General features: G+C 49.4%; 1 protein-coding gene across 1 annotated transcript; it reads right to left on the reverse strand.

The window, feature by feature from the left end:
* Positions 1–73,679: 73,679 nt before the first annotated feature.
* On the reverse strand, positions 73,680–114,989 carry MN1 (MN1 proto-oncogene, transcriptional regulator). The gene is made up of 2 exons (XM_083419021.1): positions 111,281–114,989; positions 73,680–78,332 (listed from the first exon to the last, which is right to left on the reverse strand). The coding sequence occupies exons 1-2, from the start codon at positions 114,651–114,653 to the stop codon at positions 78,148–78,150; spliced, it is 3,558 nt and encodes a 1,185-aa protein (XP_083275147.1). The 5' UTR covers positions 114,654–114,989; the 3' UTR covers positions 73,680–78,147.
* Between the last annotated feature and the right edge of the window lie 6,907 nt (positions 114,990–121,896).

Here is a 121,896-nt window from a genome sequence, read left to right on the forward strand (position 1 = left end):
TGAGTGGGGGAGGGGGGCTCGTGTAATCTCACTGTATACAAGTTGTACAAGTGACAATAAAGTATTTCAATTTCTCCCTGTTGGAGACATCCCCATTTTCATGGGGGGGAATGGTAGAGGGTATGCTATGGGGAATTGCATGGGGTGAGGTCTGGAGCGGTTCTCAACCCCTCGCTGTACCCCCAGTGGGGTACGGTTGACCATGAGTTATGCCGGGTGAGGGTGGGTTGACCATGGTGCCCCCCTGCCAGGCCATCCTTCCTTCGGCCCAGGGGGAGCCTTCCATGCTGCCTGAGGCTCTCCAAGGACATCTGCTGGGAATCTGGCTAGTCTTGAGAAGTTCACTGCCCGGCTGGCCGCCTGCTCAGGGCCCCTAAAAGCAGCAAACAGTCCTAGTGCTCAGCTGCAGAAATGCTCCCCGAGAGGGAGAGAGGGAGACGAGAAGCACCAGTCGCAGTCAGATGCACTTTGAAACTGCTTGCAAGGGAGCCAGGCAGTTGTTTAGAGATGTTTGGGGATTTGGCCAGGAAATAAAGTTGCTACAACAAGCCCTTATCACTGGAAACAACAGCCGTGCAGAGATGTCCCGGAAGGCCACTTCCAAAGGAGGCTCTCTCAAGCAGCCCAGCCAAGCGGGTGTTGGAGGAGGACAAGGAAGAGAACTTTGCTCCCTCCCTCCCTCCTTCCACACACACCCCAGCTGCCTGCGTGGCTTGGAGGGGGCTCCTTCCCACCAGAGAAGAATTATTTGGGGTTTCACACAGTTGAAACAAATCCTGCTTTCACTCCTTGAATTCCTCCTTCTCCCCTCTCAGCCTGCTGGTGAACAACGCTGCATGCATCTCTCTTGCCAAGGAGGCTGAGGCGATGAGGCAACTCTTTCCATCCACCTCACTGCAAAAAAGCCCTTTTACAGCTTCCAGAAAATGGAGCCTCGCCAGACCGAAGCAGAGCAGTTGTCAAGCTCCCCGACCCTCCCTGAGCAGCAAGCAGGGCCCGGTTGATGAGGGCATGTCCTCCTCTCCCTCTCTACCTCCAGCTCCACTTCCACTCTTGCTCTCACCACTCTGGCTGTGCCCCCCTCCCCCCGCTCATGGTGGCAGCTGGGACCACTTTCTCTGGAGCAGCAAACTTTCCTTCCCCCTCACTTCAGTTGCAGAAACCAAGTTGAGGCCTCTGCAAGAGACGCTGGACTTGGCTTCGTCTGCTCCATCACCCTGGCACATGCTTTGGGGGAGAGGTTAGGAGCAAAAGCTGGCTTCCCCTGTTCACCTTCGGTCTACCAGTCATTCCTCATGTGTGGCCACTGATTTATTTTTGCACCACTCCACTCTGCTTGCAAAAAGTGCACAAATTTGCATCTGACACAAAGCATATGCATTTTGTGTGTGCAAATTGTGTCATTTATTGTGTGCAGGTTGAAGAGCCCAATCCACATACTGTGTACTGGACTGTCCTGGCTCTCCCTCATGCCCACGCCTCAAAAAAAGAAACAAGCAGGGGCACTTTCTTGGAAATAAGAAATAGATCTTTATTCCAGGAAATAATGATACAGGCTCAGCAGTAGACACAAGGATCAGGAGTCACGGTTCAGGACTTAAAGTGCAGTACGAGAAATTCAGACAGACGAGCAATGGTGGTGCACCTTGCGGTAATGTCAGGATTGCAAAGGCACACAGCATTGGAGTGGGGGGGCTGCTCCCATCTGTAGAGATGTTGCCAGGTTGTAGGTGACAAGACAGCAGCTCTGTGTTCTACCATTGCCTCCTTCAGTTCTGCCTCCCTGTGCTCAGCAGCTCCAAGTCCTCCCTGTGGTGGGACTGGCATCCCTGCTCCCTCTTCCCAAGTGACGGAAGTCAGGGTGGAAAGGAGAGACCTCCCTCCTCCAACTCAGATCCCCAACCTTCAGGCCCACCCCTACTTCTGCCCCCTCCCATGCCAGGGTGCTGGCCCAAGCTTGATCCCAACCTCACTATGCCAGCAACCTGTCCACAGGCTGTTGCATCCAGTGAGGAACAGGGCTTCGGGTCACACCATTCATGCACCATTGTGTGTGTGTGTGTGTGCGCGTGCGCGCGTGCGCATGCTAAACTCAACAAGGGGCCTTCACGGATTCACTGTTGGCAGAGCAGAAATGCGTCCCCTTGGAGGCAGAAGTCCCGTCTGTGGGATCAGCCCCCCCTGACCCTGCAGCAGGAAACAAGAGGGAACCTACTTTAATGAGATTTGAAAGCAGCAAGATCCTTGCCTTGGTGCCGTCGATTCGCGAACTGGTCTGCTGGGTGGGAAATAAGCAGCCTTGTCACAGGCAATTGTCTTTTGACCAATTCAGATGTCAGAAAAGAGCTGGCGGATGCGAATCCTCGCTGTTTACAGCTCTGTGCTCTAAACGTGCCCCTGCGCCTGTCCAGAGCCAAATTACCATCGGTTGCCAAGGAGAAAATGGAGAGGCCTCGTCTTCTGCTGGCCTAGTTGCACTGGAGCGCAGTTGCGAGCCAAGGAGGGCAGGGTCCCTCCTCCTCTCCAGAAGCAGCCCCCACCCTTGGTCTGAGGATCAGCCTTGGGCCTGTGGGCAATGGCAGACCTCACTTAGCCCCCAACATGTGTGGAAGGATTCTCTTGAGTTATGGGAAGGTCTAGGCTGGCTGCACAGGATCGTTTTCCTCTTGAGGAGAAGGCCTTGGAGACGTTCGGTGTTTTTGTAGTAATCTGCAGGTGTACCAGCTGAGAAGGCTGTGGCGGCTGGTGGACAGGAAGGGCTGGATCCTGCAGCAGCAGCAGCTCAGCCCGCGCCCCCCAATTCCCAAAGTCAGATCCCAGATGTCCAGGCCAAGGGCACTAGCCTCCTCCACCCCTCATAGTCCATGGTTTCCCTCCCAGGGAGCTTGGCACACAGGGATGTGTGTCTTCGTGTTCCTTGCTGCATCCGATCAGCATCCATTGCCCTCTTCAGTTTAACAGGGGGCGACATGTGCAGGACAGAAGGAAACGGGAAGGTGATAGGCCCATGGATGTGGGTGCCGCCTTCCAGAACCCCCCGAGGTTCCTTGGGCACAGAACGATTCTATGGTTCTATCCCATTTCTGACACCACACAACTGTCTCGTGGGTTCAGGAGTCATGCAAACTTGGGTCAGGCAGCTTCTCCTGAGATCAGGCACACACAGGACAGTCTGAGCAGAATAGTAGCCTTTGCTCCACGACAACACAACCTGGAGCAGGGTGGTGAACCCCAGGGGGCCTTCCAGATGTGGCTGGACTCCCCCTCCATCCCTGACCATTGGCCATGCTGGGGCCACTGGGAGCTGGAGTCTAACCATAGCTGGAGACAGTCCCCAGGTTCCACCACTGCAGGCCAGGAGACCCAAACACTGGGGAAGAGACATGCCCAGAGAGGGTGAAGGCAATATGCTCACATATATCTGGACAGCCCCATGGTCAGAAGGGCCTTACAGACAAGGCATTGTCTCAGACAATATGTGGGAAGAATCTTTCCCGGATTCCTGCAGCCATCATTGGCCTCTATGTATCAGAGCTTTCAGGGCAGAGAAGGGGGTCTTCAGTGCCCCCTTATTGCCTTCAGCCAAAGCCTGGCAGATGCATAATGGAGCCGGTGATGCTCTTCCTATCATGAGAGTCCATGGTGGGGGAGATGGTCACCTCCTTGGTTTGCCCAGTTGTTGCAAGGGGTACAGAAGCGGCAGACGTTTTAAGAGATGGCGACCCTGTTCTGGGCTGGGCTAGGAGAGGTCCCAGCCTCCCTCCGGCCAGGGTCACCACTCTGACCACTTCTCTGCAGGGGGGCCAACTCCCAATGTTACTTCGGGCTCCCCCTTGCCCCTGCACAAACATTTGGGCCAGCCATGATTTGTAAAGCTCTGGCTTGTCAGTTCAGCTCCAGAGTAAATAAACTTTCCCCTGAAAGGAGAAGAATTGAATGCAAGAGCTGCCAGCACTGAGAATGGCTCTGTCGGAAGACGTTAGGCCTGCAGCTCGGCCCCGGTGACAGTGGCAGGCAAGCGAGAAATGGGCCTGCCGGCACACGTTTGACGGAGAGGGATGCATCGGCTAAGTGTTTCCAGCAGCGTGCCGGGAAATCGAGCGCCTCTGCTCCAGCGAGGGCTGGAGAGCAAGGGGAGAGAGAGAGAGAGAGAGAGAGAGAGAGAGAGAGAGAGAGAGAGAGAGAGACCTACCCCAGAGCTTTTTCCAGGAGCAGCAGGAAAGGATAAGCGCCCAAGATGTGCCCCCTGCTTCCTGGGTGCCTGGAATTAGCACCCCCGCAGAGGCTGGGAGCAGAAGCCACTGCTTAGCCCGCCTTGGGAAGGAGGCCTGTGGAGGACATGCTCTGGCATGGTGGCTAAATGGTTATGACAAGCTGGCTCTCACAAGCCCTGTGCCACAGAGGCAGCCAGGTCTGCAGCTGCGAGGGCCCAGCTCCAGAAGGGGACTGTTTCCTCTACCCCATCTCTGCCTCATCTAAAAATGAGCTCCAGTCCGGTCTGGGAGGGGCTTTCACTTCCTGCTTGGTGGTTGTTTGCAGGGCACATAGTCACCCCCACCACAATATCTAAGGGGAAGAATTTTTGCAGGTTTCTGTAGTGCTTCAAAAACCTGCAAAGCCTCCTTTGACCAAAAATGACAATGGGACTAAATCCAAAGGCTGCCTGTGTCCTCCAGAGAATTATGCACTGCCCTTCAGTATTTGCAGTGGCCAAACAAAGCCTATGGCTGCTTTGCAAGGATCCTGTGCCAGGAGTGGCTTGGATTTTGCTGTGCAAAACCCTGATGCAAGACCCAAGCACAAGAGCTGTGGTTCCCCTCCTGTGGTTTGCAGCACTGGTCTTCAGAAGTGTTGCTGTCTCCACCACGGAGGCAGAGCAGAGCCATCCTGGCCAGTTACTGCCTTGCAAAGCCTTCTCCTCCCTGAGTTTGTCTCAGCCACTTTTAAAGGTCCTCACAGCCTCCTGTGTGGCTGACTGAGTTCCCTAGTTTAACTCAGCACTGACTTCCTTTCTCTGTCCTGAATCTTCCAGCATTCGGCTTCATTGGTTATCCACAAGTTCTAGTGTCATGAGAGAGGCAGGGAAACTTTTCTCTCTCCACTTTCTCCGTTCCATAAATCCCCTTTTACTCATCTTTTCTCAGTGGGGAACGCAGCATGAAAGAATTGCATCTTAGTTGCCCCTTAGACTGCAACCCTATGCAAACTTACCTGAGAGGATATCCCATTGAACGGAATAGGAATGATTTCTAAGTAAACATGTATGGGATGGATACATGGATAGGAACTGATTCTTCCATTCCTGCTCCCTGTGGAGCAGGTGGGCTTTAATTACCCAGTTCCTCATTATTATTTTCATTTTTATTATGGAACAATTCTATTCTGCTATTGAAAAAGGAAAGGAAAACAAGTTAGAGGGAACCAGACTTTAAACGTTAAAGGGTGATTAATCAATCATGTCCATGCTAAACTAGCACAAGTGTTCTTGGTGCGGAGAGCAAAGCAATCCATCCCTGCATTGCGCAACCGCACCTGGACAACCTGTGCTGCAGGTGACAGGATCCATCCTCAAGCCCTGTCTTGAGAGCATCCAATAGAGCACAGAGCTCCTCAACATTCGTTTCGGTTAAGAGTTTGATCCTTTTCTACAGAACAGTACATCAGCCTCAGCACCAACACATCCCTTTGAGCCTTTTTGCAGAAATGATGGCCAGCTGGCCATCCAGCCATCAGCCACCCTCACCCTCCAGAAGTTGCCTTATGGAGAAGCAGCCAGAATGGAGGGCAGGCTTGCCTTCAGTGGGGCAGGGGGTATCTCAGCAACCAGTGCAATCGCTTGCCTTATTGTCAGCAACTGGGGCAGGAGATGTCTGTCCTTTTAATTCCTGAGAAGCCTGCTTCCAAACAGTCCCAACCCCCTTCCTTACCCCAGCCCAGAAGAGAGGCACGGCCTCAGCATCTGATGCCAGCAAAATGCCAAATTTCATGTTTTGCAAAAAAGGGGGCTCCTCCCTGGTTTCTTGCCCTCTCTCTGTGGGGAGGCACATCCCCATAGGGCCATGGAGACAGGCAGTGCAGCACCACAAACCAGGTGATCCCATCAATGCAGCAAGCAATATGGGAAGCCCTGCCCAACAGCCAGAGCTCAGCGACAGAGCATGCGCTTGGCACAAAACCTGTGCTTCCAGAGCTGCCCCAACCACTTCCAGAGGGAGGGGAGCCTGCTGAGCCTCTGCTGCTGCTGCTGCGTCCCTGGGGAAGAGCTGGTGGCCAGTTGCCTCTCCTCCTCCTCCTCTCCTCATTTTGCTTGTCTCGCTAAATTAACATTTCCCCCTCTTCCTCCCTTAGTTTGCAAACTTTTAAAAAATTAATCCCATCATTTCAACAAGTGTAACAACTAAATTATCATCTTTACATGATTAAAGTCTGTGCAGTGTCTTTTCTTGGCAAACATTACATGCCCATAATTTTACTAAATGTAATAAATCAACCATAGAACTATTAATTTTACCATGGTATTCATAACAATTAGAAACGCGTGAACCTTAAAATGATAAAAATTGAACTGAATGCTAAAATAGCCTCAAGTGGGGAGTGCCCCACCCACCCACCCACTCCATATGATAGTGGTAAAATAATGTTTTGACTGTATATTTCAGGGGGGGTCCAAACAGCTGTGTGGCTTTGATGCTCCCCAAATTGCCCCAGGAGGCCTTAAGCCAGTAATGGGGGGAGAGACTCTGCTTGGCCTGGAAAGTGAATGGCAGAGCAGAGACCTCTCTCTCTCTCTCTCTCTCTCTCTCTCTCTCTCTCCTCAGCCAATCCACCCACTAAGAGCTGGAACTAAACCTAATTTTTTTAGTGGAGTGGGAAGGCAAGAGAGAAACAAAACAAAAAATGCTCCAAAGGACAGAAAGAATTTTCTGGCTTCTTGCAAGAGAAACTGGAGCCCATCTGAGATCGCCTGGCCTTTTTGGTTGGCCCTAAATCTTCAGGTCTGCCTCTTTGGGGAGTGTTTGTGGACCACGAAGATGGAAGGAGATCAGGGCACATTTTTCTTCCTCTGGGGAGGATCTTCTACATGCTGTCTCCTGTCATGTATTTTAGGCTCAGCCAGAGTTCAGACAAGCACACAGGGGGAGCCCACAATGTCTCGGATGCCTGGTCTAGAGATGGGAGCCAGGGTGCAGGCAGCTTCCTCCAGCCTCATCTCAGGTCCTTCTGCCAGCTGAGAATATCCTCCTTTACAGAATTCCCTGTGGGGCAGCCCATTCATTCTTTGCCGTTTCCTTTCCTCAGACAGCCCATCTCCAAAATGATATCTATGCCGTGAACGAGCGGGTGGACCTGCCTGGGGGAGAGCCAAGGGGATGTGAGTGGAGAGGGAGTTCCCTTGCCCTTGGCCCAAGAGGTCCATAGGTTTTCCTCCCAGCACCATCCTGCCCCCTCCCTGGGCTCCACCAGCCCTAGATCCTTCAAGGGGGCAGTGGAACGGTGCAGCTGGGATGCGCCACTGAGCCTCTCAGGGAGCCAGGTGCTTTGGAGAGCTGGTACACCCCCCAACCCCAAGCCAGGCAGTTGTCTCCTTTACTGGGGCAGCTGGGGTCCTCCTGGCGTGCAGCCAAACAAACAGGAAAGCCTCGGCCTTCAAAAGGTATTGTTTTAACTCAAGATGGAACATTCTGATCTCGTCACATGTCAGTTGCTAAAACCTTCAAGAGGAGAAGCGTCAGCAGACAGGAGGGACGGGAGGGACCCTCTGCTGTCCAGAGGGGGCTGGAGTCTGCAAGCGCCCGGCTGGTCACTAAAAAGAAATCCCAGCTCGAGTCTGCCATTTGCGGAACAAATTTGTGAACTGCCCTGCAATCTTTGTGTTTTTTCCCCCAAGTGTTTTATTGTTTTCCTTACATATTCTTTTCTAACAAATTGTAATAGCACCATACATTCCCTTTGACTCTGCCGAGTCACGACCCCCCTCCCTCCCCACAACTGGTATATTTATCCTCTTTCCATCACACACATCATTCTCATATTAGTACTATTATACATTGGAGGTATTATGTCAATCCTGCTAGTGTCTTGACCTCTTTACAATTCTTCTTTAAATATTCAATAAATTTACTCCAGTTATTTTGGTATCTTTGATCTCCCTGGTCCCGGATCCTCCCTGACAGTTTGGCAAGTTCTGCATATTCTGTCAACTTTGCCTGCCACTCCTGTATAGTTGGTATATCGTGTACTTTCCATCTTTGGGCCAGAAGGGTTCTCGCGGCAGCTGTAGCATACATGAACAAATTTTGATCTTCTATTTTAATTTCTGTTCCTATTAAGCCTAATAGACACACTTCCGGTCTTTTGGGGAAAGTATATCTAAATATTTTTTTTGAGTTCATTATAAATTGATTCCCAATTTTTTTTTTTACCTTATCGCAGGTCCACCACATATGGAAATAGTCCCCATCTGCCTTTTTACATTTCCAACATTTTCTTTCTTTTTTCCTATACATTTTAGCTAATTTTACTGGCGTCAAATGCCATCTATACATCATTTTTAGCAAGTTTTCCTTTAAAGCCATGCATCCTGTAAATCTCAAACCCTCCTTCCATAATCTTTTCCACGCATCCAATTCAATGTTATGCCCAATATCAATTGCCCATTTTATCATTGATTCCTTTACTTCTTCGTCTTTTGTATACCATTCTAGCAATAAACTATACATTATTGATAAAATTTTATCTTTACAGTCTATTAACTCGATTTGGAATTTCGAGTTTTTATTTTTGAACCCATTTCTCTTTTTGTCTTTCTTTAATAAGTCACTGATCTGGTGGTATTGCAGCCACCCTGTTAACATCTTTTCAGTTTCGTCATATGGTTTGAGCTTTATCCCTTGGTCTGTTTTCCTAGTAATATCCTCATATGTTACTCTTTCCCCTTCCATGTTTACTTTTTTTGTTGTCAACACCTCAATTGGTGATATCCACCACGGTGTCTTTATTTCCAGGAGGTTTTTATTCCGATCCCATACTTCATATAAAGATTTCCTAATCACATGGTTTAGAAAACCTTTATGTACCTTTACTTTGTTGTACCATAGGTACGAATGCCAACCGTATCTATTGTCGTGGCCCTCTAGATCTAATAGGTCAGTGTTTTCTAAAGTCAGCCAATCTTTTAACCATACCAAGCACGAAGCTTCATAATATAAAGTCAGGTCTGGTAAATCAAAACCTCCTCTCTCTTTCTTACCTACTAGTATCTTCATTTTTATCCTTGGCCTTTTCCCCTGCCAGACAAATTTCGCTAAGTTTTTTTGCCAATCCTTAAATTGTCTTATCCCTTTTACCACTGGTATTGCTTGAAATAAAAATAACAGTCTAGGTAGTTGTCAGGGGTTCAGGAGCAGAGGCACAGGAGAGGGAGGAGATAGAGAGCGAGGGGGAGGAGTCCGAAGGAAATGTCAGCGAGGACAGCGGTCCGAGGTCTCTGAGTCTTTCCAGTGAATCGGAAGATTCACAGAAAGAGGCCCCCATGGTCAGGGCAAGGGGGGTGCCGAGGGGGACACCCCAGGAAGAAGGGGCCAGGGGGGACTCAGAGAGCAGCAGTTGGAAATCCGGACCAGCGTCCACACCAGAGTGCAGTAGAGGGGAGGAGTCCCAGGCATCGGGATCAGGCAGCGCGCTGCCAGCGGGAGGACATGAGGCAGGAGTGGCCACGCCTCCATCGGAGAGCGAGGAAACGGTCGAGAGGAAGGTGGAAGGCTGCGCGCGCGCGCCAAGTTCAAATGTACAGGAGGGTGCAGCAGTTGGCAGCCCGGATAGGGAGCCAGGTCCTAAAGCTCGCCGAAGAGAGAGGGAGGAGTCAGGGGGGTCCACGTCTGCGTCGGAGGAATCCAGGAAGGAAGGGACCCCGGGGGGTAGCAGGACCCAGAGGAGAAAGGAGAGACGGAAGAGGTGGAGTAAGGCTAGAGTCTTAAACTGATGTACAGGGGGCGGGAATTCAGATGGAGCTTCGCCGGTCTAGACCCTAGACGTAGAGCTGGGGCGCTGAGGCTTGGAAATGGAAACTATACTTCAATAAAGACTTTGATACATTACTACCACCTAGCGTTGGTCCTCTGTGAGCTGGGACCAGGAGCCAGCTCTGACAGTAAGCTCCATCTCAATCTAAAAGTTTTGGCACCAAGAACCTCGCAGCGTGAGTCGACGCAGCGAGGGCAGAGGAGTGGTGCTTCGAGAGCTCACACAAATCAGGCAAGATGACTGCAGAACAGCAACTGACAGAACTGCGAAAGGCAGTGACTCAACTCAACGCGGAGGTACTGGCCTCTAAGAAAAGGGAAGAGGAAATGGATGCCGCCTGCAGAGATCTCCGAGCCAGGTTGGAAGTGCTTTCTTCACTGGGGCAATCGGGACCCAAGTCAGAGGGCATTGGACTGGGGAGAAGGGGAGGCAGTCTGGTATCTCATTTCGACGGGAGTTTACAGCAGTACCCCAACTTCCGAGCAGACCTGCTGTTTGCGCTGGATCTGCTAGAAAAAGACTTTAGAGATGAGCGAGAGAAAGTAGGGTTTATCTTGTCCCATTTGCATGGGGAGGCCAAAACGTGGCTGAGGAATTTATGGAGAGATAATGATCCGGCGCTCCAAGATGCGAAGGCTTTCATTAAAGCGATGGATTCGTGTTTTTTATCAAAGATAGACATCGATATTGCCAGAAGAGACATACACGGGCTTAAACAAGGCAGAGCCAGTGTGAGGCAGTACCATGCACGCTTTTTTGGCTTAGTCCATGCGCTGGGATGGGAGAAAGATTCTGCTCCAGTGAGAGACCTCTTTTGGGAAGGCTTGAATGCAGATGTGAAAGCTGAGATTGCAAGGGGAGAGAGACCAAAGAACACTCAGCAAGTGGTCCAGAGGGCGCTGGAAATTGGGGTGCGTCTGGAAGAACGTCCTTGGTACAGAGAAGAAGGACGTTGGGGACGGGCGCCAGCCAGAGCACCTCCCCTCTCTCCCAAAGATGCAGCGCGTGCGCAATCCACACCCTCGCAGGGAGGGGGAGAAGAACCAATGGAGATTGGAGGTGCTAGGGCTCAGTCAGCTACCAGAGCCCTAACACCGGGAGCAGTCAAAACGAAGCCTCCTAGAGGGAACAGGAAGTGCTACATCTGCGACAGTGCTCAGCACATGGCGAAAGAGTGTCCCCAGAGGCTCCATAAGCACACTGCAGCCTCTGCAACAGTCACAGACGCAAGTCAACAGAGAGCACCACAGCAGGGAAACGACGGAGTCTGGCTGGAGGAAGAGGCACTGGGGTCCAGCCAGACAAGTCAATGAAGCAATCCCCAGCAAGTTTGCAGCCCACAGACCCCCTCCCACCCAAACCAGTGGTGCAGCTTACAGCGTCACTCCAACTGCCCAATGGACTCACGATAGAAGTGCCAATCACCATTGACTCTGGTAGTAACGCAGACTTTATAGGACTGGATTTTATTCAACAGCACAACATAGCACTACTGCCAGCCACGCTGCCTCTACAGGTTGTCACGGTGGATGGCAGAGAATTGCTGGGGGGGCAAGTGGTGCAGCAAACGCCTCCCATGGTGATGCAAATTGGGAATCACCGAGAAGTCATCAGCTTCAATGTCACCCGCTTGTCGGACACGCCTGTAGTATTGGGCATGAGTTGGCTGCACAGGCACAGCCCAGCTTTGGCGTGGTACCAGCGCCAACTGACCTTCGGTTCCTCTTACTGTGCGGAACATTGCATCCTGCCTAGCCCGGAAGGGGAAGAGGATGACCAGCAGCTGCAATTAGGAACGCTGCAAGCAGTGCCACTCAAATATGCAGCGTTTTTGGAGGTTTTCTGCGAGAAAGAAGCGGACAAGTGGCCTCCCCACAGGCCCTATGACTGCAAGATTGACCTCCTGCCAGGGGCGACGCTGCCAACCGGGAAACTCTATTCCATGTCTGAAGACGAGCTGCAAGAACTCAGGGAGTTCATAGACCTCAACTTGAAACGCGGCTTCATCCGAGAGTCGAAGGCAGTGGGGGGCAGTCCGGTATTCTTTGTGAAGAAGAAGGACACGCCCCAAAAGAGGCTTGTAGTGGACTTCAGGATCTTAAATTCCAAGACCAAGCCCACGGCCTTTCCAATGCCCAAAATAGACGACCTGCTCGCAACGGTAAGGAAAGGACGCGTTTTCACGAAGTTGGACCTGCGAGGGGCGTACAACCTGATTCGCATACGGGAGGGCGACGAATGGAAGACTGCCATGTTCACGCCCCTGGGCACCTATGAATACAGAGTTATGCCTTTTGGATTACAAAATGGCTCTCACTGTTTTCAAGCCTTCATGCATCACGTGAAGAATTTCATACACCGACCTGAAGAATTTGGAGGAAATGATTCAGCAGAGGAAACACAGCCCAGAATAACTAAGGAGATAGTACAAGAATACTTGGCTAGTTTAGATGTATTCAAGTCTCCAGGGCCAGATGAACTGCATCCAAGAGTATTAAAAGAACTGGCAGATGTGATCTCAGAACCACTGGCAGTCATCTTTGAGAATTCCTGGAGAACAGGCGAAGTCCCGGCAGACTGGAGGAGGGCAAATGTTGTCCCTATTTTCAAAAAGGGGAAAAGAGAGGACCCAAATAATTACCGCCCAGTCAGTCTAACATCAATACCAGGGAAGATTCTGGAGCAGATCATTAAGCAAACAATCTGTGAGCACCTAGAAAGGAATGCTGTGATCACCAATAGTCAGCATGGATTTCTGAAAAATAAGTCATGTCAGACTAACCTGATCTCATTTTTTGACAGAATTACAAGCCTGGTAGATGAAGGGAACGCAGTGGATGTAGTCTACCTTGATTTCAGCAAGGCATTTGACAAGGTGCCCCATGATATTCTTGTAAAGAAGCTGGTAAAATGCGGTCTTGACTATGCTACCACTCAGTGGATTTGTAACTGGCTGACTGACCGGACCCAAAGGGTGCTCATCAATGGTTCCTCTTCATCCTGGAGAAGAGTGACTAGTGGGGTGCCACAGGGTTCTGTCTTGGGCCCGGTCTTATTCAACATCTTTATCAACGACTTGGATGATGGACTCAAGGGCATCCTGATCAAATTTGCAGATGACACCAAACTGGGAGGGGTGGCTAACACCCCAGAAGACAGGATCACACTTCAAAACGACCTTGACAGATTAGAGAACTGGGCCAAAACAAACAAGATGAATTTTAACAGGGAGAAATGTAAAGTATTGCACTTGGGCAAAAAAAATGAGAGGCACAAATACAAGATGGGTGACACCTGGCTTGAGAGCAGTACATGTGAAAAGGATCTAGGAGTCTTGGTTGACCACAAACTTGACATGAGCCAACAGTGTGATGCGGCAGCTAAAAAAGCCAATGCAATTCTGGGCTGCATCAATAGGAGTATAGCATCTAGATCAAGGGAAGTTATAGTGCCACTGTATTCTGCCCTGGTCAGACCTCACCTGGAGTACTGTGTCCAGTTCTGGGCACCACAGTTCAAGAAGGACACTGACAAACTAGAACGTGTACAGAGGAGGGCAACCAAAATGGTCAAAGGCCTGGAAACAATGCCTTATGAGGATCGGCTAAGGGAGCTGGGCATGTTTAGCCTGGAGAAGAGGAGGTTAAGGGGTGATATGATAGCCATGTTCAAATATATAAAAGGATGTCACATAGAGGAGGGAGAAAGGTTGTTTTCTGCTGCTCCAGAGAAGCGGACACGGAGCAATGGATACAAACTACAAGAAAGAAGATTCCACCTAAACATTAGGAAGAACTTCCTGACAGTAAGAGCTGTTCGACAGTGGAATTTGCTGCCAAGGAGTGTGGTGGAGTCTCCTTCTTTGGAGGTCTTTAAGCAGAGGCTTGACAACCATATGTCAGGAGTGCTCTGATGGTGTTTCCTGCTTGGCAGGGGGTTGGACTCGATGGCCCTTGTGGTCTCTTCCAACTCTATGATTCTATGATTCTACGTACTGGCGGGTCTCCTCTACAAGAAGTGCGTCTGCTTCCTGGACGACATCCTGATATTCTCGGAATCAGAGGAGACCCACGAGAGAGACGTCAAGGAAGTTCTGCAGAGACTGCAGGAGCATAGGCTGTACGCCAAGCTGGAAAAGTGCCAGTTCGACAGGAAGGAGGTAGACTTCCTGGGCTACAAGTTGTTGGACAAGGGGCTCGCCATGGACAGCGCCAAGGTTCGCGCAGTGTTGGACTGGAAGAGCCCGCGCAACCGGAAGGAGGTCCAGCGGTTTGTGGGTTTCGCCAACTTTTACCGCAAGTTCATCAAGGGGTTCGCGATGCAGACAGCGGCCATTACAGACACGCTCAGCTCCAAGAAGAAGAAGTTCATCTGGACGGAGCAAGCGGAGCAGTCCTTTCAGAACCTCAAGCGTCTCTTCTCCTCCGAAGAGCAGCTACTGCACGTGAATCCCAGCAGACCGATGAGAGTTGAAACGGACGCCTCAGACAGAGCCGTGGGAGCTGTACTGTTGCAGCAGGACCCGCATGGGGACTGGAGACCGTGCGCCTTCTACTCTCGAAAGCTCAGCAAGTCAGAGCAGAACTACACCATCTGGGACAGGGAGTTGCTGGCCATTCATGCAGCATTCAAGGCGTGGCGGCACTTCCTCATCGGAGCCAAACACACAGTGCAGGTTCGCACGGACCATAAGAACCTGGAGTACTGGCGCACGGCAAGGTTCCTGAATCAGCGGCACATACGATGGGCGGAGTTCTTTGCAGATTTCGACTTCCGGATAGAGTACATCCCAGGCGACAACATCATGGCAGATGCACTGTCCAGAAAGCCGCAATACCTCGAAGAGGCGGCACCAGCAGCGGCCAAGCACATTTTCGCACCGGAAGCGTGGGCGTGCGCTTCAGCAACCGTGGACCTGGATGCTGTCCGTCGAGCGCTGCAGGAAGACCCCTTTGCACGAGCCAAGATGGAGGAGGTGCACAAGGGCACGGCGAAGGACGACAAGTTCCAGATATGCGAGGGATTGCTCATCCGCAGAGGGGCCCTCTACGTACCGGGAGAGCACCTCCGCGCGAAAGTACTGCAGCAGTTGCACGACGCACCCACCGCCGGGCACTTTGGCAAAGAGAAGACGGCAGAATTAGTAGCCAGAGATTTTTGGTGGCCCAAGATGCGGGTGGACGTCGCGGATTACGTCTCGAGGTGCGACACCTGCCAAAGGGCCAAGTCGGTGCACAAACCGCCGGCGGGACTGCTCGAACCGCTGCAGACACCGAGCGCACCGTGGGAGAGGGTGGCCCTGGACTTTGTCACGGATTTACCCAGCTCGAGGGGCAAGACTGCAGTCCTAGTGGTGGTGGACATGTTCACCAAGATGGCCCACTTCATTCCGTGCGCGAAGGTGGCCACGGCGGAACAGACTGCCAAACTGTTCATAGACCACGTCTTCAGGGTGCACGGTCTGCCACGGTCTATCTTGTCCGACAGGGGGCGACAGTTCGTCTCGAACTTCTGGCAGAAGCTGATGGGTTTCCTGAACGTCAAGATCAACCTAGCGTCGGCGAGACACCCGCAGACCAACGGACAAGCGGAGCGCGTCAACGCCATCATGCAGCAGTACCTGAGATGCTATGCAAATCAGCAGCCGGCAACATGGGTAGACTACCTGCCGCTCGCTGAGTTCGCCTACAACAACACGAAGCACGTGTCCACGGGGGTGACACCGTTCTTCGCCAACAACGGGAGGCATCCCAGAACCTTCCCGGGATTAGAGAGACTGGGGGAGGGGGAGCCACAGGCAGCGGAAGTCTTAGCGTCAGAATTGCAGGAAGTTCACGAACAACTTTGGAGGCAGTTAGAACTAGCAAAGCACGCATACAAACTGCAGGCTGACAAGCGCAGAAGGGTTGGGGAGGACATACAGGTGGGAGACTGGGTTTGGTTAGCAGCCCAAGCAGTGCCGACCAGATCATTAGCGAAGAAGAAACTCGGACATAGGCAGCTAGGACCTTACCAAGTCGAGGCACAGATCAATCCAGTGGCCTTCTGGTTGACACTTCCGGAGGGATCCAGAATGCACCCAGTGTTCCATAGGTCAGTGCTCACGCCCTACAAAGCACCTCACCGATTTCAGGCGCAGGGCACGGCACCAGACCAGTATAGGGAGACGCCCACAAGGAGGGGGTCGCCAAGAGGGGAACCCATCAACCAGGTCACAGAGATTTTAGACTCGAGATGGGGGGAAGAGGGAGTAGAATATTTTCTAGCCACCGAAGGTACCCCGGCCAGCGCCAACCGTTGGGTGCCGGACTACGCTTTGGACGAGCCTCTTCTCAAGGAAGAGTTTCATGCCTTGTTCCCACACAAGCCCATGCCAGCCGCGTATTTCGACGACTGGCTTTTCACACCCACACTTTCAGCCAGCACGTTCCAGGGGTTCACCTCGGACGAAGAACCGGCACTAGAAACACGTTCTCCGGAGGGATCGCCCTCGGGGTCTGCCTCAGAACGCTCTTATTGGTGGGACGATCGACCAGAGGAGCGGTGGAGCAGGAGGTGGCTGAGGGGCCCCTGGCAGGCAACGTCCCCAGAGGGTACCGGGGGAGAGACGGACATGGAAGTGTTAGAGGAGGACCCTGGGTTCGAGCACGGCGGCACAGAGATGGAAGCAGACGAAATCGAGGTCGGCGAGAGCATGCAGGACGAGCCGGACTTATCGGGATGGATGCACGCAGAGGGGGACGAACTGTATCCGGCATTCACCCCCATAACGACGGAGCACCCAGCACCCACACCTGAAGGAGGGGAGGGGGGAAGGGGGGGCTTCGAGGGGGGGATGGATGTCAGGGGTTCAGGAGCAGAGGCACAGGAGAGGGAGGAGATAGAGAGCGAGGGGGAGGAGTCCGAAGGAAATGTCAGCGAGGACAGCGGTCCGAGGTCTCTGAGTCTTTCCAGTGAATCGGAAGATTCACAGAAAGAGGCCCCCATGGTCAGGGCAAGGGGGGTGCCGAGGGGGACACCCCAGGAAGAAGGGGCCAGGGGGGACTCAGAGAGCAGCAGTTGGAAATCCGGACCAGCGTCCACACCAGAGTGCAGTAGAGGGGAGGAGTCCCAGGCATCGGGATCAGGCAGCGCGCTGCCAGCGGGAGGACATGAGGCAGGAGTGGCCACGCCTCCATCGGAGAGCGAGGAAACGGTCGAGAGGAAGGTGGAAGGCTGCGCGCGCACGCCAAGTTCAAATGTACAGGAGGGTGCAGCAGTTGGCAGCCCGGATAGGGAGCCAGGTCCCAAAGCCCACCGAAGAGAGAGGGAGGAGTCAGGGGGGTCCACGTCTGCGTCGGAGGAATCCAGGAAGGAAGGGACCCCGGGGGGTAGCAGGACCCAGAGGAGAAAGGAGAGACGGAAGAGGTGGAGTAAGGCTAGAGTCTTAAACTGGTGTACAGGGGTTTCAGATGGAGCTTCGCCGGTCTAGACCCTAGACGTAGAGCTGGGGCGCTGAGGCTTGGAAATGGAAACTATACTTCAATAAAGACTTTGATACATTACTACCACCTAGCGTTGGTCCTCTGTGAGCTGGGACCAGGAGCCAGCTCTGACAGTAGTATATTCATTTTTATCACAGAGATTCTGCCTAATAATGACAATTTTAGTCTGCTCCATATATCCTTATCTTTCTTAATTTCTTTCCATACCACCTCATAGTTGTCCTTGTACAGGTTTATATTTTTTGTTGTCATCCAAATTCCTAAATATTTTATTTTTTTAGCTATCGCGATTCCTTAGTCTACTTGTAATTCTTCCATCTCTTCTTTCTTCAGATTTTTTGCTAGCATTTTCGTCTTGTTTTTGTTGAGTTTAAACCCTGACCCCTTCCCAAACTCTTCCATTCTTTTTATTGCCTCTTTCACACTTTGTCTTGGTTCTTCCAACATTAAGACTAGATCATCTGCAAAGGCTCTTAACTTAAATTCTTTTCGTCCCACCTTAATGCCTCTGACTTCTGATGATTCTCTTAGCTTCTTGTTCAAGACCTCTAGGACTGTAATAAATAGCAAGGGAGACAAAGGACATCCCTTCCTAGTACCTTTAGTTATCTCAAAGTTATCTGATATGTTGTTATTAATTATTAGCTTTGCCTTTTGGTCTGAATAAATCGTGTCAATACCTCTCAAAAATTTTTCACCAATTCCTAATACTTTTAAGTTTTCTTTCATGAAATGCCAAGAAACATTATCGAACGCTTTTTCCGCGTCTATGAACAATAGTACTGCCTGTTTCTCATTTCTGATTTCAAGGTATTCAATTATATTTATCAGGTTTCTTACGTTGTCCCTTAGTTGCCTCCCCAGCAGAAAGCCTGTTTGGTCCTTGTGTATCACCTTATTTAACACTATTTTTAGTCTATTCGCTAGTATATCTGCAAATAGCTTATAGTCGTTATTCAATAACGAAATTGGTCTGAAATTTTTTACATCTAATATATCCACCTCTTTCTTCGGGATCAGTGTAATATAGGCTTCTTTCCAGGTGTTTGGCATCTTTCCTTCTCTTAAGACTTTATTCATTACTTCACTTAGATCAGGTGTCAGGTATTGCGATAGTGTTTTATAATACTTTGCTGAGATACCGTCTGGTCCTGGGGCCTTCCCTATTTTCATTCTTTTTATTGCCTTCGTGACCTCTTGTTCTGTTATCTCCTGGTTAAGCATTCTTTCTTCTTCTTCTGAGATTTGATGCAATTTATGGTCATGGATATACTTTTCTATTCTCTTATTGTCTTCTTTATCTTTCCTATAAAGATCTCTATAGAATCTCTGAAATACTTTTCTAATTTCTTTCGGGTCCTCAATCATTTTATCCCCATCTTTTATTTTACAAATTGTGTTCTGTTTTTGTCTTGCTTTTATTTGCCATGCCAAGAATCTCCCAACTTTGTTGGCCGACTCAAAATTTTTTTGTCTCATGGCTTTTATTTTCCATTCGATCTCCTGTCCCACCACCATGGAGAACTGAGACTGCAACATTTTTATATTTCGTTTTATTATTTCATCTTTAGGTTTTGTTATTAGCTGTTTTTCGTTCTCCATGAGCTGGGACAGGATCTCTTCTTTCTTCTTCTCTCTCCCTCTTTTCTGGAAGCTATTTTTTTGAATCAGGAAACCCCTTATCACCGCTTTGCTCGTGTCCCAGACTGTTTCAATTGGTGTTTATTTGTTTAGATTCCATTTAAAATAGTCTGTTATTGTCTCTTTTGCAGTTTCCACTACTCTCTGGTCATTAAATAAGCTCTCATTCATTCTCCATCTATGTGTAGAAGGGTCCTTTCCTTTTAATTCCATATATAGCAGATTATGATCTGACAGGGTTCTTGGGAGGATTTCAATTCTAGTTACTCTTGGTGTTAGAATCTTAGGAACCCAGATCTGATCTATTCTGCTGAAGCTTTGGTTTGGTTCAGAGTGAAATGAAAATTGTCTTACTTTTGGATTCCTTAATTTCCAGATGTCAATCTTTGGATGAAGTGCAGTAGACAAATATAATAAAGAATACTAATAAATCATCAGTGAGCCTGTCTGCTTTCCCCTCACATGCAGGAGTCAGAGAGAGCTGCTCAATCCACCAACAAGTGTTACTGCTCTTCAACAAGCTTGCTACAAAAAAAATGGGGCGAGGGAAGGAGAGAAAAATGGAAGAAACTGACACTGGTGCATTAAAAATAGCCTATTCAGGGGGCAATTCATAACCACCCCGTCCCTCCTAGCAGCAGCCAACAGCAAGTTATAAAAGAGTCAGCTGCAGTGAACAGGAAGTGTTTTAGCTCTGGAGCACAACATTTTGTCAGTTTCTACTGGACAGTCTGATGCTACTACTGTGCTTTATTTGTCCCAAATCACATTTGAAAAACAACAGAAAGGCCGTGTAGAAAACACTGGAACAGAAGAGGATGCTGTCTGGATGCTCCAGAACAATGAGTGTGGCACAAAGGGGGCATTTCTGGAGAAGAGTAAAGTGTGGCAGCAGCCTGAATCTCCAAGGGAGGCTTTGTGCAGCCCCTTCTGGCTCTTGCTGGGGATGTCAGTCTGAGAACTGCTCCTGCTACCCCAGTCTCTGCGGAGCGGAGCATGAGGTCCCAGGGGGTCTTGGCACCAGGGTCTGTGTTCCTCTGGGGAAAATGAGGTGTGGTGGACTCTTTGAAATATGATTTATTTGCACACATTTACACCAGAAGCTTTCAACGGAGAGAGATTTCACAGCATTCACATCTCAGGAGGAGTCCCCTCTTCACAGAACCCAGCATTGCATTCCCAGACATCACTAAGTCTTTCTTCCAGCTGCCTTCGGCCAGCCTGCCAAGATGGCTTTGGCCTTCACAACAGCTTGTGGAGTCCTCCCCCTTCTTCCCCAACCTCTATATTTCAAAAGGGCATGTTTTCCCTGTGTGACATCACACCTCTTGTAACCTCCCCCTCCCAACTCAGGCAAAGGGTCAGTTGTTCTTTAGTGGCCCAGCACTTAGTTCTCCTTTGTTCTTAATGGCATCACTATCAGGGATCTCCTGAACAGAACTGGTTCAGCCTGTATTTTCACTGGCCTGCATCCTCCCTTCCTTACTCCAAATATTATCTCAATTCTACCATTTATTGATTTCTAACATTCACCAGCTCTAGCAGTTATGGCTGCCTTTGCAGCCCCAAACTCTCTCACCCCAGATTTGTAACAGAACTTTGCACAGAAGTGGAAAATCCATGCACCAGTTCAGAGTTATCTTGTGGAAGAAACTCTCCAGCCTGAGCACTAGCCGGGGAGTCAAAGCAATTTGGATCCCTTCCCTATAATAGAGGGAGGGAGGGGTGGGGGTGGGGAGAGAGGCAATGAGTATCTTTGCTGGCTTTTCCCTCCTCCCAAGTAGACCCTTTCCTTCTTGAGCAGTCCTAGGTGGATTCTGGGCTTCCCATAGTCCTGCTGTCTCCCTTGCTCTTGAGGTGGGGGAGCTCAAGGCTGGGCTTAGGGTGTGGCAGGGCCACCAGGTACTTCAGGCTGCCTTAGGACTACAGCAGGTTCTTCTGGGTCCCCAACAGTGCTGGGTTCATTGTGGGTTCCTACCCCTTGAATGGGATGTGGGCACAATGGGACAAATAGTGGAGCCCACTTGGGGTCCACACAAAGGAAGCCCCCGAGCCCACAAGGACTGCAGCCTCCAGAGGCTGGCTGGCTGGCCAGTGGAGTCCTTTTGGAGAGATGATGGCATGGATGCAGAGGCTCCCCAGCAGACGCTTTTCTGACCCAAGCAGCCCGGCATCATCGAGAACTGCAGCAGGGAGCTGAGAAGGCCAGAGAGGAGGTGGAATCCTTAGCCCCGCTCCCCGCCCTTTCCTCTACAGCTGCTCTCTGGAGAGGAGAAGGGGCCAAGTCTGAGGCAGCCAGAAATGAGGCCCCAGTGAATCATCAGCTAAATCCTTCCAAAAAGAAAAGGAGAGGAGTTGGCGTCCAAAGGCAGAACGGAGTCCTCTCTGCACAACACAAGCAGGAGAGGAGCCCCCAGGCGGGAGAGCAAAGACCAGCCCTGGCCTGTGGGGCTCTTCCTTGGCCCAGGCCCTTTCTGGGCTCCCATGGTGAACAGCTCTGAAGGACCCTCTCGCTTGTTCACTTGCTTGTTACGTGGCCTGGAGAAGGTGGAGAGAGAAAGGCTGTTCTGCCTTCCCATCACACACCAGAGAAGCTGAATGTGAAGAGTAAGAACAAAGAAAAGGAAGGGCCTATTTGCACAGCACAAACTATGGACCTGCTCACGTGGGAGGCGGGGCGGGGGCTACTAGCCTGGATGGCTTTAAAAAAGGATTAGACAAATTCATGGGGGGCTATTAATGGCTACTAGCCAAGTCAGGAATGGAAACCACAACTCCTGCTTGCGGGACCCCAAAAGCCCCACTCCACAAACTGCCCTGGCGCGCGTGCTGCTAATGGCCAGGAGCCCCCTCCCCAGTGGGTGGCTGCCATTAGCGGCAGGGCAGGGTGGAGCAGGGGGTGGCGAGCAGCGGAGGTAATTAAAGCACTTGTTTAATTGAACACTCTATGATTTATGGGGCCATAAAATCTGTCTCTCCACTTACTGACCAAGGCCTAGCATGTAAGCAATTGCCTAATGGATGCTCCTTTCCAGGGGGGCGATAGGACACTTAGCTGAGCTGGAAGCCCCATCCTTCCCATCACACAAGGGGGGTCCTCCCTGGGCACTTGATCTGCCCAGAGCCAGGGCAGGCCAGGAGGGCATCCCTCCTCCCCATGTGTCCCCCTGGGCGAAGGTTGAGAGAGCAGTTGGGAAGCAGTATGGGGCGCACACAGTGACCTGGATCCCATGTTTTGAGCTGTGCTGGGAAGGTGAAGGCAGCATTGGCAGCGGAGGCAGGAGCAGCTCAGAAGGCCGGTCACCAGCCTGTCAGCTGAGAGAGGGGGAAGGGGGCGAGGCAGGGAAAGATGCAGGCAGGAAGCAAGGCAGCAAGGGATGTTTCTTCCCAGAGGCCTGGCTCCTGCGCTCCTCAGTTCAGGGCACCCATTCAGCGTCACCCTCGATGGCCTTCTCACTTTGGGAACATGAAGGTGACCTACTAAGCCCTGGCTTCATTTGAAATCAGACTTACAAAATTCCTTTTTGGTGCTAGAGCTCAGCTGCGTGACTTATGGAAAAAAACACCAAAGTGCTCTGAACATGTGCAGAGTGCCTTTCCCATCACCACAGTGCCTGCCCACCCCAACATAGTGGGGGGGGGGACCCTTTTTCTCCAGCTTGAGCTGCTTCACAATTATCAGTTGGCACAACCGCGTCCATCTTGCTCCCAAACCAAATCTGAAGATGGGAAAGAGAGAAAACCACCAGTTATCTGGCAGTGGGGGCAGCCCTGGAGCGTTTTGTGGGGGCAGGTTCTGGGGACACAATCCATTGTCACCACCACACTCCTTCCTTCCACTTTTCTCGCGTCAGCAGGTCCCTGGTATTTTATTTTATTTTATTTTTGAATGAAATGAAACTCTTCTTTTGCAATGAACAGGTCTTACACAAAACAGTTGTATTAAAAATAAACTGCCCTGGCAGATACAGGAGGCAGGGAGGTCAAAGGGGAAGGAAGGGGCAGATGTTCACGTGAGCAACTCCAAATCCTTGGCTGGCTTTGAAGGACACACACATCTCATACCATATTTTTTACTGCTGTTTTGTGCAAATCTGGAACATTGGAAAACATATATTTGAAACGGGGGGCAGGGATTTAAAGCTGCTTTCACACAAATAAGCACATGCTTGCATGCTTCTGATGGGTTGGGAAGTACTAATCCAGGAGAGGGGGCAACACACAGCGGGGATGCATCCCATAAAGAGCGCCTTGCCCCATCCAGACCAGCCCATAACTTTAAAGGCCTGCCCCATGCGGTAGAAGGGAAGCCCACAGCCAAGAAGGCCCCACCAGAGAGGCTGTTTCCACACCGGACCTCTTCAATGGAATCCTTTGCTCACTCTTTCTTTGAGGAGAATCTAGATGCTGCCCTTGCCAAATCATTACCCTCCACTGTTTTGCTCAGCAGAATCCTCTCTTCTCTGGTGTTGCGGTTCTGGTGCTCTCCTGACCCCCGAGAGCCCATTTGGAGGGGACGTGGGAAACACACAGAGCAAGGAATGGCGCTGCTGGATGCTATAGGACTCGGTGAAGCCATCCGTGGCCCCATCTCAGCTCCTTCGTTGGAGCAGAAGCAAGCTGCGTCTCACGGTGTGTGTGTGCTTCCCATGTGTGGCAACAGTTCAGATGAGAAGGGGGGGCATTTCTGGCCAACTTCCCTGAGGTCTCTTGGGTGCCTTCCAGCCAAACTTTCCCCAGCATCTCGGCTCCTGGCAATCGTTCCCCAGAACATGGGGCAGCTTCTCCACCTCTGCCCCCCCCCCCACTGTCCTAGCTGAGCAGATTCCAAGAGGATCCAGCCCTGACCAAGGCGGACGGAAACTCCCACTGTCCATGCTCCAGTGCTGCGAAAATGTCCTTTGATGATAAATCTTACCAAGCCCCCAAGACAGCCACAGATCTTGTGCTTTTAATTGCACACTCCATCAATCCTTCCGCCAGGGTGGTATAAATGGAGGCTACTTCACCCGTGAAGGGTGATTATCTTTTATGAGTGCCGGAGCTCCATAACTCAGGGATGGCAAAGAGCAAGAGTCATACTCTCTGGGGTCTTACTGGGCTGGGGTTTCCATGGTGGCCCTTCTGACCACGTCTCAGCCAGGATCTCCAGCCGAATCCTGCACCACCTTGAGGCCAGGATGGGGCCAGGCCAGCAGCACCAAGCAGGCAGGGTTAGCCCCTGCCAAGGCAGCCCAGTCTCCAAAGGGCCTCTGCAGCTGCCCAATGGCCTCTTGCTGCTTCCAGCAGAGAAGAAGCCCCGTCCCTGCACGGGAGCAGCCAGTCAGGGCAGTCCAAAACACAATGTGGGCTGGGTATACGCTAGCCTGTTTGTAGTTCAAAAATGAACATTTTCTTAATCCAGAATCATTTGTGTTCATCCTCAGCATGCCACAGTTGATTCAATACCCTGCCCAGTCCACAAGGGTGGCACCGCACAAACACACCCCAAGTCTGGAAGCTTAAAGCTTGGGTCATGTAAAATGTAGTAACTTCTAATATGGCTATTGCAGTAAAGTGATTTTTCGGTGGGGGGGGGGTGAATACAGCTATTTGCCAAGCAGCATCAAGCTGACCCACCCAGTGTGAAGTGCAGAAGCAGCATCTCAGCAACCCTTTAGCAAAGAAGATCCATCTTCTGCAGATTCCAAGTGGGGTCTTTCTGAGGCCCACTCCTGCCTGGAGAAAAGAGGGGGGCATTTTGCACTGGGGGGCTCCCTGGCAGCAGCGGGAGCAGCAGCAGCGGGAGCAGCAGCAGCTGCTGCGTTCTGCTTCCCGGGCTGCTGCACATGTGCATTTGCAGTTAATTTGTGGGCCTCTGAAAGTTCCTCAAGATCTCACTGCTTCCACTGCAGCAGCAGCAGCAGCAGCAGCAGCAGCAGTGGCAGACTGCACCTGGCACTGGGTGGCCAAGGGGTGGGGAAGCAGACTGATGGATTGTTGACCATTCCAATTTTGCCAGCAGTAATTTAAAGAAATTAAAACAACTCCATTGGAGATTAACATGGTAAATAGCATGCCCAAATTTGTTTCTGGATGCAGCAGAGGTACCAACAGGGTGGAACAAGGTGGCCAGCTTCAACCTTTTCTCCTTTTGCGGAAGCAGAGACACCCTGGAGGCCGAACAAAGTGGCCTTTGGCCTGGAGAACTGGTCAAAGTGCTGGGGTTGTAACGGGGGCACAGTTTGGCTGGCAGGCTTTGTGGGCAAGGGTGAAAGTTTTGCCAGGGACAGCGCATGGTTGGCAGCAAAGTGCCTGAACCTGGGCTCTGCAAAGAGGTTATGGGGGCGGTGGACCTGCAGAAAGGCAAAAGGTTATTGGGAAATGATTTATAATGGTTAAAAAAGAAGTTTAAAGTGATGATTCCCCAGAAACCTGAGGCCTTTCTGCTAGGTATAACTGGACCAGAGCTTTGTTTATGTATACTATGTTAGTGGCAGGAATAGTCTACATGCAAAAATGGAAAGAAGAATTCCCAGCCAAAGAAGAATTGCTCATGAAGATGATGGAATATGCTGAGGTGGCTAGACCAGCTGTGAGAATTGGAGAACGGAATGAAGAAAAATTTCTTGAAGAATGGAAATATTTTGTGGAATATTTCAAAAAATATCATGGTTATGTTAAAACATATGCAGGATTTGAAGTACAGCAGCAGATAAGAATTGCAGCTTAATAATTTATAATTATTAATGTACATAATTGGCAAAATACAAGTAATATAGCAACTGCTGGTTGTTTAAAAGAATTTATAAAATTTGAAAAGCTAATAAAAACTGTTTAAAAAAGGGAAATGGATTATGGGATTCAATACCTGGTTCAAAGATGCTTTGCAGTGAGGTGCAGAGCTCCTCTAGGATGTCACACGGCTGAAGCAGGAGAAGCCCGGAGGAAGAAGCAGGCTCTGTGGAGAGACGTGACGGCTGGCCTGGCGGACCAAGGGGGGAGGTTGGCTTTGGCATATGGCACTGCCAGCCCTGCAGGCGGCAGGAGAGCGGCCCCATTTCCAGGTGAGGCTTCAAAGAAATGGACGGGAAAGCAGCAGATTCCTCCTCCTTGACTGGGACACCCACATGACGCACCTTGTCAGTCACATCCACAAGGTCAGGGGAAGCCAACTAAGGCACAGAAGCCCCCTTGGTCTTGTCCCGCTTCCTCTTCCACCCCCAGTGGTCAGTGCTCCATAAAATCCACATGGAATGCTTTTGCCCCTCCTTCCCCTGCAGTGCTGCTGCTTTGGGGGCTGCCATTGCAGTGAAGCAGCCCACTGGTGGGGACCCAGCCAGCTGATGATGATTACCACCTCTTAACTGGCACATTAAATGCATTGCAGGCATTAGAGTTTTTGCTCTGCTCTCTACTTAAGAATAACAAAGTCACTTGACCTTTCAGCAGCCACCACAATAGGCAAGGAAGCGACTTTTTGACAAATGCACTTTGTAATGGTCTCTGGTCTTCTTCATGCGGCTGTTGGAACAGTTAATATCTCATGTCACAGATGCAGACAGACTGAGGCTCATGATTAATTTAACTTGCCAATTAATCAGCCCCAAATGGGCTGTTTTGTCACCTCTTCCTAATGGGAAGATGTTGATGCCTCCTGGTGAATCTGTGGAGAGGCTCTTGGCTGGTGATCAACTGGTGCTGTCCCAGCACAGCTTTCCAGGAAGGACCAAGAGAAAGAGGGAGGGGGAATTCCCTCAAAGAAACACAAGCAGGTAGGGGAGAGCATTTGCTGCACAGTTCCACACGGACACCTCTGGGATGACCGGGAACTTTTCCCTACTTAGCATCCTGGTGCTTAATCTGAGTCACAAATGGGCTCCACAGCCTGTTTCAGATGCCAGGGCTCAGGCCTAGAATAAAGTGCCTCTGAGCTAATGCAGAGAGCATTTCTTTGCTCCCATTTGGGAGTTATTAGAATCAGCACCAGCAGGCCCACCATCTGGGCACAGGGCAAAGATTTGCACATTGAAGTCTGGGGAGGAGAGGGCTGCAGCCCCACTTCTCTCTCTCTTTTGCCTGACCAGCACGTGTGCTGTTGAACATGGTGACACACACACACCTTTCATGGGAACTGCATGGCTTAACTGCAGTGGCCCCCAGAATTGATGGGGAGAGGCAGGATTGAGAGGGAAGTATCTGCCTGCAGACTCCAGCATTTGCTGACCCTCCTTGCTGTGCCTACCATGGCACCCTGAAGCCAGGCAAAATCTCCACTTGGCACTCAGCCAGGGTTGTGTGTCTTTCAGAAATTAGCCACCTTGGAGACTGCAGTTTCTTTAAGAGATACGGTTTCTTTACATGTATTTACAACCTGTGTCTAGGCGGTGAGAGTTCAGAGCATTCGCCTATCCAGAGCGGCTTGCTTCCTGCAGGAGAGCAACACTGGATTCCAAGCACAGCAAAAAGGCATCCTTGGCGACTCTTTGTTCCAGCCTGTCATCCCCAGCTCACGGAGAATTCTGTCCCTGCTTCTATGGCAGCTTCCCTTAACACCTCAACTATTGGGTTATTCCTGACCTTTGCTAAATCTAAGAAGGTGCATCTACCCCCCCAAAAAAAAAATTTAGTATAACTCAAGGCGTAGGAAAACAGAAGCCAAGGAGGCTTCTCCACCTGCCCACCTGCCTTCTTGCATCTTGCTTCTGCCCTTCCAACATTCAGGAGCCTTGGATCCCGAGGGTGTCCCGGGTTGGGAGGCCCTTCCTGCTCTTGACTGACTCTTTGCTTGCCCTCCACAGTCAGCTGGGACGTCTTGAATTAAAGCGGTGCATTATCACAGCTGCCACGAACCACCATGAGCTGGGTGGGCTCAAGAGCCGGAGCACGGCATGGCACAAGCCTCGTAAGTGCCCAAGTGCCACTCAGTCTCAGCTGGCAGCCTCATTTAACTTTTATTGACAATTAATACCATGGGAAGGAGCATCACTGTTGTGTCAGGGAAACATAATGTTGCTTTATGGCCTCATCAATTAGATGTTTCTGGAAACAACAGAACTTTGGGCCCTGAGCCAGCCCTCCTCTCTGTAGCAACCACCGCCGCCTCCCAATCTCAGAGCCACAGACCAGGCAGACAAACGAAGATCTCCTTCCCACTGCAAAGAGGCAGCATGGATGGCAGCAGAGAGCAGCACCACTCTGGGGATCCCAAAATAGCAAGTGGTTCTCTTCTCCCTGCCCCACTGGCACCCCAGAGGCAAAGCCTTGGCTGGTTTCGAGGGGGGTGCCAGGCTTCCCCAGAGCGCCCAGGTAGCACACCAGCCTTGGAGTGGAGCGAAGCAGCCAAACAACCACTTAAAATTTCCTTGCAAGAAGAAACCTGAAGCAGCCCCAGCGCAAAACACCCTCCCCAACCTCTTCATACCGCGCCCACCTGGCTGGGTTGCCCCAAAGAAGCTGGCCATTTTGTCCTGTTAGTTTCTGTCTCTTGGGGAAGGCAGGGGTGATCAACAACAACAACAACAACAACAACAACTTTTATTTGTATCCTGCCCTCCCCAGCTGAGACTGGGCTCAGGGCAGCTAACATCAAATATATTACATTGGTATAAAATCAAACAATAATTAAATTACCTCCTAAAAACAAGTCAGGATCAAATTTAAATCTAATTAGGTGGCTTTCCTCAGGATTAGGGTTGGGAACAGTAAATGCTCATCAGGCCCAACTGTTTACGCTGTTCTTATATGGGCCTGTGAGAATGCTGGGGGGCTTCTTTCATACTAGTTCTTATACAAAGAGAGAAGGGGAGTCAGGTTGAGCCCTGACCAAAGACCCTGCGGAAAGATGTCAGATCCCACAGGGCCCTGGCCTCTTGTGGCAGAGCGTTCTACCAGGCTGGGGCCACGGCCAAAAAGGCCTTGGCCTAGTCAAGGCCAGCCTAATTTCTGAGACCCAGGATCTCCAAGCTGTTATTATTTGTAGACCGCGAGGTCCTCCGTGGGGCGTACCAGGAGAGGCGGTCCCATAGGTACAAGGGTCCTAGGCCTAGGGATAAGCAGTACAGGCCAAAGTGATGATGGGGTCCCTTTCTCTTCATTCATGCACAGAAATGTCTGGGGCTGCTTCGCTCTGCTCCTCTTCACTCTTCCTTATACCTATGATATTGTTACAGGCCACCCTGACCTCCGAGTCACGTGAGAGACTCCAAGGGTTGCAGCATTCACTCAGGGTTCTGTTTCCTTGAAATGAAGGGCAACAGAGACTCTGCTGTCTTTTGGATATGTGGTTTTATTTACACACAAATATAACCTGAGCATAAGATGGAGGGGCTCACAGCATCAACACCCAACAGATCTTGCTTTGGATCCAGCAAAAGAGCAAGCATCTATCTGGCTCTCTAGCATTTAGGTGAGGGGGGTGGAGGAAAGGCCAACCCATGAGTTGAGGTCCCATCTTGCAACCTAGATCATTCTTTTGAGATGCGGATGAGGACACTTCAGTGGCCAGCTAAGCTCATTGTCTTCCCAAGAAACTTGTGTGACCAGTTCAGCAACCTCCTCTATTAGATTCTAACCCACACTGGGTATAGAACTTCACGAACTCAAAGGGACTCAGGGAATCATGCAGTCTGACCCCCCTCCACTGCCCACAAACCTGTTTCCCTTCCTCTTTCTCAACCTTCTATCCAGTTCCCTCAGCCTTCTCTCACAATCTGGTGTGACCAAGGAAGGGCACTTGGGTGGGGCTCTGCCAGGAGGGCCTGGCTTGGCTTCCTGGGTTCTCGGGGGCAAGGTCAGCAGGTGCCGTTCCCTAAGTCCATGGGCTGCTTCTCCCTTTAGTCAACAGGAGCAGAGGATTCATGGAGCAAGAATGCAGAGTGGGGTGAAGACTAGAACCCATCCACTCCCTGTCCAGTTTGAGGGACCTTTGGGTGGTGTTTCTGTTAAGCAGCCTGTGCTGGAGGAGGGTCTTCTGTTACAGACACACACAGGGGCAGAGGTGGGCATGGCAGCATTGACTCAAGACCCACAGCTCAAGAGTGGAGCACCTACTTTCATCCAACCCCCCCCCCACCGGTGCAGCCCTGGGCATCGTAAGGTAAAGGAATCAGGTCTCTGCAGGCTATGTTGTCCTGGGGCTTGCAGAGTCCCAATGAAATGGGGGGGGGGGAGCTCCCCAACTAAGCTGCAGGACATGGTCACACTATTTGCTACAGCAGAGAATGTCAATGGGACGCCAAAGCCACTAATATAAACAGATACCCCCTGTCTGGTTAGTTAAAAGAAAGTGGTAATTAATTATTAACCCTGACTCCCAATATGAGCTTTGAGATCTCTCCAAGTAATAATTGCACTTAAGTAGCACAGCTGGAGAACACAGAGCAATGCTGTAGCAGCCCAGGAAATCAAAGGCAAGATCAAGGTGACTTAACTTGCAATATCCCCTTTCAAAAAGTCTCCTTTAGAAACTAGGCACACAGCTCCTGCCTGCTGCCAGCAGCTGGCAGGATGCAGCAGACACCCAGGAATTGAAATACAGCAGAAAGGGAGCCCTGTGGTTGCCTGTGGACCTGCAGGTGGTGGTGGGGAGGATGTCAGAGGGGTCTCTAGAGAGGTGAGGAGCCCCCCTGCCCTAGGGTCACTCCAAGAATCAGGGGAGGACGGAGCCTTTTGCACACACGCTGCCCCAGCTGGCATGACCAGAAGCTAAGCAATGTCTCACTGAGACTGGGTCTCCCAAGAGCCCCCAAATGCCTTGCTCCTTCCTGGTCTTTCCTCCTGAGCTGCCCTGAGCTAAGCCAAGGTCTGGAGAACCCAGGCTGGTGGTGAGGAGTTCTCTCTGCTAAGCAACAGCTGTAGACATCAGCAAGCCTTAGCAGCAGCTCATGGATTACCAGGAAAGGCAGCTTACTAGGTTGTGTGAACCAGGCCAGTCAGATCCATTTGAAGAGCCCAAACTAAGGTGCTGTTGGCTTTCCTGAAGCAATAGCTCCCTCTGCTGGCCATGAACAGAAAGTGCTGATTCCATGCACTTGAATGCATTTGATGGTGTTCAGTTAACTATGCAGCAAGCTCACCAATGCAACTACTTGGCACATGTGCATGGATACCTGTCAAGTCAATTGCCCATAAAGTCCTGCCAAGTTGAGGGGAAATTCCCATCCATCTTCCTGCTGCGCAAGATTTATGATCAGATGTAGAAGTGTGGTAAAACTGCATTCATCTCTCAGAACAATGTTACAAAATAAAATAAAAAATCCTTCCAGTAGCACCTTTTTTATTTTTTATTTTATTTTGTTTCAACTATGGCAGACCAACATGGCTACCTACCTGTAACCACAATGTTACAGGCTTAGCAAATGGTTACCCCAGGCGCACTGTGGCAGAATACTTTCCCCCAAAGACTGTGAGTTGAGGGTTCTGGAGGGGCAGCGATGCCAACAGGAGACAACATGGGGCTGCCCAGTGCAGTGCAGAAGGGAGAAGGAAGGGCACGGGGGCTTCTATGGCTCCTCTCCCAAGATTGCTGTGTTCTAAGGAGGGTCATGGGCCTGCAGGGGCCTGCAAAAGCATTTCTTCCTGGGGGCTGCCCTGGCCCCGGCTTGCAGCCCTTCACTCTTCCATGAAGTTATGGCCTCTCTGCTTCAGCTCCTGAGCGACACTAGATATGTGTAAAATGCAGTATTATTATTATTATTATTATTAATCATGATGAGCCTGAGAGTTGAAAGCAGAACTTTGCTGCCAATCTCCCTTGAATGGCTGCCATCCCTATCAATCCTGCTCTGCTTTCTGAATTACACAAGGGTGGTGTTCTCCCCCCACCCACTCCACAGCCATTCCCAAGGAGTCAAGATGTTCCACCAATTTCTCCCATCTTCACTTCCGAAGGGCACTTGGGGGTTGAACATGTCATCTCTGGAGCACAGAAAATCTCGTGACTGCAGGGAGTGGAAGCGCTCTCAGGCCGCTGCTGGGCTGATTTAACTCAAAGTGACGCGCCTGTCACAGCCAGGATGGGGGCCTGTGCCACAAGGACCCCGCTTAGCTGTTAGTTCAGGCGGGTGACTATCTTCTCGGAGCAAAGGCACAGGAGAGTTGTCTAGAGGACCCACATTGGCAGATGAGGTGGGGGGAAGGAAGGTGCTGCCAGGTGGGGCGATGCAAGCCTCTTCCTGCCTAACATGCGACAGAAGAGCCGGCTCAGAGGCGTTGGCGCTCTCCCATACGCTGCCCCTGATGCTGACTGCTGTCTGTGAGGGGAACCCCTTGCCTAGAGGAGGGGGAGCAGCCAGAGCTCAAGTCCCATAAAGGGAGGGGCAGGGTTGCCTAATGCATGGGGACTACATTCAGTGGGGTGAGGGGAGTGCACTCTGCACATGTTCAAGAGCACCCTTTTCTGAATTTTTGCATCACATGTTCCAGGTGCTCTCTAGGAATGGGGGCACTTTTAACCATCTCCATAAAGCTGCTCTTTCAGTAACGCCAAAGCTGAGCATCCACAGAGACTCTGCCCCTGCTGGGTGTCAAATAAAAGCCACAGAGTGACAACTCTTGGAATGTTGTGCACGGTTCCGGTTGCCTCACCTCAAAGGGGATATTGTGGTGCTAGAAAAGGTTCAGAAAAGATAGACCGGAAGGATCCAGGGGCTGAAGAAACTCCTGCATGAGGTGACAACACGAGGCTTCTTTGTTTGAAGACAAGGGGAGTCAGAGGTCAGATGAAAGAAGAGAGAGAAAAGCTTTCCTTCCACTTTCATAATACTCAACATGGGGCATTCAATGAAGCTGTACAGTGAAAGATTCAGAGCAGACAAAAGAAAGTACCTGGTCATGCAGTTAAACTGTGGAACTCCCTCCCACAGGAAGCAGGGATGGCGAAAGGGAGGATTGGACAAATTCATAAAGCATCAATGGTCATGCTCTGCCATTCACTGCCTTCACCGTGGGAGGCAGCTGTGCTTCTGAAGGCCCCTTGCTGGGGATGCCAAGCGAGGAGCGTGCTGTTGCTGTGCTCAGGTCCAGCTTCCAGGCTTTCCTTGGACATCTGCGTGGTCCCTATCAGAAGACGATGCTGACCGGGATGGCCCCACTTTGGCCTGATCCAGCCGCAGGGCTCCGTTGACACAGCATGCCATGCCAAGCTACTGAGAAGCCCAAGCAGGGAGGGTAAGCAGGGCTGCGCCCGGAAATGCAACTGAGTGGGCCATCAGAGAACCATCGAATTGTAGAGTTGGAAGCGATGCCCAAAGGTCATCTAATCCAACCCCCTGCAATTCAGGAATCTCAACTGCACAATCCCCATAAGAGTCACAGAAGCTCCAGAGCAGAAGCTGGCAAACGGTCTACTCCACCCACATGCTGTGAGCCAAAGGCAGTGGTGGCCCTTGCTCTCCAGGGTGGCCAAGGGCTCAAAGCAGGCCCAGCTGTGTGTGAGGCGAACAGGGGCACACTGCCAGCCTCGCTTCTCATGGCCCCCTCTCTTTCTAGGAAACAGGCACTGCTTCCTGTGCCCTGTCAGCGCCCTCTGGCTCCTTCAAGGCCCATGGGAATGGCCTGCCACAAGCCGCAGCCAAGCCACAGCCAAGCCTCTGTCTCCTGCATCCGAGGCCGCCTCTGCCTCTCTGAGCTCTCTGCTGGTTAATTGCTGGCACACTCTCTCTGAACGTGCGAAACACCCTCTGACAGGGCGTGTGATTTATTACTGCCCACTGCAAAACGGAACAAAATCAATTGCCTATTACCTCACTTAGCAAGAGCCTGTCACCGCCTGGGAGCAGCTGGGGGGAGTGGAAAGGCAGGCCAGGCCTGGCCCAGCCAAGCTGTGGCCACCCTTTGCCCCACCAGCTCCAGGACAGATAATATTTGCTCTGCGTGGCATGGGGGCTGGAGGGCTGCTCCAGCTTGACCTGAATCCCTGCAGCATTGGTGCATCACAAGACCCTCCCAGCCTGGTGCATTTCCAAGGTGAATGAATCCCTTTGCTTTGGTCTGTCAGGCAAGGCTGCCTGTTAGCACCCAAGCACATGATGGAAAGAGCTGCCATTGCAGCCTCTGGCCCAGAACGCCCCCCAACTGAAGCTGTGAGAGAGCTGGGGGGAGGATGCACCCCTTGCCCATCCTCAAAGGTACTCTCCTCCAGTTGATCCTCCCCCCCCCCAAGGATCAGCCTGGGGCAAGGCATTGAACACCCTCCCCGGGGGAGCAGATGCCAACTAAGCCTCAGGCAGGGAGAGAGACAGGCTGTTGGGTGGGGGGAGGCACATGGCTGGTGGGGGTGGCAGGCAAGTGGCATTCCTGCCATTTTATCCCAAGGCTGAATCTGTTGTGATGGCTGTGCAGAGGCTCTTCTGGTGGTCTGGGGTCTGCTGGGGTCCCCTTCCCCACCTGGCCTTGGTGGAAGAGAAGCCCCTTCCCTGGTCCAAGAACAAAGGCAGGATATGCTTGTGAAACATGGACCACTTATAAACGCCATCTCCAACTCCTTGAAAGATTCCATCAACAGTATCTCCAAATAATTTTACACATCACTTGGGAAGACAGGCAAACTAATATCAGTGTACTGGAAGAAGCAAAGAAGCAATGATTCTTCAACATCAACTTCGTTGGACTGGTCATGTTGTGCGGATGCCTGATTAACATCTTCCAAAGCAACTACTCTATTCTGAACTTAAAAATGGAAAGTGGTCAACAAAAAAGGTTTAAAGACTGTCTCAAGACAAATCTAAAAAAATGTAGTATAAACTGGGAGCACTCCAGCTGGAGAACAGCCTTTACCAAAGGTGTCATGGACTTTGAAGACACTCAAACTTAGGAAGCAAGGGAGAAATGTGCTAAGTAGAAGGCATGCTTGGCAAATCCTCACCGTGATCAACTCCCGCCCAGAAAGCAATGTCCCCACCGTGGAAGGACCTGTGGATCCGGAATTGGCCTCCACAGTCACTTACAGACTCACTGTTAATACCGTGTTCATGGAAGACAATCTTACTTGGCTACAATGGATTGAAGAAGAAGAAGAAGAAGAAGAAGAAGAAGAAGAAGAAGAAGAAGAGATACTTGTAGAGAAGCAGAGAGACCTTGATTTCAGCAAGGCATTTGACAAGGTGCCCCATGATATTCTTGTAAAGAAGCTGGTAAAATGCGGTCTTGACTATCCTACCACTCAGTGGATTTGTAACTGGCTGACTGACCGAACCCAAAGGGTTCCTCTTCATCCTGGAGAAGAGTGACTAGTGGGGTGCCACAGGGTTCTGTCTTGGGCCCGGTCTTATTCAACATCTTTATCAACGACTTGGATGATGGACTCAAGGGCATCCTGATCAAATTTGCAGATGACTCCAAACTGGGAGGGGTGGCTAACACCCCAGAGGACAGGATCACACTTCAAAACGACATTGACAGATTAGAGAACGGGGCAAAAACAAACAAGATGAATTTTAACAGGGAGAAATGTAAAGTATTGCACTTGGGCAAAAAAAAATGAGAGGCACAAATACAAGATGAGTGACACCTGGCTTGAGAGCAGTACATGTGAAAAGGATCTAGGAGTCTTGGTTGACCACAAACTTGACATGAGCCAACAGTGTGACGCGGCAGCTAAAAAAGCCAATGCAATTCTGGGCTGCATCAATAGGAGTATAGCATCTAGATCAAGGGGAGTAATAGTGCCACTGTATTCTGCTCTGGTCAGACCTCAGCTGGAGTACTGTGTCCAGTTCTGGGCACCACAGTTCAAGAAGGACACTGACAAACTGGAACGTGTCCAGAGGAGGGCAACCAAAATGGTCAAAGGCCTGGAAACGATGCCTTATGAGGAACGGCTAAGGGAGCTGGGCATGTTTAGCCTGGAGAAGAGGAGGTTAAGGGGAGATATGATAGCCATGTTCAAATATATAAAAGGATGTCACATAAAGGAGGGAGAAAGGTTGTTTTCTGCTGCTCCAGAGAAGCGGACACGGAGCAATGGATTCAAACTACAAGAAAGAAGATTCCACCTAAACATTAGGAAGAACTTCCTGACAGTAAGAGCTGTTCGACAGTGGAATTTGCTGCCAAGGAGTGTGGTGGAGTCTTCTTCTTTGGAGGTCTTTAAGCAGAGGCTTGACAACCATATGTCAGGAGTGCTCTGATGGTGTTTCCTGCTTGGCAGGGGGTTGGACTCGATGGTCCTTGTGGTCTCTTCCAACTCTATGATTCTATGATTGTAGCAGAGTCAGCAGCTGCTCCTGCCTGGGTGCTGCATGGAGGTGAAGCCCAAGTCCAAGCGGGCACCCAGAACGATTCCAGCAGCTGCATCCCAGGAGGGCAAGGGGACACGGGGCTGGCATCAGTGGCACCCCCAGCCTCCAGTTTGCCTCAGCTCCTTCCTGATTTCCTCCTTAGGTTGGCATGTTTAAGGGCTTCTGCAGTCTATATGCTGGGGAACTCCTGGCAAGGGGCTCAGGCACACCATTTGGGGAGAGGAGGGCTCAGCCTTCTGCTGATGTGTCGCTTTTGGGAAGGGAGAATCACGATGCGCTGTGACTGAGCACCTGGTTTGAGTGCAGAAGGTCCCGCTCCAGACCTTGGCCAGCACTGCTCATTCAGCTCCCTCTGAGAGACTCTTGGAACAGGAACCCCTGAGCTGCAACCTGTGTGAGTGGGGCTGCTCCCGTTCCCACCCCCTTGCGCCCCTGCCCCACTCCCTGCCTTTGCAACCCCACAAGGCCCACATTGTTCTGGTCTCTCCATAGCCTTGTTCTGCACAATGCACCTTGTGGGGGGTGCTGCTTCTCTCCCTCCCCCCCCCCCACAGGTTGCCATGGCTACCCCTTGGGCTCTGAGACTATATCAGAGACCTCTGCTTCCCTCCCCCCTCCCAGGAAGGGAAGGAAGGTGCTTGTGAGCATGCCTGGAGATGCCACAATGGCAGGAGGGGGAGGGGGTTCTGCGTGGGAGGAAGGGGTCTGCGTGCATTTCAATGGGCCAGACAGCAAAGGCCTGGCAGCCCCCTCCCCCCTCCCGGCCTTTGTTATGCCCAAGAGCCAAATTCCCTGCCTGCTGGGGACCCCCTGCCTCTATCCCAGCTCTCAGGGTGTCAGGTTACCTGGACAAAGGGGGCTTTGTGGGGAAGAGGGGCAGGTGCAAGGGGGGCTTGCTGATGCAGCAGCCCGCTGGTCGGTGGGAGGCTGGGCTTTGAGGGCAAGGGAGGGCAAGGCCGGGTGCCTTCCTTCTCCAGCCCCCCTCCTCCCCACCTGCCAGGGAGGCTCTCTCCTGGCCTAGAAGCTGAGGATGTGCCCCATGTTGCCCGGCCCTTTGAGGGTGGACCTGCCTTCCACTTACAAAGGAAAGGGTGAATCCGTGAGTGTGTCTGCATGTGTGAGAGAGATGTTCAAAGCATGCGCAGAAGGCAACAGGAAGCAGGGACGTCTTGTAGGCTAGTCTGCCTTAGAAGGAGCAGATGGGTCCTGCACGCTGCAGAAGATGCTGTGGAGAAATGGGAACAGGGCGGAGAGAGCCTGGCATGGATGGGTGTGCCCACATCTGGTGGTGCTGCCTTTGCGGGAGGGTCTGCTGCCACCCCACCCCCCTCCCGCTGCATGGAGCCTCAGAGATGGGGCTCATTTGTTGCCAGGGTAAACAACCTCAGGCAACGGCCAAAGGCAAAAGCTTGTGGTGCCTTCTGTGCCAACTTTTAAATACCTGCTGAAGACGACTTTATTCCACCAGGCCTATGCAGGCAATTAAGAAGACTTCATTCCACAGAGGTCTATGGATTTTGTTGTCTGGTTTCATGTTTTTATATTACTGTAAACTGCTCACGGCTGTGATATATTTTTATGATATAGCAATATATAAGTATTTCTATAAATAAATAAATAACTTTGGTCCCATACAGAGGTCCTCTCCGCCCCGTCCCCCCCGCACACTTCTGCCCCCTTTATGGTGCCTTTTCAGAAGAGGGCTCTGAGCTCATGCCTCTCAATTTAGCCTGCTGCTCCTCTGGAAGCTGCCTCTGGCATGCTCTACTACGGGGAATTTTTATGGCTGGGATTTGCAAGGGTATTTTGAGGGCCAGCCTGTTGCCAGGCGGAGGGAATATAGAGGCGTTAGACTGGGGGGGCGAGAGGCAGGTTTCTTCCTACTGGGGCCTATATTTAGAGAAGGCCTTGCTCCACCCCGACCCCCCCCCCAATCCTACTTTCTCCTCATCCCCAACCTCGGAGCCTGAGGCCCACAGGGTGGCTTAGTCCTTTGCTTTGGGGCCTTGGAACATCTAAACCTGGTTTAGCACAGGAGCATCTGCCAGAAACTCCTTCCATCACCAAAGAGGCCCCCACTGCCACTGCTGCAGCCACACGCATGGCCTTTGCAAACCCCCCTCTGTGGCACTGATGACTCCAGGTTTGAGGGGTCCTGGCTGCCACCGCCTCGTCTGCCATCCCATGAAAACAGGTCCCAGGAGACCCTGCCGCTGCCTTTGGTACCTGATGTGAGAATCCCCCTTCCTCCTCTGCTGCCTTTGCCAACAACAAAGGCGTTTCAGTTCAAAGGAGAGATCTAGCCCACCACCAGGAGCCTTGAGGCTGCAGTCGGCCAGCATCCGCAGGGGGCAAGGGGGAAGTGTCCACTCCAATCCATCCATCATGTGTTGATGACAGGTGACTGGAAGCCCCCTGCTGTGATCTGTGGACAGCTGACCAGCCCTCAGCTTCAGTTGGGGCAGATGCTGGGCTGGGGCTGGCCGGGTTTGACTTGCCTCTTTTTCTCCCAACGCGAGTGGCGGCTCTGGAAGGAGGATGACCTTAGTCGTCAATCACTCACGGGACTAGGAGGACTCTGGCTGGGCAGAGGCAGTCCTTAGGCACGCAGCCTAAGAAAACCTTTGTCTCCCAAAGCTCCACGTTGCTTGTGTGGAAATAGCCAGATGTTGAACAAGAAAGAAATGCCAGGTGGGGGAGACCAGCCTGGATTTCTAACTGGAGACACACCCCATGCAGATGTGCATGCGTGCAAACACTTTATTGCAAATTCATCAATATGCTAGTCAGGCTTGTGACTGTCCAGAGATTTGACTGAGATTCACAATAAGGCAGAGAATATTTCCATTTGCTTAAGAAAGTGGTACCGTATTTTTTGCTCTATAAGACACACTTTTTCCCTCCTAACAAGTAATGGGAAATGTGTGTGTGTCTTATGGAGCGAATGCTGGCAGGAGGCTCTGCTCAGCGCTCCCTTTAAAGAGGGCGCGGAGCGTGTGTGCTGCCCTTTTCCCTCCTTGGGGAGCGCGGCTCTTGGGGGAGCCTTCATCCCTCTGCCCTGAAGAGGCTTTGCCCAGCTATCCCACAAGCCAGAACAGCAAGAGGCTATCCCAGAAGCCAGATCTCTCTTGCTGTTCTGGCTTCTGGGAGTCAAACCAATTTTTTTTCTTGTTTTCCTCCTCCAAAAACTAGGTGCATCTTATGGTCTGGTGCATCTTACAGAGCAAAAAATACGGTACTTTGGCAAGGAGGAGGAGGAGGAGGAGGAGGAGGAAAGCAAGCTATGGTTCAAGTGAGGAAAAGAAGAGAGACTGGGCAAGAGGAGAGTCTTCGCATGGCTTCCTACTCCTTGGTGCCCTTGTGAGGGAGCTGGCTGGCCGCCTCTGCCACCTGCCTTCAGCTCACCTGGAAGGGAGAAAATGTCCCTCCCCAGCAACCACCACAAGGGGAGTGGAGGCAGACCAGGTGGAGGAAGAGAGCTATTAATAGGCCACCCTTTGTGGTGCCCCCTCCCATCTTTTCTCTCTTCAGTGTTCAGCGTGTTTTATGGTTCTTATTACCAAGAATCCTACCCAGTTGTGACCCTGAGTGGGGAATCCTTTCCATGCTGAGCTCTGCCTTGATGGAAAACTGCCGGCTTAGCAATTGTGAGTAGAGGAAAAATAGAATCATGGAATTTTATACTTGGAAGGGACTCCAAGGGTCATCTAGTCCAACCCCCTGCAATGCAGGAAACTCAGCTAAAGCATCCATGACAGGTGGCCATCCAACCTCTGCTTAAAAACCTCCAAGGAAGGAGAGTCCACAGCCTCCCAAGGGAGACTGTTTCACTGTCGAACAGCTCCTTCTGTCAGAAAGTTCTTCCTGAGGTTTCAGCAGAATCTCCTTTCAGCTGAATGAACCGGCAAAGCATGGCAGCCAGATCTGAAAAGGCAAAACCCCTCTCTCACCCTGCTCTCAATTAAAGCTTGTGAGCCATTAGTCAGTCACTCTCGCTAATAAGTTGCTCTCTTACGTAAAGTGCTCTTCAGTGACAAATCTCTCCTGTTACCAGTCTGCAGAGCATTGTTGTTATGGCGCTGAAATGCCTTGTCTTCAGGCAAGGTTCTTGGTACACGAGGGCTCCCCATGTCGACGACTGTTTACACAGGTTGGAAGAACACATCATCAAAGTGAGTTGAAAGCATGCCAGTGCGGATGGCTCTAAGGCTGTCTTTCCGCTTCTCTGGAGGCATCTCTCTGCAAAGCAGGCTGGCCGCAAGCAAAACCACCAGCCCTCCCCACAGGACACAAGCAGAAAGGCCGCTGCTCTTGCACATGCAAAGGAGAACCCAGCCAGCCTCTGGTCTGGGGCGGAAGGAGTGGAGCACAGTTTGGGCAGAGATGGCCAGTTGCCTCACGGAGGAACGCTAACCCTTGCCAATGCTGCTCCTAGGAAGATGCTTCTTCAGCAATGACGCCTATGGTGCCCTCATACTAGCACAGCTCGGCCAGGATGCTGGCTGTCTGAGGTGGCTGTCTGAGATGGGTTTCCTCCCCCTCCTCCTCCTCGCTGGAGGTCTCCTGCCGAGCGCATACCAGGCACAGCCCTGGGAATCTGGGCTCCTCACAGCGGAGGCTGCAAGCCTCCCATGTTGTGCTGGAGGCGGACCTCTCTGTCCTGTATCTTGGGCTGGGTGAGTCCCTCCTTCGCTGCCAGGTAGCCACCTCTTGGGGATCTGACCTTGCTGGAATTTACTCAGGGGGAGGCAAGAGCCAGCAAGGGGCGTGAGGACTCCCAGCCACAAAGTGTCCAGCCAGATGGAAATGTGAGCCACAGAGACAGCCCAAGCGCACCAACCTGCGTCTCCACCAGCCCCCGTCTGAAGGAGCAGCCAGGCAGCCAAGCGAGAGAGCGAGCAGCCTCCTGGCCTCCCTCCCAGTCCTGCGGCCTGATCCAAATTCTTGCTTCTTCTTGCTTGCCGCTTGGTCCTCCTCAGCCTGCATTTCATTCCAAGATGGACTTTGGACTCATTAATTTTAAGAGACTCGCCCTGGCAGAATCTCAAATAATTCTCTCCCACTAGATAGCTACAATTATGAATGGTGCCGGCTCCCTCGATGGCTGGCAATTCCCATTCCCTTCCCCTGATTTAATGACCTATTTGTATTCTATCAATAAATGAAGTTCTCAGGGCCACCCGTAAATGGAAGAGGCACACTATGCTCCGGTAGCCAAAGCCGGGGGGAGAAATCTCATCAGAGAGCCCAAATGTCTTGTAGGATGCGACTGCTTGACTTATTGGCCTCTCCTCTTGGCTGCACTTGAATATTAAGCGTTGTATTAATAGCTCACTCTTAATTATCCATGAGTAATGTACTACAACTGGAAAATTAATGGAGGGGAGCACTACAAAAATGAGAATTTCTACTTCCTCTCTTGGACACGTTTCCAAGGAGGCTGCAGCAGACACGTGCGGGCAGCAGCCCCCCCCCCACCATGGGCTGCCCTCCTCACCAAGGCTGGTGGGGCTTGGGGGCTACATGAGTCCACACAAACCCCTACAGAAGTCACAGGAGGCTTAGAAACGGCTGGCATGGGTGAGTACTATTTCAGGCTGGGAAAGGTCAGAGCGGAAGAAAGCTGAGGGCAAAGTCTAGGGGGCCCCAAGGTCAAGCTGATCTGCAGCGGCTGCCGCTGCTCCCGGGTACATGGCAAGGTGCACAATCACTAGGCAGGGGGCGCATGGGGGCCATAGGGCAAGTGGCTCCTTTAGCCAAGTCACCAGGCAGCAGCAGCAGCAATCGAAGTGGGCAGAAAAAGAGTCCTGTCCAAAGAACAAACCTGTCACTGGAGCCAGAACTCACCAGGCCTCAGTTCTGGAAACAAGTTCCAGTGCCAAGGACTGGAACATGTGACATAAAGAATAAGGAAAGTGTGCCTCTGAGCACAAGCAGAGTAACTCTTTCTCAGTACTAAGAGTGACCCACAAGTCTGCACTGTGGGGCCTGGAAGATTGTAGTTTGCTGCCTTGCTTCCTGAGGACTGTGCTCCACCAAGTGTAATCTGCCCCCCACCCTTGGCCTGGTGGGATTATGTCTCAGAACATCCTCTCTGGGGAGGGACCATGGGGCAAGGACTGCAGATCCCAACATGCAGTCCCAGGTAAATAAGCTGCTTCCCGTGGGCTCCTGACAGTGTTTTCCTGATGCCTGCAGCCCTTTTCTTGTGGTGCCAGGGGGCCCATTCTGAAACGGGAGCCCAAAATAGGAGCTGCACTTCTTTTGCTTAGTCCAGACCAAACCTGCTTCAAGCACCTCTCCACGCAGGCATCTAGTTTATCTCCTCTGGCCTTGAAAACTGATCCCCATTCTTGGAAGTTCATGATAAAGCTGTTAGAACAAATCAGAAGTAGTTCTAAGTTTTTAAAAGGAATAGCAGCAATCTATTCAGAACAAAAAGCCAAACTAATTATAAATCAGGTGATAACGGATGATTGTAAGTTCCAAAAAGGAACGAGACAAGGATGCCCACTATCACCATTATTGTTTATCCTGGTCTTGGAAGTACTTGCCAAAAACATAAGAGCAAATAAAGAGATCACAGGTGTAAAAACTGGGAAAAGTGAATTCAAGTTAAAAGCGTATGCAGATGACCTAGTGATAACAGTGGAAGAACCTAAAACTTCACTCCCTAAAGTAATAGAAAAAATTGGGGGAAGTGGCAGGATTTAAGCTAAATAGGAATAAAACTAAATTATTAGTTAAAAACATGAAGGAAGAAGAAAGAACTGAGTTAGAACAAAACATTGAGACTGAAGTCCATAAAAAGGTTAAATATTTAGGGATTTGGTTAACATCAAGAAATATAAACCTATTTAAAAATAACTATGAAAAAATTTGGCTTGAGGTAAAAAGAAGTTTAGAAATATGGAGTACAATGAATCTCTCATTGTCAGAAAAAATATTGGCGATTAAAATGAATGTGTTGCCAAAAATGCTATTTCTTTTTCAAGCAATGCCAGTCATCCTGAAAGATGAATGTTTTAAAAAATGGCAGAAAGAGATTTCAAAATACGGTACTTACAGACGTAAAAGACAGAGGCAGGTTTACCCTCCCAGACCTTAAATTGTACAGTGGTGCCGCGCAAGACGAATGCCTCGCAAGACGGAAAACCCGCAAGACGAAAGGGTTTTCCGTCTGCAGAGGCGCTTCGCAAGACGAATTTCCCTATGGGCTTGCTTCGCAAGACGAAAATTGACGAAAAATTTTGAGGGGTTTTTTTGCTCCAAAACCCCTTTTTCTGAATCGCTAAGCTGCTAAAAGCATTTTAGCAGCAAAACCGCTAATCCCTTAAGCTTTAAAAAGCCGTTTTTAGCCCTTAAATCGCCAATAGCGCTGATAGCGCTACTCCGTCAATGGGCTTGCTTCGCAAGACGAAAAAACCGCAAGACGAAAAGACTCGCGGAACGGATTCTTTTCGTCTTGTGAGGCACCACTGTATTATGAATCTGCTTGTTTGGTATGGATCAGGGACTGGATGAGATTGGACAAGCAAGGGGCATTAGAACTAGAAGGACATGACAACAGATTCGGCTGGCACGCATGCTTATGGTGCGGGAAAGGGAAGGTTCATAGAAGTTTTTACAAGCATATAATTAGGAAATCACTAATGAGAGTATGGGAGAGATACTAAGACTTATTGGAACAAAAGACCCTGTGGTGGCTTTCACCACATGAAGCATTACTGCTCAAACCACTTGGAAAGAAAGGAAAATGGCTCACATAGGTTGATTTATTAAAGGACCGTGATGGAAAATGGAAATTAAGAGATTACGATGAGATCAAAGGCCACTTTCAGAGTTGGTTGCATTATCGACAATTATATGAAACACATAAAGAAGACAGCAAGAAAGAATTCAGTTACACAAGATCTAGGTTTCAAACGGAAGTGATCGAAGGGAAAGTGAAATTACTGAAGGTAGCATATTATTAGAATGGGAGACAAACGATGAAGAGATAAAATCAGTTATTATTAAATGGGCACAAGATGTAGGTCATAACATTATAATGGAAGATTGGGGGAAATTATGGAAAACTGATTTAAAATTTACAGATTGTTCCCTACTGAAGGAGAATTACATGAAGATGATGTACACCAGTGCAGTTAGGGAAAATGTACAAAACTAGTTCAAATATATGTTGGAAGTGTAAGGAAAAGGAAGGGACATTTTATCATATGTGGTGGAATTGTAATGTAATTTTAAAAAATTGGGAAATGATATATAATGAATTGAAGAAAATGTTCCATTTAGCATTTGTTTAAAAACCTGAAGCATTTTTGTTAGGGATTGTAGGGAAAAATCTGCCAAAAAAGCTGAAAAACATCTTTATGTATGCGACAACGGCTGCGAGAGTTCTAGTAGCACAAGGATGGAAGACTAAAGAAACTCCAACTAAAGAATCATGGCAAGAAAAAATGATGGACTATGCAGAACTGGCAAAATTGACATATAAGCTACGGGACAAGGATAACTGTGACTTTAAAGATGAATGGGAACCCTTTACAAAGTATCTAAAGACGCAACAAAGTGAACTGGACTCCTTGGCTGGCTTTGAATAAACATTCACAAACCTTTTACAGTGGTGCCTTGCAAGACGAAATTAATTCGTTCTGCGAGTTTTTTCGTCTTGTGAATTTTTTTGTCTTGCGAAGCACCACTGTGTATTGACGGTTTCCCATAGGAATGCATTGGTGGTTTTTTAAAAAGGCGCAAGACGTTTTCATCTTGCGAAGCAAGCCCATAGGGAAATCCGTCTTGCGAAGCAACTCAGAAAACGAAAAACTCTTTCGTCTTGCGAGTTTTTCGTCTTCTGAGGCATTCGTCTTGCGAGGTACCACTGTATTGATAATAATCAGCTAAATAGTTTGAGGATCTATACAACTGTGTAACATGCAGAAAACAGCATTCTCAGAGAAATCAAAGACTTAAACTGAGGGAAGCCAGGGGGGGGTTGAGGGGGGGGAGGGAGGAAAAATGGGGGGGGGATAAGGATGATATGTTTCTGGATAAAATGTCTTGTTTTAATTTTGAATTTTAAAAAGTTTAAAAAACAGAAAAAGAAAAGCAAACTGAACCCCATTCAAGATCTCATTTCTGCAGTCTACATCCACTGCCAGCTACAGCTCTTCTCCTTCTCAGCAAATCTGACCTCCTTTAGCTCACTTCCCCCCACAGGACAATGTATACCTGTAGTCTGAGCTGCACGTCATGCAAAGGGTGTTACACCTGCTCCCCTCATGGTAGTGGGGGAGACTGGAGAGATGCAGGCATCTCATTTCCCCAGTCATGAACGTTTCAAAAGAGCTACAGGAAGGAGTGTGGCTGCATATTCCTCCGGGGGGGGGGGGTATCTAACAGCAGCCTCGTCGCCTCCAGTAAACGCAAACTGTTTCCAAAGGTTCTTTTGAGTCATGAAAACTCAAGGTAAATCACTGAGGAATGACAGTGCTGGGTCACCTCCATAGCAGAGTGCTTTTCAGGAGAGATTCAACTGCATCCTGGGAATTCAGGTTTGCACAGCTAAGGGGGATTAAAGTGGCCCTTTGTCTTGGCTTCTCCAGGAAACCTTTTCCCTGGGCTTTCATCCTGACCTGCTTCTGCAGAGGCTCTCCCTCTTTCCCTCAATCAATCATTTACCCCACACTTTTTAGTGCATTTCCCGTTACTTTCCTAACCGCAAAAAGTCCATTTTTGAAAAGTTGATTTGTTGCAACTGAGTGCTTTAATCTATTATAATTGTGCAAAACTAAATTTCTGATAAGTGGTTGAATCCCACCAACAAAAGATGGAGAGTCTGGAGGCAACCTCCGTCACAAGAAGTCCACTTTTTAAAAATGCCAAACCTTTTCAGGTTAGGAAAGTGACACAAAAATTCACTAAAAAGTGTGGGATAAACTTTGGTCATATCTGCACCATACATTATTACCATCAAATAATCCTGGGACCTGTAGTTTGTTAAGAGTGTTGGGAACTGTAGCTCTGTGAATTGGGGGGGAGAGAAACAATGTGCTTCAAATGTATGGCACCGTCTTCTCCTCAGTTCAAACATGGATGGATGCTCAATGATTCTGTCATGGGAGGAGCCTCCTGTCTATACATTATTCCCTGTGCCTTGGAAAGATGAGTCAGGCCCCTCATGTCACCACATCAGATGGCTGACATTTCTCTTTCTCTTTCCTGCTCCTGCTAAATATCTCATCAGAACCTAATGCTGCCCCTGTCCCTGAATTAGGTCAAGAGCCCACCCAGTCCCACCCCAGTGGCCAACCAGAGACCCACAAGGGAAGCCCACAGGCAGGGGGGCAACAGCAACACCCTCCTCACTTGGGATCCCTGCAACTGGCCTTATTCAGAGGCATGAAGGTCTTTGGCAGGGAAGGTGGAGCACAGCTGCCAGGACGATGAGCCGCTCTCCCTCCATGCCACCACCATCCAATCGTGTGAGATGAAGTGGTCAGGAGCATGGGCATATAAATAAAAATACTTAACTAAAAGTAGAAATGATCAGAATATTTGAAATGGAAATACTCGCTGAGGTCACTTGGGTGATGTTGTGGTGCATCCTCACGACGCAGCTGGCAACCCCGTCGAGAGAGAGGAGTGGCTTCCTCGAACTGACAATCACATTGCAGGTAACTTGGTTCTGGAAGCTTCTCATAGTTTCCGGCATTTTCTCCTAAAGTTTTCTTATTGGATTTGCTGGAATGGTTTCCAGCAAATCCAAGAAAACTTGTTTTGTTTGGCATATTAAAAAATAAGATGAAAAAAGGCAAAAATCCAGGCCTGCATGGTGCAAGGAAAATCCAATGGCAGATTTGCTCTGCTTCATGTACCACTTTTGGAATAATCCTGGCAATTATCTTTGGATTTTCAATGCATTTGCAGACATGGGTGATCCCTCCCACCTCCCCTCTGTCTTTCCACGCCTCCTGCCAAAGACTAGTGCATGGGTAGTCAAACTAAGGCCTGGGGGCCGGATCAGGCCCAATCACCTTCTAAATCTGACCCACGGACGGTCCGGGAATCAGAGTGTTTTTACATGAGTAGAATGTGTGCTTTTATTTAAAATGCATCACTGGGTTATTTGTGGGACATAAGAATTTGTTCATTACAGTGGTACCTCAGGTTACATACTTAATTCGTTCCGGAGGCCCGTTCTTAACCTGAAACTGTTCTTAACCTGAAGCACCACTTTAGCTAATGGGGCCTCCCGCTGCCGCTGCGCCACCAGAGCACGATTTCTGTTCTCATCCTGAAGCAAAGTTATTAACCTGAGGTACTATTTCAGGGTTAGCGGAGTCTGTAACCTGAAGCGTATGTAACCTGAAGCGTATGTAACCCGAGGTACCACTGTATTATTTTTTTCAAAATATAGTCCAGCTCCCCACAAGGTCTGAGGGACAGTGGACCAGCCCCCTGCTGAAAAAGTTGGCTGACCCCTGGACTAGTGTCTCATCTGAGTTTCCAGTTGCTGAACAACAAGCTTCCGGGGCTCCCCAGGTGGGCTGTGGGGATTTCCAGCCATTTCCCAAAGAACCCAGTTAATCCAGTTCTCTCTCTCTCTCTCTCTCTCTCTCTCTCTCTCTCTCTCACACACACACACACACACAGAAACTCTGCTGTGTCTTGGATGGGAATTAAACTCTGAAGGTTGAATGGTTGTGTTTTGCTTCCCCCCATCCCCACTTTTTTTTTAAAAAAAAAATACTTTTCACTCATTTTCCCATTCTGATGATGAGATTCAATCGCAAATCTGCATAAACCACATTTCCAATTGCTGCCATATTCATATTGTTTTTTGTTATATTTGATTATTAATCCAAATTTAATTCTATTGTGTTTTATGCTCATTTAGTATGGTATGTAAAACTGGTCTGGGACCGTAATACAATTTTTATATAATCTGCATAATCGCAAATCTGCAAAGTGTGGGCTTGCAAAATTATGGAACTTCTCCCAATATTAAATACTTCCTTATGGAATTAAAAATAGTGGCACACACAGACACAATTTGGCTGCACATGCTCAGCCCTGACTAGCAAGCTGAGTGTAGTTGTCAGCAGATACAATCAGACAATAAGTCCAACTGAAGAGTGGGCAGAGGAGGAACAGGATGAAGGGACTGGGGCAAAATGCAAAGCAAAAAGTGCAAGTGTGAACCCAGAGATGACGCACAGAGCAATGAAAGCGTGGACAGGCCCTCAGACATGATTCCTAGCAATTGTCAGAGAGAGGCATGTGGAACAGAGGTGGAAAGTCATTGTCTGGCTTTTCTAACCAGAGCTCAGTGATGGATACTTTAGATGAGATTCCTGTATTGCAAAGGGTTGGACTAGATGACCCTTGAGGTAATAATAATAATATTAATTTTTTATCTATACCCCACCCATCTGGCTGAGTTTCCCCAGCCACTCTGAGTGGCTCCCAATCAAGTGTTAAAAACAATACAGCATTAAATATTAAAAACTTCCCTCAACATGGCTGCCTTCAGATGTCTTTTAAAAATAGGATAGCTGCTTATTTTCTTGACATCTGATGGGAGTGCATTCCACAGGGCGGGCGCCACTACCAAAAAGGCCCTCTGCCTGGTTCCCTGTAACCTCACTTCTGGCAATTAGGGAACCGCCAGAAGGCCCTCGGCACTGGATCTCAGTGTCCGGGCTGAATGATGGGGGTGGAGACGCTCCTTCAGGTATACAGGACCAAGGCCATTTAAGACTTTAAAGGTCAGCACCAACACTTTGAATTGTTTTCAGAAATGTACTGGGAACCAATGTAGATCTTTCAAGACAGGTGTTATGTGGTCCCGGCGGCCACCCCCAGTCACCAGTCTAGCTTGGCACATTCTGGATTAATTGCAGTTTCCAGGTCACCTTCAAAGGTAGCCCCAATGTAGAGCACATTGCAGTAGTCCAAGCGGGAGATAACTAGAGCATGCACCACTCTGGCGAGACAGTCTGCGGACAGGTAGGGTCTTAGCCTGCATACCAGCTGGTAGACAACCGCCCTGGACACAGAATTAACCTGTGCATCCATGGACAGCTTTGAGTCCAAAATGACTCCCAGCCTGCACACCTGGTCCTTCAGGGGCACAGTTACCCCATTCAGGACCAGGAGATCCCCCACACCTGTCCGTCCCCTGTCCCCCCAAAACAGTACTTCTGTCTTGTCAGGATTCAACTTCAGTCTGTTAGCTGCTATCTATCCTCCAACTGCCTCCAGACACTCACACAGGACCTTCACCCCCTTCACTAGTTCTGATTTGAAAGAGAGGTAGAGCTGGGTATCATCTGCATATTGATGGACACCCAGTCCAAACCCCCTGATGATCCCTCCCAGTGGCTTCATATAGATATTAAAAAGCATGGGGGAGAGGACAGAACCCTGAGGCACCCCACAAGTGAGGAACACTCATCCCCCACCACCACTTTCTGAAGGAGGAAGGAGCGGAACCACTGTATGACAGTGCCCCCAGCTCCCAGCCCCTCTAGACGGTCCAGAAGGATGTTATGGTCGATAGCATCAAAGGCCGCTGAGATATCCAGCAGAACTAGGAAACAGCTCTCACCTTTGTCCCTAGCCCGCCGGAAATCATCAACCAGCACGACCAAGGCAGTTTCAGTCCCATGATGAGGCCTGAATCCTGATTGGAAGGGATCCAAGTGGTCCACATCATCCAGGTGTGCTTGGAGGTCCTTTCCAACTCTATGATTCTATTATTCCTCTCATGATCTGGGCAGCTCCCAATGCTCCTCACTTAGGGCTTATCCATACTTAACCTTTCCAGGCAGAGGTCCGTGTTTTAATGGTCTGTGTCTGAGCGTTCTTGTGTTTCCCTTCTTCTTCTTTCCCCACAAAAACCCTCTCTTTAAACCTGAATCGGAGCAAACATCAGTTCGGATTTCCACAGATTGATGTTTATCTTGATTGAGCTTTAAAGAGAGCCTGGGGCTCTTGACCAAAAAGGGGGGGGATGCTTGGACATGGCTCATTAAAGCACAGACCGTGCCTGGGAAGAGCAACGAAAGGTAAGTGTGGAGAAGTCCTTACTTTCAGCCTTTTGCCTTCCAGTTTAATCCGGGTGTTCTTCTGCTGCTGCCTCTGCATAATTCTTTCTTTTTCTGCCGGTTTTGTCTTTGGCTGGCAGATCACCCAAGGATCTCTGGTCAGCCACGACTCCTATCCTGCTTTTTTTCTACAGAGGGGCAGATAAAAGCTGCCCTCTGCCCCTGCATGCAGCTGTCACCCGCTCTCTGGCGCACACAAGGCCTGTGTCTTTCCCCCTCCCCCGTCCCCCACCCCGGAAGTGGCCACACCTGCCTGGCCAGATGCACAGAGGCAGAAAGGATGGCCGTTGGTGCCCCATGTCTTCAGAGCTCAGGAGTGCATTCAGACCACCAGCTGGAGCTCTTTTTGCATAACACAGCAAGAGCCCAACTCATCTCAGCAAAATGCAGAACCTTAGCTGACCCCTTCCCTCATTCCAACAGTTGCCCCCCCTGCCCTGCCACTGCTGCCCCCTCCCACTCCAGCTCTGCCTTGTCTCCCGAGGCTGGCCAATGATGCAGTCCCACAATATGGCCCTGATACCCGCCTGCATAAAGAGCCTGGCTGGCTGCTTCCACCTGCAGGCTGCAAGAGGGTGCAGGGTGTCTGCTAAATGCTACCTGGGGGGATCTGGTCCTGCCATCTGGAATTAGAGGCAAGGCCTCTCTGGGATGCCCAGGCCCTCTGCAAAGTCTGCTTCTTGGCATGTCGATTAATGGTGGCGACAGGGAGGAAGAAGTTGCCACATCTCATCCCGACTCCCTCTTTTGGGGCTGAGCAGATGACGGATGGCAGAGTCAGACTCCGCTCTGGTGCTCCTGGCACTGCCTTCCACTCTGCTGCTTGAGTTGTTGGCCTGGATGCTGTTTTCGGGGGGGGGGGCACTCTGGGATGCACCTGATCCATCCAGGAAGAAGGGAGATGCCTTTGCTTGGCTCAAAGGCCAATTTATTACTCCCTGCTTTGCAACCCCCATCGACAGGAGCTGCACAGGGAAGGGTGTTCGTGTGAAATGTGTGGCAATACCTGCCCTTGAAAAATGATAATCCTGCATGCTTGGAAAGACAATACTGTCCATTGGCAGGATGCGGCCCTACCAAGCCCCCTCCCTCTGGCACCAGCAGGAAGGGGGGGCTGGTGGCCCATAAGAGTTGTGCCAACCTAATTGAATTCCCGGTCCTGGGATTAACAGGGCTGTTCTGACTTTTACCAAGTCAGAACAACCATCCATCTAGCTTCGTATTGTCTATCATCAGCTTTCTAGGGTTTCAAGCAAGCAGTCTTTCTCAGCCCAACCTGCAGACAGAACCTGGAATCTTCTGCATTCAAAGGATGTGCCCTACCAAGGAGCTGGGGCCCTTCCCACATTCTCACCGATGCTGTGTCCTCCCTCCCTCACCATTTTTCAAAGGGAAGAGGATTCCTGCCCGGTCCAGGGAGTGAACCTGCCAGGAGCTAGAAATGTTTCGGAGACAGGCTGAGGTTTCCTGGCTTTAGGAGCTGCACAAGAGCTGTGTCTCTATAGCCTGTAAAGGACACTGGTGGGCAGGGAGGATCTGATGATACCCCAGAAAAACTGGCTGTGGTGCCTCTTCCGCTCCCCCACCCAAGGCCTTCTGTTCACCAACATCAAGAAAGGCAGGGTCCTTATTCCTGGCCAAAGGCTGACCGTCCTGCTCCCTCCCTGTCACTTTTAACAAGAGGATCATCCAGCAGAGATACTGCAGAAGCAAATGAGTCTTGACAATCTTCCTCTGCTAGATGCATTTTCACAAAGGGCAGAAGCAGCAGCACCTGGGAATCTGACCTGCACCTTTGCCATCTTGCAGGTGGGGAGGAAGCCATTTGCTACAAAGACGTGTCCCCACACATACCCCCACGAGGCAAGGTGCTGGGTGGCCTGACAGAGCCCTCCTGTTCACTAAGAGGGGGGCAGCCTCTTCCTCTGAACCCAGTAGGATTTCTCAGGCAGCCAGTAGCCTCCTTCCAACCCCACCAGCAGTTCATGGTCACTATCACGCACCAGCTTAGAGCAAATAAGCAGAAAGATATGTTTGGCCCTTGCCAGCCCTTTGCAAGAGAACGTGGCTAAGAAAGGGGCTGAGGGGCTCTGGCGTTGGGCATGGGCATGAGGGGTTTCCACAATGGTTCCCTGCCTGCTACAGCCAGCCTCCTCCAGTGGCACGGAGGCCACTCTTGGCCAGCTCTGCTGCCCCTACCCAGGAGGGCAGAGGCTGTGGTGGGTGCCATGGCATCCCCCAGGCTGGGGCCTCTGATAAGCCCAGGCAGGAAAGGCAAGGCAAGGCAGTCCCAGGATCAGAAGTCAGGCAGGGGGAATGTGCCAGGCCCTGGCTGCCGTCACTGTTGAGTCATTTCCTACAGGGCGGGGGCGATAAGAGCTCAGGCCTGCTCCCATCCCAGCCCTCAGGCCACAACCTGAACGGAATCCCTGGGAAGCTGAGCGTTCAGTGCCCTTCCCAAGGCACGTGGACAGGTGGGCAGGGATCACCCACATGCATTCCTTTGGGTCCTCTGCAGCTGCCCAGCCACCCAGCTCTGCTGCGTCCTCCAAGGCATGGCAGGTGCCCGGGAGGTGCCACCCCACGCAAGATGCATCCCCGCCCACCGCCAGGAAGGGCCCAGGTGCTCCTTCTGCAACGAGGTTGTGCTCTGCAGGGTTGGGGAGGGAAGCAGGAGGTGGCGGCTTTGGCACCTCCAGTCGAAGGAGAAGAAGGCAGAGGTGGGCTGGGCTGGAGCTGTCCTGCCACCAGAGTGCTCTGCTCTCGCAGGCGCTTTGCAGCCAGGCTGTTGGCAACTTACATAACCGGGCAGGGAGTGGCCCCACCTGGAATAAACATACTGTTAAGCCGGGCGGCTGCCGTGCATGTCTGAACGGGAGGCTCAGCATGTCATGCTCAGCACCTCCGTCCTCCCTCTGGAGCAGACAGCTGCTTCCCTTCGGCACCTTCCAGGCATCTCGGAGGGAGGGAGAACAAGAGGGAACCCCGGAGTGACACAGGAGGCGGAGAGAGGTGCTGCTGTGGTGGCGGGAGGGGGGTGTCTTTCCATTTCAGATGCAGGATTTCAAGCGGGGGGACTTCTGCCCACCCCTGCACTCCCTGTGAGACAGGCGAGAGGGCTCTCCACCCATCACCACCTACAAGCTGGCCAGAGTCACCCCGGTGAAAGTGGCCCACCGGCTCTCTTCAGTTTGCTCCCTGGAGCTGGACTTGTGCTCTTTTGCGAGATGCCTCCACTTCATGGATCCTTGCAAGGTGGTTCTTCCGTGCCAGCTGGGGAGGCAGGGAGGGCGGAGTGGGAAGAAAGAGTTTGCGGGGCATTTTTAAGACGCTGGGGAGGAAGATGTCATCCGTCAAGACTGAGTCTTGCATTGAGTACCTTGGAGCTGTTGAAGGGCTGCTGCGGAAGTCGCCCTCCCTCTGCGCCAAGCAGGCCAAGGAAAAGGGCTTTCCCAGGTGGACCCCTCACTCTGCTGCCTCTCGCTGCGAAGGAAGGAGCTCTGCCTCTAGCAGGAAGCGGGAGAGTTGGGCTTCTTTGAAGATCTGTGCGGGAAGGAGCAAGGAGGGGCAGTGGGATGACCTCCCGCAGAAGTTAAAAGGAGGAGGAGGAGGCGGCAGCCAAGAAGAGCAAGAGGCGGGGAGCAGAGCGCTCCTGGGGGGCTGCATCCGCCGCTCCTCCCAGCTGCCTCGGGCCTGCCACCCTGAGGTGCATTGCCCAACCTCGCCTCATGGGCGAGGACTGTATGGCTCTGCTGGCAATGCCCACCTTTCTCTGCCTGCCCATGCCACTCTAGTGCCACCCAAGCTGCAGAGAGCTCTCCGATGGCTGCGCCTGCCCACCTGCCTGCTCACCTTTGAGGTGCTCCCTGCAGCTCTCTCCAAACCCCGACCTTGCCCTCCCCAGCCTGAAGCAACACAGCCTTTCCTGGTGACACGATGCCCCTCCAGGTGGCTTCCTGAGCTCAGCCCTAGTCTGGGTCCTGCTGGGTGGCAGCAGGGGCACAGAGAGAACTCAGAGCCCCAGCAAGATGCCTGCCACCATGAAGGCTGGCCGAGCCTCATGAAGACATGCCTTGAGCAGCTGCCGCAGAGTGCCAGTCTCTCTCACAGCCAGCGCTGAGTGAGCTCAGCCACCCAAGAAGTGTCCATTACGAGGCCACAGTGCAGGGCCTTTGTGTGCCTCCCCAATGGAGGGGGGGCAGTGGAGAGGGGTTCCAAGCAGAGAGGCTGCCTCTGAAGGCAGCCCTCTTTAGGGAAGCTTTTAATGTTTGACAGACTATTGTATTTTAATATTTTGTTGGAAGCCGCCCAGAGTGGCTGGAGAAACCCAGCCAGATGGGTGGGGTATGTGTATGTATGTATGTATGTATGTATGTATAAATAAATAAATAATACTTTTTTATCATCATCATTTAGGGTATCATTTGGTCACTGCAATGAGTCCACAGAGCAGGCTGTGGCTGTGGCTGTGGCTGCCCCTGCCCCACAGCAAGTGGGATGGAAGCTTCCTTCCCTCTGCCTGATGGCTGATGAGGCAATGCTGCCAGGAGAGAAACTCAGCCAGCCAGGCTGCTGATGGCAGTGACTTCAGCATGGCTGCTGCTGGTGGCTTCTCACTGCCTCCAACTCTTTTGGACACAGAGCCAAACTGCTCACCCTTCCTGGAGCTTGGAAGGCTCCTGGAGAGACTCAGACCAATGCTTGGTCCCATTTCCCCTCAGTCAAGCTGTGAGCATGGGGGCTGGAACCAGATGCAGATGTAGGGGAGCAGGTCTGGTTGGGTCACACTGAGCCTCAGGGGCGCCGCAACAGTGACTTTGAATGGAGCAGGAGGGGGGCACCAAATTTTGGTGTCGTGCAGAGCACTCAAAGGTCTACCACTGCTGGAGCCCTTTTCGATATGCCCCCTCAGGGCAAGAGAGGGTTGAGCCCTCCAGGGACGTGGGATTAGGTAGGACAGAGTTGCCTCCACACGGTAGTCAGGTCATTGCCCCACACTGCAAATCCCACACCCACCAGGAAGCAGGCAGGCTGGGCTGCCTTTGTGCTAACTGCATGGGATTAGCAACACTTACCTTTTGCCCTGCTTATTCCTGGCACAGCTCCCTGTCTGAGGACTCAAGGGCAGACTGCGCCTCCATAGAGCAGGGGGAAGTGTGGGGAACCCCCTGGGGTGCCACCCAGCTGAAGGGTGCCTTTCTGATTCATGTCCTGGGCGAAACCCAGCCCAATAACGTGCTCAGCACCTCTGCGGCTCTGCTGCACATGAACACCTCAAGTTTCTCGGGTGGGCTGCCAGATGCCCAGCTCCTCCTCCTCTTGGATGGAACACTTTCCACCTGGGGTGGAGCTCTTTCACTCCTCGCCAGCCAGGCCACTCGCAGCTAAGCAAAGCCCCCTGGAGAAATCTGCTGAGGAGCCTCCCCAGCTAGCCAGGACTTTTGCTGGTGTCTGTGCAGATGTCCTGTCAGGGCACTGTGGAGTGTGGATGCTCCTGATCATTTCTGATCTCCAGCCTAAATTAGGCCCAAGGCAAACATGGTGATCTGTGAACCCCAGATATGTCAGCTAGGATTAGAGTCAGCAAAGCAGAAGCTTTGAGCTGTCTGAAGGCAAGGGGGAAATAAGGAATGGCTGGACCAGGTCTTCTGAGTAGGATTTCAGGGGGGGCTGCTCAACTCAGAAGAGCCTGGAGTGGAAGCCCCTGCCCCGCTAGTTGTGGCCCCTCTAAAGAGCCAAGAGATGCAGCATTGGGGGGAAACTGTATGAGCAAGGAGCTCTACCCAAATACCTTAATTGGGACCAGAACTGTTGACTGTATCCGTGAAGCATTTGGTGTTTGGGGTGAGCAGTGTGGCGGCTGTCTTTGTACATGACACCCATTCATCACTGGGGAGATCAAAGAGACCCACAGAAGCCCCCACCAGGAACAAAATAACTTCAGGGGATGTTCAATGTGGAAATGCAAACTGGGGTACACCCCATCCACCACCCCCATTCCAGATAAGTCTAAGGACCCAGCAGAGAAATTTCGGGCAATGGAAAGAGGCAGAGGTCATCACCACGAGGAGACAAGGCACAAGAGGTGAGGGAAGGAGAACATTTGTGATCCATTGACGGGTAAGAATTCATAGACTGTTTAATCAAGGAATCCCTAAGCTGGGCACACAGAACGATGTAAAACAATTTATCACTATACACAAAAAGTCAGTAAAAATTGAAAACAGCTAAACATATCTTGTTTCTGTGCCGATAGGGAGGCTTCCCAAAACAAACACATTTTTAATGGGTACCTCAAGGCGTGCCAGCCCTGCAGGGCGCCTGGTCTGGAGAAAACAAAGCTCCTCCTCCCGCCAGCCATGGAGCAAAGGTCAGGAGGTTCTTGCAAGAGTGCAAGCCCCATAGATTGAAGCAGTTGAGGGGGCGTATGGCGGGGCGGGGGGCAAGGAAATTCTTCAAGTAAACTGATGGAAGCAAGATAGAAATTTATAAGCATATGGATGGAGAGAAGGAAATTCAGAGGGAAAATATGATCTCTCCTCTGCATGAGGAACTGCTTGGGGCCACCAGTGAAGATAAGCCTTGACTGGAGCCTCCACCTTCCAAGGCAAGCGTCCCTAGGTTGAGAGGATAGATAGAGAACACTGGAGCTGCTGGGCCTTTGGTTTGAAGAAGCCAGGTGACAGTGGTCATGTCCTGGGGATGCTGAGCCCAAGTGGCCTCCAAGACCTGGCCAAGATGCCTCTTGCCAGTCGGCCTGCAGGCAACTCAGCCGGCCGGTTGGGTTCAGCTGATGGCAGCTTCTGCAATCTGGCAGCTGACCCAGCACTTGCCAAGGCAACCAGTTCAGCCAACGCATGCTTAGCTTCTCTGCCCAGCAATGGGCTTACTTGGGAACAAGCCTTTGCCAGGGGAGACGCCGGCCACATCCTGCCCTTCCTCAGCAATGCTGTCAATCACACAGGAAGAGTAGCTGGCTGACCATGGGGCTTATGGCCATGCATTCAATGGCCAAAATGCTTGGGAGAAGCAGCCGACCCTCCTGCTTGGGGGGTAGGGGTGCTGGTAGTGAGACAGAGAAGGAGAATTCCTGGCAGGTGACTCTGGCAATTTGGCCCTCTCTTTTTGTTTCACACAGCTGAGAGGGAGGAGTCTGCACGAGGCAACACCCCTTTCACCATCAAGCAAGTAGCTGAAATGGCCAAGAAGAAGGAAAGAAAGGCAGTGACTTCCTGTGTCAATGGTGTGCCCCTCTTGCAAGGGTGACCTTCTCTCTGGCCCCTCCATCCTCAGCCTTTGGGAAGTCCCCAAGCCCATGTTCAGCTCACCACCCTGACTGGGCATGTGCAGGCATTTGGGGATGATCCTCATGGGAAGCCAAATTGCCATTGCTTACATATTATTATGATACGGAAGGGGGGGCATGTCTTCTTCACCCCTTCCGCCGGTCACCAGAGGGTCCGAGGTAATGACCTAAAGGGCACCCGGCCCTACATCGACCCCTCAGGCCCCACACTGTTACACAAGCACCAATTTTCTTGCTTTCGGTGCCAATTTACTCCATTTCTCTAGGACTCCATGACACCTCCTCTGTCCTCCATAATCCCTCAAGCGAGGTGTCACGTACACACAGGAAGACCCTAATCCCGTCAAATCACTCTGCCAAGCCCTTCCTCTGGGCAGTGCCAGGTGACAGACTTTGCATACCTGGACTATTGTCCTCTCGTCACCGGTACTCAGGATGTATTTATCTGTGCATATCTCCAGCTCTGCTTATTCCCCCCTCCCTCCTCCATATGTTAATCCTGTGTAACCCAACCTCTTATTAATGTATTCATGATGTAACCGTGATGTATTTTGCACTGTATCCTGGGACATGGAGGGAAGTTTTAAAAGTTCATGTCACCCCTTCCTCGGGGTTCAATCTCGCCTTGAACCTGTTGCGCAATAAACTTGGATCTTCTGCATCTTGCTCCTGTCTCCGGCTGAGCTCATTTTCCTCCGCAGGGACCCGCGGACTTAGTCCGACAAGCTGGGTGGCAGAGCAGGCTCGCACCCAGATTTTACCGTAACATCATCATCATCATCATTATTATTATTATTATTATTACTACTACTACTACTACATTGGTACCTCGGGTTACATACGCTTCAGGTTACATACGCTTCAGGTTACAGACTCCGCTAACCCTGAAATAGCACCTCAGGTTAAGAACTTTGCTTCAGGATGAGAACAGAAATCGTGCTCCGGCGGCGCAGTGGCAGCAGGAGGCCCCATCAGCTAAAGTGGTACCTCAGGTTAAGAACAGTTTCAGGTTAAGAACAGACCTCCAGAACGAATTAAGTTCTTAACCCGAGGTACCACTGTATTATTATTATTATTAAATTTGTATACCAAAGATCACAGGATGGCTCACAGAGCTCTTATGGAATGGGAGAGAAGGAGCAGAAGGAGGAGGCTTCCTTGGCCGCTTGGAGTCTGGAGAGAACGCTGGCTGCATGGTGGCCTGGCTGGCTGACCAACTGCCCACCCCCTGCAAGTCAGAAGTGGGAAGACAATGGAACATCTTCAAGCAATTCCCTGAAATGGGCTTTTCCCAATTGAGGCCTGTCAGGGAAAGATCTCCCCATATTCCTGCCACTCATCACTCCAGAGGAGTTCAGGCCAATCCCTGGAGGACAGCAAAATCAATGGTCCATCTCCCCCACCAGCCCCAGAGCTGCTCCTGCTTCCTCCCCAATCAACTGCCATTCCAGGCACAAACAGCAGTGCATTGATTTATTTTTTATTTTTCCATTTTGCAGAAGCACCATTTGAAAAATCCTATCAGCACAGCAAACCAAGTCCTGCCAGCAGCTGTGGGAGAAGAGGAACAGCAGCAGGAGGAGAGGACCCCTCTTCATTTAACCCAGAGAGCTCAGCCTCTCATCCACCAGCGGTGGAGGCAGAAGCCTTCCTGTCAGCCTGAGCAATCAAATCAAGCCCCACAAGGCAGCACCAACACCGGGGAGAGACACGGCCAGACAGCTGGACAGGGAGGCGAAGGTTTAGCACCATCCCAGTCAACACACCAGAGGCAAGGGATGGCCTCTTGTGTCATGGTGGTGCCAGATGAGAAGCAAGGAGTTCTCTGCCTTCTTCCTCTCTGTCATTCTGTAGCACTGGTTGTGTCTAGCCAGCCTCTGGCCCTGAGCCTATCCTTGCACTCTCCTTGCCTTATAATTTCATCAGCCATTCATGTGGCCCCACTCCCCTCTCCTCCCCAAACCAAACTTGAATTGTTGCAATGCCCTCTCTGTGGGGCTTCCCTTGCACTTGAACTGCAGCATTTTGCACGCACCGCAGCAAAGCAAGATGCTGCCCGTTTATGATGCCTTTTTCCAGAGCCCCGTGCTGCTTCCCACCAGGCTAAGTTCATGGTGTTGCTGTGAGGGACCAGTTTGGGACCAGTTTGTTTGCAGGATTGCGGTACCACTTTCATCTGCAGAACTGGTACAAGTGCCACGTGATCTCCATTCCACCCGTTAAAAAACTGATCTTTTGGTGTGGCAGCACTTATGCTTTGGAACTCCCTGCCTCTTGACATCACTGTTTTCTTTTCAGTGCTGGCTTGTGACATTTGGACACATAGATGCTGGTGCATTTTAATCTCTTTTTAGTTTATTGCTGATTTAATTGTTTTTAAAATGTTTTTAATTATTGTTTGAAACCTTTTTCATTAATCATTTTAACATTTCTTGTAAAGTGCGTATGTTTTGCTGCAACCAAATGGTATATGCATTCTGTTACATAATTGAAGAATAAAGAAGCCAGGCTGCAGGGCTTTGCTTTTGTGCTCTGTAATTCACCAGGAATCCAGCAATGGCTAATGCTGAGGCATCCTTTGCTGGATGCCTGGGAGAGAATTTTCCAAATGCAGCCCAGTCAGTGTTGCAGAAGCAGATTCAGTTTCACTCAGGCTTCTTGTCCCATCAGTCCTCATGAGAGACTAAGGGGTGCTCTAAAACCACCGAGCCTCAGGCTTGCCGATTGGAAGGTTGGTGATTCAAATCCTTGCAATGGGGTAAGCTCCTGTTGCTGTGTCTCAGCTCCTACCAACCTAGCAGTTTGAAAGTACACCAGCGCTTCTTGAAAACACTGACACCTTGGATCTAGAAGGATTTAACAATGTATTTGGTTGGCATGCATATTTATGGTATGAAAAGGTGAAGGTGCACAGAATGTTTAAAAATCACATTGTTAGGAAAGCGTTGTTTAATGTGTGGATAAGGTATAAAGATCTACTTGAAAACAAAACACCAAGGTGGTTGTCTCCAATGGAAGCAAAAGCTCTAAAAAAGCTCAATATGGAGGCCAACTGGCCAAAATATTGGGAGATTTTGGAGCAGGAGGGGGATACATTAAAACTGCAGAGTTTTGAGAAACTAAAAAGCAAAGTGCGAGACTGGCTTCACTATCATCAGATAATGGAGGCATATAAATTGGATAGGAAAATTGGCTTCCAGGTGGAAAAATCAAAATTAGAAATAGAACTATTAGAACCTAAAGCTAAGATTTTGTCAAGAATGTATAACTTGCTGTTGAAATGGAATACACAAGATGAGACAGTGAAATCTGCAATGATTAAATGGGCACAAGATGTTGGTCATAACATAATGTTGGCTGACTGGGAACGGTTATGGACCACTGGTATGAAATTTACGGCATGTAATGCCTTAAGAGAAAATATTATGAAAATGATATATAGATGGTACATGATACCAGTCAAGTTAGCTAAAATCTATCATTTGCCCGATAATAAATGTTGGAAATGCAGAGAAATTGAAGGCACATTCTTCCACCTTTGGTGGACGTGCCCAAGGATTAAGACCTTCTGGGAAATGATCTATAATGAACTGAAAAAGGTGTTTAAATACACCTTCCCGAAGAAACCAGAGGCCTTTCTCCTGGGCATGGTCGGCCAATTGGTGTCAAAGAAAGATAGAACCTTTTTTATGTATGCCACAACAGCAGCAAGAATACTCATCGCACAACACTGGAAGACACAAGAGCTACCCACTCTGGAAGAATGGCAGATGAAAGTAATGGACTATATGGAATTGGCTGAAATGACCGGCAGAATCAGAGACCAGGGAGAAGAGACGGTGGAAGAAGACTGGAAGAAATTCAAAGACTATTTACAGAAACATTATAAGATTAATGAATGTTAGAATGACATCAGATTGAACGTAAAAGGTTATTAGTAAAAAGTTGTAAAATTAAAAGATTCAATATTTAAGACATTAAGGAGATTAAGTTATATTAAGATACTGAAATTAAGATAAGGATCAATTAAGGTAGAGGGAAGGGATTTGCTGATTAAATATAAGATCTGGAATACAGTGAAGGGAGGTATGGGGAAGTCGGTGAAATAAGTGAATGCAAGAAATATTATGAAAATGGAATTGTTTTTATTGTTGCTTTTTTCTTTTTGATGTTTTGTGTTTTTGTAATTTTGTATTTTTCTGCTTTTTCTGCTTTTTCTGTTTCTGTTTCTTTTCTGTTTTACCTTTTGTGTCAAAAACTTAATAAAAATATTTTTTTAAAAAATGAAAGTATACCAGCGCAAGTAGATAAATAGGTACCGCTGCGGCGGGAAGGTAAACAGTGTTTCTGTGCGCTCTGGTTTCTGTCATGGTGTTCCATTGTGCCAGAAGCAGTTATTCCTGCTGGCCACGACCCAGAAAGCTGTCTGTGGACAAACGGCTCCCTCAGCCTGAAAAGCGATATGAGCGCCACACCCCATCGTCGCCTTTCACTGGACTTAACCGTCCATGGGTCCTTTACCTTTACCTTTGCCCAGGAGCTATTTATATGGTGGTCCCTTTCAGTGCTCAGCCTCTGCCTGGTCTGCACAGGTGAGCACAAAAGGCAAGCAGGAGCATTTGGGAGTGGCTTCACTCTTGCATCTCATCTTCACTGTGCATTTCTTTTTAAGTCCAGCTACCTGTGCAGCAGGGAAACGTGCCACTTCCAGAAAAGTGCCAAAATGTATTTCAGAAACTGTTTCAAACCCCTTGATGAGGTGGGCCCACTTCCTTCCATGCATGGCGGTGGTGAAGCAAGGAGCTCAGGACCCCAAACGTTTCGAAAGATTGGCAGAAGGGCAAAGTGTGGCATGTTTGAACAATGCACAACATTGCTCATGTTCTCTGCAGTGATGCTCACATGGCCATGTTTGCTATCACAACAGCAACAGACCCACTGGTTGTGAGGCAGGGAAAGGACAGTGCAGGGAGCAACACAGGGTCAGTTTTGACGCTTTGGCCTGCCTGAGGAAGAGGACTCTGGGCCAGAGTGTGTGTGCAGAGAGGCCCCAAGGAGGAAGAGGAGGAGCCTTCGGGGCATCCCTCGCATGAAGGCACTGCAAGCGGCTCTTCCTGAGGCCACCTCTTGGCTATAGCCAACTTCATGTGCATTCTCCATATTAATAAATGGGGGACAGGGGGCCATAAATCTCACAAGTGTCAATTTGCACGGGGCTTGCTCTTTCCCTGGCTACGCACTGGCACCTTTTACAGCCCATTAATTACTTTCCCTAATAAAGTTTGACAAAATGATAACTTGCTCATGAAAAGTGTTGTAATAAATACATTTTCCTTAACTTTAAGCCACTCTTGCATGCCTGCCTCATAAACTTTGGTTGCGGTTCAGCACCTTAGTCCCTCTCTTTACATATATATATATGTCTCCGTCACTGAAGGAGCCAGGAAAGGATGCTTCCATGAGCTCGTCACCACAGGGTGGTGAGTCACATCATGTGGTGAGCTGTGAGGTTCAGAGGAGGCAACATGCCCTCCCTCCCTCCCTCCCACCCCCTCCCCGGGACCCACAAGCCGAGAGAGCCACACTCCTGTCCTGCCAGTTGCGGCTTCTTCTTCGCGCTGACCTGCCAGGGCTCTTCTCTTGTAACGTGACCCATGGAAGCCACCCAACAAAGCTTGGGAAACGGAAGGTGTTCCAGGGTTGGGGCAAGTTGCCTTTGGATCCGCCTGCCTCATCTCCTCCTGTTCCAGAGGGGCAGAGAGGCCAAGCCAGGCTGGAGCCCAAAATACCTTCCAGGGTCCTTCTCCCAAGTCTTCCCAATTAGGAGCCATCTGCTCAGGGGACTTATTTATATGGTGACTTTGGCACTGGATCTTGTCCAACTGTTTCACTGAAAGAGCTGAGCTTGAAGCCTCTATAAATACCTCAGTGTGTGCTTAAGCCCAGGAATTGTGGGAATGTTAAGGAAGGTAGGAGAGGATATATTGTTTTGATATTATTCCTCCTCACTCACTCTAGTGAGTAAACAGCAGAGCACATTCCCTTTGCAACTTATTGGAAGCAAGTTGATGATTCGTTGTTGTTTAGTTGTGGCCAACTCTTCATGACCCCATGATGATTCGTTAGAATCCTATAATTAAGCAATCCAGTCTGGCTTGTTCCTAGTAAATTTCCCCTTTATTTCCCTCTTAAAATAATAATAACACAACACAGTCTTCTTTAAAAGTAAGAATCAAGTTTTACTCACATTCAGTTCACAGCAGTAACTCTGAAGGCAGGCTCTACCTTGTGGCTACAGTGAAAGAAGCCTGGGCTACATCTCAGACTTTCTGCCTGTGGGCTCCATCCTATGTGAAGGTTGAGCCATGCGCTGGCTAAGAGCCAGGAGAGCAAGAGACCAAGAGAGAGATGGTTGCGTGGCCAGCCCTTGATGTGGTCAGCTAGGGTCATGCCCATCTACCTGGTCACACACAAGGGGAGGAAGCTCCAGAGCAGGGAGGACAGGAAGTCCTCCCTGTCTGGAGCCACATTCCCCTCTGTGTCCGTTCTAGGCAACAGGAAAATGTTGTACGCAACTGCTCTGGTAATAATACACCCCACAGGAATGAGTGGAAAGTGCCCAGCCAGGGAGGGAGATCATGCGGCTCTCCAAGATGACATTCTCTGTAAGAAAAAAAATGTAAAAATTCCTTCCAGTAGCACTTTAGAGACCAACTAAGTTAGTTATTGGTATGAGCTTTCATGTGCATGCACACTTCTTCAGATACACTTCTTCAGATCTCTGTAAGAACGTAGGAGCTGCCTTCTCCCAAGACAGACCTTTGGCCCATCAAGCGACGTTCACTTCGTCCACACTGAAGGGTAGCCAGGACTTTCCGGGGCAGAAGCCTTTCCCAGGTCTGCTTGGAGATGCTGTCAGGGCCTGCAAAGCCCAGTGGCTCTCCTGCTGAGCTACAACGGCCCTTCCTCTCCCCTGTTGCTAGGGCTCATGCCCTGGAAGACTGTGGGGCCAATTCCTGGTGATGCCATGGTGGGTGGAGCCCTGTCTGCCCAACAGCTGCTCTGCTCTCTTGCTCCTTCCAGGAGGTCTAAGGAGTGTGGGAGCCTAACAGCAAGAGGCTCTGTGTGGCCAGGGAACATTCGTATTTGCAAGTTCAGGGGAAGGACTACTTTCCACTGGGGTCTGGTGGGAAGCAGCAGGGTGGGTGTGACCCTGCACTGCCTGAGGTATGTCAAATGCAAAAGTGGCTTCCAAGTGCTGGGTGCTTCTGCCAGCTCACTATTGCACATGGAATCAGCCCCTGAGGGTCTTCACACAGGCATTCTGGGCTAGGAGTGTGTGACCTTAGAGAAGACCTTTGGCCAGGTTTGGAGCCCAATGTCACTGAGCAAGGGAAGCTACTTAACTACTGAAAAGAAGACAAAAATGCCTGGGTTATCAGTACAACAGGTACCTGGCACTGTTGGGTTGCTTCCAGGCCCAGCTTCAATGAGGCAGCCCAAGCAGCTGAAAGGGGGCTTGGGACGGGGGGGGGGGGGCATGTCTGTCTACCCGCCTGCTTGGAGATCAGCCATGTATATCAGGGAACAGCCACCACAGTTTGGCCATGGACATTACTAAGGATGCCAGCACAGGGACTTGGGCCCACCAGGAGAGCAGGCATGAGGATCTCAGAAATGGCTGTCCACCTTGCCTCCCACTGGTCCTTACCTTGATGTGCAACACCTGCTGCAAGAGCTGTCAGGAGGCAGAGTTGGGTGGGGCCGAGTGGTCATCAGTTCTGGCCCCAAAGACCTATAGACAGCATCACAGTGGGGGGTAGGCTATTTCCAGTAGAGATGACCCTGAGGAAAGTTGTTACAAAGGCCTGTGCCCCTGACCAGTAATTCCAGCTTTTGATTCCAGTACAGTACTGTAATGATAGCTTTTTATTGTTTTATGGTTTCTTATTACTATGATATCATTTTATTGTAGAAAACCATTTTGGGAGCTCCCCCCCCCCTTTTTTAATGAAAAGTGACCTAGAATTCTTTATGACAAAATAAATAACACTAAAGTCAATAGGCCAATTATTGTCATGATTTTTTGATACTAGAAGGTCAAAGAGGCTGGAGGAGGGGGGCACTGGAGTATCATCTTCCTTTGCTATTCTGGACACAACTGAAGATCTTTGGGATAGATGGACAACATATCCCACCCCTACCCTCGCCTAAATCATCTAAGATGCAGCAGGTGCTGTACTGAAATCATCTCTCTGGAGTAGACCAGCAATCCCTGGCTCAAAAAACAAACCACCCATTTTGCTCCTTGGAAAAAGGACCACAGATAGAGGGAGGGTGGTAAATGCTAAGCACCAGCCCCTCACACTTCATCAGTCAACGGCCCATCTAGTCCAGCATCCTGTTCTCCCAGTGGCCAACCAGATGCCCACAAGCAGGATCCCAGCACATGAGACCTCTCCCCTCTTGAGGTTTCCAGGAACTGGTATTCAGAAGCATCACTGCCTCTGACCATGGAGGCAGAGTATAGCCATTGCGGCTAGTAGCTTTCAAAAGCCCTCTCCTCCATGAATTTGCCTAATCCTCTTCAAAGGCCATCCAAGTTGGGGGCCATCACTGCTGCCTCTTGTGGAGGTGAGTTCCATAGCTTAACTACTCACTGTCTTTCTTTTATGCGTCACATTCCAAGTTTTGCGGTCTGGAGGTAAGGCATTCTCGAGAAGCAGACAGGACACCAGAGACCTACAAATGGGGTCTCAAACCAATTGTACAGGGATCACAGCACAACGGAGTTTCTAAACTCCTCTCTTAGATCCCCCTTCTCTGATGAAAATGGCCAGGTAGCTTTCCACTTCAAACGAATCCCATATTTGCATATTTCAAGTCCTGAAGGCGAACCTCACAAGGAACCAGGATACATGAGAGAGGTCAAACTGTCCACCTCACCGCGGGCTTCCGGGTTGGCGCGGCTGTCTAATGGTGGATTTCCTCCGCTGCGGAGGAGACCACTCCCTGGAAAGAAGGGTCTAACCGCCACGGCGAGGCGGAGACCCGTTAAAAACCATGGTCGGAGGAAGACCGTGGGCTTGGGGTTCGGCACGTGCCTTTAGTGCCCCCCTACTCGCGGGGAGACCCCGGTTTCGGGGCTCCGGAGCGACGTGGGGTGAGCGGCATGGAACATCGAATCGATCGCTGTTTTCAGGGAGTGAAGCCGCACAGCTGTTGCCAGAAAGCACCGACTTTTCCTGTGGACTTTTGGACTCAAATAAACTTTGTAAGTAACAGAATTGGACTACAAAACTATCTGAATTTGGCACTTGAACATGAAGGCATAAACAGGAAGCCCACCTTCCGTTCTGTAGAAAGAACAAAGCAAAGCCGCTACAAGCTGGAGCCTTTGAAAAGTGTTTTGCAAAGTATAAATTTTTACCGTTTAAGTTTTCTGAACCCCCCCCCCCCCCTCGGAAGCAGGGGAAGAGGGGGAGACTCTTTTGATGGATTATTGAGCCCTGCAGGACAGTAAAAGTTGACCCAAGTTATTGCCATCTCAAGCCCTGGGACCGGGCTGTCAGTCTTTATAACTTAAAAATAACATTAACGGAGGAATGGACTATACTTTTTATGGATGGAGGATCAGAGACATATTTTTCTAGGTATTGACTTGTGGTTTTTGAAAGAAAAAAGGAGCGAAATGGTAAATTTTTGTAACTGAAGTGAATGGAAAATAACTAAAGTAAACTGTTGCCAGCTGTCGCATGTCTGGGAACTGGGATTGTTACATTGTTACACTGGATAGAAAATTCCGAGGAGACTACAGATAAGAAGCTCTGAACGTGGCCTTGAAGGGCAGCAGACAATACTGAGAAAACAAGCTTGAGAATATGGCTGAAAGAATAATAGCTCTGTTGGATCACGTTTTAAACAAAGTGAGCATTCTTGAACAGGGTGTCTCTGATCTGAGGGAAAATGTATTGATTTTGGTACAGAAAGGGAACAATTTAACAGATGTGGCTCGAGAAAAGGAATCAAATTCACAAAGTCAAGCACTGGAGAAGAGGACGAACCAACCAAAACCGGTTCTGATTCTGCAAGAGGAATCTCATGTGGAAGTCTCAGTAACAGAGCCTCAAATTGATGGAGATAAATTTAAGTTCGAGGTTACTGAGGCTGAAGGACAGATTTGGAAAGGCAGTGGCCCTTGTGGACTGAGGGATGCAGGATGGATGATTAATATGCTGGAGGGTGGCACTGCGGAAAAGTTTGGAAAGATGGAGCATTGTAACCCCAAAGAGACTGTGGAGTACGCTGTGGAATACTTTTTGGCTTATGAACTGAAATATGAAGTTTGGGCAAGCGTACTGAAGAGGATTAAAGGAGATGTTGGGAAAGAAGCTCTTTGGGACTTAATTTCAGGCCGGAAAAGAAACTTGCAGGCAGTCCAGGGAGACGACTTGAGAGCCTCGGACATAAGGGAACCGGGTTAGGGATTTAATTTGTTGACAGGAAAGACTGATAAAAATTTGTAAAAAGGACTGGCAGAATCCGAAACCAGGGGGATGAGATGGTGGGAAAAATTGGGAATCTTTAAAAATAGTATTTAGTATAATATGGCATGATTAAGAACCTTTGGGAGATGGTGGAATGATTCTATCTGGCTTTAGTGGAAATAACATAAGGATTTAAGACATTAAGATACAAGGGTATATGATTTAAAAGTATAAGATCTAAGGTTTTTTTGTTTTCTTTTCTTTTTGCTTCTTATCTGGTGAATTGGAGCTTGGATAATTTCTTTTTAGATGCTTACTTAAATTGTGATGTGGACGAGAGAACAAGGTATAAATGGATTAAGGTAAACAAATGAGTAAGCAGTGAAAGATGGAAAGAATTTGCTGACCTGATTAAAAACTGGAATACAAAAAGGGAGGTGGGAGGAGGCCGAGGAAATAAGTTATTGGAAAATAGAATTTGAAAAATGGAATTTTTTTTTTCTGAATGTTTTTGTTTTGGGCTCTTTTTTTGTGTTGGTGGGAGGGGTGGAGGGAGGGTGTGGGTTTTTCTTTGTTCTTCTTTATGCATTTTTGGGTTTTTGCTTTCTTCCCCTTTTTCTTTTTTCTTTATTTTGCTGTATCTGATTCTCTTTTGTTGTTGTAATTTTTGTGCTTTTGGAAAACTATTAAATATTATTATAAAAAAAAAACTGTCCACCTCACCTCCCAGGACGGGCCTCTGCCCCCCCCCCCAAGGGTTCCTTGTTCCCAGTTTAGCCTTGCGGCTGAGCCCTGTTGACTCAAGCTGGGCCAGAGCGAAAGGGCTACTGTGGGATCAGGAACCCTGAAGGGCCACTGCTTGCTTCTCCTATAGATGCAAAAAGGGGGCTTCGTACAGGAGGACACAAAGGGGTCAAGCTCCCCACCTATCCTGGAAGAAGCCTTGCCTCGCATACCTCTTCCTCCCCCTTAAGAAGCAAGAGCACACCTGATGGAGCAGATGCATCTTCCATGGGGACCTCAATTTAGGGAACATTCCTTCGCCTGGTGCTCTACACATACCCCAAGCACAGGCAACCCTGTTTCCTCAATGGTGCACCCCAGGCATGCACCCTCCACAGGCCAGGATATTATGGTGCCTGGAGCCCCTTATGGCAGGGAGCAGGTGGCTCAAGTAGAGAAGCCATGCATTGCTCACAGGAAGAGGACCCTCTGCCCACCTGACAACTCCACCCAATGCTCTCCTCTTAAGTCCCTGAAAGAGAGCCAGCCTCTCCTCCTAATGGGGAACAGGCAAGCTTTCATCCATAAGGCGGATGAGGGATCTCCCACCTCCACTGCCTCAAAAAGGCACCTGGTGAGCACATGTGCAAATGTGAGCACTTGAAAGGCAGGTGATGCTATAAGGCTCCTCATTGGTTGACAGCTTCCCAGGGTGCCCCCCCCCTCCTATGAGAAGCAAAGCTGCTGGGGCCATTGATCCTTCTTGCAGACTGAACCAGGGAGAAGGGCATTTCGCCTTGACCAAGCCATGGTCCGAGGGGGAATTTGCCCATCTTCTGCAGGTCTTCACCCAGTCAGCCCTCAGCTGCCAATGGATACTTGTAGGCTGTGTATACACAAACATTTACAGTGGCACCTCGGGTTACGTACACTTCAGGTTACAGACTCCGCTAACCCAGAAATAGTACCTCGGGTTAAGAACTTTGCTTCAGGATGAGAACAGAAATCGCGTGCCGGCAGTGGGAGGCCCCATTAGCTAAAGTGGTGCTTCAGGTTAAGAACAGTTTCAGGTTAAGAACGGACCTCTGGAACGAATTAAGTATGTAACCCAAGGTTACATGTACTGCGGCTCCACCACACCAAACTCAGTGTATGCATGAAGGTAGCCCCATCCACACAAATTGTGTACATCCTTGAGAAATACTATTTGATGAGTTTTCCCTCAAAGCAGCTTCCATCCTGCGGTGCAGCTGCGCTGGGGACATTTGAGGAGGGAACAGCGCATGTGCAAATGACACCTTCACAGAATGAGCATTGTGAGGGGGAGGTTTCAGGCACAGAATGAGGAATCAGGGAGTGCACATTAAGCAAATGCATCCCTGCCCGCTCTCTGGCGTGTACAGCAGTGTAAAAATGCAAGGTCCAACCACCTATGGGACCACTGGGTTCACCTCTGCAGAAAGCCATTTTGCTCCCTAAGTTGCACCCCTGGGCCTCCCTTTGCTGCGATTCAGAAGCTGTGACTTGGCTTTGGTGAGCCCCTCAGTTCTAGCCTTTGCCCCTCTCTTGTATTCTCATCAGGCCCACCAAAAGCAGTTTGTTCAAAAAGGCAGGGTCGCATTTTGTAGCTGCTGCCTCCTCCAGACCCAGCTTCCTCCTCCAGCCACAAAAGGCCTCTGCTTGTCCTGGGGCGCTAACAAAACATTGCTGTGTGTTTGGGTTAGGCAGCAGGGGGTTAATGAAAAAAGCCCCACCAAGAAGGAGGAGGGCTGCAGGGCAGGGCCCTCCAACTCCCTGCAGCCTTGCACTTATTGAAGAATGTGGTAATGTGCTGGATTTTATTCAGTGGGGGGGGGGGGGGTAGGGGCTAGAGCTCCTCTCTGTCCCCAGAAAATTCTCACAATGCGGTTAAACAAAGAGCTCTTCACAAAGAGCAAATTTACACAGCAAAGTTTTCTTGCAGGCTAGAAGAATCCCAGCATTATAATGGGAAAAGTGGGGGTGGGGGTGCATTTTGCAGAGGATAAAAGGGCATGGAGAGCAGCTGCCCCCACCCCAACCTCAGAGCAGAAGATTCTGTGTCAGTTAACCTCAGCCTATTAAATCCCCACAGGCTCCTCACCAAAGCACAGCCTCTCTGGGAATACGGGACTTTTTGTTCAGAAGGTAGGATTCCGTGGCAGGGGTCGTGCACTGGGTTGTTTGCAAAAAGGCAGGCAGTGAAATTATCACCCCATCAGCACAATTACATCAGGGCCCTTAACGGACCCTCAGGAGACCCACATTAGATACACACCAATATGTACCTGGCTGTGCATAAACAACATGGAGGCACCAGCCGCCCAATAGATCAATGGTGGTGTGAAGGCCAGCTGCCTGCCCCGACCCCCGCTCTGCAGAAGGAAGGCAGTCCCACTCAAAGAAGAGATAGTTGGTAGGGGGGAGGCGTGGGTGTAGCAGGGGGGTGGGGCAGCTGCCCCCCTAAATAAATAAAAACACTTAACTATCCAATTGCATTGTAGATAACTCAGTTCTGCCCCCTCCAACACAAAGCCTAAAATAAATCCTGGTGGCGCTGTGGGGTAAGCCACAGAGCCTAGGACTTGCCGATCAGAAGGTCAGCGGTTCAAATCCCCACGACAGGGTGAGCTCCTGTTGCTCAGTCCCTGCTCCTGCCAACCTAGCAGTTCGAAAGCACGTGAAAGTGCAAGTAGATAAATAGGTACCGCTCCGGCGGGAAGATAAACGGCGTTTCCTTGCGCAGCTCTGGTTTGCCATGCTTAGTCATGCTGGCCACATGACGCTGTACGCCAGCTCCCTCGGCCAATAAAGCAAGATGAGCGCCGCAACCCCAGAGTCGGCCACAACTGAACCTAATGGTCAGGGGTCCCTTTACCTATGCGCCTGGGAGGAAGGAGACTAGATGCCCATCCTGAGTTAGCAGCACGTGAAACAGGGGACCAAACAGGCACAGAGCAAACCTGCTCTTCACAACTATTAGGGGGAGATTTCCATGGGGCATTTCTTTTTAAAATGTTTCAATCCAGGCCCCCTCACACCAGCTGGCTCACTCGCTGGCAGGTGTTCACACAGAGGGCCTTCTCCTCCGCTGATCCGTGCAGATCATGACCTGCATGCCTATCAAGCCACTGGACCCCATCAATCCCACTGACATGCCTGCCTGGATTGCCTCCAAAACTGGTTGGGACTTGGAGGGATGTGAGGAAAATTGTAGACAGACTCAGGGCTCAGCCACACTTCTGCTTGTCCTATTGCTAGAAAGCACCTGTCTGAGCAGTTTCCCTTTGCCGTGCCGCTGTCCATGGAAAACCTGCTCTCTAGTGCTAAATTGGCACAAACGTCAATCCGCGGAAATCCCACAGGTTTTTCAGGAGGAAAACAAAAGGATTAGCCCTTAGCCCCCAAATTTACACAATGTCTGCATTTTGCTAGTTACTGCATATTAAAAGGAGTTCCACCCTTTATCAAACACACTGTACTAAAGAGGTTCTAGGTCTTCTAATAAAGGCTAAAGAGGCCGAATAGCCCAGACAAAAAGGCCTCTTTTGTCCTCCTCTCCTCCAGAGAGGAGCCTGTCCAACTGAATCAGGCATTTTGGAGATCCTCCTGGTCCAAGACAGCAGCAAAAGCAACAACATTTTTTAGTTTTTTGTTTCTTTCCTCAAAGGCAACGAAGGGGGCACATGATAGAGGTCCATAAAGCAATGCATAGTGTGGAGAAGGTGGATGGAGACATTTTGGGTTTCTCCATCCCAATACTAGAAGCTGAGGTCATCCCATGAAAGTATGTGGAGGGATATTCAAGACTGAGAGGAAGTATGATGGAACCTGCTTGCTTTGTAATGGTAGCTACCAACTTAAGTTGGCTTTTCAAAGGGCAATTAGACAACTTCATGGGCAATAAGCCTCTCCAAGGCTACAGTTGTGACTGCTGTGCGCTACTTCCAGAACGGAAGAAAGGCCTGCTGGATCAGGCCCAAGGGGGCGATAGTGCTCATGTCTTGTCTGTAGGTTTGCTGACAGCATGTGCTTGACCACTGTAGGGAAGTGGAGGCTGGACACGCCTTTAGTCTGATCTAGGAGGGATGCAGGTGCTGCTGCAAGAGAAACTATCGGAGACACGTCTTATCTCTACTTTCCTGCTCCCACTCTGCCTCACCACTTTGATCTCAATGGATCCCAGTATCTGCAAACACCTGCCCTGCAGATTTTACTTTATTTGGCCTGCCTGCTATGCTAACAGCAATGGCATCGCTATAACTCTTGGAGATCTGCGGAAAGAAAAGGTTAAAATCATCAAAATGGCATTCCTTGATTGGCACAGATGTGGGTGGCAGTGAAAAAGAGGGGCGGATGCCCCATTTAGAGAGGAGAAGCTGGAAACATTTGGTCTCAAACAAGCACATTCTGAAAGGCTGTTGACGTGTGACAGCTGGGAGGGAGGAGGGCCCCCCCCCCTTGTGGGCCACCAGAGGCAGAGATGAGCTTTGGCCGGACCCACCCAGCCCTTCTGGATAAGCGAGCGCATGTTGCCCTCTCTTCTGGCAAAGCTGGCCAACAAGCGGAGAAGAGGAGAAGGAAACACGCTCCCTGCAGCACTCCAAAACAGCGGAGGAGGAGGAGGAGAGAAGATATACAGAATTGAAGGCAAAAATATCCAATAGTCACCATTAACATCATATTTATTGTTATTTAGTTGCTCAGTAAAACATATACAGATATATACAATATGCATGAATACAGAAGACTGCACTTTACATATTTTAAAAAAGAAAAAATAACACTCACTTTTCATGAGCTTTTGTCACAGTCTTCCAACCAAGCATTGAGAAATGAATTTAAACAAAAATTCCAGAAAGGGGAGGGGGGCGAGAGGAGGGAGGGGAAAGGGTAGATTACAGATTGCCCTCCACATTCATATCTTACATGTGCAATAATGTTTGTCAGGCTGAATTTGCTATGCAGTAAGGATTTGTCAGGGATTGGGGAAGGGATTTCTTTTTAAGGAATTAGATTCAATACAAAGTAATAGCATCATTTTGTCTTTAAAAACCGATTGTAAAGCTGCAGTTGTTTTAGGGGTGGTGAACACAGACAAAGCAGCAAAGTGGGAGTCCCCTGAAATTTCATCTTAGAATCTCTCTGCAGAAATGAGTTGTCCAATGTTTCTGGTTTATTGTAGGTCAGTTTTCATCGTAAGAGAAATAATTCTGCTGAACAGTTCCGGACTTCCTATTGAAGTGAGGCGAAATCTAAGAATTCAAGGAAAGAGGGTTCTGCGTGTGCAGAGACTCAGACCAATGTCAGAGCAAATTAACCTGATTACGGTTCTGACAGAAGCCCTGCTTTTCAGAAGGAACAGCCAGGCTGGTCGGTGGAGCATCCAGCTTTGGAGAGGATTTCCTGGCTGCCATGAAAGCAGACTATCCTCCCTGCCCAAGTGCCAATTAGGGCAAGCAACCTATCAGCCATCTCTCCCCAATACGAGGGTCTACAGCCAGTTTCTTGTGATTTCCAACTTGCATGGGGTGGGTACCAAACAGGATGCTGTCAGCAGGGGTTTGCTGAGATCCATTTACTTAGCTGCAAAAGTACTTTCTGGCAATGAAAAATATTTCAATTTGGAAACTTTCTCCCCCCCACCAAATTGCCTGAATGAGAGTTTAATCTACTGGATGGTTTTTAAAGTTCCTGTTTTGTTATCATTATTAATTTCTTATTCTTTAATAATTTTCGTATTCTTTAAACACTTAAAATTTCAGTTGTGTTGATTGCTCAAGAAAGCATAATTTTAAAAAGAAAACAAATTAATGTTGTTTAAAATAATATTTTGTGGTTTGATGGGAATGTCCCCAGGCCAACAGTGCTCCTAGACTGGGACTCCAGGCAGCAGCTCATCTGCATGGTCTCAAGGGGGGGGGGGAGGCTCCTCCAGCTCTGCTCCCCAGGCCCATCGCCCAGAGGTGGCAGGCGCCAAAGGGTGGAAACCCAAGCCCTTCTGAGTAGCAGACCTCCTGCCCAGCAGGCCTTGCTTCCTTCTCTTCAATGTGCCTGCAGCAAGGAGGGACAAGTTCATTCCTGTAAGGCAGTGTTTTGATCTGCCTCCTGCAACAGAGGGGGAGGGGGATTCAGTCACAAACCAAATTCCCACTGCCCTGAAAACCAGACTTTTCAGGAGAAGGAGCATGATGGCCAAAGACACAGGAGAGCATGGGATGATTGCTGGATGACACCATGTCCATTACCCATCCTGGACACAAGTCAGAACGAATGCTCAGTGAGCAGGTCATGTGGAAGGGACCAAAGACTCTCCGGCTGGCCTGGAGTTGCAAATCTCGCAGGGAGAAAAGAAGAAAATGTAAAATCTAGCTTTAGCTACATGAAAATAATTTCACACAAATCTGAGTAGACATTTAAAATGCCTTCATTTGAATTTCTTGGGTTTAAGAAAGAGGAGGCGGCCTCCTCCAATTAAAGGAAACTAACCAGAAGAAGAACAGAAAGTTAGGAAAATGCAGTCAGTGAGGCAAAGGTTGAAAGAACTGCCTTGCCCAGAGCCCCAAAGGGCCTTTCCTTCATCCCAGGAAAGGCCAACAGCAAAGAACATAGACTTGCTGGGGACTGCTGCTTCCTAGCTGCAATACACCCTGCCCAAAAGCAGGCAGAGGAGGTGCCTTCCCACTCCACAACTTTCCATTCCCATTACCTCACCATTTACACGGCTTTACAGTATTATGGTTGGGGGGCCCCCAAGGGCTTGGGAGGAGATCAAGCTGCAGCAACAGCCTGTGCCTGAAAAGCAATGGCCCAGACAGGTGGAAGCTAACAGGCTCTTTCTGGGGACGGCTGATCTGAAGACCAACAAGTCCCTGACACCTTAGGGTTTCCCTTTGCTGTGATCCGCCCTTCAGAGAATCAAGGCAATGCCAGCCAGTGACCACTTGCCCATACAGCTTCAAGTAGCTAAAACGACAGGCACCCTGCTTTAAAGCTGGCTATGGAATTAACCCTTCTGAATCCAAAATGTGTTCAGCCTGCGAATCATGCTCAGCCTGCCTCTTCTGGCCCATGCAGTATTAGCGCCATGGGAGGGGAGAAGGGGTCTCATGTGGGCATGAGAGAGAGAGAAGGGTGGGAGGCACAGACAGACAGGAGAGCCCTTGAAGTGCACAGATGGAAGCAGCAGGAACTGGATCACAAAAGGAACTGCAGACTGTGGCAGACACCCACATCACTCAAGCAGCTTTCTAAATCTCATGTGGCCTTACCAACACATTTTTGGCATTTTCTAAGGGCCTTTCCAAATTCTCTCACACACACACTTGCCCAAATAAGGCCAGTCCATTTGTTAACCACCCAGCAACTGTTGCCTCAGGCAGTGGACTGGGAGGGGTGGCAAATGTGCACACCCTATGCCAGTCTGCCTTGCACATGCCCATCATCTAGTGCCCCAGGAGCAAATGGACCAGCAGTGCTCCCACAGGTCTTGCTGGTGGCACTGGACCACCCAGGACTTGCTCTGAGCAAGGTCCTTCTGCAGTGACATATTCTAGTGAGGTGGCCCCAGAGAGCGCTTGTGCTACTCTTAAAATTTAAGAGCAATTTTAGGACACTGGAAAATGGCAGAGGCACAGAAAATATTTGGATCCCCTGGTCCCAAATGCCCCAGTCTGCCAAATTACCTAGGTTCCCCAGGATTCTTCATCAGAGCAAGGCATGGTCAGCCGGGAGGTTCTGCAGAACCTCAGACTACCTGCTTCTTTCAAAAGCCCCTTTGCCTCAGGGGGCAGAATGTCTTGCGCTGGCCTTGCTCAAAGCCTAGAGGCAGAGGGACTGGAAAAAGCCACTCAGTAGTGCCAATGCTACTTAAAAGTGATGGGAGGGACACAACTTGCGTGACATCTCTTTTTAGGGTTCCCTGGGTTAATGGCACAGGATGTGCTCCTCTGAAACACTCCTCGAAAAACCGGGGGCTCCATTAGACTCCAGCCAATGGTTGGTTGGCCTGTGCTAAATCTGCCCCAAATGATGATGGCCAGTGGTTTCCAGCAAATGCTAGTTTCATTGGACAGAGACGGGGAGGGGGGGACCACCAATGAAACTAGCACTTTCCAGCAGCACGGTAGAGAGTGGGGCCTGCCCAGCTTTTCGGCTCTGCCACAGGGTCACAGCTTAGCCCTGCCCTAGAAGAGCCCGAATGATTCAGCAGCCACTCCTGCCCTCAGCTGCCTCAGCCCAGTTCCACAGGATGACAATAGGTTTTTTAAATGAAATTTAATAAATCCCTGTTTCAATTGCTTTAGCAATGCAAGCCTGTAAGGAAGCATACACTTGTCACACAACCAGGAACAACACTGAGCTCAGCCGAGACAAACTCTGTCCCTCCCCAAGATGGCCGGCAGCATCAGGAGCGAGGAAGAAGGAAAAGCACCCTCTGCTTGCTCACAGGCCTTGGGTGAGAATCGGTGCCCTTGGAGGGAAGCTGCCACGGAGACACACGGCTCTGTCCCCTGCTTGGGCAAGTGGCTCTGCCTGGCCCTCTGGCTGCTCCAAGAAGAATGGGGACAGGCAGCAGGAATGGGGGGGGGGGGGGAGCAGCTTGCACCCCCCCTTCCCCCTCTCCTCCTAGTTTTGCTCTCTGGAAAGCAACAGCACAGGCTGAATCCTGGACTGAGCATTACAGGTTTGGCTTGCAGGAGGTGCACAAAAGCTCATCATCCATTCGGTGGCTTTAGGGTGGCAATTTCACTTTGAGGAGCATTTTAATCAGGACAGAACAAAGCATGGCGGGGGAATGTGTACAAAGTAAAACCGCCTTGCCTCATCACAACATACCGAGAGACAAGGAAGGCCTCAGCTAGCCAGGCAGCCAAGATCAGTCCTCCTGTGGGTGGGCACCCATCTTTCAGGCAGACGCATCTTACAGATGGGTTAGCAGTAGGAACATACCATGGTGAGAGATGTTTTTTAAAAAATCAAGGTGAGCTTTATTTTAAATTAACCCTTTCCAGTCTCTATGCCGCTAAGCAGGTACCAACTTAGAAAAAGAGTCCGACTCGCAGGAGTGGCCCTTTAAACAAAAAAAGAAAGAAAAGAAAAGAAAAGATCCTCCCCCCCCCCCCCACTTCTTCTTCAAGTCAGGGCAGCCACAAAAGTCCCAAATCTGTTAGAGATGTCCGAGTGCAGGGATCTCCACGTTGGCACCGCAGTCCGGCCCTTCGCTTCGCCCATGTCGTCCGTGCAGTGGACAGAAAGGCACTGCAAATGGCTGCCACTCTGTGCCGCGGCCGAGGACTTGCTTGAGGGGAGGTCGTGGGCTGCAGAGGGTAGACAGAGAGGTTATGGTCAGCTCAGTGTAGCAGCAGCAGCAGCAACAACAACAACAGAAATAACTCAATGCACAATGTTCTCAGGCTTCTGATGGCAGCCTCAAGCAGTTGGGATTTCTCGGAAGAAGAAGGGAAAGGAATGTGGGAGGAGGAGGAGGAGGGGAGTCAATGACATCTGTCAGGAAGGAAGGGTGGAAGGGGAGTGTGGCAGGAGTGGGAGGGAGGGAGGGAGCCAAAGGGTCCACAGGAGTTGTTCTGTCGCCCAAGCTGTGCATCATTTGGTACAGTGCTATAGAAATTTATAGAAATCAAATAAAACAGAAGCTGCATTTATGCAGCAAGGTTCTGCTTAGCCTTTTGTCCCCAAAACTAAAGAAATCTGAATCACTTGCACTGTATCTTTAATCTCTTTATTAAAGGAAGTTACACACTTGGCAATAATACCCATATCTCAAGGCAGCAAACCCTGAAGGTATCAAAGTAACAAGCAAACATTTCACAACCTGGCATTATTATGCAAAAGGCTATGCTAGCAGCGATGGATTACGGCACTTTCTGGGTGAGAGAGAAGCAGAAACACGGGTGCCCATCCGCTCCCCACCAGCCTAGTCCACCACCACCCTGAAGACCAAACTCAGACGGTACTGGAAATGAGGGATGGGCAAATCTGCCAATTTCACTTTCTAATTTGTCCATTTCTCCATATTTTCTCATTAGTTTGCTTTTTTAAAAAAAGTCCTCATGAAAATTCATCAGTGGATTCCTGCTAATGTTCGTATGGAATTTTACCACATGTACATTTCTGCAAAGCCATTTTCACTCATACATGCATTCCTATGCAGGCTAGCATTACTCATTTTTGTTCACATTACTTGACCAGAGAACTGCATTGCAAAATTTGGAGAAGTGTGGATGTAAAAGGATGGCTCTTTCATGTGAATTTGGTAGGTTCACCTTTATTTTAACAACATAATTTATATGCTGCTTGATTGTGCAGGGAAAACCCCTTTAAGCAGTTTATTATAATATAAATAAAATATTAAAATTCTCAGTAAAAAGAGAAGAAGTTTTAAACAAGCATATATGAAAGCGTTTAAAATCTGCAATAGGTAAAGAAAGACAAAATGCATTTAACTACATGTCTGGATAGGCTTGACTAAACAAAAAGGTTTTAAGCAGGGTCTGAAAGAATGCAGCAAAGACACATGCCTATCAGCAGGCAGGGAGTTCTAAAGTGTAGGTGCTGCCACAGTAAAAGATTGATTTATTGCAAGTGCAGAATGAGCATTATGTTGCATCTGTAACAGCAGCAGTTCCACAGATCAAACTTTAAATGCAAACCAATCAGATTTCTCCCTTATCCCTACCTGGAGCACAGGGTCACGAGAAAGAAGCTGCCTGCATCCCAGGTTGCCTTTGAAAGCAACTGCAGGTCCTCCTGCCCTGCCTCAAGATGGGAAATCCCAAGTCTCTTGGGCTTCCAAGTAATGAATGTCACCCTAAGCCACAGGCTGCACACTCACCACACAAACAATGGCAACTGCCACACCCAGAAAAACCAAACTCTGTGCCAAGGAAAGAGTAAATTTCTCTTACTTTGCATAACTTATTTTGTTTTCTCTCCACATAATTTATTCTTGCTTTATTGTCTTGCGGCGGGGGGTGGGTGTCTTTGCCTCTATCCCCAAACTACTGGAAATCTTATGCAGCTGCCCCCTTGGGCCAAATGGGACTTTCCCTGGTGCAGATGGCCAATCTGCATTTCTCCCCTACCTCTCCTGGGAACTTCCAACAGCTGAATCAGACTCATGACATGATGTCGCAGAGTTCAGCATTCAGCATCCCCCCCCCCCCCATCCAAATACACAGGCAGCAGTAGCCAATTAAGTGGTGCAAGGGCAGGGAAAAGCTGAACACAATGGCATCACGCTGCTTGTCAGCTTCAACTAGACATTCCCAGGGGAGATGGCGAACGGATGTGAATGGTGACAGTTGCACAATATAGGTAACATCAAGTTTGGGCTTCTGGCTTCTAGAATTCCCCCAAGGACTGTGCACACAATTTCAAGCAAACATTTTTAGCCATAAGGGATAGAAACTTGGAAAGGAAAAGTTGAGGTTCCCAAGAAGCTATTTTTTCTATTGCTGTTTTCCCCCCAGAATCCAGCCTCTAAAATAACAAACCTGGTTCCTGTGGAGCTTAGGAACTGCCTCCCTTTATCAAAACTAAGGGCGCATCCACACACCTTCTTTGTCCACTTTTTTTTTTGCCCCACTGGTTTCCCCAGGAAACCCCAATATTTATTGCTGAATCAGAGCAAACATCAATTCAGGTTTTCCGTGGAATTGTTTTCACCACTAAAGAGTGGGCTTTTGCAGGGAAAGCACTAGGGCAAAAATAAAAGTTCCTGGACCCAGGCCTAGAAATGCAGACTCTTTTGCACACACGCGCGCGCGCACACACACACAGCAGTTCACACTGTCATCAGATTTAAAAAGCAGTAAAGCACCCCCTTGAAGGCTGCTTTGCAGTTCCAGAGCTCCCTACAGCCTTGAAATGATTAGCCTGAGCACAATGCAAGAGTTTTCTAAGCAGACACTTCTGTCTTGGTGACAAAGTTAAATAAACACAGGTCATTTTTCATTATTATATATTGTACCTTTTAAAATACTATACCACCCTGCCCGAGTCTCATGAGTGAGAGATGAGTTCAAATCAGCACAAGTTGTACAGCCAAGGAACACACGTGGGCCCCAACTGATCTAGTCCATTCTTCCTCTCCTTCATGGTCCTAATTGGAGCTCAGGAGATCACAAGAACATCAGACTGTGCCAAATTTGACGGCACAATCCTGTCTTGGGTTTTAAGTGAATTGGCTTGGTGGATATTTGTATGAGGGTTTCCCAGAGAACGGGAGATAGGGAGGTTAAGCCTTGGAGTCTGCTCAACACTGGCAGCTATTATTTATTATTTTCTTTTAATATTTCCATCCCACCACTCCACCAAATCTAGGCCTCTCCCCTCCTTGATAGAGAAATCCACAAACTAGGGGTGCCTATTCAGACTCACTAACCAGACGACTGAAAACGGCTGCGGCAGCAAGTTTTGCTATTAAAAAACCTTATGCCCTGATCTCACTGGGGATTGTGCAAACCTCCCATCTGATCCTCCCATGGAGCTTTCGGTCCCACATAAACACAAAACCGCCTCCATCAGTGCTGGCAGACTATAGTGACAGGATCCATGCTGATTGTGCCGCTCAAGCCAAAGATCCCACCAAAAATGTGGCCTCATGAAAGTCTGGCCACATCAATGGCAAAGGGGAAGGAGGTCCATCTGTCGGGCTTCTCAGTGTCCTCTCTGCCTTCTTCTCCACCACAGAAAGCAGCTCTGTGGCATTTCTAAGCAGCACCTGCACTCTCCTCTCCCTGCCACCTCTTTTAGTGCACTGAAGGGTTCTGTGGCAGGAATGCCTGTAGTAGCAAGGAGCTGAGCAGCTGCGATGTCACACAAGGTATATCAGAGGCAAAGACGACCAGTCACGATGGCTGTGTATTACCTTCCCACAGGCCCTGAATATTAGCTGCTGGGGACTGAACCTGGGAGATGCCTAGTGCACTCATATCCTGCTTTTGTGCGGGGCAGGGGTCCCCCCCCCCCAAGAGACATCAGGGGGCCTGAGTGGGAAGCAGGACATTGGAATACATGGGCCCCCTTTGGCCTGATCCAAACAGGATTCTTCCTACGTTCTTAGGGATATTTTGACATGCTCAGTGAAGATTTCTAAAAACATGAGACTGCCAACAACCAGAGAATGAAAGGTCAGCTGGGCTGGAGAAAACTCTCACAGAGGCTTAGGCAGGTGAAGACAAGCAGCATCAGCAGAGGAGGCTGAAAGGGAGGTGAGAAGACGTTCCAGGAAGCCAGAAGGCAGCCACAGAGGGGGAGCAAGGGGGGAGGGGGGGCAGAACGCCGGCTGAGGATCAGGGAGTCCAAAGGAAGCGGAACAATGAGGCAGGGGGCAGGAAAGCAAGAAGCCAAGGAAATGCTGGGGCCAGGGGGCTGCAAAGGAGAACGTGGGGCCAAAGACAAGCCCACAAACCCTTTCTTCTCAGGGTGGGGTCTGCCAAGGCAGAGCGGCACAGAGAAGGACGTGGGGACAAAGAGTCCAGGCACACCCTGGGCCAGGATGCTCGGTAGGGAGGGGGACGGGGGCTCTGCTTTAGCACTCTTTGTGGCAGCAGTCAAGAGGCAGTGCTGCCGCTACCAGGAGGGAAACTGGACAGGGTGCAGGAGAGAGCCAGACCTTCCTTGCTTCTCTCTTCAGAGCACCTGCCTTCAGAAGGAGCCTCGGGAACACGCATCCTTCTGCTTCTGCAAGGAGCAGGAAGCAGCAGCACACAAGGCCACGAGTCCTCAGAAATATCACCTGCCAGCAAAGAAGGCATCTCACACATCACCACCTGCAAGGAATGTTGAATTATGAGCCTACCAGCAGCTTAATGAAGGCAACAGGAGACATGGCAGGAAGGCCAGAAGCCGTCTCTTTCTTCCGAAGCGATGGGGGGGGGGGGAGGCGGCAGAAGCACAGGCGCATGCACACACACACAACCAAGGAGCAACTGTGAGCCTGGTCAAGGTCTGGCTATCCAGCGCTGTCAATTTGCTCTCGCAGGAGGAAGAGACCTGCCTCAAGGCTCATCCCTTGCACCTCTCAGAAGGCTCTGACAAAGCCCTGCAGCTACAGGCAGTCGTCGGCTGAGCCAGGGTTGCATCCTCCCAGCCCAGCGTGGGGCTGGCCGATGGCACTCGGCCCTCTGTGGCCAGCCAACCGTGAAGCTCCTTGATTAAGGTTAAGGCTCAAGGCTCAAGCCCCATCTTCTGGGAGACTCCCTCCTCCTCCTCCCCCCGTCATGCGCTTTGGTGCACAAGGCCAAGCGCTCCCCAGTGGGAGTGGCTTCCAGGGCTGCTGCTGCTGCTGCATCTCGCTATTAAAATTACTGCCTTAGGACAAGATCTTTTTCACTAAGTCTCCCCCGTGACAGTTTGACATATTGGTTTGGACACCTAACTGTGCATCTGTGCACACCACAGAATACTCAGAGGACAGAACACCGACACAAGCTACACGCTGCCTTTCACACCAACGGAGCAATCTGCTCTTGCAACTGAACAGAAAGGCTCATCCGCAAAGGGGTCACGGTCAACGCCAGGCAAAGGAGATGCGCCATGCGCACCCACCACTGTCCCACACAGCACTTTCTGAAATGACCACACCATTTTTAAAACTGGAAGCAGAAGCTTACACTCCTCTCCATTTACAACAGCAGCAGCAGAAACTACATTCCTTCCCACAAGCTCCTTCCAAGAGGCTCTCCTCGCTCCCTCCCTGAAGGAATGGACTCAAGGCCCGAGGAGCCCAACCTTCTGCTCCTACAGCAGCCACCCAGAGGCCTCTGAGAAGCCCACAAGCAAGACAGCAGTGCAACAGCCCCCCCCCCCCGCATGTTCCTCAGCGACTGGTCTTCAGAGGCAGACCACGACTCTTGGAGGTGGCATACAGTCAGTGTGACTTGTAGCCATTCAAAACCATTTTGCATGGGTCATTTCCCCCCTCCAGTTGTTCAGCCTCCCGCTGCTGGATGGAGATGCTTTGCTGCACCTCTGGCCAGTGCTCAAGGAGGCACACACAGCTCCTAAGTAAGTGCATGCTTCAAAATCTGGGTTTCTGATCCTCCCGTATGCTCAGCATGTCTCACAACGAGAGACACATCTGAAACAGTAGCATCATGGCATGAGACACTTGGCTTGCCTAGGAACTGGCTGCACTCCAAAGGCCAGGAAGAAGCATTTTATAGCCATGCCACTCACTCCGCAAAAACCACTTTTTCTAGAGAAAGCAAAAGGCTCTTTAGCAGACGCTGTGGTGATGCATAGTGGGACATTCTCCCCTGCTCCAGTCATTGAAGTATTAGCAGTCATCATCACTCACTATGGAGACGGGAGAGGGAGGGAAACCTGGGTGGGATCCCCCCCTCCACATGAATGCACACACTTGCATTGGGAAGGAGCCCATTTATCCTTAATGCCGCCTCCTCTGTGCCTGGCCCTTCCTGCAGCAGCTCTTGTCAGCCCTGGCAAGTGTCCTCTAATCTTCAAAGGCTCTTCCTTCACCGACAGGATGATTAATGGAGGTGCTGCCTGAGATTCTAAAGAGAGCATGTATCAGGCCATGTTGCAAGGATGTTTGTTTTGCTTCTCAGGCTCCAAAAGCTGGAAAGGAGCTGCTGACCCTTGGCTTTTGCCGAGAAAACCAGATACCAGCAGATAGCAGGGACCTGCTGGAAACTAAGACACCTTGGGAGTATGTTCCTACTAAGTCGTTTTGGTTTGTATTTCCACCCAGAGTGGAAGGCTGGCCTAACAGCGGTGGGAGAGCGAACAGCGAATTTCTCCGGCTGGCACTGCATGGAGGAGGCAAAGGAAGGAGCAAAGGTGGGAGGCAACCTCACTGACTCCACCGAGGAGGACTGACAAGGTCTGGAAAGAAGAGCCTGTGACGCTGAAGAAAGGGAGGGTGCCATGAAGACAGGCTACATTTGCACCCAAACCAGCAGTGGCTGACCTCATCCCCATCACACATACAGGCACCCAGGGCCAAAAAGGCACAGCTGCTGCTCTTCCATTTACCAGCCAAAAGGAAAAAGAAGAAAACCCGATACTTCCCACAGCCTTACAATGCAGAGAAGGGCACAGAGGAAGGAGCTCTTTACTGGCTCTCGCACGTCCACCTTCAGGCAGCAGTGGAAAAGCACAGGCTGTCCCTCCGGGCAGAGGCCAACATCTGCACACACAAAAGGAGGCAACAGTTCTTTCGTGCTCAACAGGCAAAGCTAAAGGAAAAGCTGTGTGTGATGATTCGTCACATTGTATGTATAGCCTTTTGGTGGCTGTATTGGGGCCATGGCCATGGAGGAAGGGAGTTTTAGTCCCTTGCTTGCTCCCATCAGAAATGTCCCCCCAGAGAAACTTTCTACCCAGTGCAAATAGAAGGTGCAGTGAAAGCAGTTCTGAATAGGATGACCAAGAGGGCAAAAGATGAACACAACCACCCAGCCTCCCTCGCAATCTGGCTCAGGACCCCCCCCCCCCCCCGCAACGGTTTCTTGGTCAGAGCACACACACCGGCAACCCAAGGCTCATGAATCAACGCCATGGAAAAGGTGCCTGGAGCCTCTATTGTGATGGGGCAACATTTGTCTTTCAGGCTCTGTGGCCACGTTCAGCATTTCAGAAGCAGCCACCGCCCAGAGTGCACTGGGTGCCCCCAGCAGACCACACCCATTTCCTCACATTCTGGCCAATCAGCTACTCTCACACCCCATAGCAGAAATTGAAAGGAGGCACTCCAGTGGCCTGCAAGTATTTTGTCTAAACCAAAAACTATTCAGCACTGGTTACCTAAACAACCTCCAATTCTCAACTTTGTATCTACTGGTTTGGGACAGCATTTGCGTCTGTTTAAATATCCAGCCCACCTGAAATAAACTGCCATCTTCTTGACATTGAAGTCTTGTCCACATTTCTGCTTCTTCCGCCACTTTCCCTCAGGGGAACCTGCTGTTTACTGCTGAATCGGAACAAACGCCCATTGATTTTTCTGCAGATTGAGGTTTGTTCAGATTTAGCAGTAAACAGCGGGTTTTCCCAGGGAAAGTGGCAGGCCAAACAAAAAGCACACATGGCCCTGTACATGGCAGGGGACAGGCAGAAGTGTGGGTGAGCCATAAGAAGGGAAGCCCATCAAAGAGGATGGACAGCAGCAACCTCCATTCTCATGCTTGACCTTTTGCTGCCCCAACATCCCCCCATCCCAGCCACTGGAGAGCTAGTCATTGAAAACCTTCAGCAACTTTTAAGAACATCATCTTGCAGGTGGGCCATTGCCCTAGCCACAGATTCGTGTACTGCAAAAGAAGAGGCTGGATGTTGCTTGAAAAGCAGGGTGTGGCTAACGTCTGGTCACCCCAACACCCCAAAGACGTTTTCCCATAGAAAGCTCTCCCGTGGTGCCTTTTAGGTGAAAGAGACAATTCCCTGCAGAGTAACGTGGAGTTCAAAGGCAGCTTTCAATTCAAACATGAAAAAGGCCCCTCACATGGGACTCCCTTCATAAACAGAGAGTGAAGCTTGCCAACCTGGCTTGCCTAAAGCAAAGAGACAGCCACATGCTCAAGAAGAGCAGAATGGACACAGACTCCTCCAGGGGCTCCCAGTGTCCTTAGCCAGTGAGATCAGCGCATGCCAACTTAACAAGAGGCTACGCGGTGCAACCTGGGAAGTGTGAGGATGTTGTAGCCACCCTACTCCTTTGCTATCAGTATCTCCTCCTAATTAAAGATGGTTTCATATCTCACCAACTTATATCAGTTTGAAATTGTATTCCGCCAATTTAAAAAATATTTTAACCGTAACCACCGCATTCCAAAACAAAGCCGGAGCCTCTGAACTGCACTGCCATAGGGCAACATTTTCCCTGTCATGTTTCTGTCCTATTTACTCTTTCCAATGCTTCCCCTTACCTAAATAGTGAATAGGGTACACTACTCAAGTATATCACCGACTGCTCCTGACAGCCTCTCACACTGAGAAGCAGAATATTATGGACCTTGGAGGGAAAATGAAAGTCCAGAAAACTGAATACATGGGGAGAAAGCCAGGTAATGGCAGCCATTAGGAAGCACTCTGAACAAGTGACTTCCGTTGCCTGTGCCTTGGCAACCTTTAGGATGGATTACAACAATGCGTTGTATGAGGGGCTGCCTCTGAAGACTATTCAGGGACTGCAGCTGGTGCAGAATTCAGTGAGAAGATTCCTAACAGGCCACATGATTGGAGTACATAACATCTGATTCTAGTTCAATTGCATCAGCTGCCAATTCATTTGTGGGTCCAACTCAAACTTCTGATTTGTATAGCTAAGGACCAACATCTTGTGGAACATCTGAGGTCATCCTCTGTGTAAAGTGACTAAGTTGACTAAATTGTCATTTTCAGAAGACCTTCATTTTGGTAGCAATTCTGAAACTGGCTACAAGAGGACAGGCCTCGTCCTCCACCTATGAAATGCCTTCTGTAGGAATCCTGATGAAGTGGTGCCAACACAGACATCTTTTTGGCATCAAGCAAAAGACCTTTCTCCCAGACATAGGAGTGTTCATTTTCATCATCATCATCATCATCATCATCATCATCTTTTAATTTGTATACCGCCTTTCTATCTTACAATACTCAAGGCAATTTACAAGCTGAAGAAACAAAAAATGTACAACTTATGACAATCTAATGCAATACAAAAATGTGATAATAAAACTTTAAAACTAGGCAACCTACATCAAAAAAGTAACATTCAACAATCATTAGAAAAGTATTAAATAATAATAACATATAAAAGCTAAACAGAAATCCACTCCACAGTTACAATAAATAATTTCTAAAATATAATCAATAAAACAACAGCAAGCCACAGTGCATAAAATGATACAATACAAATTGAGAAGCAGAGACTAGAGGGTAAGGCAAGGCAGGTGGAAGGAGGCCTTGCCTGACAGAGACTCTCCCCTCACCCTTCTGAAGCAGTTGAAGGTATTGGGGGGCATTTGTTTGCTGACTGAGTCTATGGGGGTTGAGAGTGATACGGAAGGGGGGGCATGTCTTCTTCACCTCCTTCTTCGCTACAATATATCCATTTATTTCCAATTGTCAATGACAAAAGGGACTAAAATCTATAAAATTCATAGAAAATCAACGTGCCAATTTGCTCAATTTCTCTAGGACTCCATGACACCTCCCCTGTCCTCCATAATCCCTCAAGCAAGGTGTCAAGACCCTAATCCTGTCAAATCACTCTGCCAAGCCTTTCCTCTGGGCAATGCCAGGTGGCAGACTATGCATACATGGACCATTGTCTTCTCATCACCGGGACTCAGGATGTGCTTATCTACGCATATCTCCAGCTCTGCATATTCCCCCCTCCCTCCTCCATATGTTAATCCTGTGTAACCCAACCTCTTCTTAATGTATTCATGATGTAACTGGGATGTATTTTGCACTGTATTCTGGGACATGGAGGGAAGTTTCAAAAGTTCATGTCACCCCTTTCTCGCTCTTCAATCTCGCCTTGAACCTTGTTGCGCAATAAACATGGATCTTCTGCAGTTTGCTCCTCTCCGGCTGAACTCATTGTCCTCCGCAGGGACCCGCGGACTTAGTCCGACGAGCTGGGTGGCAGAGCAGCCTCACACCCAGATTTTGCCATAACAAGAGGGATTTGTTTTATGATTTTGAAAACATTCTCATCTGTCTGTATGATATCAGGGCTCATCCACACTGTCTGTCTCGTCATTTTCCCCTGGAAAAACCTGCAGTTTAGCCCTGAATCTGAGCAAATAGCAATGAGTGACCTCATTGTGGGAGTTTACTATAGATCCCCAAGCCAAACGGAGGACATAGATGATGCCTTCCTGGAACAGATGGCCAAGCATGCAAAAGGAAGGGAGATAGTAGTAATGGGGGACTTCAATTACCCAGATATTTGTTGGATGTCAAACTCAGCCAAGAGCATAAGGTCAAACAGATTCCTCAGTGGCCTTGCAGACAACTTCATTGTCCAGAAAGTGGGAGAAGCAACAAGAGGAACAGCCATTTTAGATCTGGTCCTAACCAATGTTGATGACCTGGTTAGTGGGGTAGAAGTGGAAGGATCATTAGGCGCGAGTGATCATGCTCTTCTGAAGTTTACTATACAGCGGAAAGGAGCAGCCAAGCATACTAGGACTCAATTTCTTGACTTTAAGAAAGCCGACTTCATAAAACTTAGGGAAGTGCTGGGTGAGATCCCATGGACAGTAATACTAAAAGGAAAGGGAGTTCATGATGGCTGGGAGTTTGTTAAGAGGGAGATAGTAAAAGCATAACTTCAGGCAATACCAATGAGACGGAAACATGGAAGGTGCCTAAAGAAGCCAGGGTGGCTATCTAAAGAACTTTTAACTGAGTTAAGATTAAAAAAGGATGTGTACAAAAAATGGAAAAGGAGGGAAACCACCAAAGAGGAATTCAAACAAATAGCCAGCACGTGTAGACACAAAGTCAGAAAAGCTAAAGCACAGAATGAACTCAGGCTTGCTAGAGAGGTTAAAAGCAACAAAAAAGGCTTTTATGGGTATGTTCGTAGCAAAAGGAAGAACAAAGAAACAGTGGGGTCACTCAGAGGAGAAGATGGTGAAATGCAAACAGGGGACACAGAAAGGGCTGAACTCCTCAATGCCTTCTTTGCCTCAGTCTTCTCCGATAAAGAAAACAATGCCCGACCTGAAGAATTTGGAGCAAATGATTCAGCAGAGAAAACACAGCCCAGAATAACAAAGGAGATAGTACAAGAATACTTGGCTAATTTAGATGTATTCAAGTCTCCAGGGCCAGATGAACTGCATCCAAGAGTATTAAAAGAACTGGCAGATGTGATCTCAGAACCACTGGCAGTCATCTTTGAGAATTCCTGGAGAACAGGCGAAGTCCCGGCAGACTGGAGGAGGGCAAATGTTGTCCCTATTTTCAAAAAGGGAAAAAGAGAGGACCCAAATAATTACCGCCCAGTCAGTCTGACATCAATACCAGGGAAGATTCTGGAGCGGATCATTAAGCAAACAGTCTGTGAGCACCTAGAAAGGAATGCTGTGATCACCAATAGTCAGCATGGATTTCTGAAAAATAAGTCATGTCAGACTAACCTGATCTCGTTTTTTGACAGAATTACAAGCCTGGTAGATGAAGGGAACGCAGTGGATGTAGCCTACCTTGATTTCAGCAAGGCATTTGACAAGGTGCCCCATGATATTCTTGTAAAGAAGCTGGTAAAATGTGGTCTTGACTATGCTACCACTCAGTGGATTTGTAACTGGCTGACTGACCGGACCCAAAGGGTGCTCATCAATGGTTCCTCTTCATCCTGGAGAAGAGTGACTAGTGGGGTGCCACAGGGTTCTGTCTTGGGCCTGGTCTTATTCAACATCTTTATCAACGACTTGGATGATGGACTCAAGGGCATCCTGACCAAATTTGCAGATGACACCAAACTGGGAGGGGTGGCTAACACCCCAGAGGACAGGATCACACTTCAAAACGACCTTGACAGATTAGAGAACGGGGCAAAAACAAACAAGATGAATTTTAACAGGGAGAAATGTAAAGTATTGCACTTGGGCAAAAAAAAATGAGAGGCACAAATACAAGATGGGTGACACCTGGCTTGAGAGCAGTATATGTGAAAAGGATCTAGGAGTCTTGGTTGACCACAAACTTGACATGAGCCAACAGTGTGACGCGGCAGCTGAAAAAGCCAATGCAATTCTGGGCTGCATCAATAGGAGTATAGCATCTAGATCAAGGGAAGTAATAGTGCCACTGTATTCTGCTCTGGTCAGACCTCACCTGGAGTACTGTGTCCAGTTCTGGGCACCACAGTTCAAGAAGGACACTGACAAACTGGAACGTGTCCAGAGGAGGGCAACCAAAATGGTCAAAGGCCTGGAAACGATGCCTTATGAGGAACGTCTAAGGGAGCTGGGCATGTTTAGCCTGGAGAAGAGGAGGTTAAGGGGTGATATGATAGCCATGTTCAAATATATAAAAGGATGTCACATAGAGGAAAGAGAAAGGTTGTTTTCTGCTGCTCCAGAGAAGCGGACACGGAGCAATGGATCCAAACTACAAGAAAGAAGATTCCACCTAAACATTAGGAAGAACTTCCTGACAGTAAGAGCTGTTCGACAGTGGAATTTGCTGCCAAGGAGTGTGGTGGAGTCTCCTTCTTTGGAGGTCTTTAAGCAGAGGCTTGAGAACCATATGTCAGGAGTGCTCTGATGGTGTTTCCTGCTTGGCAGGGGGTTGGACTCGATGGCCCTTGTGGTCTCTTCCAACTCTATGATTCTATGAGGTTTTCTGCAGATTGCTGTTTGTTCCAGTTTATCACTGCCCATCTTGTGAAAGCCATATGGTCTCATAGCATGCTTTAAGATCCCCCAAACAGCAAGGTAAAAACCATATGAAGAGAGAGAGAGCTGTCCCCACTTTTCTCCTCTCCTCCAAAAGTGCATTCAACGTGAGGGCCAAAGGACTCCTATAGATTATTTGCCATTAGCATTTGCAACATGCTTTAGAATCTTTATTGCAACTGCTGTGACAGCTCTTAGAAAAACTGGAAGGAGGCAACTTCGCAAGGACATAGCAAAGGCAGGACTTGCATCCAGGCCTCCGAATAAATTCCTCTAAATGGGCTGTACAAAGAGGGTCAATGGAGATTCATCCCAGCATCTGCTAACACCCCAGGACAAAGGTGCAACATCATCTCCTGTGTCTCGGGATCCACTAAGGGCTTGTCCACACTTACACTTTTGCTCTGCTCTTTCCAGGCACAGGTCCGTGCTTTAAAGCTCCATGTCCAAGTGGTGGGCTTTTTTCACTCTGGAGCTTTCCCCATGAAAGCCTGCTCTTAGCGCTCAGTTAGAGCAAACATCAATTTCGGTTTTCCACAGAATGCTGTTTGCTCCGACTGAGCTTTAAAGCGCATAGGAAAGGTGCATAAGCCCAAAGCTACAAGGCTCCCTAGATGGTCACACCCTGGGGTCTTTCAGGTCCAATGTGGAGATGCAGCAAAACTTTGATCCCAGTTACTGTGCAAACCAAGAGAGTGCAGGGCAAGGCGAAGCCTGTCTTTCACTTGCGCTCAGCAGCTTGCCGTTCTTTAGTAAGCAGCAGTGCTGGAAAGAGTTAATCTTCCCCAGAGAGAACTCCCTGTTTCTGCACTATGCAAGGCTGTGGCTGAAGCTGACCTGCCTGTCTGCAGCTTGACCCCTGACATTTCCACTCGTCTCTCATTGGCACACACAAGCTGCCCAAGGCCACGCGAACAGGCTGGGCAGACAGGAGGAGGCAGGCACAGCCAGGGCTCCATTTCCTAACAGCTCGGATGCAAAAGCAATATCATCAGGGTCCGGCTGCTGCTGCAGCTGGGCGAGGTCTATCTGTTAACCGCAAAACCTGTAACTGGAGGCCCAAATTTCCATACTCTTGGAAGGCCAACCACATCTTCCTCTGCACAATTATCAGTGCGAAAAGATCTGCTCGGAAATGTCTCTATAGGCGACAAATTTACAAAGAGATACCAAACGCTCAAATTATTTTCCGTTTTAATGACGTAAATCTACACAGCAACATTAAGACACAGTCCCCTCAGAAAAATATGCAGAACTGGCATTATCCTTCCTCAGTCACATTTTGCTATTTTAAAACAGAAATGCCCCAAACACAGCTCCAAGGTTCCTGTTCCAGGCTGGCTGAAGCCCTGGACTGGACCCATGGTCTTAAGGGCTAGGGGTTGTTGTTTAGTCGTGTCTGACTCTTCATGACCCCCTGGAGCTGAGCACGCCAGGCACTCCTGTCTTCCACTGCCTCCCGCAGTTTGGTCAGGGCTAGACCCCCCTTATTTACTTTTACTATCTTGCATACGTTAACCAGCAGTCTCTCCATCCACGGCGCTCCTGCCGCTTTCCAGAGGACCCATGCTCTGTGGCTCTAAAGCAAAGCCAGAGGACATTTAAGACAGATCAACCAAGTCACAAACAGGTGTGTGGCCTGAACGCTTCACCCCTTCCCAGCAGATCACTCAACTATGCCCTGCAAAGTCCTTGCCCTCTATGCAGAGGCGCCTGCCAAAAATAGCTAGACGAAGACAGATGCACGTGGGTCAATGTGATATACCAGGAAGAAGCAAGCAGAGGGGGCTCAAAGGTTTGGAGGCTGTCACTAAACACGTATGTGATGCTGCATCCTTAGACTTTTCACAAAGGCCCTAAAAAGACCAGGAGGTTGCTGTGTCACAAGAACATCCTCTTTTGAGAGCCTAACGGGGTAGAAATGGGTGTGTGCCACTGAATGTCCCAGGCACCTGAACTGTGGCCCCTGCCCCTCTATTAGCTAAGCAACACAGAGGTGAAACTGGGCTGAGGAGCGGCACAAATTGCGTAGCAGCAAATGAGTTGAGCTGCTGCTGGCTGCATACACAAGATACATTTAAATAAAACACATCTAATGCACATGGCTTTCCTCAAAGAATCCCAGGAACAGTAGTTTATTAAGGATGCTGGGAAGTGAAGATCTGTGAGAGGAAACTACAGTTTCCAGGATTCTCTGGGAGCGGTGTGCTTTTTATCCATTTTAAAATTATGGTGTGTATACAGCTTCAGTCAAAAGCAACTTGTAAGAAACCAATCCAAAAGGAGGGACCTGAGAGAACAGACACAACACTGAACAAATCAGTGTCTGTGAGAAACCTTTTGTGCCAACATCAACTACACCTGCATCTGGCACTAGTGGGTTGGCTACTTCTTAACTATCCTGCCACAATTCACAATATCACCGGCTGAAAAAGAGGAGAAGTCGTCCCTGGATTTTATTGGTTCTTTCAAATGAATATGCATGGGTGGAATGAAAATTCAATTTGTGCAAATACAGATTGAGGGAGTGGTACCTATTCCAGATCAATGTAGAGCAGAAGGATGTGTGAGGAATGGAACAGAACAGAAACCGTTTGTGAGGTGCCACCACCCAGTGCCCAGCACTGACCCCTCACTTCCTGCAGCTGCCACCAGAGCAGCTTCTAAAGAACATCGTGCCACAGAGGGGAGCTACTCCAATGACAAAGAGTTGCTCGTCTTCTCTGTTTTATTGCTTTGTATTCTGATGCTTATTGTTTTAATAATTTTATATAAACTGTTCTCTGAGGTCTGGCTGGAAAGTGGAATATGAACACCTTATCAATAAATATTGCCTACTTCTCACCAGTCAGCTTGAATCCTTGGAAGCCCTTGTTTGTTACTGTGCCATCGCACAATGAAATCAAGGACGTATCTAAACTAAGAAAGCTAAAAGAAAGAAGGCAGACTTCAACAATATAAGGTGCATAAGGTGCCGTAGGATCCGGAACTACTGTTAACAGGAAGGAGGATTCTTAGAAAAAAGCGACCCTCAGTGCAACAGCACAACCTGGGAAGAGAACTGGTGACTGGTGAGAATAGGCAATATTTATTGCTAAGGTGTTCATATTCCACTTTCCAGCCAGACTTCAGAGAACAGTTTATATAAAATTATTAATGCCATGAGAGTTTTGAGAACGGTTTGTGGCTTGACGTACCATTGCCGGTGGAAACCTCCCTCTTCAGGTAAGCACATCCATCAATCGGCACGCCTAAAGTTGCTCTTTTGGATCCCAGCCACAGTGTGTACGTCAGTCTATATTATATAAGTTGCAAGAAAGATTATTTTATTTTATTTTTGCACCTTATTACTGGGATGCCTTGTGTAAGACGTCAACAGTATGAACTCTATCCAGAAAACAGGAAGGTTAAAAACTGAGTTGGCTAGGTATGCAAATTATGTGGATATGCAATAAATAAATGAAGCATATTCAGCTATGCAATGAAGATATTCATTATAAATCATTAAAAACACAAATAAAATAGGCAAAACTGCAGAACCAAAATTCCTGCTTTCATTATTAATACTTTCATATGTAAATTTTATTTTTATTTTTAAGAGTACCTGATCTGCAGTTTGCAATTAATAAAAACAAGTCCTTATCGGGTGTGGAACAAAAATACATTTCACTGGCTACAAGACAAGACTTAAGAATGTTCCTCCACTCTGACAAACTCTGTAGTTGGAAAGGGGCTAGTTTCTGAGTTAGTCTATGTCAAAAAGCATTTGCCACTGGGCATAAAAGCAAACAGAAGACACTGGGTAAAGTATTAATTAATTAAATTATATCCCTACTTCCCAGGTTCAGCTGCTCATCTACTGTTTGGCCAACTTTTGTCAATTATTTTTGTAAATGGCTCCTCTGTCGTCAGGGCAACATCTTTTGTTCTCTAAACCAAGCAAAATTGGGGACTTTACGGATAAACTGTTGTCCATTGAAATAATTTAAAGCTTAATGAAGTAGCCCTCAACCCCACTATGCACATACTTAAGTTGCTGGGAACTGATCTGATTTTTGTTCAAGCTTGAACAAAATGTGTGCCCATCTCTGCTTGAGGGTAAAACACAGTGGAGAACTCACACAATGGGAGTTAGAAATGCTGAAGAACACCTCTGCACAAGAGCACATTCAAATGAGCACACAGTGATGTGACTTGCGAGCACTATCAGAAACATAAACGGCGTTTGCCATTTAAATGGAGTAAGATGGAAATATCTGCAAAACCAAGGGGGATTTTGCAAGAGAAATCATTCGTAATAAGGAAACGTCAGGAGAAGATAGCCTACCCTCAACACATCTGCTCTCAGCACTGAAGAACTTTTGTTTCAGTAGCTTAGCTACTTAAGAAAAAACAATTTATTGCATCTCTCTCTCTCTCTCTCTCTCTCTCTCTCTGGCAAACTGTGAGACAGTCAATACAGGTTTTCCCCATAAATTGAAGCAAATAAATATCTACTTAAAAGCAGGGGCTTTTCCTAAGTCTTCTTTACCCTATGACAAGGCTAGGGAGGTTTATTTATTAATGATAAACACAGACACATTAAAGTCAAAATGTGATTATTATTATTTTTGTGCCAGGAGGTGCTTGTTTGAGTCCTTTGCATTTGCTTACTGTAAGCCAAATAGGTTTCTTTATCTTACAAACACGGACGTCAGTAGAAGAAGGGCCATTACACAAAGCAGAGAACTGTTCCTTCCAATCTTACAGGAAAGCTACGGAACAGAAGAATCTATATTCATCTCTACAAAAGCCAGCTAATAACCCAGGATGGCATGACACCAGAGTCCACAACACTGGTGCACTATGCTGAGGTGTCCGAAAATACCCACACCCAGACTCACTGGTGAGAGTCAGCCATAACCAAACACCAGGGGGATTTAGGGGAGAAGAACTTGGGACATGGACCTGGTGTTTTCAAACCTCAGCCACCTTCTGGCTCCCTGACCTATCTCTAGTGAATCAAGCACTCTCAGTCTCTGCATCTGGAACATTCAGGATGTCTTGTAGTTAAGCACAGGAACAGGCAACATAAAGTACTCCGTGTAAAAATTCTATATAAACCAACTACCACCAGCATCCACCAGCCAATGCTCACCTGCTAAGCAGATTTTTAGTGCTGAGCCTCCTTGCAGAAATACTGTGTCCATATTCTGCACTAAAAGCCTTGAGACAAAACAAATCTTTTCAGCCTGAGGAACATGACACAACAAAAGCACTTCTCCAGGGTCAGATAAGCCTCTTGGCAAAAGGACCCAGCAGTAGAAGAGTCTCCTTATGATATTTGGCAGGATTTGTAGAGTAAAAAGCTCCAGGCATGGATTAATTTATTCATTCAGCAATGGCAAATTCAAAAGTGAATTTTAAATTCAATGTTATACAGACATGCTCCCAGCAAAAGGGGCCTGGTGTCTATGGTATTCTCATATGTATGTTTAAAAACAACAATATATCAACTCAAGCAAAGAGCTGTGAATCTGGGCCAATTTATCTATACTGTGCAATCAATAAAGTGTCATCTTCATCATGTACTTACAAAATCTCTTGTATTCAGCTATAGCTTTAACTTGGTTGGTATAAGAGATTTGCTGTGAATCCCCCAAGAGGTGGGATGCTCAAGTACAGTACTCTAGATTAACCAGATGTTGGGCTATTCCCCACATTTTGCTGAGCAGGTTAGGAGAGAACATAAAACAGTCAACTCACTGATAACCTTTTCTACTAATTCTCACACAAGTGACTGCATGCCACTTCAGACCTGCCTGCTCTCCAAATGTGACTAGAGATAGCAATAATACAACTTGGAAGCATATTTATTTAGGAAGAATGTGAAATTAGTTCCTAGAGCCAGGAAGCAAGAGTTACGTTCCCCCTATTTATACTTCTAAAAAAGTAAGGCTGTAACAGGTGGTTTGTGGACCACGCCTGACAGCAGAAACAGTGTTAAATATTTGGGAAAATAGCCCATGACATCTATTCCAGCAGAAGCATCCCATAAAGTGTATATAAGCAAAGCACTGGAAGCTGGTGCAAAGGGAGATGAGGACAAATCAAAAGCCAACTATATGTTGCATTTCAGCCGCGACTCACATTAAGGAAGTAGGAAAATGGGCATTTTGAACTTTGCAAAAGAACTTTCCCCCAAAGACTGTTTAGGAACAAGTAAATGGCAGGAAAGCCAATAGCCATGCACTCCCCCACTCCCCGCAGTCACTTACAAAATAAGAAATAACAAGCACACAGAAACAAAGGCTCATACTTCTGCACATAACACAGTGTTTGCCCATAACCACCTCACACAAAAGAAAGGCTTTCCAAAACAATCTGTTTATAGACAGTGATCATACATTTGCTACTCAGGTTCCAAATATGCATTTCCAAGATTCAGGAAACGCTTCTGTCTGGAGGATATAAAGATTTCCAGGGTTCAAAGCTGCAATATAACTGCTGCAGGGAAAATGCAGCTCTTTGAACACATACAAAGCGGTCTTATACTGAAATGGACCATAGTCCATTCTATTGCAGCACCCTATAGATTCTGACTGGCAGCAGCTCTGCAGAGTCTCAGGCTAAGAGGCCTCCTGGTCCTTTTCAAAGATGCTGGTGACTGGATCTGCAGCTGGCTCCGGCCTTTCCCCACATAAGAGGGGAATCTTGCAATCTGAAAAGCTGCATTGACTATGGGTGGTTGGGCAAATGTCACAAGGAGTCCCTGTTGGGTTGAGTCAAACTCATCAGCATTTAGTGCAATTTTTTTCATTTTTGTATGTTATTTTCACTAATATAGGCATTTTATGCCCACTTTACCCTAGCATATGCATTTTTGTACACATCTCTTGGAGTACTGCACCACAAAATTTGAAGAAGTGTGGAATTTGGAAGGGTGGCTAATGTTTCTGTTTGTGTCTTGTTTGGGAAAGTGCAAATTACATAGAAGCACCTTGAAATGTGAAGTGGTTCAAATTTCTCCCCTGTTTCTACCTCCCACTCTTGGAAATAACAGACTCCTGAGACTAAGCTCCCTTACAAGGATTTAAAAACACACCCATGTAATCAGGGCCATAGCATTTCAGGAGCCAGTCTGAAATTTGGAGGATATGTAGTTCAAGAGACACTGGGGAGAAGCAGGGAGTCTTTGCAGCTTTCCTCTCCCTCACCCCCGTCCTCCTGTGAGGCCTTCTCATTTCTCATTTCACCATGCCAACAAAAAACAAGCCTGCAATAATAACAATGGCAACAAGGCTCTTTTTTCCTTCTTCCTTCCCTTGGAGAAGCAGGACTACAGGCTCCCATGCAAAAATGCCCGAACAGGAATGCTACCTCCTGAGGGCTTGGCCTGGGCGCCTCCACCTTCAGAGGTTAGGTGGGTAGCAGACAGAGAAAGGTCCTTTTCCAGGCTGAGGAGACCTCCTTGGTGGAAGGCTCTGAGCAGGGGGACTGGCAGGTGCTGCCGTATATTAGGCCCTCCTGCTGAAGACTTTGGTTTTTTGTTTAATTATCCAACACTTTTATTATTTGTATGGGATTGTCCTTGCTGCTTTTGCTCCGGTGTTCTGCTCTTTCACTGTATTCACTGCATTTTATTTATTTTTTAAATCAAATGTGTGTTTTTCGGGGGGGGGGAGAGGTATTTGCTTTTAAATGCCAGCTGCAAATTGCTGTGCAAGTTGTCAAACTGAAGGGCAGAGTATTAAAGATTTTAAATAAATGAATAATGCTCTCCTCCCCATGACCCATCCTCTGGAAAAGGGCTAAACAGAGGCCATGCAAGTTAGTGCCAGAAGCAAATTCTTGTTTTCACACACGGGCCGCTTCCGCCAAGATCAAAGACTGCAGAGATGCTCTACTGTGGCAATCCTACAGAGCGATTGACAGTGGGATGTCCAGTTAAACATCAGGTCCAAGAGGCAGAATGAGAAGCAGCAAGATTAACAGAAACTTCACAAAAGCTCAGCAAAGCGCCCCCCCCCCCTCTGGCTGAGCCTGGATTTCTGCCTCCACGTGATGGAGCCACCTGTACAGGCACTTTGCCCTGCAGACGCTGCTCTCGGGGAGCAAGATCGCAGCCTGGATGGGCGGCAAGTGCCTTCAGCAATGCCACTTAAATTCATAATCACAGTTTGGGTATTCCACATGTCGTATTTAGCTGAAAGTAACTGTAGCAATTAATCTTTCTGAAATAACACTATCATCCCAGAACTGTGGGTTAAACCACAGAGCCTAGGGCTTGCCGATTAGAATGTCGACGGTTCGAATCCCTGCAACGGGGTGAGCTGTCATAGCTCTGTCCCTGCTCCTGCCCACCTAGCAGTTTGAAAGCACGTCAAAGTGCAAGTAGATAAATAGGTACCGCTCCAGCGGGAAGATAAACGGCGTTTCCTTGCGCTGCTCTGGTTTGCCATGCTTAGTCATGCTGGCCACATGACCCGGAAGCTGTATGCCGGCTCCCTCGGCCAGTAAAGCGAGATGATCGCTGCAACCCCAGAGTCAGCCACGACTGGACCTAATGGTCAGGGGTCCCTTTACCTTTACCTAACTGTGGCAATTAATCTTTCTGAAATAACACTATCATCCCAGAGCTGAATTAAGGACTACAGCCTTTTCCATATCATTTAAAATCAATAATGATATTGTCCAGATTTTTAAATTCAACCGTCTTTCAAATTCTCTCTCTCTCTCTCTCTCTCTCTCTCTCATTTCCTAAATGCACACCCCACAGCTGCATAAAAATGTCTCCGGAGCCTTGTAAAACATTAAAACCAAATAAATCAGATTCAGAAATAGAGAACACAACAGCAGAACACAGAGCGCAAAAGCCCCACTAAGAAAACAACAGCACTGTAAATACAAAGTTAAAAGCTCAGGTGAACAGAAATGCATTCCCCTAACCCTGGCACGAGAAAGACACCAGCACAGTCCCCAGGCATACCAAGAAATGGTGAGGAACAGGACTTTTTTTCAGCTGGAACTCACCAAAACTCAGTTCCGCCACCTCTCAGGCAGGCGCCATTGCCGTTCTGAGAGAACAAGGGAGGCATTCATGGTGAGTTCCAGCATCTCCTTCTAGAAAAACAGCGCTGGTTAGGAGCCCACCTCAACCAGGTGCCACCATAGAAGAGTCCTGGTGGTGGTGGAGGAAACCTGTAACTAAAGCATGGTAATAAGCTCTGTAACCGCAAGTACCAGTCTCGCACCACTGCTGCATCAGACAGGCAGCCATCTTCTATTTGCCGTTCCCTAGCTGGGCTATTGTGTACAATCCCAGGGTGAGACAAAGCAGCAACTTCCACTTGGAAGCCCTTTGAAGTTTAAGGCCCTTCAGCCGCCAAACCCTTCCGCACCGGCAAACATAAAAATTAAACTGCAGGATCCATCCAAACCAACCTCAAGTGACACTCCCCACCCTCGCCGGCCACTCTCTTCCGAGTTCTGCCAATTTGCAACCAAAAAATTTGAGTCATTTACACAAATGGATTTCAAAGAAACAATCAAAGGACGACAGGTCAGGATAAATTTAGACTTGGCAAAACTCAGATATATTTACGTGTGTACAGACAACCTTCAACAAAGAGACTCTTCCTGAAGAAGGCTGCCGCTCCAGATTATATCCAAATAAGGATGTTTTAATTATGATGTGCACACAGTTATTGCTTATTCATTTGTTCTTGCTTTATTGTTTTATTTCTGCCTTAGAACCAGTTAGTAAAGGGCTAGAAATACCCATAAATAAATAGATGATAGATGATTGATAGATAGATAGATAGATAGATAGATAGATAGATAGATGATAGATAGATAGATAGATAGAGATAAAATAAATAAATAAATAGAGATAGATAAGCAAAGAAGCATCCTTCAGACAATTCATCTAGATATATCAGTTGCAACCCTAAAAGTGCATATGCGTGAAGGTGGGTGGGTCAAGAAAGCTTCATTTCCAAACTTTAGAAATGCCAACTGCCATCATCTCATAATCTGGCCTGACGCTGCTCATTCTGCAAACAGCTGAAATGAATTAAATATTGCCCCCACCGCCAGAACTGAAGGCAGGCTGGAAGAAAAGAATGAAGGAGCACAGTGGCATTTATTTGAGTTTTCAAGCATCACCTTTTCAGAACAGCTACGATCAAACTTGGGTCGAATGAGTTACCATTCTTGCTGGCACACCACCCCATGCATGGAATATCAGAATGTCTCATATTTCCTGAAATTCCACCGTTTGGAAAAGTTATGACATAAGCAGCACTGGTTCAGTGGCTGTGGCTGGAATCTGAAAGAACAGTCAGACGGAGCACATCTATGGGGAAGTGCGGGTAATGGATTGGGTTTTCTTTCATTGATCAAACACGAGGCCAGCATTCAAGAGTTGGCGACTAGCAGTAATTAGATTCCCTCTGCTGCTTTCATGAAGTGAGAGTCATGGAGCTCCCAGTGTTTTCAAAGTCATTCTCTGGCTTATATATTTGTCTTAGTTGGATGGAAATAGCCTAACTCTCTGCCTTCCCCAAGCACACATACAGAAATCTTCACTAAGAACCAGTTAATGTAAATTGCAACTGCCCAGTTTAGATACCCGCTGTTACACTTCTGCATTTTTTACACTTCCAGCATACCGTATCACCAATACGTACAACCGTGCGTTAGCTGTGATCAAGCAAACAAAGAATTGCTAGTTTCAGAAAGAAGGAGTGAGAACCTGTCTGAAGGAGATATTGGGAATTTGAACTTTGCCTTTCAGCTACTCCAGAAAGAAGTGAAAGAGTCCATTTTGGATCCATTTTTGCAACCAGAATTCTGAGTTCAAAACATTGCCTAGCTGATCCTGTTCCCCGCTCCCTTGCTTAGGTTCAGATTGCTGGTCTAGTACACTTTTCTGTTTTACATAGAGGGAGAAAGATGGGATGGCACCTCCAAGAGGGAAATGTCACCCCATGAAAACTTACTCAAGTGCCTTTCATGGTGGCATGATCAATCTGCAAGTGTCAAAGTAGAGGCAGGGCAGTGCTTTAGTCTGAAGCACTGCATGGTGTGAACATCATTACCAAAAGTATGCAGATTGCTCTGGTGCCCAACAGTCTCTCTCCTTCCTGTTGGGACATAATTGCATCTCTCTCTGATTTGCAGTTCACCTCACAATGCCAACATCAGCTGCAGAACAACTAGTTGGTGTTAAAAGACTGACTGATCACTGGGAAAATATACGGGACGGCTGAGGGACTGGCTTGGGCTAAAACAATCTCTCTTGAGCCACCTTGTCCATAAAATTCAACACAGATATCACTGTTATGGGACCAAAACAGCTTACAGCCCAGTCCTCTGCCTTGAGATACAACTGGAGGTCAAAAGTGCCAGAGAATAAATTTAAAAAGGAGGCTGCTTTAACTGAGCTGTGGGTCATCTTTAAAGTCACCAAGAAATGTTAAAGACTAACATGTCAAGAGGCTCTAGGTAGCCATTCTGCCCCCCACCTGTCCACCGCATGCTCCGGATTCTGTGCGATGAAGGAGATTATCTGTTCTCCTCTTCATTCCAGTGTGAAAATGTAAATTGCATTGGGGCGGGGGGGGGGGGTCATATCATAGAACACACTGGGGGAAATGGAGAGGGGAGAATCGCCAGAGCCTCAGGCACTCCAAAACTTAATTTAGTTCTCCTCTACATGTGTTAATAGTTCATGTTCCTTTCAATATATTCACATTAGCAAAGGGGCTGACACCACCCCCATCTTTTATTTAAACATTAAATGACAACAAATTCTCCCAAATCGAAGGTATATTTTTTGTTTGCTTAGCCTTAGATGAAGCAGTTACAAGATTTTTATTATTATTATTATTATTATTATTATTATTTAGAAAGGTAGCTGGTTGACATTTTACTCCAAGCCATTTTTCTTCAGCAATTAAAATTTACCTAAAATTGGCCTGAAATTTCTAAAGATGCTTTGCCATTGACTGGAGTGCAAGAAAGCATTTCAATTATCAAATCCCCATTCTTTTAAAAGAAAAACCAGATTTTGCATCAGTTTCCCAACAGCTCTCTTTTCAGGCAATTGAGCCCAGGCAAGTAGAAGAAACAGGTGCCAAGAGGTCTGTGCCTGCATATTTTCCCCTTCACTGCTACTAGCAACTCTAGGAAGGGATCAAATTTGAAAACTGAGGCAAGGGAAGGATTTAAAAGCCCCTTGCTGTGGACCCCAATCCAAATTGGGGTCAACGTGACTGCATCTGCCAAAGAAAAAGAGGTCAGGAAATCACTTAATAAATATCCTATCATGTCACATCTAGTTGGGCCCTGTGAGCTCTGGAGCTCTGATGTTGTGCACTGGGGCTCAAGGGCTACCGAGAATCCCACACAAGGGCCACAAATCCAGCACAAGGAGCGCAACGCAGAAGAGCTACATTCTGAATGAAAGTGATCTTCTGGTGAGAACCTCTGCAGTTATCCAGAGCCTTGAGGTTTGTTGCTTTTGCATATAACCTCAAATGAACTGTTGCACTTTGAGAGGGGAAAGCGTTGTGACACTCAGAGCAGGAGCAATTTTCTGTGCTGAACTGGATTTTATTTTTTTAATTATAAAAAAGCCACAATACCAAATAAATCTGATTACTGTGTTTTTAAGCTATGTTTTTAAATGGATTTCTAGTAGGAAGATACCCTTAAAATTTCTACTCTTGCAAAACTTAATGTGTCCAAGGCACAAAGAAGCTATTTACATAAAAAAAACCCAAGCTAAAACAGCATATGAGCTCTCTTTGAGCAATAATTACTCTAACCACTACATCTTCAACCTACTGGAACTATACTCAACCAGTTAAAATATTAGGGTCTCAATGTCGGCAACATTTGATGCTATTTAAGGAGTGTTCTCAGCTTTTTGAGGCAAACAATGGTCCCACATAAAAATAAATTATTCAGACAAAGTCTTCTTTGTGCAAAAGTCTTCAGCACTTAATATCTCAGGTTAGTCCAATACCTAACAGAAGTTGTTATAATTTATTTATTAAAAACCAATAAATCTACTGATTATTCCAAGTAGTGCTTTTGTCCCTAAACAAAACTGAGAGAACCCACATTGCAAATTTATCTTAGGTGCAATTATTGCCGGCTACAAACAGGTTTAAAAGGCTCCCAAATCAACACAAGATACACACCCACCAGCCACACATGACCTCTAGAACCCACACAGACCCAAAAGCTCTAAAAAGAAAATTAACTTACACAATCCCTTGTAACATCCAACTGGCGCCTCCACATAGTAAATTCCACTGAGGAGGTCCAGGCGACTCAGTTCCGCATAAAAACTAAACAGCACTTCCATCATTTGAAAGCCAAGGAGCTAACAATTAGAGGCTTTTGGCTAATAATTTTTGCAGTGCAGTATCATCTAAGTTGCTCCCTTTGAAGCATTAAGAAAATCAGCTACTTAAAATTAATGGATTATCCCTCCAGCTAGTAAAATTCACACAGCCCAAGATTTAAGAGGAATCTGACGATCTCTGCCACGTAATCTTGAAATGTATGTTGTGCTGAAAGAAATGTGGCTGCCACATTGGAGCAGAAAGGGCCCGAGGGGGAGAGAGGGACCAGCAGAAGGGAGCACCTCATCCCAGTTGTCCCATTCATGCGCAAACTGGATATTGCAACGGGCTTTTCTCCCACATGCTTTACACCACTGAAAACAACTGAGGTTGTCCACCGATTTTTAATGAAAACTAGAGGCCGTAACAGAACAATAGACCAATGCCTAGAACTTTATTAGGCAGTATAATTACATCACATTTCTAAACTGCCTGTGCCCCAATTAATACTTAATTTTAAAATACAGACTATAAATAGCAGGTAATCAAGTCAGGTTCCAAATGTATTGCTAATCAAAGAAAAATATTCTTAGAATATCACTGAAGAAGCTTTTGCCCACCTTCCAATTTTAAGCAGGATTTTTTTTTAAGTTAACACTCTTCCAAAGATTCCTGTAATGTGCAAAAATAGCTAGAGAAGGCTAGTGGAAGGCTTGCTCCTGCTCACCAAAATAAACTGTAGATTGTCCTAGTCAACACACATTTACACCGTTAGGCAAATAGTGCTTTCCTGCTTTAAGATGAGCTACAGGAGGAGCACGACAAAGGGTGCAACAAAGCCAAGTTTCCCACATAAGATATTCTAAATGTCCAATGCAGTTTCAAAAATCTACAGTGGGAACTCAAATAAATTATTCTGTAGAAAGGGGAGGGAGGGGGGAAGGCAAGGCTCATTTTATGAAATGTGATTTGGGTTATGTGGAAACACAGGCTGCACTCCAGTAAGACAGTGGTTGCTCAGTATTTGTACCTTTAATATATTTTTAGCCTGTTGGAAGCAGCCCAGAGTGGCTGGGGAGACCCAGCTGGGTAGGTGGGGTAGAAATAACTGTATTATTATTATTAGTGTGTAAATTTATATGTCTACGAATACTTCTGTACGTACGGGAGAAGCACTAAAGTGTCATTGGGTTGTATTAAAACGTTACCCACATCCTCATTATCCTCCTCCTCCTCCTCCTCCTCTGCAGTTCATGCAAACCATTTTTATTGTAAGATTCTTACAAAATCGTACTGTATAAGTAAATAGTAAATCAGTACATTTAAATGACACCTAGTATTTGCATTTCAGAAAAACTCAATTCTAAACATAAACCATTTCTCCTAAACCTGATTTCACTATGCAACACATTCCCTGTGTTAATCTGGAATATGCTACTCAAATTTAACGCCCAACAATTCAAGGCAACAGAACATACTTTCACACAGCATGGTGAGAACACGGGGGAAATTCTCCTGCTTGCTCCAATTTGACGTGCAAATTAAAATTCCAGTTTACATGTAGCACCACAAATGTGCCACAAACTGAGATTTAATGTTTTTTTTTAAATGGGGGGGGGGGGAGCTAAACTCAATGCAAAGCTATTTGTGCTTATGTCAGTCAGCAGATGTAAGCTACCTCCAGTTATTCTCACAGATAAACATGGAGAAAGGTTTTAACTGTTCTATACTTACAGCCCCAATTCTTCAGCACCAGCTGTTTTATAAAACTATGCACATTTTCTCCTGAGAAGCGTCCAGAAATGCAGAAAACAGAAGACAGGAAAGACAAATGAAAAGACTGACCAGAAGTATTTTCCCCATCAAATGACTGTGAAATACTTCACTGTTGAGAGACAAAAGTATGATGCTGGCTAACAAATGAATTAAATCAAATCACGTAAAAGAAGTTTGGTTTATTTCATTTTTTTAAAAAAAAATTGCACAAATAATTTTTTTTAAAGCTTGTTAAATGTGAAACTCGAACTACATGACTATCTTAATCTCTTTCCACAGGTGAGTTTTTATCATAAATCACACTACTAAACCAGATCATTTATTAATGATGCATATTTCATATCAATGGACTGTATCATGTAACAACTTGGTGATGGAATCTACATTGTCAATGCTATTAAAATACCTCACATAAGTTTAAATACTGCTTTGAAACCAAATAATTGGGATTCACAGTTTTATGACAATGGCAGTATTTAGTCAGGTTACCTGTTTATAATAGCTCTAACGTCGTAAATCAATTTCAACCTAAATACGGTACTGTTTTTTGAGGGTGCTTGGAATTTTCTGCAAGTTATAAACAAGTCTCAACAAGCGAAGCTATTCCCTCATGCAGATCAGAAACTTTAAAAATAAAGACTACCCAAGACTACACTAGGAGATGAAAAAGGCCACAGCTTTGGCCCAACAGACTCATCTAGCCCGTCATTCAGGGCACAAATAAACGTTTCATGCTAAGCAGGTTGTCCCGTTCAGAGTTCTGTCTGCTCCATGTGCTGGCTAGTTACAAGGACAGGTTTATGAGAGCTATGACATGCTTCCAGACCAACAATCAGGAGCTAAATGCACTGCAAAGGCCTGTGAATAAAAATGCAACGGCTGCAGAGCGTAACCACATCTATTTACATTTTGCCTGACAGCCACCTAAGTTGTTTAAGGTTGCCTGTTCCTATGGGACGGCGTCAGGGGTGTGTGTCCAACTGAGATGGATCTTAAGAAGTTATAATGAAGAAATCGAGGACAGAAGAAACTGAACAGAAAGAATGGGCTTTGTAGCACTTTTCTTGCTTATTCATGAAAGAAATAGTGTGTGCAACAAACGTGACTCTATATACCCAAACAAGGAAAAATGTCACCTTGATTTAAGTTGGCAATATACTCCTAAGTAAATAAGAGGAAACTTCCTTCTCAGGAAGGTGTCTAGGATCCGAATGCAGGGGAGCTTATTTCTAGACATTTTTATACTCAAAGATACATGGTATTTTTATACTCAAAGATACATTCCACTTAGAAATAAAATGTGTACACCGCCATGCGTATAAATGGTACAAAGGTCTCATTCTGCTCTACGATACTTTCTAAATGTGAGTAGTAGGAGCAAAATATACAGAATTCTCCCTGCTGCCACATGGGAAACAGCCCTGAGACTGTAACCCAGAACACCTCCTCACGCCATTCATCTCAGAAACACTCCCACTGAGTTTTGTGGAACTGTTCCAGAGCAAAGGACAGATAGATAAACTGATACTGCCTTTCCAAGTTTGTTTTAACTGTAAATGGCCCTATCAGATGTTTCCTACTGAAATGTCATCCTTTGCTGCTAGGAGTCACTATGGAAGATTCTAGTCCGGTCTTTAAAAAAAGGTATGGGTTTTGCTTATTTTGGCTTCCTAGAGTTTTAAACCTGTATCAGATCTGTATTAAATTTCTGACATACAGAAATTCAACAAGGTTATTCATAAATATAGATCCATGTGTTATATCTACACAAACTAATTTTAAACTATAATAATAATAATATTATTTTTTTTATACCGCGCCCATGAGACTGAGATTCCCCAGCCACTCTGGGCGGCTCCCAATCAAGTGTTAAAAACAGTACAGCGTTAAATATTAAAAACTTCCCTGAACAGGGCTGCCTTCAGATATATAACATTATTTATATTTACTAAGCACTTTTCTCACAAAACTGACTCAAAACTACTTACATAAAGAGCATAAACATTAAAGCCAATTATATCAAAACCAATAGAAACCTAAAAACACATCTATACAAATAAAATAAACAAAAATGAGATATGGTAGTTGATTTCAACAGTGCATTTCTCCAGTAAGAAAAGGTCTTCACAGATTGTTAACTGCTATAATTAGAATAGCTATGGGATATATGACACGCACAGAGAGAGAGAGAGAGAGAGAGAGGGGTGGGGTTGAATTCTTACACTGCAGTCGATGTTAAACTGCAGCTAAGCTTGGAAAAAAGGAAGATGCTTATGTCTGAAGTTCTTAATGACCAAGTGTTTCCAAGAAATCCTCAGGAACAAGGCACAGCCTAACTTCCAAAGTCCAGTAGCTTCCAACCCCATTATTCTCCACTCACAAACTCACAGAATAGCAGCACTGCACTGCATGAACACTTCAAAATAAATGTTTAGCTTTGTTTCATTTTATGTATCATTTTTTTAAAAAATGATGCAGCAGCAAAGTGTGAATAGGCTCTGTTTTAAAGGTCCTGGTTGACTTCTAATATATATTTGTCCTCTCGGAAGTAATAAGAAATAGAAACCTACATGCTCTGGATAAAGCAGAGTGACTGCCTTGGAATCCTTTCCCTGATTTTCTGTTTTATTTTGCTTTTGAAAATGTTTTTGTGGGTCTTTGGACCAAAATAAATATATTATATTTGGCAGATTATTTTAAAAAAAAGATGTAAAGAGTGTCCCTTTTCCTCCTGTGGATGGTTCATTTGTTCAGTTGCATAAATCCTGAAATATTTGGTGACCTTTGGCAAGAACACCTACTGTAATTCTCTACATACCTCTGTTAGCCTTCTTAAGGACAAATTTTCAGAAATTGGCTACGTTTTTCTACTCATACCATTGGCAAAGTTAGATCAGTATCTTACGTTTAACTTTAGACCCAGTAATACGATGGTAGCTTTCTGCTCAGAAAGCTGGCAGATTAAGTGACAGTGCCTTTTTTTAGCATGGTATGAACAATAAGGGCTGCTGCCTTTAAAGTTATAAATCACATAACAATGGCAGGAATCACTGGAAATGAAAATCATGCAAATATCAGGCTTAAACACGCCTAACTCTTTTGCTGGATTGTGGCCAATGTGTGACCTCAAAACATCACTGATATGAAGCAAAGCATAGCTCAGAAGTTTTTCACCTGTGTGTTTCTTAGAAACAAATTAAGATGGTCAAGTTATTTCTCTCCTTTCCAATCCGATTGTACTTATTGGGAACAAGTGTGTGCATGTCTGCACTTAGGTGTGCGTCTGGCAAGGTAGAGGTGACGGGAGCTGTGATTTGTGCTAACTAGCTATTGATCCAGTCAGATCTAGATGTTGTGTACAAGAAACAATAAAAGAAGGGGCCAGGAAGGATGCTGTGTGAAACTCCATTTAAAAATGGAAAAGGCAGCCCCCCAAACAAACCAATTTATGTCCTTGCCTGGATGAAGCCTGAAGAATGCTGATGGGCTTCCCGGCATCTGCCGCGCATGCTAAGCACTCTCTGCCTCAGAAAAAGAAGCTCCCTGCACTGGCATTGAACAAAGAGACAAACAGCAAAGGCAGCATTCAGATTCGACAAAGCCAAAGACACGAAAGCCAGCGGAGCGGGGAGTTTCTCAAACAGCCTCCTAGAAACCTTTCCACATACCCTAAAAACACAAGGCTCAAAACAAAGCAAAACAAAACAAAAACTTTTTCTGAGCAGATGCTGGAAAAACCACCACAAAAAAGGAAGACCGATGGCTAGTATTCCCCAGTAGTCAGCTCCTTGTCCTGTTTCACAGGGATCCTACCCATCTACTGAATTCCACATACTAATGAGCGAATGAAGAAGTGCCTGGGCACAGTTCACCAGATCCTGCTGCCCTGCCTTTCCACCAAATGAAGAAGAGCATTGGAACTGCCTAGCTTTAGCCCTCAACACATTTTAAGCCTGACCTAAAAATGAAAAACTAAGCAATGTCTGCTCCTCTAACTTTTTTATTTTTTTGCTATATTTAATTACTTCAACGCAACACCTGAATTGGAATAAATCAAATGCACCTTAGGAACAAGAAGAAAACCAGGGATTCCTAAGATGAAGAAATTTAACCAGGCACACAGTTCCTTTCCTCTCTTACTTAAATGCCAGTGAAGTGCATATGTGTACGCAATGCACTGCGCTTATTTGAAAGAGTCAGGAAAATATGCTGGAAGAGCCTGCTCTACGTGATGTCGCCATGAGTACCTTTTGATAATTCTGCAGGGGCGGAGGGAGCAAAACCCCAGCACAGCAAAGGGCACATGTGGGACACCTCAAAGGGATCATTCACACGTGAGCCTCCAAGAAGCTGGCTTTTCCTAAAGCAGCTATCCTGGCAAGAACATACATCCCATTGTTGGAAACTTACCCTGCACATCACACAGGCAGTGCGGCAGAGACACAAAAATACTAGCTCGGCCTTCTGCCGCTCCTCCCCCATTTCTTAAGCACAAGGAAAGGCATGGGGGGGGGGGGCGGAGGGAACGGGGCCGACATTAGTTGGCGCAGGTTTTTGCGGCTGATCCTCCCGCAGCCTGCTTCCTCCTCCACCTGCCCGGGACCCAGGAAGGCCACGGCCGCCAAGGGGCTAGAGTCCACTTCCCACCGGCCTTCGGGTTGTGCTGGCCTAGCCTTGCAAGGGGGTTCCTGCCGCCCCTTTCTGCACAGCATCTGCCTGGAAGGGGCGCCCCAGAAGCCCCCCCCCCCACCTCCGCGCGCCCCGTACCTTCTTTGCTGGGGTTGGGCGGCTTGGCCTTCTCCCAGGGCGCCAGGGCCTTGTCGTCGTCGTCCTGCCCCTCCAGGAGGGCCTTGTCGCTGGGCAGGTACCAGGCGGCCGAGTGCTCGGCCATTAGCGAGTCCAGGTCGATGGTGCTCATGGCGCCCTTGCCGCTCTCGACGGCGGCGCTGGCGGCAGCGCAGCAGCTGCTCAGCTCGGCGCTGTCGCCGCTCTGGCTGCCGCCGCCCGCGGCTCCGGCGGGGCCGTCGGGGGGCTTCTTGGCGCTCTTGAGGCCCAGCGGCTGGTCCTCGGAGATGCTGAACTGCTGCCGCTGCAGCTGGATCTGCGCCTGCAGGATCTCCAGCGGGTGGATCTCGTCCTGCACCGGGGCGCCGGCGGGGGGGCCGCCGCCGTAGCTGTCGGGGCTGGAGGTAGAGTTGCTGCCTGCGCCGGCGTGGAGGCTGAGCTGGGCCAGGGAGGCCTTTTGTCCGTTCAGTAGTGCGTGGTCCCCCGGACGGGGCTGCACCGGGCTGCGCCCCGCCGGGCAGCCCTTGGCCAGCTGGTTGTCGGAACTCGACGACACCTCGTCCTCATTGCCGGCCTCGTCGGGGAAGTCGCCTGCGCCGCGGGGCGAGCAGGAGTCCGCCTTCTCCAGGGAGGGCACCAGCTCGGGCTGCTCGGAAAGAGGCGGAGGCAGGAGGAGGTCGCCGCCGCCGCTGCCGCCTCCCTTGGCCCAAGCCGACGGGGGCGAGCTCAGCGCCTTGTGGGACTCGTGGAGGTGCGGAGTGCCGCCCCCTCTTTCTGCCCCCTGCCCGGGGCTCCCGCCTTCCACCCCGGCCGTGGGGCCGTACTTGTCAAAGAAGCTGCTGCCGCCGCCCCCTCCAGCGGCCGGGCTGACGTGCCCGCTGTCCCGTTTCCTGCGCCCCCGACCGCGCCCGCCTCCTGCCTTGGCGTCGGGGCCCGGGCCGGGCGAGTAATTGGGAGACAGGCCGCTCTCGCCCGGGGCCGGCGGGGCCGGCGCGGGCGGCTGAGGTCCGCTGCCCGGCTCGGGAGGCTCGGCCGGGCCGAGCTTGCTCCGCTTGGGGCCTTCGCTCCCCGCCCCGACGCCTCCGCTCCCCGCGGCCGGAGCGCCCTTCTTGCCGAAGGTGACGTTGAGGTTGGGCGCGCCCAGGCTGGCGATCATGTTCTGGCACGCCGTCGAGAGGGCCGCCAGGCAGCTCTGCCCGAAGAGGCCGCTGCTCTCCTTAGGGCCCGGGGCCCCGCCGCCGCCGCCGCTGCCGGGAGGCCCCGCCACCCCGCCCGCCACGCTCCCTTTCGAGAAGGAGCCGAGAGACAGCGCGCCCAGCTTGCTGCTGGACTGCGGCGGCCGGGGCGGAGGCGGCGGCGGCCCAGAGGGCTGGAAGTCCGTCGGGGGCCCGTAGGAGGCGGGCGAGGCGCTGTGCGGGGTGGCCTGGCGGCTGGAGGCGCCGAAGGGGAAGCCCTGCTGGGCCGCGAAGTCCGGCGGGCCCGGCCTGCTGCGCTCCGAGGGCGGGCTCAGGCCGAACTGGCCGTGCAGGCTGCCCGGCGAGGGCACGTGTCCTTCGCCCCCCGACGGAATCCGCAGCGGCGGCGGCGGTGGCTCCTGCAAGCCCGGCATGCCGCCCACGCCTGGCCGGAAGAGCAAGTCCCCTGCGCCCGGCGCAGCCGAGGGAGGATGCGGCGCCGGGAACCAGGCGCCCTCCTGCGCCTCGAAGGCGGGCTCGCCGTGGTGGTGGCCCGCGTGGTGGTGGTGGTGGCCCGCGTGGTGGTGGCTCAGCTGCTGCAGGCTGGGCTGGCGGAGGCGCTGCTGCTGCTGCTGCTGCTGCTGGCTGCGAGAGGCCGCCATCTGCTTGATCATCAGGGCGGCGTTCTGGCGCTGCTGCTGCTGCTGGAGAGCCGCCTGGTGGTCGGCGCCCGGCGGCGGGAAGCTCTCGGGCCCCGGCGGCGTGAAGTCTCCCGGCAGACCCGGGTAGGCGGCCGAGGGCGAGAGGTGGCTGTCCAGGCTGGCGCTGTGCATGCCCGCGCCGCTGCCGCCGCCGCCGCTCCAGGAGTCGAAGCGGGGCCGCTTGGCCACGTTCATGTAGGGGGGGGCGTCGAAGTGTTGCAGCCGCTGGCTGGGAGGCTGCTGAGCCGGCGGGTGGTGGTGAACGCTGAAGACCGGCTCGCCCGGCCCGTAAGGATGCTGCAGGCTCCTGTTCTCCAGCCGGTGGATGGGGTACTCGAACTGCGCGTGCTGGCCTTGCAGGAGGGGGCCGCCGTCCTGAAGGCCGGGGTTGGCCGCGTTGCCCTCGGGGCACGGCTGCTGCCGGGGCAGCGCCGGCGGGCACGAGTTCTGTCTGGCCAGCAGGGCCCCCGGCTGCGGGGGCTGCTGCATTAAAGGGTGCCTGCCTGCGCCCAGGCTCGGCTCCAGGCCCACCGACATCTTGCGAGCGCCCCCAAATCTCTCGAAAAACACGCCGCCGCCGCCGCCGTGCTGCTGCTGCTGCTGCTGGGGGTGCACCTTGCCGAGGCCGCCGGGCCCTCGGGGCAAGGCCGAGGAGGGCCCGGGGAAGTTCCCCCCGCCTGGCGGCACTTGCTGCCTGCTGGCCCCGTAGTGGGGCAGCTGCCCGTCGGCCTCCGACGGCGAGAAGACGGGCAGGTCGAAATGACTCTCGCCGCTCGGGTAACTGTACTCCAGGGACTCCACAGCGGCCGCTGCTTGGCTGGGGAGGCGCCTCTGCGAGTCGAGGCCGTGCGGCTCCGAGGTGGCGGCTCCTGGCAGGCCGTGGAAGGAGGCCGCGCGGTTGGGCGACTGATCCAGCGGCAGGCAGGGCGCCGGCACGCCGGGGTTGTGGTGCTGCGGCGGCGGCTGGAAGTCCTGGAGGGGCCCTGCCCTCTGCTGCCCGAAGCCGTCCGCGCCTGCCTGGCCCTCCGCCAGATGCTGCTCGTAGCCGTCGGCAGCGAAGCTTTGCTGGCCGCCTGGGTAGCTGAGGAGCCGGCCGCCGTGAAGGCAGGAGGCGCTGGGCTCGGCCCCGAAGCCGCCGCTTCCGAAGTGCGACGGCGGCGGCTGGTGGGCGCCGTGCGAAGGCTGCTGGCCGCCGAAGAAGCCGTGCACCGGCTGGGCCTGCTGCAGGTCCGCGTGGCCCCCGCGGGAGGCGTGGAAGCCGTACGCCTCCCCGGGCAAGTTCAAGTTCATGGCCAGCATGGCCGAGGCGGGCTCGCTCAGGGCGCCCAGGGTCCCCGCCTCGCCTCCGGGGGTCCCGCCGTGGAAGGGGGGCGGCTTGAAGTGCGAGCCCATGCCCGGCCCGAAGCCCCCGCCGCCGCCGCCGCCGCGCTCGCCGCTCCGCCCGCTGCCCTGCGGCTCGAACTGCTCCAGCCCGAACATCCCGCCGCTGCTGCCTCGGTCCCTGGCCGGCCGGGTCGGTCCGTCACTGGGGGGCCATGACGGGCGGCCGGCCAGCCAGCCGGGGGCTGCTGCTGCTGCTGCTGCTGCTACTGCAGCGACGCGAGGAGGGAGGACGCCCCGCGCGCCTGGCTCACATCTTGCGGGAAAGTTGCTGCCCGGCGCCGGAGCTCACGGACTCGGCTGGCCGGGAGGCGCGCTCCGCCTCATGGCCCGCGGGAGGCTGAGCCGGGCGGGCTCGTCGTCCTCGTCGCGTTGCCGCTGCCAGGCGCCCGCCCGCCCGCTCGCTCGCCCGCCTGCCTCTTTTGCGCTCGCTCGCTCGCTCGCTCTCCGCCCGCGCCCAAGAAACAGCAACAAGTTTTGCATTTCAGCAGCCGCGTCCAGCCATCCGGGCTGCGCCAATGAGCGCCCGGCGGGGCGGGGCTCCTCCTTAAGGTGGCTCTCCCGGCCGCGCGCTCGCACGGCGTCGCCCCCCGCCAAAGGGAGCCGCCGCCGCCGCCGAGCATCTCCAGCGCCTGCTGCCGGCGGGCTTGGCGGCCGGGCTGCGCCCCAGCGGCGCCTCCTTAAGAGAGCAATTAGTGGGCCGGCGGGGGGCGAAGGGGCCGGCAGCCCCGAATCAATCGGGTGTCATTTAATAGCCGCGCGGCTCTTTCTGAAATATTTATCCCCGTCGCCTGGGTGCGAGCGCGCCTCGCCCGCTGACCTCCGCGGGGGCTGAACTCCACCCGCCCGGCACAGATTTCTCTCCCGCCCCGTCCCGCGCCGGAGCCCCGAGCAAGCAACTTGTTTACGTGCGCGCCCCCCCCCCCCAGCAGAGGCCGGCGCGCGGCCCGCTCCTTCGGGGCCACTCGGGGTCCCCGCCGGGAAGAAGGGGAGCACCTCCCCGCCCCTCCAATGCACCGCAGGCGCTTCCCCCGCCTCCCCCAGGAGATCTATAAATAAGCGGCCTCGAAGAAGTCTTTGTATATGGCAGGAGAGTTTTTAAAGGATTTTTCTGCAGGATCAGGATGCTGGGCTGTGATTAAATATTGATTTTGTGTAATTAGTTTTCATGTGAACTATCCTCCTTGCTGATGGCTTCGAGATTTCAGAACTAGAAAAGGAATGGAATTGGACAGGGAAATTATTACTTAGCAAGTGACGGGCGCTGGAGAGAGCGGCAGCAACGGGAGGGGCTCCTGCAGCAGCTCGCCGGTCGCCCACCGCCGGGCTCCGGGTCCGAGCCCACCCTGCCTGGCCGCTCCCCGCTCAAGCCGGCGGCGCGCTTCCGACGGGGCACCCGCAGCACCGCCTCCTCTCGCCAGCCCGAGGGCGCTCTGGCGAACCCTGCCGAGATTTCTCCGCCCTCTGTACGGGCGCCGGCGCGTGTAAGTTAGGCGCTCTGCACACGCTCTCTTTCCAAAGCCGTACCTTGGAAGCCAAGTCAGTGCCAAAGCTGGGAAATGGGCGTCAATGGAAGGCCCTCCGGGATCCTGGAACAGTAATAACCCACCTTCCACGGGCGCATCGCAAGTCAGTGCTCCCCTGCTGTGCTAGTATAAGGAGACTTTCTTCTGCATCTCTTTCTGCCCCGTGCCACATATAAGGAAGACAACATATTATTAAATCATTGGATGCCATTCTTTTAAATGAAATTGAAGTTAAAGAGCAAAATGTTTTGCGGAAAGGAAAACACTCAGAGAGAGAGAGACCACCTTTACATTTTCACGTGAGATACAATCCTGACGTGTGGTGGAGCAGTGACAGCCCAGCCTGATCATCAATCCTGTGGATTGATACATGTGTATAAGTCTCTAGTTTATGCCCAGGCGTAGTTTGCCTTTTCTCGTTGTTTTTTAATATCCCAACCCTAATCAGTTCAATCTGAAGTGACACAGTGAAAGGAACTGATTTTTTTTATTTATATATTTTTTAAAAAAATATTGGTTTTCACAACATTATAAACAAACAAACATAAATCATAACCTTATTGAAAATTACACTTGTTCACATTGTTAAGTGACTTCCTCGCTTCCCCTTGGTTGAATTTCATTGCATGTCCTTATAACGGTTTTCCAAAAGGAACTGATTGACTCTTTATTTGCCTCTTCTTTTGTTTTGTTTGGTCAAACCATTCTTGGAAGTCATTGCTTCTCAAAAGACTGTGCTGTCTCTCCATTTCAAATATCCTTCCGAGTAGTATCTCTTCCCCCTTGACTGGGGCTTGGGGATGATGATAATAATAATAACAACAACAACAACAATAATAATAATAATAATAATAACTATTTATTTATTTATTTATTTATTTGTACCCCACCCATCTGGCTGGGTTTCCCCAGCCACTCTGGGCGGCTTCCATAGAAACCAAAAATACACTAAAATATCACAGATTAAAAACTTCCCTGAACAGGGCTGCCTTAAGATGTCTTCTGAATGTCAGGTAGTTATTTATCGATTTGACATCTGATGGGAGGGCGTTCCACAGGGCGGGCGCCACTACCAAGAAGGCCCTCTGCCTGGTTCCCTGTAGCTTTGCTTCTCGCAATGAGGGAGCCGCCAGAAGGCCCGCGGCGCTGGACCTCAGTGTCCGGGCAGAACGATGGGGGTGGATACGCTCCTTCAGGTATACTGGGCCGAGGCCATTTAGGGCTTTAAAGGTCAACACCAGCACTTTGAATTGTGCTCGGAAACGTACTGGGAACCAATGTAGGTCTTTCAAGACCGGTGTTATGTGGTCTTGGCGGCCGCCCCCAGTCACCAGTCTAGCTGCCACATTCTGGATTAGTTGTAGTTTCCGAGTCACCTTCAAAGGTAGCCCCACATAGAGCGCATTGCAGTAGTCCAAGCGGGAGATAACTAGAGCATGCACCACTCTGGCGAGACAGTCTGCGGGCAGGTAGGGTCTCAGCCTGCATACCAGGTGGAGTTGGTAGACAGCTGCCCTGGATACAGAATTGACCTGCACCTCCATGGACAGCTGTGAGTCCAAAATGATTCCCAGGCTGCGCACCTGGTCCTTCAGGGGCACAGTTACCCTATTCAGGACCAGGGAGTCCTCCACACCTGCCCGCCTCCTGTCCCCCAAAAACAGTACTTCTGTCTTGTCAGGATTCAACTTCAATCCATTAGCTGCCATCCATCCTCCAACCGCCTCCAGGCACTCACACAGGACCTTCACCGCCTTCACTGGTTCTGATTTGAAAGAGAGATAGAGCTGGGTATCATCCACATACTGATGAACACCCAGCCCAAATCCCCTGATGATCTCTCCCAGCGGCTTCATGTAGATGTTAAAAAGCATGGGGGAGAGGACGGAACCCTGAGGCACCCCACAAGTGAGGGCCCAGGGGTCTGAACACTCATCCCCCACCACCACTTTCTGAGCACGGCCCAGGAGGAAGGAGCGGAACCACTGTATGAGAGTGCCCCCAGCTCCCAGCCCCTCTAGACGGTCCAGAAGGATGTTATGGTCGATGGTATCAAAGGCCGCTGAGAGAAACAGCAAAACTAGGATCTCACCTTTGTCCCTAGCTCGCCGGAGACCATCAACCAGCGCGACCAAGGCAGTTTCAGTCTGTTCACCCAGCCTCCCAGTGGGCCACCCGTGAAGCAGAAGCCAGCAGCACTGTATCAGGAGACCAGATACATACCAAAGTGAATTGGGCACCCAGCTCTAGCCCAGGAGGAGACTCTCCAGGATGCCGTTCCTCACATACAGGAATACAGTTTCCTCTTCCGCTACCACACCTTTAGCATCTAGCACTGATTCCAGAGGTGGCTGCTGTAAATGTGAAAACAGCCATTTGTAACCTCAGCCCCCCCACCCCCCAAAAAACATTTCAGAAGACACTTGGATTTTATAGGAAGGTGAGATTAACATTTGTTCACTGCCCTACCAGATGAGTTCAATTGATTGCAGGGAGGAAGGGAAATGACCAAGAAGCATTCAAATAAAGATCTGTGTAAAGTTTTAAGAGGTGATAAGAGGTAGTCACCTCCAGAGACTGCGCAGCTGTCTTGCACTCCATACTAGTCACCAAGCCTGTTGGCGGAACAATGCGGTATGGACACATTTGTATACCAGACAGCTCCCAAAGAAACATGCAGGAGACACCTTGGCTGAAATGTGTACCTGCTGCTTCTCTGTGTCCTCCTCCTCTCAGTGGTCCTTCCTCTTTCCTCTGTGCTGTCTCCTAGCACTTTTTTCATGCAAGCTAAAGCAGCACAATCCCTTTTCGCTTTCCCTACATAAAATGTGCTCCAAAGCTTTCCTCACTCAGGCTGTGGACACACACTACCCTAAAAAGCACATTCAAAGCACACAGACACACACACCGCCCAAAAAAGAATTCTGCACACTGTCATTTGTAGGGGTAGAATGCAGGGAACTGTAACTGTGAGGAGTGAGCTACAGTGCCTACAATTTCTGAGGCAGAGGTTTTCAGCCTTTCTGAGTCCAGGGCTCCCTTGACCAACCTCATTCTTTCTGCGGCTCCCCTGTGGGAGCCACTTACCCTGGGGTTCCGTTACAGGAATTTCCCTCTACTGTCCCCACCCCACCCCATTCCACCCTTTTTGACGCGCGTATAAGTGGAAGTGCATGTGTCGATGGGATCCCAAGCAACACCACTGCTTTACAGGGCCGAGCTGACACACTCCACATGGCAGCCCCAGCCTGCCCTTCCCAAAATTAGTGTGCACATGGGTGGGGGGTGGAGAGAGCAAAACAAGATGAAGATCAGAAGCAGACATATTTTCTTACTGTGGGGAAGGAAAGCGAGACACACAGCACAAGACACACAGGCAGGCATGGTCCTTTCTTACAACATTCTCCCTGTCTCCACAAAGCTGGGTGACCATTAAGGAGGAGGGGGATGCCTGCAGGGGGAGGGATGTTGGGGGTAGAAGAGAAACTTTCAGGATTATTTTTAAATTCCTCCTTATAGAGAACACCCTCAAGCTAGTTTACTATTTTCTTGCATTTCTCAAGCCCTCTGTGTAAAACTGAGGAACTGTTAGTTACTGAAGCTGGGGAGGATTTTTGTTTGTGGGAGGGGGAGAAAAGATTTTAAGAAGATACAGTAAGCAGTTGTGCAAAAGTATTTTATTTCGGGAAGATAATGAGCTGCAAGTTATAGCTGCCAGCTCCCTTGAGTGTTCCTCAGAGAGAGAGAGAGAGAATGCAGGAAGATATGGGCCGCAAGTTAATGAAAGGATGCCCCCCCCCCCCCGGCTCTCCTGAACATTTTGAGGAACAGTCACCCCAGGTGCCACAGCACACTGGTTGAAAACCAGTGCTTTGAGGGGAAAGGTGTGCTTCCATTTGTGAGTTTCCATCATGCAACTGTGGTCACCAATTGGTTTGCAGCTGTGTTTTGCTTTTGAGTCTCAAATAACATGGAACTAACTAGGCTCAGTCAGGTCAAAGGCGAACTCAGGAAAAGGGTACGTGTGTTAAACTGGGCTCTTGCAAGTTGTAATTTAAGCCCCCAGGTCACTAATAATAATAATAATAATAATAATAATAATAATAATTTATTATTTGTACCCCGCCCATCTGGCTGGGTTTCCCCAGCCACTCTGGGCGGCTTTCAACAAAGACTAAAAATACACTAAAATGTCACACATTAAAAACTTCCCTGAACAGGGCTGCCTTCAGATGTCTTCTGAATGTCAGGTAGTTGTTTATCTCTTTGACATTTGATGGGAGGGCGTTCCACAGGGCGGGCGCCACTACCAAGAAGGCCCTCTGCCTGATTCCCTGTAGCTTTGCTTCTCACAATGAAGGAACCGCCAGAAGGCCCTCGGGCTGGACCTCAGTGTCTGGGCAGAATGATGTGGGTGGATACGCTCCTTCAGGTATACTGGGCTGAGGTCATTTAGGGCTTTAAAGGTCAACACCAGCACTTTGAATTGTGCTCGGAAACGTACTGGGAACCAATGTAGGTCTTTCAAGACCAGTGTTATGTGGTCTCGGCGGCTGCCCCCAGTCACCAGTCTAGCTGCCACATTCTGGATTAGTTGTAGTTTCCGAGTCACCTTCAAAGGTAGCCCCACGTAGAGCGCATTGCAGTAGTCCAAGTGGAAGATAACTAGAGCATGCACCACTCTGGCGAGACAGTCCACGGGCAGGTAGGGTCTCAGCCTGCGTACCAGGTGGAGTTGGTAGACAGCTGCCCTGGATACAGAATTGACCTGCACCTCCATGGACAGCTGTGAGTCCAAAATGACTCCCAGGCTGCACACCTGGTCCTTCAGGGGCAAAGTTACCCAATCCAGGATCAGGGAGTCCTCCACACCCGCCTGCCCCCTGTCTCCCAAGAACAGTACTTCTGTCTTATCAGGATTCAACCTCAATCCATTAGCCACCATCCATCCTACAACTGCCTCCAGGCACTCACACAGGACCTTCATCGCCTTCACTGGTTCTGATTTGAAAGAGAGGTAGAGCTGGGTATAATCTGCATATTGATGGACACCCAGCCCAAACCCCCTGATGATCTCTCCCAGCAGCTTCATGTAGATGTTAAACAGCATGGGGGAGAGGACGGAACCCTGAGACACCCCACAAGTGAGGGCCCAGGGGTCTGAACACTCATCCCCCACCACCACATTCTGAACACGGCCTGTTTTCCCCTGCTGCATTTCAAGTCACAGTTTCACATTGCTGTGCATGCTAAAGAGGGGTGGAGATGTCTTCACCCAATGCACATTGCCTGGCTTGTTTTTTCCCCAGCCCCCAGAACTCCTATTCCACAGAGCCATCATCTGCACATATACAGCGGTTGCCGCAGATGTAGGCACCTCAGCTTAACTGAGTCTTAAGTCTTCAAATCAGATGGAAAATGGTTTCAGGGAAAACGCATCAAACAGCAGTGTTTCTCAAGAAACTACAGGATGCAGATGGATTGTGGCTAACGTCATGTGTATTCAAGCTTTAAACAACAGTGGTGGGAGCACACTGGAGCTGGAGTAAGCAGTATGCAAGAAATGCATGTGCAAGTATCTTTTTATTAAAGTTAATATTTAGAAACCTGAAAAATATTATTCTAAATATTTCTCCCCTGCCCCCTTAAAATGTTAAAAGTGGTTAAATATCAAGGTCCCTAAGGGGGAATATAACTAGACAGCCTGAACCCACCATTTATAATTCTCTTTTCACGTGCTTATGCCAGCTGAACTCCATCATGAAGTAGAATCATTCTGGCCATGATCCAGAGAGCTCCTTTAGTAAGAGCATGTA

Source organism: Podarcis tiliguerta (genome assembly GCF_965153285.1).
Source record: "Podarcis tiliguerta genome assembly, chromosome: 16".
NCBI classification, from domain to species: domain Eukaryota; kingdom Metazoa; phylum Chordata; class Lepidosauria; order Squamata; family Lacertidae; genus Podarcis; species Podarcis tiliguerta.

What these genes read in the sequence shown, in the direction of transcription:
- MN1 (XM_083419021.1), bottom strand. Translation starts at nt 114,653, where the DNA reads ATGTTCGGGCTGGAGCAGTTCGAGCCGCAGGGCAGCGGGCGGAGCGGC. An exon ending in GCCCAACCCCAGCAAAGAAG is followed by an intron (nt 78,333 to 111,280) that starts GTACGGGGCGCG and finishes TACCCTCTGCAG; the next exon opens with CCCACGACCTCCCCTCAAGC.